Source organism: Ruditapes philippinarum, unplaced genomic scaffold (assembly GCF_026571515.1).
Source record: "Ruditapes philippinarum isolate M1 unplaced genomic scaffold, ASM2657151v2 ctg906_1_1_1_1, whole genome shotgun sequence".
Taxonomy (NCBI): Eukaryota; Metazoa; Mollusca; class Bivalvia; order Venerida; family Veneridae; genus Ruditapes; species Ruditapes philippinarum.
In genome coordinates, this window is record NW_026865174.1 from 32442 (window position 1) to 176620 (window position 144179).

A 144179-nucleotide genomic window follows, 5' to 3' on the forward strand; every position below is an offset into this window, starting at 1 on the left:
TGGAACATCTCTTATAAGAGTGATCTCAGAAACGGTTTGCCTTTACAATTAGTTTTTGAAATATGTATATATATCTGTCAAAACTCATAGAGCTGTCGATTTATTTCTACATTGAGTGACATTTGCATGGTGCATTTCGAGATTAAAAGCCTTAATCGTAATGAGAAATATTATAAAAACATTTTCTCAAAAAGTTTCACAACTTTAACTGTTTACTTTTTCAAATATCCTTTAAATAACTGTATAACTAATAATTTATCGATAAGATGCCACTTGTGACAAAAGCAAGAAAATATTAGTCCAGTATTATTTGTGTTCTAAATGTTAAACAACATATTTAAAGGCCCATGATGTCTCAGAAATGTTTTTTCGTCTTTTTTGTCATTAAACTGAAACGGAAACTCTAAACCATGAACAGAAGTGAGAAAATGGGTTGTTTGAAAAACATGTTTAAATATGTTTTCAATTTAGGTTAAGCTGGTTCAAAGCACATCTCATTATTATGTTACCACAACATCATCAACAGACGAAGTGTAATTATGGATAGAGGATGTATTAAAACAAGTCATTGACTTTAAAATCCGTTAAACAATTAACAAGCAAAATGAAATGTAAAACAATTACCATTTTTCTTTGATATAATACATATTAAGAAACAAGACAAATTTAAGATTGTTAATGAACTCATATTATGACAATAGAAATAGTTTACTTGGTCAATATCTACGTTATCTTACTCGTGCATTCGTGTGTTTTGTCATTAAAATCAGTGTGAGTTTTCTTTTCACGCAAACACGCATATTAGATTATTTCCCTCTTTAGACATAGTACTTTTATTGCTTATGAAATGTAACGTCACGAAAAGTACTAAGTAAATAACGAGATGTAGAAATTCATTTTAGTTTCCGTCAATCACTCTAATAATATTGTCTTTCTATTCACAGTATGACATACATAACATAACACGGCAGCAAATTACTGCTAAAAATCCATACTATATCGCAGTTTGCAAAGTTTGTCTTTTTAATACAAAAAAGCTCTACCTTAGGGTAGGTTATCAATTTTAGTTATGACAATGAAAATAAACAAGTTATTCAGTGAATGTTTATAATAATATGAACAAACAAAAACAGTTTACTTCTAAACATTTCATTTTTTCGTATAATGCTTTTTTTAAAAATTTGGATATAAAAGTTCCTCTTTACATGTTGTAAATGTATAAAAATGTATAAAATAAAGCCCGATTTAAATTTTTGCATTCGCTAGTGCATAACTATAAGTTCATGAGTAATTGACACAAGCATATTGACCGTAATCGTATGTCTTTCGATTTAAAAAGAACAAATAATGACAACAAAGAATAAAAAAAAACAATAAAAAATACATATATCAAGTATGCATCAAATACTAAACCGGTGCAATGAATATGAAAGTGAATATAAGTGGCATCATGGCCGAGTGGTTAAATCACTAGCCGCATGGGTTTAAATCCCGTATAACCACCAAAGCGACATTGAGTTACTATAGACTGACATGTACTATTTACCATGTTTTATTTGTTAAGTGATATGAGTACATGTTTGTATAATTTAACCCGGCTGACATTTTATATAAATAATAAACTCCAACCGATGTAAATATATTATAGATTTAGCGTCAACAAAATGAATAAAGCACATTAAAATGCAATGATGTTTTTTTGTTATCTGTTTATTTCATTTTATCTGATTATTTCTATTATTATTTTTTCGTCATTTGTTTTAATTGTATACATGTATCTCACTGGTTTGCTTTACATGGGAAATCACGTCTATTATCGACATAATTTAAAGGCTTATATAATAAATATCATCCATTTTTATTGTTATTTATATTGATTTCATTAAATGTTGTTGATTAAAAAAGATAAATTACTCGGCATTGTATCGTTATTGCTCGCTTAAATCCGTTTAAAAAATACAATATGGAAATATAAAATGTCCATTATTATCATTGTGATTAAATCAAACAAAAACTGTATTTTTAGTTTCGTGTATTGTTGCAAATAATTTTTAATGACTAAAAGTTTACACTTTGAATTAAATTTCGTAATTATAATATTTCTTTAGTTTTAATGTAATAACAACATGTCCTTTGTGAATACTAAATTATTGTAATATCAAAATTTTGTTTTATCTTATTATAACCACAATTATACAATTTGTGGCATCGGCATTGAAATCATTGAAAATGTGAAAGTTCTTGTTCATCATTCTATTTCTTATTTAAAATGACAACTTATTATATAAGATCTATCGACAAGGTATGTCACTATTCAAGTAATGTTTTGCGGTTAAGTAAGTAGCACACACCAAAATTTCACATAGAAAATATTCTGATCTAACTTTATTATTAGACCATTGCATTCATGAAAGCTTAAGCGTAGGTTAAACATGAAAATCAGTAAAAACGAAATACAAGACGACTGTAGTGAAACTTACCTTCACTTTACTAACTGCAAATGAATATGATTGCAAATCGTAAAACATTTATTGTTTCAAATTGCAACTTTAAAGTGGATTGGTCTATAATGGGCTAATTGTCAATAAGTATTTCAAATATTGATAAAAACAATAGAAATGTGTTATTTGGTAACTCGTACAAAGGAGAAAATTAAACGTTGATCAAACTTTAAGTGATTTTGTATAAAAAATATATGATTATGGATTATGGTTTAATAGTTTTTTGTTCTATAACATGTTATCGGTCTATGTTTGTCACACTAACCACCATCTTCATTATCATTATATAAATTTTCCATAGTGGTTTGTTGCCATGTGTGGTACTCAATACTTTCTACTTTAGTATTTATTGTTTATTGTTTTACAAACCTTCTAATATAGACCAATTCACTTTTAAATTAAATGACTTCCTGTAGTCTATCATAATTTAAGACAACTGTGTCTTTTGACCTCTGCTTTCTTACATTGATTAGGGTGTAAAAAATGTTGTGTGATATATACCAATTTCTGTGTAGAGTATAGAAAGTTCAGTTCGATGTGACTTATGGATTTATGAATATTTTATACAAATACAGTATAGCACAAATTCAATGTGGCAATGTCAATTTCGGCGATCATTAATTTTGAAAGGAGCATGTTGTATTCTATTAGCATCCTCTAGGGCTGTATTGTTTCACCTTACTAAAGTTAACAAATAAATCTGATTAATGCAGCAATAAGATGATAATAGCTTTTTAATATATTTTCCAACGAAAACATTCAGCAATACGTATGCTATTTAATTGACTGATTGTAAAATGAAGTGTCACTAATTAAGCGTTTATTAACATTTTGAAAACAAAAATTGTTTTCTTCAAAAGATATTCATGTGTATGCTAAATACGTTTCAAGTAAAAAAGTTGAAATTTCGTTATGTTGTGTTGTGTTGCATTATGACGTAGTTTCTATATAAAACGTATTAAAATACTTATACCAGTTGTACATTCTAAGTGCAAGAGAGCGTAGGCGGTAGCCTAAAGTTTACAGTACCGTCAACAAACAGTCTCAAACAAACCGAGCCTTCAACATTTCAATTATTAAATAACATAGCAAGCCTATTAAGGCGTACTTTTATAACGCGTTGGAAGTTCGGGAGAGTTTGTCAAAAAGAGAACATTTTTTTAATGTTTCACTAGAATACATTCCCTTTACATTTAAATGATTTACTTGCAAACGTTAACACTTTGTATTGTCGGCGACAATTTTAGAACTTACCACAGTCTTGTGATAGACAAACATGTATTATGAGTTTCAATTTTCAGAAATATCAGCAGACGTATCATTAGACATCAAATATATGATATGAAAAACAAGATCATCAAGGAATGGAGGCGTTCAATGATTGCAACTCCCATACGACGTAGCAACAAAGGACCAACAACAAGTAGCCTAGCACGAGACCAAACAAAAGCAGGACAGGTCACAAGGCAAAGTCAAGTCCATAACGACTTCAAACATGTCGATTCTTCATTTATTTTAAATATGATTTATTGTATTTTTAACCCATCAGCAAAACGTTTGTTTCAATACATCTATATGGCATCTTGGCTTTAACTATCAATGATTCTAAAAAAAAAAGCGTAGCCTCCATGCATTTTGAGTGTATAAATGATGTTATATTTCTTTCAGAATTTCTAATTGATAGTCTTGTATATGAATTGATATTTCTAAGTACGCACTTTATGCCCGTATGATTTCCTTCACATGCTGTTGTAGTCGATTATGAAAATAGAGTGACGATATATGTATTAGGGTCATGACAAGTCATATCGATTTTGAATTACATTTTAAATACTGACAATCTGATTTAACCCTAATTACTGTATTTTTCTACTTTAAAGTTTATTTTACAGTTCTTGCTTGAACAATCGTTATTGTCGTAATATTGGGTGGCGTAATGTTACGTGGGTATTTGCGTCATTAAAGCCAAATGTCAAATGATCAAATAGAGGAATGTTATTAGTTGCTTGAAAAATAAAAAAATGAGAAATTTGATCATTATTTGTAATTTAATACCCCCTTTTTTAGAAACTGGAACGCAATTATTTAACTGCGCTGTTATACGTTGATAAAACGTTGTATTGTTTCACACTAAGTATAGTACATGTATAATATGTGTTTTTGAACTACGACATTTTGTGACATAAGGAATAGCCTTTTTTACACGAAAGCATTATAATCGGATACATGTCTTCGAATTGTTTGTTAGACATTAAATTAATATTTGTTTAGGTTATATAGTAATAGTCTTCTGTTCTATAACGCAAATATCTGTAATGGAGTCACATCTTAAATTACTTCTGTCAATAAAATTTCAGGTATTTCAATTAAATGGTGAAACTTTAAGACAGAATTCCTGAAGAAAGTCAAACACAGCACAACTAAAATGTTGCAGGCTTGGTTTGATTGATACTGTTCATGGACGGAAGTGGTCATTGCAAGCTACCGGTCACGCCCCCTAGCACCTTGTATAGGTTTAACATGTTAATTGATAAGGATAATTGTGTATCATGGTATATGTAATGAAAAAACACTTGATTAAAAAGTATGGAAGAGTTAAGGGCAATACTTATTCTCATTGACATTGTTACCAATTCCATACTCAAATAAAATAAATTAAAGTAAAGGTAGACATAAGACATTTAAAACATATGAAACTGCAGTGTGGTTTGAACATACCCGATCATATAAAGAAGGACTATTATTTGTATGCATCTACATTCTTTAAGTCAATACATGACTTTACGATTTTATACAATATTCTTTTATTTGCACGTTTATCAGTCTTTATATGTACCCGTCAAGTAATATTGCCATCTGAATAGAGAAGATATATAAAAGTTCTTTTTTCTGGTCTTACTTGATTCAATAAATGTGATAAACTTGGTGTTAATTGGATTCCATACTACTCTTAGAACTTATAAATGTAATAGAAATTGAATAAAACAAACATTGAGAAGAACATTATCAAAATTGATGACATAGGAATAAGGCTTTATATGAAAGGAACCGGACAGCCTTGAATCTGGTGAAGGATTTGTGAAAAGTAGGGGAAAGTTATACGTCAAACGAAGAAAGTGTAGTGCCCAACTGGAAATATGTTAATCATTAACCTTGCAAATTGCCTCAAGAAAGATAGGCCATGAATTCTTTTGATAAAAACATTTCATTATTTAAAAAGGACAGCTAAAATATACGATGACCAAAGATTTTATGACTTTTCGAGATCACATCTCAAATTAATTCAGGTTTACTGAAATTTTAAAAGCAATATGGCAATTGAAAATAAAATCTAAATTACTGTTATAAATTTGTATTTTTTCCTCTAAATTTATGCATAATCCGAAAGAAATCTACTATCATTTTGTACAAAAATTGTCCCGTTTTTTTGCTGTGTCAAACAAATTTGAAAGAGGTAATGTTATCATGAAAGTCAAAGACGGATTTATGTTCATATTTGATACTTTGATGCTTGTATTCTTAGCACTCTATGTCATTAAACAAATTAAAAAATTGGGCAAAAAACCTATAACAATTCATAACGTACATGTAAGTAAAACAATGGTATGTTAGTTTTGTCTTTAAAATGATTTGAAAGAAACTGCACGAAGAACTTTTGTATATCTTTTAACAAAAAATCCCATTACATTTAAATAAAAGTATAATGTATCATGCTTTATGGTTGATTACAAATTTTAATATTACCGCGTTTTACGTCAGTCTGTCCTGTATCGTTTCAGAATGTTACTAAAACAGTTTTCGCTTTGTAACACGGCCTGTGAACAATCATCTCTTCGGAAACGATATGATTTTGTTTTTATAATAAACGTATAAAGATTTATGTTACATTGACACTGTAAAGGTCATACGGTAATAATTTAGGACAATTTATTTAGTTTCCTCTAATTACGGCTTTGAAGTAAGTAAGTAATTCGATTGTAATTATATAATCCTGATTCGTAACACGAGGTTCACTGATCTTTATTGAAGATACTGGCAACACTGGCTTGTATTACAAGTTCATTAGTTGTGTTCATTAAATTACCTTTTGATAGGTCTAATGACTTTTGAAACGAGAAAATAACTTGTACAAGGAAGATATAAAATAACATTTGACAATTATGAGTAATTGAAACCGATCAACGTGCTAGTTTTTCAGTATTTGACACAATGTTTAAAAATTCTGCCTAAGCCGGTGCTATGCGGCTTGAACGGTAACTTGTAAAAATTATTGAAAATTGTAACATCTTAACCATAATAAGATTTATTTTGATAACGTATTTCAAGTTTGGGAGATTCTTTTGTCAAAAAGAGTACATTTTGTTGAAAGTGCCACTTAAATAGAATTTACTGGAGTTATAAAAGCGCTATGAAATTTCGAAATAAAATCTAAATTACTCTTATACATTTTGTAAAATATTTCTTTAATGTCTGATAGTGGGAGCCCTGTTTTAGATGCCTTCTAGAATTCAAAATACAAGGTTTGTTAAAATGTTCATCTGAATACATTCCTTACAAATCTAAGTAAACTAGATACATAAACCCCATAAGATGTTGCATGTTAAACATGAATAGTTTACTATACCAAAATTCATTTCAAGAAACAATGAAGTTTTTTTTATTGTTCAGGGAAAAGTGTTCAGGGAAAAGAACACTTTGGTGTTAGATAAGCCCATATGAGATCTTCCAGTTCTGCTTTCTTAAGTATGATTGACGTATTTAAGTAAATTGTATATTTCAATTGTACATTGAATATTATATGTATCGAATTAACAAACACTGTTTTGAATTATAGATAGGTTTTCATAATGTTTGATTTTCAATATAAACATTATTTTAAACTTTACGTACAATACTTGTACGATAATGAAGCTCATCTTATTCTAAAGTTATCTATACATTTCACATGTATATTTGTGAATCGTTATTGTTATTCAAAATATTACATGCACTACAAACTAAGACATTCAATACTTTAGTGAATGTCTTAATGAAAAGAACATTGTATTTTAGACATGATTCTAAAATACCACACTGAAAGAAACAGTTCGGTTCGTTAACGTTATGCTTTAAAAAACGTAAATCGTTAGAGATTTAATTACTTCCATAAGCTAAACACATTTATTACGCCGTGACAGCTGCTTTATTACCTGAGGGTATATTTCAATAAATTTTATTACTATAGATATATCTAATGTAGCAAACGTTTTATATGTTAATTGCCACGTTACGCTATACAAAGATGCTTTCGTAAATGCTTGCGATTTTGTTTTGGTTTTCATCCATAAACATACCTTCCGGCACTCTATTTTACCATTTTTACCATGACAAAAATTGAGACATTATAAACCTATGAAAAAGGCCTAATTAAAGGCCTAATTGAGCCCGTTCAATAATAACAGGCTACTGTCCAACCCCCCGGCACAACCTTAAAGATTATTCAGCATTTCGATAAGGAAATGGCAAAATTAGGACTAACAAAAAAATAAAGTTAATAAAACTTGCAAGATATCACAAATATATATTTTGAACAATATTTTACAAACAAATACTAGGAAAAAATATTTTCTCTGATTATCGTAAATTACATAACTTATGTGAAGGTATTTATTTAGCTCGTTGTCACACAATCAATGTTCTTATATTATAGCAATTTGATTCTGGCATCTTTTTCATAATATGCACTAATCAAAATATTGAATATAATTTTGCTTCGGATAAATCATATCAAGGAATGGATATCGCCTTTTAAGTATTAGAATATGTAAAAACAAATTGAAGATACGTTACATACAAATAGTGATTAAGCGTTTCAATAGCCAGGATCTTCCTGATTTACTTAAGTTAGATCACTTTTGATTAAAGATATGAATAAGAGGTCCCACATTTTTGGGTTTCTATATCTAAAATATATTGCCACTTACGAAATGCATAATATTAAGTTTTAATAAAGACCCCGTTTACTCGTGAGATCCATTCACAATGATATTTGTCTTTTCGTGCTTCGCTTACTTTGATAGGGTAACTTGGCCGCTTCCCTGCAAAGTGAATATATTTATTTTAGAATGAAGAAGTCATAGCCTAACACAAATTGCATTGTTAAAGAAAAAATGTAGTGTTGTGTTTCGGTTAAAATGGAGAATTCAGCAGCAGGGAGAAAAAATCCATGAATATTTGATAACACTACAGAATCACTACATTATGATTTCCCGATAATGTCAATTACGGAAATCATTAATCTTGAAAGTGGACCGTTTCGTTGTATTAAAACTCACATGAGATGTGATCTTATGCAATCAAAAAATAGAATTATTTATTTAAAATTATGAAATTGTTCGGTTTCAAGAATTATGTTTTGTGTTTTGTATAAGCTTACAAGGTCAGTCGTAATTCTATTCGGAACTATAACGTTTTGTGATATAAATTCTGGAAAATATCATAAAGCTGTTGGCCTTTCTCTTAATGCAATGATTTCTTAACGATAAATTATATAAGAAAAATCTGATCTCAAAAGTTCTATTATTGCTTAGAATTTAACGGTAAAATATATTGATTCGCGAAGGAAACAATTTCTTTGATAAAATGACATATCGATAAAAAAGTTAAAGGATATATTTTCTGAAGAAATAAATTAAAAACAAGTTTTGTGGAAGCTCATGCAATTTAATAATTTCCGAGGTTAGTCGACGACTTATTCTAGCTCACATAAGTTCTCCCTTATTACGAGTTTTTTTGAAAAACAAAAAAGAAAATAATCAATGTTTTCAGATATTCTGGGACAAAAAGTATGTCCTAGTTAGTGTGTTGGCATATTCTTGCATTTAATTTAAATTAAAATACAGCAATTATTAAGATCTCAGTAAATACGCTTTGAAGCTTGAATCTTGATTCTGTACAACTATCACATATTGGCCGTAGGATATAAATATGCCTTATTGCTTAGTTTTATCTTTAAAAAACACTTTGGACACATCTGTTTGTTATGATATTTACTGTTCAAATTAAGGTTACAGCAGTGTTTGATTGATTAGGAAATGCAAAAAATCGTTCTACCTGAGGCTTAACTTTAAATTTACCTTTCTAATACCTTAACATCACGTATTTAAAAACACTAATCAGCTGCTATTTGTGGATATAATAAAATCATGTCAGAACTTCTCAAATACCATTAAATCAAAACGAATTGTCAAATACTCTCGTGAAGGATGTGGGCATTGTTTGTAAGTAGAGATATCCTTGTAACATTATTCTAGCTTTATGAGCAAAATGTATTAAAAGAAATGTCAATTAAGAAAAGAGAGCAGTCCACAACAGAACCAAAAACAACGGACAAGACACCAACCAGGGCACAAAATAAAGTATTGTTTTCATGTATTGAGTTATAATCCGATCTAGCTACCTTACGAAACGTCGTTGAGTTTACTCAATTCTCCATTCGTGTCTGAAAAACGGAGGGGTATTAGAGGTCTTCCTCCACCAGTAAAGCTAGAAAATCGCTACATGATATCTACTGTGATGGTGCAACATAAAACCTAACCCCAAACAAACGAACAAAAAACATTTACAGTTCGGAAAAATCCTTAATGCATTATATCATATGCTGAATAGTGTGGTATGGATATACAATAAGTTAACATTGTACGTACATTATTTCTTCTCATATGATAAAATGAAAAGAAAATTTTTGAAAAACCGTTTTACTTATATAAATATATCCTATGCAGACACTGATGCTTAAAATGGTGTATCCTTTCTTTCAACTGACAAGTTGTGGGAACATGCATCGACTGGACTATTTAAAGTTACTTCCTAATTTTGTACGATTTCAATCATTCGCTTTTAAAGTTGATTATAGAAATGTAGTGAGGTCATGACAGTCATATCGATTTTGTATTTATAATTTACTTTCTTAATACTAATCTTTGCTTATCGTTATGTTCAACTGTAATGATGTATTTTTTCTATGTCGTTAAAGTTTGTGTCTAAATATTCTGCTGTGAGAGTAGTTCAAATATTATTATGCGTGTTTTTGCGTCATAAAATTGAAATATCGCATGATCAAATTAGGGGAAGGAAAAATAGTAAAATATGGTAAAATGTGTTTTGATTTCAATTTTGATGCATCCTAATACATTTTATATTTTAAACATATAACTATCCCCAGAATGATTTCGTTCGGATGGTCTTAATATGTGGATGAGAAAAGTTAATTAGAGATATCTTTAGCACAATTGTAAATTTAAATGTATTTCCTTTGCGACTAAACGTTAACATTGGCATTCAATTCTGACTGTTCTTTCATAATTTGATAGAATACAGTTCACGGTCCCTAACAAAACTTTCATGTTGACTTTTTTATTTAGTTTGAAGAATTTTATATCTATCCTTTCATACCTTTGAACAGTTTTATCTAAACAATTTTGTATGGAGTTTCACACGCGCTACACACAATTATATCAAACGATTCACTGCATGATCATACATTGACGGACCAGTAGCTAATTGTTGAATAAATTATAATTGATTTAACATAATTGTTAGTTTCGTAAGGTATATTTTGTGATGTCTCAGGAGGAATAAGTTAACAATTTATTACTTACAAGAATCAATCACAATTTGTTTTCTCTTAAAGAGTAAAATATCATTATTCCTTCGAACGAAATCGATTGGGAGCAAGATGTTATAATTTATTAAGTAATCTAGAAATGCAACTCCTGTTGTGTCGGACTGTGGTATATTGATTTATTGTCTAGTAAAGATTGGTTTTCCTATCCAAAGACTATTATCACACTTAAGTGCAATATTGTTTTGTAATTTGTTTCCTTGACTTTTGACTCCAGACGAACTACATTGATCACGACGGTTTCGCAATATTACTTTAGAAACTGAATGCACTGAAATAAGACAACCCGTCATCGAATGATGTTTGAAAAGTACCACAGACGAATTTTGCTACTTCTTAGCCTTTAAATTAAAATTTTGTTTAGTGCAAAACAAAATTGAAAACAGACAAATAACATTTGCCGACAATACACATATGGTAGATGTACTGGTGTTTTTAAATGCAATATATGAAAGAAAGGAGATAGAATGGAGCTATTCCAAACGAATAAAACTTTTCTTTGTTGGAACATTTGATCGCTCTAAATAGCTCATTATGAAACGAATTCATTGCTCACACGCTGTACTCTTCTAGACACGGTTAGAAGAATGTATATAGGTAAGCAGTGTTATAGTTACTTATATACCAACAAAAGTCTGTTAAATATTTTAAGATATACACAGAATCATCGTTCCAAACGAATACCCTAAATATGACTGGTTTGCGTGAATACGTATATATTGTTATAATTGTGGACAGGTAAAATGAACAAAAACTATGTCATAAGATAAAAATGTCTTACACGACAAAAATAATATAAGGAATTCAAAATATTGATAATATGTGAGCATTTGACATGGGAACTGTGAAGAGATGGAGTTATTGTTCAGTTGCGCGCTCTTTTAAGATGTTATCATTGTGAAAATGACCTTGGCCCCGTGATATACGAATCACGAATATACAAATCAATTAAGTTGCCTAAATTTGTAATAACAATTAATTTGTTACAGAAGAACAACTTAATCATATGGGGAGAAATAACAATTTTAAGTAAGGTAACGATTATGCTCTTACCAAAAAATGGCACTTCGTCAAGTGATTTCAGTAACAGGTTAATTCCTTTTAAATTGTAGCAGGAGTTAACCCGTTACTACAATAAAACAGAGAAAAAAGAATCCCTAAATAAAGCCCAAAAAGGCAAAATAGAAATATTGCAGACTCGGTTTGATTGAGTCTGTTCTTGGACTGTACTGTCAAGTGCAAACTACCGACCACAGTATTTGTATCAATAAAATGACGACAAGTAATGCTTATTAAACTTATTAGCATATAATGTGTCATTGTCAGATTAATAATATATCAAACATCAAAAAGTTTTATAAATAGCCCTTCTTCATCAAGTAAGATTCTTGTTGAAATCCCTGATTATAATTATAAAAGTACAACAAATATAGTTTGACACGATAGGAACGGTAACAATTTTAAGAAGAATTTATTCATTTGTTTACTTATTTGAATGTGTTATTACGATTTTTTGGTGTCTTGCTGGGCTCCTTACCGTTGGTCATGTGTTGGGGATTCTCCCTACCTTGTTGTTTTTGTTTTGTACATTTTGAAGTCAGAAACAACAAATTAATGTTTCAATTTCAAAAATGTTTTAATGCCCATGAAAGCACAAATGTAATTTAAAACAAGCAGATAAAAAGAATAGCAGTTTTAGAAATATTTTATAATAAATAAGAAATCGTTGATTTCCATAAGGAACAGAACAATTTATTCAAAATGTTGTCTGAATGAAGATACACAAAATATATGTAGACTTAATAATAGGCCAATCATGTTTTCAGAATTAATGAATCATTTGTATGTACTATTTTATAATTTGACAATTAATTCAAGGTACAACTTGATAAATTTAAATATAAAGTTACAATATATAAAACCAATTAAGTTGTTTTCGTGAATCGACATTAATGTTGAAAATGTACAACAATCATGCTGTCGTCGTTTAAATTTCAATTTGTCATGTAACAGCTTTGTAATGCACAACATGTTGTGAAAACAATATTTTCACATTTTAAATGTTTAACATGTCGAATAACGTTTATTATTGTTTTATTTTTCATTTTATTGTCGAATATTGAATACTATTTAAGCCAGCGTGAGTGGACATTGAAAATCGTTCCTTTCTAAATCATCTCTTATGAACAAAATACTTCAATCGGGTCCTGTATCTTCCACTATATGTTAATGTTCTACCCTTTTCAATTGTGATATAGTATCGTCCAACGTTTATAATTAGTAGTGTCATGAATCATTTTAGGCTTTCTTTATAGAGATAGACATAATGGTGACCAATGTAAATGTTAAAAAAATAATTGATTAAAATGTAATATCCTTGTTTTCTTATACCTTTTTAAGGAATTGAATTGTATAAAACAATATGTTCTTGAATGGGATATGATAAAAAAAAACGTTCTGAAAGACTCATTAAAACTCATAAAGTTTATTATACACAGTTAAATTAATTTTTATGTCTGTTGGTGCATAAACTATGTAATGACGTCGGCACGTTATTTCCATTGTACTTCCAGATATCTATAAAAGCACATTTGTATGTCTTGCTTAAGGGAAACATTATTTCTTGTTATGATGATTTAACTGTATACCGCAGTAAATACCAATGTCTCTGTCTATGGCTTTTGAGCACTTTAAATAATAAGAAACATGATATATTCATATGATTTTACAATCCTTGTTGGCTGGAGGAAATAAAGTTTAAGGACTGATATTAAATAAATGTCTATATGGCAAGATTACACAACAGATTCCCTGCTTGTCCCTTGTTTACTTAGTCTTTCAGCATCCAAATACTCCCATTCTGCTCTGTTTAACAGCACTCCATTTAGCATTGGCTTAAACGATTTGTCAAATTTCGCCAAACTCTGAAATGAAAGTGTGACAAATTACAATAGCATAGATATCTTAATATTATAGCATTAAATGTATTATAAGTAAGTAATTACAGTAACAATATATATTTTAATTAAAGAGGCATTATCTTTAGTTTTGTCATTGTCAAGTTGAGCTGCACTAACTGTGTATACAAAAGACTGACTGTTTAAACAGTTGCTGTTGAAACATGTTTTGGATAAAATATGAACTTGTCAAAAATATAAAATGGCTGCCTCACTCTATTAATAAAATGAACATAAATTCCGATGGATTTTTACAAAAATGTACTAAGGCCATGTGAGTTATTTTAAGTTTATGCGAAGTTAATAATAAAATTGAAAGAAACTATGGAAAAGTTTAGATAGGTCAACAAGTAATAATGTTTTGGAATAGCTTTAATACAGTATTAACTTTTTTATTGTATTGATCACACGCCCTGAGTAAAAACTATTGATTTTTACAAGGTATAAATTAGTTTATATTCAGATGCTTAGCTAAAACAGCAATCAACATTTTATCATACATACTTCATACAGAGGTCTGCATATTCCATCGATCCATCCAAGCTGAAGGGCTGGAAGTTGATCTTGTTTTTCTCTATCCATATGAGCCTAAAATATATGCTTTTGACCTCAAAATTTTGTTAAAAACTAATACATATAAATTTCAGCATCAAGCTTTTTTTTTATTATCGTATTAAAAAAGCTGCGCTTTTATTTTGATTATTTTCCTAGTTGTTAATTTCATTTTCATGTCTTTTGTAATAAAGTGTAACCTGGTTTATCGCATAACAAAAGGAGTTTAAAACAAAATCTTAAATTTCAATGCATTTATCTTTTAACTACATGTATTCTTAAACGAAAATGAAAAGAGTGTAAAAATCTCTGGGTGACATGACATGACAACAGGACCATTTATCTTTTTTATGCTGTTTTCATCAGTTCTGTTATAGTGTAATTGTTACGTTGCTAACAAGGCCAAAAGGTAACATACTTGTGGCTGAATTTTTAACTCTGATTTTTCTTTATCTCCTTGGTCAAAGAACTCTGTCATCACCAGATCAGCAACCTAAAATACGTCAGTATAATAATGGTTAGTAATACGACAATTTGTTTCACAACAGATATCAATTGGCATATCAAAATTGATTGTATATAGTGCAAGAACATTAAAATTAGTTATTGCTTGGTTGGTTGATTGTTTACGCCTTATATTTAACTCCTCCTTAATGTATATACAAATTCGTTCGCAATTGGCCACAGAGTCAAATGACCATTACAAGCAATGTCCAAGATCGATAAAGTTACGTAGATAAAAAGATTCGCCCGAGGATAGAACCTGCAACAGCTTGATTACAAATCCCATGCACTCTTCAATGGACTAAGCGACGTAACGTATCAAATTGAGACTTATGTTGTATACCTTAAAACACGATATGATATATATGAGATAACATGCATGTCATTATTCATTTCATAATGTATACGATACAATATCATATATATATTAACTTTATGGACTTGCATAATATTATGCACAACAAACTGTATTACGAACAAATTCGTCAATGTCTTCGTCAGTATACCATGTAATCAACCAAAACTCACAAGGAATCTACACTTTGTTTTGCTTACGGTTTAAAATTATAAAAATCTAGAAATTATTGCAAGTATGTACTTTTCTCGAATGTAATTGTGAAATGTTTGTTTCCAGTAAACCCTCAGGACGAAAGTCAAAACAACATTATCTAATTCACTATTAACTAGAGCGATAAAAAGCACACGAGTAATACATGCATGATTTTCCCTTATGTTATTTTCCGTCTGTATCATTATTTAAGAAATAACAAACGATACGGATGTATGTCTTCCCTCGGATAAATAACCATCTCATGTAAACAATTCAAAAGATCACGTGCATGTTTATAATAAAAGCTGCTAAAAATTAAAGATACAGTAATTACCTTTCTAGACACGTCCCACGGTTTAGTAATTGCTCCAATATCGCATGTTGTCATAAGGATACTACGGAAAATTTCTCTTAGGTCCTTATCATCCCAGTCTATACGTCCTTCGTCAACCATTGCAAACCATTTTTCCCGTACTCTGTATTAACATTAAACAAATAGTTTAACGGTTGGCGGCAATTTGTCTTTCATATAGTTTCTTCTATTTAAATTTGAATTTCCATGGTTTAAACGTGGTAAATATAAATATATTCACATTTACGTTCTTATCTTTTATATAAGTGAATGAAAATTTGCATTTGATTAAGATATCATTGATATGGATTGTTCAAATCTATTCCATTGACATTATTTAAGAAAGGTTATTTAAATTGTCGAGACAAGTATAACAGGTTCAGCAACATTATCTTATTATTTTATTAACTTGTCAATTTCCAATGACGCTCAGAGACTTTTGTTTTCTATAACAATAAGCAATTTTGTGACATTATGATGACAGAGAAGTGCTTTTAGGAAAATTCATGCGTTTTGTGATTTATTTTTAATAACATCTTGTTTTTGCTATCTAGTAATGCATAGTTATTAAAAGGAAATATTTATTGAATACACAAGCGAAACTAAATGATTGAAAGAAAGTTTATGCATATAATGGGTATTGCATACTGTTTTTCTTTCATTTAAGTGGTAAAGTAAATTAAGCTTCATAACTAGCATACATTTATTCGGAAATAATAAAAGAAAACTTCATCTTACTGTATATGTAATGATAGATCTGTAGCTAAAATTGCATGTTTCAAGATGTTTATCACTTTTGAATACTCATCGGACGATAAGTTGCTAAAAATGTTGGTACTCTGTAAAGATATAAAGTACGTGTGTGAAGAGATAAAGTTTGTATAAAAAGCATGTATATTGTGAAGATATGAAGTAAGTATATGAAAATTTAAAGTAAGTATTAAGGATTACTTAGTACGTTTATAAAAATATGCAGTACGTATGTAAAGATATAGAGTACGTACGTGAAGATATAAAGTACAGCGTACAAATGATGACAACAATGTGTATGATACGTAAAAATAGGTCATACCGTAAAGATACAAAGAACATATGTAAGATAAAACGTACGTATGTAAATATATAAAGTACGAATGTAAAGACATAAAGTATGTATATGAAGATGTAAAGTACGTATATTATGATATAAAATACGTATGTAAAGATTTAAAGTACGTATGCATGTTGACAACAACGTGTATGATACGTAAAACATGGGTCATACCGTAATGTAATCAAATTGGAAAATATAAATCATATCATTACATCAATAACGACAACGATGCGTACATGTAAGTAAATGAACACTTAATGAATTACAGTACTCCTTAAGGTTTTACTTGTAAATAACTAATTATGTGTTAAATGAGTTCGTTTTATTTATACCATCTTTTACAGTAATATAATATGATAAAGTGTGTCTTAGTCATAAGTAATCGTATCGAACACTTATTTCCTATTATAGGTATATGCGCTTCAGTATCAATGTAATATAGTAAATTACTTGTCAAAACATAAGAGTACTACCAGTTTATGACGGGTAATGAAATATCGTGACATATGTTTCAGTTCTTATTGTTGCTTTAAAACTAACATGCTATTTTATTATCTTAAACATACCTCTGTATTTAGAATCATGATAGCATGGTTGAAATGATGATGTTCCAGCGTTGTTTTTGTACCATAAAGTAGCGCTAATGCTGAGCTAGTCCTGTAAGCAGTGTTATAAAAATGCTATATCAGTACCAAATGTTACGAGAAAGAAAGGTTAATCATTTACCCGTGACATAATTAAAACTTATTGTTCGTTTGTTTGTTCGATCGGGTTTTATGTCACGACGACACAGTATAAATTATATGGAGACGGTTCAGCTTTAGTGGTGCATAATTTGAGGCACGAACTATCACCTGAGTACAACCACCCACCGACGTTCCATAAGCTAGCTGGATAGCTTTCTCACATGAAATAATCCAATGTCAAAACAATTATTATAAGCAACAGTATAAGAAAAAAATGTTGTTTTTTTCCAATTTGTTTTACATGTATTTCATTATTTCTTCTTAATTGAGGCAAATCATGTAAGTGAAAGTTATTAATTTTCAAAAGGAGACGAAGATTCGTGAATACTATACATTTGTACATACTTTTCTTGAAATGCGTTGTTAGTACCTCTATGATCAAGATCGTGACAAAGACAGCCGACAATAAGCGCCAGGCATTCTAGTTTGCTTAGCAGGCGACGAAGATTGCATTTCTGAATAAGTCAATTTTGTCAGGTGTCGCTAAATCTTTCGGTAAATTTACTTCCCGTTTTTCCTTAGCATATTTAACATTATATAATAACAAAATGATATTTTATTTTGTTTCATAGTATAATTACTTTTAAGATACCATAAATCTGAAATCTGTTTAAAAATAATTTAAAGACTTAATGGATCTAACATGACAATTAATATATAATTTTGTTTGTTTCAAATACACCGTAGCCTATCTTTTAATATAATAAGTACATTAACATAATACTACAAAACAAGAATATACCCTTTGGATTATTAAATAAAACAGATTTACATTACACGTAGACAAGTATTACCTATAGAATATGCATCGAACTGAAAATGTGATTATAGATTTCAAGAAAAACGTACTTACCAGTAAAGCAGAAAACATTAGCTGACATACGTTGAAGGCGTGTCTCCAGTTATGATAAGCAACATTTCTATAATTTTTCTTTACAGTCAACAGAAATTTGCATAAGGTCTGAAAAGGGAAATAAGTTTTTTTAGGTCCTATTGCTTTAACTTATTCCTTGTCTATCAAAACAATACAAATTATACAGCAATACATTAATACGCTGACGTTGAACAGAAAAGTTTGAAAAACGTAACAAGAACAGGGTGGCAATTTGAGACGGTATAACATAATATGTTAATTCGTTCAAACCCTTCAAACAAAGTCATTGAGATCTAACTTACTTCAAAATCTATTCTACATGACTTTGCTAGTCCGAGATCTTTAAATATCCTTAATCCTGCCATGACCATTTCGTCATTGTTCAGCGAGAAGTCATTAAATGTGAGCTCATTCAAACGCCATTCTGGTGCTGGTGGTACATGTTTATTCTGAAACAAAGCAAGAAAATATCAATACTAATAAAATAAACGTTCAATTAATTATGTATCCCTAATAAATATGATAATATTAACTATCAATAAGTACAAAGGTTTTGTAGAAGGCGGGTGAGTGCTGTGAAACATAAAAAACAATAAAAGCAAGAAAGTATTAGCAGTTACATATGTGTTATCATTAATATATTAATTTGAATATACAATAAAAGATATAATTTAATGAGATGAAATACATAATGTTCTATTTAATTACAAAATATTACATAGTTGTAGAACTTCTTAGCATGTATTAAAATAATATATAAGGCTATTGATAAAAGCGTGTCATTGTATTTAAATGTCGATTAAAAACCGATTTGTAAACAACCATCCAAAATTAATAATTATTCACTTTCATTTATAAAATATGCATGCGAAGCTGTGTATACCTTGATTTTTTCAACTTCCACATTTTCTATACCAGCATGATAAGAAAGTACCTAAAGCATGTGTACACAAAATAATAGTTATATTAGTTTTTCACCAAGATTAAGGATATAAACTGCGCATTAAAAACTCATTAACATCATAATAATATGCAAAATTCATATAGAATTATATTATATGTCTGATATGCGTTTTGGAAAAGAACACAACAAACTATAATAGCTATTTTATGGCTATCTTAATGTTTTAGGACATGAGTGCATATATTATATCAATACGTTGATATAACTTTTAGTGTAGTTGTGTTGAATTTTGTTTAATATGATATAGATACTTTGAGATGGTTAGAATATTTGATAATCAGTAAGAAATAGAGGTTTTTAGTACACGGATTGCGTATTTTTTTCTCTCCAAAAGTTGCATTAATTTAAAAAAAAATCAAATAGTCAAAACTGTTACCTCAAGAGCTACAGTTTGCTTTGCAGAGGATATTGCAACCTCTTCGTAAAGTTGAGCATTGTTTATTCCTAATCCGCAGAAAATCGTGAACGCCTGAAAAGTCATATCAATGTAAATCAAAACATTTTTAATCTGAATTTTACCCTACAGTATATCATCTTTATTGTTACACACATCGTATGCTTCTTCTTAGTTCCACCATAATAACATATTTTCAGAACTAAAATTTATTCACATGAAGATTATTAACATCATGTATTCTATGATAAATAACAGCCTTGTATATTTTGTTAAGCATTTTGCTTTAAAAAAATATAGTTAAAAAAGACAGTGTCGTACAAAGCCGGATCAGCAATTTTTTATTGAACGGTTCCTCTGTCGAATAAATGTCTGTAAACCGATGCTTTGTAACTATAATATAGTTTTTATGCTCTTAATAAATCTCCCATTGTGTCACTAACCACACGAAAATGAGAAAAATGAAAGTTAAAGTTTTGAAATATAACGTTCTTTATAAATATTCTTTAATTTATCTAAAGTAAGAAATTGTGATTTTCCTGCATTATGGAAATATTGAAGTATGACAAAACGTGTTACCTCAAATAGTTGTTCATCATGTTCGTCAAATGGCAATCCATCTATTCTATTTACAATTTCAGCAACACCTATAAATACAATGTGTGTGTGTATGAAAAAGGATAAATGATTAATGTCGTTAAGTATAATATCAATTTCACGTGAGTCATTATATTAAGCAACAAATACGTTCCATATTTTATATCTCCATCTTTATTCATGTATCAGTTTCTATGCTTACCTATGATTTGTCCATATCGATTTCTTATTGGTTTACAAAGAATAGACTTTGTATGATAACCACTTACAACATCTGTCTGCAAAAGAGGAAATGAGAATAAGTGTTTGTTTTTACTTTTTAAAGATTTATCCCTTAGTAACATCCTTATTGATTATCTGCTTTATAGTGCAAGCATTATTTGTATATTCATAAACAGTTAATTTAAGCCTTGATTTTAACACACCTTTGACTTGTCAGTAAGGAAAATGTGTTTATTCTGATATAAAAAAGATACAACAAATAATTTCTACAATATCGTTTTCTGTCATCTAGATGACAAAACGTCATTTCTATTCCATAACAATAGAGGAAAAAGGTTATTTTTACAGCGAAGTTTTAGCAAAACTGAATATCATCGCATGACTATCAAATAGAAAACAGAAACAAACATGCAAAATGTTTCAAAATAGGAAACACAATCTGGATTTTATATATATAATAGGATTTAAACTTCGCATCTCTTTTTTCCTGGTTATTTTAGAAAATAAGATTTGTGAAAAAATAGACACACTTGTTAGAACAATATAAAAATTAACGTTTATTGTTATTGTCACGCGATGAAGTAATAACATATGTTCAAATGTTTATAAGCTTGTAACTTTGAGACGAAATGCCTCCATATTCTTGCTAATTTCGACCAAAAAAAACAGGTTTCATACGACTGAACATACAGTCAAGTGTAAAATTAAACCTTTGCCACTTTATACAGAAATATCTTTTTGTAGGGTCAAAATAAGTTCCCTGCAAGTTACATTTGTATACATGTAACAATGTCGATAACAATATTAATATTTGGCTCATTAACCTGAAATTTGTAACACGCCATATGTAACGTTAATGTATAACATCTTTTAACTATGACAAACATCTTGGTTTACCAATCGTTTGGAATTTTAATCATATTGACATAGGCAGCTATACATGTTTCATTTCAAAATATCCTTACTAAAAATTAAGTATTGTTGCATTTTGTTAATTGCTTTCGCAATCGATCTTTTCTTTAAATATTACTCTTAACCAGTTTTTATTGTCTTAAAAGATCACCCAGATTATCAACCTAGCGACATATTTTCATAAAGACTCCATAGTTTTTGTTACTAAAGAAATTACCTCTCTGTCGAATCTAGGGTCTGAATGAGCATCGGAAATGTTTATAGTTTCTTCTGTTTTCAACACAAGCTCAGCCAGTTTGTTACCTAACTGCAGGTCTGCACAGGGGTCTGAACTATGAATAAGAAAACACTTAGGTTATTAATCAATTAACATTTAACAAATACAAGTATTTAAGTAATATACTACACTCGTTTGAAATAAAACACCTAAACACTCGAACAAAAAAAATTCACAGATTGCTCTGCCAAATATTTGAATTTTGACAACTTCAATTCTTTTGCTGTTGGTGCAAATTCGTTCACATAAATTCCTTAAATATGATATGCGTTATGTTCTTAAAAATGAATAGATAGATGCCTATATGACCCTAACTCGCTTAACCAAATTATCAGAATAGTGCATTACAATAAGACTTTCATCACAACCTATTTGTTGACAAAGAGCACATGCCATTCTTTGTGGTTTCAAATAAAAGAGTTGGGATCTATGATTTATCGTCAAGGTCAAAAATTGCAACGTAATCTTAAACAGATACAGAACATGTGAAGGCAATCTTTTTTAAATCTCAATAAACCATTAGAATACAAAGTATTATTTTCATTTACAAACAGACAAAAATCATTTTAAATAAGTTATTTCACCCTCACCTTACAAGCAAAAGAAAATGTGTAGAATGTTTTATACAATTATGAATACATAGATATTGTACTTGTACAAGTAAAGCATATCATTAATTTGACCATCATGGAACATTATGTTACATATGATTACATATCCATACATCTTTATCAATGCAATAAAAAATAAACATGGGGTCACAAACAAATGCACACACAGATAGAGAGGAACACAAATAACATTCAAACATAAGACAGAAAAGGAACGTTATTTACACACATTTAATAACAAAAAAAACGGATGCGTTTCGTTTCATAAATTGTGGCATCATTGATACACAAGTAAAATTATTGTTACATAAATACATGTACTTGAATAAAAAAATTACCTTGAAATTCCAATAAATATAAAACACAAAATTATTATGATCAAAATATTCTAAGATTAATCATAAATCAAAAGTTGATATTAATAACATTATTCCAAACAACGAACAACTTTGTGTTTAAACATTAATACATTAAACGTTTATATAATTATAAGAAAAATTTGTAATCTGGCTTAAGAAATAGTTTTAATACTTTTAACACTTCTCATACTTTTACCGTTACATTTCCTCTATTTAATATTTTTGTTTATTAACGCAACATTGAACGGAAATTGACAATACATTTATTGTTCCAACTTTTTAGAAGACCATACTTTCTGTAGTTTATAGATATATATCATACTCGCTAAGAGGTTTGACACATAATCATATAATTATGTAAATTGTATCAATCTGTTTCAAGAATATATGATATTTGAATATTATATCTAATCATATTATGTATTAAGTATAATATGGCACTGAATATGCTCTAAATAATGTAAAACTTACAATAGATTTTTTTCTGCATTTTAGCAACACATGTCAAACGAATCAATGACTAGCTAAAACAACAAGAGCATACCTTGTATATGTACAACAGGGGGCGCTGTGAGATCGGTTTCGTGGGGATACAGTCTCCACTTTACCTCTGGAAAATTGCTGTCGTCGTCTTAAAACAAAAATCATCTCGCATTGCAAATGTGCTTCGACAATGAAACGGCCTTAATAAATGACAATTTGCTCTGGGAATACCGCTGGTGATTGTCCAAATTTTATTAAACTTATACACTTATACAATCAATCCCGACCTTTTTTGTATTAACAGTATCATTAATCATTGCATTTGACAACGTTTCTAAAATTGGTTTGAGTAAATTAATGATTTCACTTTTTTCTTTGTCCCGTTTCCAGGATTTCTTTTAATAATAAAACTTTTGCAGAAACATATTCGTACATTTATCTAATATCTAAGGACACTTAAATTTTTCAACGCTGAAAGTAATATTTTTTACATATATTAAACTCGTTCTGAACTGATCTAAAACAAATTTTCTTGTTTCAGCGACAACCAAACTATTATGATATGTTGTTGTAAAACAAAAAATGGAAAATTGTCTACTACAACTGGATGTAAAATGTACCAAAAAACTCAGTGCCCATGCAAAACATGTTTAAATAAAACAGGATTTTGTTATTATATACCGCATTATTTCACATAAGAAACTGATAATTCAATACTTACAGTTTTCAGGCAATAAAACATTTGTGTGTAGCTTTTGTACAATGATAAAAATGTCAAAAGCTTACACAGGTACTAAGTTTCAACTATTTGGGAATATATCATCAAATTTAAATTCAAATAAAGGAAACAAATGATTTAATTTCTTAAAAAAATGTATGAGAAAAAGAAAGTGCATCTTGCATTTACGCAATTAATTGACACATATCTAGTATATGCAATGCATCGACAAAATAGAATAAAAAAGACACTATGTATGCAGTAGGAAAAACTAGTTTTAATATATAATAATGATACAAGAAAAAAAGATGTATGTATTCAACTATATTGAAAAAAATTCTTAAGTGTTGTAAACGTGTAAAAACAAACAACCGATATCAATGTCTTAATAACTATTATAAGATTCAAATGAAGAAATATGACTCCTGCTGATAATCATCATTGTGTGTGAGAGATGTTAAACATTCAATTATTTGACATGCGGGAGAACTACAACCTGGCATGAGATCAATTTTCAGAAAAGAGAGATGTTGTATTTATGGACATATGAAATATCATTTCTCATGGGAAAATGTTATTAAATGGTTCTAAACACGTTTTCTTATTGTTTGCTACAGTACTCAAGTTATTCAAAAAGGTATGATTTAATAAGACTTTATGAGCCTTAATCTATTTGAAAATATTGTAACAGTCTCAAAAATAAAGAAAGAAAAACATCTAAATGACTAACGGGTGCTCTTTGTCGGTTATATTACATTCATTAAGGTACATAAAAAGTACATTTGTGAATGCAATATTTTAATTCTGTTTGGATTTCCTCGGAAAAATTGTTTGAAGCTGTACCAATAGTTACAATGAAATATATTTCCTTTGATTTACTTATTATAATATAATAATCAATGCTTATTCTGAAGTGTTGTTGGAAGCGTGCTTTTAACAATTGCAAGAGAAACATAGTGAACATCGTCCGTATACTTTAACAAACACAAGCACAAATTCAAACAGGACAGTGCAATCAATTGACCTGCGAACAAAGTTGTATCATTTTGTAAGAATATCAGATGAAGAAGTAATTTGTAAAAAGACCACTAAAGCTAAGCACAAATTATCAAGTGTTCATAAAAAACTTACGGATCAGCATCCAACCTATTTGATTGAGCAAAATGATTCTATGTTTACATAAGAACATATTATAAAAACAGAAACTGCTTATTGCTTTCATTGACATAAATCAGAAGGCTTTTATGAAAATGATTATTCCTTAAGACATCGTTGTTTTTTTTTCATTGTATTTTAAAATTTTAAAATGATAAATACGGTATAGTTAGTACATGAATGATAAACATGATTTTGTTACATTTAATTTGTGTTAAAAACTAGAAATGAAATGTTCCTGAAAAATCCTTAGTATCAAAAAATTTTTTTTTTACAATTGATGGTAAATAAATCATATTCATCATATCATATTTTTCCAATTGTACGTTATTTGAAAGATATAGGTACTAGAAGAAATAATCACATTTATCTTTGAAATTATATTCTAAAGAGTTATGATAGTACACTAGGATGGATAAACCCATGCTCACAATGCAAACTTTATAAATAACTTAAATTCATGCGTATTGAACACATTATGTTCTTCGTGGACTCACCTTATCGCAGAATGACAGCTGGTCCCATTTGTTAAAGGATATGCAAGGTCAAACACTTTGCTGAATGGTTTCTTAAAATGAAAAATATACCGGATCATAACGTACAATGAACGACAAATTAACACATTGCACTATAATGACATGACAGCGCATTTTACTAGTAATTGTCAAACGTTTATTGTAGATGAGTTGTCAAAATAATAACGTTGGATTTAATTTTGCTTACATATAACAAATGAACATAGTTTAAGTTTTAACATTTTTTTTCATAATCATTATCAAAATTAAACAAACACACAATATTTGATGAGAGCTTCTCTGTATTAAAATTATTATGGGTATCAAGTACTGCGATTTTGTGATCATCAAATTAACTAACCTCTGAGTTAGAGTCCTTCAATAAAACAGAGCAGCGTTCACACTTGAGAAGAGTCTGTGCTCTTTGCATTATCTTTAGTATGACGTCATCCAACGATGTTTGTTCTTCGAACAGATCATGTACAACCTCCAAAAGACACTGTAATAATAATTTGAAATTTAAAAAAAATGCAAGCAAACACTAATGTACCTTGTGTTATTGTGATTTGATTAAGTATAATAGTCCATGTGTTTTTCGAAAATAAAAACTACGCTTATTCCAATGTCCAATGCCATTGAAACATTTAAAAACATATTTACTGTGACGTTTATTCAGCTGGTTTTTGATCGCGAACAAATTCAAGTTTTAATAATCCAATAAATGGTAATTGTGCTAAAATGTTTATTTAGAGCAATTTACAACAAGTTGGTGGTTATTTTAATCTTAAACAAGAGGGCAAAGAAGACCCTAGATCGCTAACCTGACCCATCAAACTCATCCGAACAATTACCTAGACAAGCATTCTGACCAAGTTTCATGACAGGTAAGTCAAAAATGTGACCACTAAAGTGTTAACAAGGATGATCCATATTTGGGCGGTGTGACCTAGATTTTGACCCCAGGTGACCCATATTTAAACTTGACCTAGAAATCATCAAAAGAAACTTTCAGACCAATTAACAGGATACTTGAATCAAAACAGTAGCCACTAGAGTGTTTACAAGATTTTTCTATTTTTAACTCCTGTGACCTAGTTTTTCATCCGAGTTGACCCATGTTCAAACTCATCCGAGCAATTACCTAGACAAGCATCCTGGCCAAGGTTAATGGCAATTGAGTCAAAAATGTGACCGCTAGAGTGTTAACAAAGTTTTTTTCTATTTTTAGGTCCAGTGACCTAGTTTTTCATCTGAGATAACCCATGTTCGAACTTATCCGAGCTAATACCTAGATAAGCATCCTGACAAAATTTGATGATGATTAAGGCAAAAATGTGACCGCTAGAGTGTTAACGAACAAGTGTGGACGGACGACGGACGACAGACGACGGACGAAGGATATTCAACGATCCTAAAAGATCACTCTGAGTTAGCTCAGGTGATCTTAAAATTGAAAACGTTTCGTTACATTAACAATTGCTTACTTTAAATTGTACTTAAATCGATATTGCATTTAGCAACATGTTAGATAAACAAATGAAAATTTGATGGTAAAGATTAATTCGCTTAATAGTGGTCACAATGTTTCAGATTTTCAGGAAAACGAATAGTATATTGTATTATTTTCTGACCTACTAAAACCAATCATTTTACACCTAAATGTAGACAGTAAAAAATAATACTAGAAATCAACTGCAAATTCTTAAAAGTGCCTTTAATATACCAATTTCTCAGTTGAACAGCCTTCTTTAGGGTATATAAATAAATAATTAACAATAAACAGAATAATTAAGTCAATCTCACATGACGTCAATAGCTGCGACATCAAAACATAACAAAGAGTTTGGCGTAATAATCCAACACAGGATCAATTTGATGCAATGTACTAGTGAAGAAAGCATCAAAACACTTTCATATAAAATTTTTATTATTTTATCTTTGAATTTCTTCCTTTTTTCTCATAAAACAACATACCTTGTTTCTTTCGTATTCTTTACTATAGGCGTCAAAAATCTGAGCATTGTATATGGCTATTCCACAATAAGACAGGTAGGCCGACAGGAGCTGGAAGGAAATCAAAAATATGTAGCACAATAACATTTTTTTCATCATTTTGATTTAATACAATATCATATTCTTTGATGGATTAAGACAAAATCATATTTGTGTATACGTTTTATTTTATATAGTTACTCATTTATCACAATGTACTGGATGTATTCAATAAATTGAGGCACAAGTTATTGAACTAAATAAATAGAATTTTATATTTATAATCATATGAAATTCTTTGTAAATTCGTGTTGACTACATGATTCCACGTGACGGTAAGTGTTTAAAGGTACCATTTATTCATTCCAGACTCCTAGAACGAAACTTTTAAGATCTTGTATGTTGTAATTAAGGTTGTTACCACATTTAAGTAAATGTATACAATAATGTTTCTAAAACAATTGTCAAACATCCAAAAATATGTAAAATGTGTACTGCAAATATTTGTCCACATCATATGTAATCATTAAAATATATGCATTCCTTTCTTATTTAAAGATTTGACTTAGACTTAATAGAAAATAAATTTCTAAATACCTCCCTTTTATTAACATGAAATGTAAATTCGGTAATATCTATACAAATAATACTTTTTGAAACTTGCGTTCATTGAACGCCGCCTTTCCTTGTTGATCTTGTTTATCATATTTTACAATATTGATAAATCTTCATTTCAGCATTACAAATATTTCTGAATATTACAATAAATATTTCTGATATAAAACCATAAAAAATGAAATACAGGATCTTGAAAACAAGTATGCTTGATTTCTTTCTTTTCTTTTTTCTTTTTTTATCTTTTTGTTTTCAAATTCTGTCACATTTTTTTGTCAAATTGTCAAAGTTATTGATTGCAATTAAAATATAGTTGTAAATGACCATGTACTAAAACCAATGAACTAAAAAAGACGTAACCAATTTAAGTAAAAAGAATCAACAACAGCAACAAAAAACAACAACAGAAACTGGAAATATCTAGTCAATGGATCTATTTGAAATAAATTGCTCACAATTATTGTTATTTCCATAACTTTAGAGGAAATTAAGAAAAAAATGGTCCGAGGTTAAGAAGCAATTAGATGCTCATCCAGCCTGTAGATATGTTTTGTAGTGACATCTAAATTAACTTTATTACTATTGATTATTTCTACGCATAAGGTCTTATATTAAAGATGAATGTAATCTAGAAAGCTTTAAAAGGCTATTATTGATTGAAATGTTAAAAGCTGACGTCATTTCTTCTTCAAACATGTCTCTGCTGCAGGCAACATTTAAACAGTCGTTCTATATGTGTGGAACATTATTACGATACACACTTTGAATTAGAGAATTTAGATCATTGAGAAAAAGAAAGGATACTTTTAAGCTTCATTCAAATTTATAATAAAAAAATAACCAGTCCAACAGAAGTGTCATTTAAAAAAAGCTTATAAACTTTTAAGCATCATACCCCTCTTAGTGTGATAGTAAGGAATCTTAACTCGAGGCAAGTTATACTCGTATCTACTGAGTCAAGATCTTGTCAAGGTTGAACATTCTGTTCTGTCATCCACAGTGAGTTCTTGCATTTATACCGTAATACCAAATAAAAAAGGGCAGTTAAAACCACAAGAAAATTTTATTCGCATGAGACCTGTTTGATACATTTGAACATGTTGTGTCGCAATTGTATAGTTATTTCAATTTCAACAAAGTTTATTTAGGAAATTAAACTGATCAGAAACAAACAGGCACCACATTCATATTTCAGAGACATCGCATCATCATTTTTATTTTCTTCCGTTTTGGAATATTAACCTGTCACAGGTCAATTTATAAGTCCAAGAAGCAGTAAAAGTTGCACTAAAACCTACCAAGGTAAAAAAAATCAAACTTAAGACTGGAATAACAAAATTCTTTATGCTAGTGCATCGTGTTTTGAATCATTATAAGACCATTGGAACGGAAATTAGTTTCAAGGAACAATTGCTATTTGTAACAAATATAAAATGCTTACGTGCTTGTGAAACTTATTATCGTTTTACCATAGCATTACATCAAGTTTTTTGTAACAAATGCATTTAGAAGAAATATGCATCTTTGGAGACAGACAAAGGATTTTGCAAATAGAGATTGCAAATAGATAATTGTATATGAATAAAAAGCTAATATTAGAGGATTGCTCGCATATCCAATCCATACAACAATGAGTCTGTAAGTCAATCATAAAAATGAAAACAAAATATATAAACTCTGTCTCTTTACATTCTGAAGTATTTCCTATTTAGGTTAATAAAATCAATGTTTCAAAATACTTTATAGCACGTGTTGAACACCATTCCACTTATGTAAAATGTAATCATATCAATAAGGGTTAAAATTGCAGCATCTTTTTGTGTTATTTTAAGGTGAATTTTAAAGAAATGTTCTCTCGTAACTACTATTTATATAAACTTTATATTGAAATGAATGTTGAACTCCCATTGTAATAGCTAATACATAGGCATAAAACTGACTTTTAAGAAACGTGTTCGCAAGAACTTCCAAAATTTTTTAATTCCGACTTAATAGAAAAAAATTAGTGTTTGACGTCATTTGAAAAAAAGATGCTTTTCAGACAGAGAAACGACACATAACAGGTGCACATCAATGTTGTTATATCTGTGTTAAAGAAAGATGCTTGCTCAATTAGCTTGCAAGTGACTCTTTTAAATGTAATCAGTTACAATGGTTTTATGTTTGAAAAAATCTACATGCTCTGGATAATTGTTTCACACTTACTCAATATTTTAAAATAGTAAATACCACTAAATAGTTTTACATTTTTTATTACATATAACTTTATAAATGCTCATTACTTCTACCAACACATATTACGCCATTATCGATTCAATTTGACTTAATGCTGCATACCTCCATCTAAACCAAAATATGTCAAGAAAATCAAAAATGAGAAAAGAGTAACTAGCTTTTAAGAAAGTAAAGACATTCAAGAATTTAATTCCATGTATTGTGCGATTCATGACCGGCTTTGTAGAATTTTGACCATAGGCCTACTGTGTTACTAACGCAGTAAGGGTTTTTTAGCTTATTTTGACATATTTTGGTAAATTTTATCGGTTGGAAGAGCTGGTTGCAATCTGAAAATTATTTTCTTTGTTCCCTTCTTAATATTTCACTTAAAAATACATTTTCAAAATGTTTGTAGAAATTAGAATGAATCTGGAGGCCAGCCGCTTTAATTGTTGTTAAGTACATTTAAACTCTTCAAACTTTGGCTACACACCATGCTAAAATATAAAACAAACACTTAGGTAATAACTATATGTTTATCAACTGTTTATCTATAATTTATTGGTAAATCATTAGAGCTTATTAATAACTGTCTAAAGCTTGTGACATATAATCTGGGACAAGAGCCTTTAATTTCCCAGGAGTATTTGTCATAAAGTAGAATTAATGCCTAAAACAATTATAATGCTTAGCTTTTATATCAATTTGCTAACTATATTATAAGATGATTAGTAAGTTCTTCATTGTTATTTTATTCTTATCTTCTTAATTGTGTTTGATTTATTGAATACAAAGTAGAACGACACTTTATTGCCATTGTTGTGACATTTAAGCATTCCCGTTTGACGAATACCTTATATTACTCGCCCCCTCCCTCCTTGTATTATTTCAGTGCTGAGCGTTACCTCAGTAGAACCACCGGCGTTGGAGGGCTTCCTTTCGTTGTAAATTTTAAAAAAGTCCCTTTCATGATTTGAACCCGAAGCGGTGAAGTACATTTGATTCGAAGTCAATTACTCTAACAACAGATGCCATATAAAACAAATATTAATACATGGATATATTTTTTAATTCAAATATAGTAAGGTCGTTGATTTTGTTAAGGGAAATTTATATGTGACAATTACAGCTACACTATTCAACATTAATCGCCTATAAACTTACAAGTTCCCAATTGAAGTTTTCATCCCCGCAAACTTAAACATGCTCATAAAATTATTTTAAAAGTATGACTCGTTGTTAAATGACATTGATTCTAGAATTAAATAAGGAAATGATATACAGGTATATTCTGTATAACATACATGTCATAATGGGTACAGGGAGCAGGACATTTCCGCATCTGAATATTCCTTAACTAATGACGAACAGTGTAGTGTTGTAAATGTTGGTTTGACTCATATTTAGAATATGAATATATCGTGATATTAATTACTATGAATACAAATTATACTGAAAACAGTTAGTATAAGTCTATGATGTGGCAATGTATAAGGTTAACAGAATAAAAGTACAATTTATCAAATATGGTTTTCTCTCTTCAATAAATGAAATTTTCAATTATATATTGACAATACTACCCAAGGGGTAGTTTGGAATTCATTTTAACAGAGATGATAAATTAGCATTGATAACATCCTGCCAGATCAAGGTAATTAAAGGTTTGATAACAAATTACAACGCAGTCAGAAGCCGCTCTTATTTTTCTTGTATGATAGCGCATCTGTTTATACTAATGTCATTTGTATGTTTCGTCGGGATGATAACACGTCAAATATTTGAGCAGCTGCATTTGAATATGAAGATCATAACCTTATAAACTTGAACGCATCTCTTATAATGACGGCACAAGTTTTGTATTACAATATAGAATGGTCACCAAGAAGCAATGTGCCTTTTATAAATTAATATAATGATTTTATCTGCTATTACACGTTTGGAAAAATAAGTCTGGAAAAATACAACTGCGTGAGAAAAAAAATGTTTGTTAAAAAGAAATTTTGAATTTTTAAAAATTTGATCATTTTTGTTCTCAAATTTATTTATAACTATGTACATATTAATATAAAAATAGATCTCTTTGAAAGAAACCATCTTGATTATAAAACCTCGCAATTTTTCTTGTTAATTCTAATTAACTTTAAGCAATTTAAAATGAATTGCTGACTTAAATTGTCAACTTTATTGTAGTTCATTTTCCACATTAAAAGAAGAACATCCATTCATTAAAAAAAAATATGTTGAATGAAATATTCATGAATTCTAAAACCTAGCTCAACACCGCTTTCCCGTACATTCTGTACATTCCAGAAGTTAGCTTTGTGAAATTCACCTTAAAGGCGTGTAATAGCGATAAGTATATTTTTTCGGGATGAATTTTTTAAATTAAAATTATATAAAACAGTTATTTACGTGTTCAAAAAGGTTTGAATATCATTTAATTGACAACAATAATTCCATGCAAAGAATACAATTAGATAAGTTTACGCAGAACATATATCTAATTCTTATTGCAGTTGCCACTACGAAAGTTTTGAATTTATAGTTTCATTAAAAATATTTCTTTTTGTACAATTCTAAATAGATACATGTAGTAAAAAAGCCTTGATAATTTGCTAAGGTTCCATTTTGCTTGTAAGTCACGTTTTATACATTCATTAGAGCATCTGATATAAAACTCGTTGTAAAGCGATATTATAACGAAGAATTATTATAGCCTCTGCCAGGTCATATTTCAAGTAGGCAAAAATCCATAAAAGGCTAATTAACACCAGTTTTGTGACGTAATGTAAAATCTGAGTTTTTTTAAATGATAGAGTAACTATATTTCCAAGAAATATAAATGGTTTTCGTGAAAAAAACTCATTTACTACGGAAACATTTTAACAAAAATCTCAAGAAAATGGAAAAAGTTAGTATTAGAAACAAAATATCTATTGTCTAAATTGGACAGTAATTTCAAAGTTTAACGGAAAAGATTATAATTATTTGCAACCTAGATAAGAGAAACATCCTTCATCTTCAAATTGTAAGACAGATCAATAAAGGTTAAGTGTAAAAGCAAAGATCTAAAAAGAGAGAATTGAATAGTCAAGTGTAACAGTTTTTCCACCTTAAACGGTTAAATAATGATCCAGAAATAGGAACATCACGTAGTAACAATGTGCACTACATTAGGTGTTACATCATTGTTAACTACAAGACTCGCCAACATAGGTTGAAGCAATATATCATTGGCATCTATTGTTTGTGATTTATAGATCCATTCAATAAATAAGTGTACATGTTTTGAATACATTACTGATTACTTAACCTTAGTTTTAGCACTTAACCTTGTCATAAGTGTACGTGTTTCAGTCACTACTCAATGATATAATTGAATAATGGTGCATCTTAAATTATACTTTACAATTACTTTCTTTGACCAAAAAATGACACACTGTCATTTCTCTCAATTAATGTAAAAGAAATGGATAGCGTATTTGTATGACAGAATGATCTGAACATACATTTCCATTCTTCCATTTAGTCAACTAATAACATTAACTTCAATATTTAAGATATTGTTTTTTTGTTGTATGTTTGATATCCAAAAAATATTCAACCACGAAAAACTCTAAAAAAAGGACAGGAACTGAAAATCATTGCAAACAAGTATGACGTAATTGTCATTTTTATCTATCCATGTAATAAGAATGATCTACCTTTTCGTCTTCTTTTGTAAATCCTTCTCCATTAGATTTGTTGATAACTTGAGCAACCGCGACAATTTCGTCATCTGAGTTTTTTACAGGCATACATAATAAAGAATCTGTAGTATAACCAGTAATTCTGTCTACTTCGTCGTTATATCTTGGATCCTAGAAAGAATAAAGATCAAAGATAATATAAACAATTCTAAGAATGTTGATTTTTTATCTTTCAAGGGACTCCATTGATTTATTTTGTTTGACATGACGGGTGGAAATATTTGTCGAGATTTGTGTAATTTTCGATGCGGGTCTAAACAGATGACATGTGTGCAAATTTTTAGATCATTCTCGCATCGTCTTTATCAAGGATAATCATTTTATACTGTAAAAATAACCCAAGTCGGACTTAAGAGTGCACAAAAAAGAATTGAAAAGAGTTTGATTCTGAGTATATTTATCTCTTTTCTTTTGACATCAGCGGAGCTCCTGTAAGGTAATACTATGAATATGATTGTTTCAAGTAGGAGTCGTATTCAATTGTTTTGGTGCTAAATAATAACTAACAGTCTGTGTGTGCGTTCTTGAATTACATATATGCAGTACAAAAATTGTTCATGACATCGAAACTTACGTCGAAATACACTACAATATTTAGTAAATGTATACTTCAATATTTAGTAACAAAAATACTATACTAATAAATATGACGGCAATAAGTCAACAAGAAAGACATTGACATGCTATAGAAATAGAAACCAACTAATCAAATGAAACATATCTTCAAGGAAATGTAGAAATGTAGCCCACTTATGAATAAAATCTGACAGCAATATGTTGTTTATTTATTTGCATAACAAAAGTTCTTGTATCAATACATTTATTGCTTTTGAAATGCCTTAAGAAATGGAAAGATTTATTGTATTAAAGAAATTCGAAGATGAATTTCTTTTCATATGTCTCTCGGTGCAAGCTCTTACCATGAAAAGAATGAGTATCTTATGCCAGTCTGAATTTAACTTCCATAACTACGCCGTTCAATATTTCAAGATTTTACAGATTTATGCAAATATCAAACTGCTTCACTGGGATATTATACAGTTAATGGTTAACTTGATTTTTACAATGATATAGTTTAAGAGCAGCTGGCGAAGCAATAATTAGATAAGGCGGGACTCACGTTTATCACTGCTTAAATTGGTTATGTCCTATTTACCCTTGCCACGATATTATATAATACAGGTCTGTTGCAAAGTAGTGTGTATATTTGTTTTTTAGTCATAGGTTGCAATAAAGCTGTATATGTAAGGCTTTTCACAAGCTATATGACCTACCATTTACGATGTATCACTATATCACAGTTTCTAACCTTACTAGTTATATAGTCTCATAACCGTACATACTGCAGTATATAACTTTTCAAATCTATAACTTACCATATAATGTATATCAAAGTTATAGGTGGCGGTTTTTTCATTTATGAAAATTATCAAACCAAAAATGCTCTGGAAGTGACTGTAAATTTCGTGATTAATAATAGCTGAACAAAGTTTCTATTTTGCTTGTTAATAACGTTTTATAAATTTATTAGAGCATCTGCTATAATACTCGTAATAAAGCGATATTATAACGGAGAATTGTTATAGCTTCTGCTAGCTCGTAATAGGCAAAAATCCATAAAAGGCTAATTAACGCCAGTTATGTGACATAATGTAAAATTTGAGATTTTTTCAGTGACAGATTAACAACACTTTCAAACAATTTAAATGTTTTTTCGTGGAATTTACTACAGAAATCTCAAGAGAATGGAAAATGAAAACGGAAAAGATTATAATTTGTTACCTAGATAAATCATTAGAGAAAATCCTTTATACTCATACAAATTCAAAGAAAGATAAAAAAGTTTGTTGTGAAACCAAATATATAAAAATAGATAATGCAATAGGTAATTGAAACCAAATATTTACAATGAAACATCAGTTTGATCATTATAAAATGCAGTATATATCACGCCCCTGGAATTGCCTTAACTAGGTCTTAAAGTTAAACCATTACAAAGTTCAATAAATCACTAGACTACCAATTAATAACAATTGTTTTAAAAATACTAAACACAATATGGTTTTCTTCGGTTTTGGTTTACGTCACACCAGCTCAACATATAACAATTTTTCATTTAAACTGGTGATGGGAGGCATCAGATCTGTTTAAACTTATCAAGTAATAATTATAATAATAATAATAATAAAACATTTCGTTTGGCATGCATCTAGCCTCGTTTGCTTTTTTAATGTCCAAAACATGTCATTTTAAATCGTTATTATACTTACAGTACATAAAGCGTCTAGTCCAATTTAGGTTTGACCGTTGTGTACTCGTTCAAAAGAATTAAGTATTATATTAAATGTCTAAACATCCGATACGTAATATCACAGTTTTTCAATTTGACGTTTAATAATGTAGATTTAATGCAACATTCTTGCAGCTGTGACCCTTTAAAATTTTACAAGTCCAAAGAATTATTTAACGTCATTATACATTTTGTAACATAAAAACTCTTTAAGCTTAGATGAGGGTAATTACCACACGAATTGTTTTACAAGTTCATTAGATGTATTCAATAAATTGGCACTGGTAATTTAACGTTTCAAGCAATTTCATGTAAAGTTCTAATGATCTATTGAAAAAGAAAACCAAAATCGCCAAGAAGACAATTAGAACATTTTCTATTAAATAACATATTAATAGTTCACGGTTGTAAATCATCACATCTCTTTACGATAGATAAATTGAATGTAAATGTGGTAAATACAGTCAAAACATTTTGACATCAAGGTTTGTTTTCTTGCTTGCGAATTTGTTTCTTTTTACAATACAATGCATATAGGTTCAAGAACAAAAGGTTGCATCTAAGTACATGTATATACGTATAAATTTGAATTAAATTACATCTCTTTTAAAATATAATATCAATATTCAACGTTGACGCAGGTAAACGTTGTAAAAACGTTAGAAATAAAAAAAGAAATTCTGAATTACCTTCAGTTCATAATTATAATTTTTAATGACTTTTATGTTTAGCCTTTGGAATAAATTTCGTTCATCACTGCGTATGATACTTTTGTAGAAGAAACTGTATAATATATAATATAATCTGATTTAACTTAAAGTTAAACACATTCATTTGAAGCAGACATTTTATCACAGGAAGTCGATAAACTGTAAAAGAAATACTGAAGCAAAAGGTTTGAAAAAGCAAATAGCTACCTTTATAGAATAGCATTGATTTGTTTTGTCATTAAACGTATATATTGTAGCAGCTGTCCGTTGTGGCATTTACATTTTTATTCATATGTAAATGTAATTAATAACGACGGTTTAGGCAAAACACACACAGATTAAATGCTAAGAGCAATATAGCATGTATTCCTCAATGTAATTTACAGCAACTCACGTTATGATACTTTAGATATTACGTTTGCTTGCTAGCCAATGATATTTTCTGTTTTAACTAAATAAACAGGTATATTAATGTTTTGCATTTGGCAAACTGAAGTGCATTGTTTTGTTTATATTCCCATAACAGTATAATTTGAAATATTGCTTTGTATGCAAATGATACCTCAAGTCGTCTCTGAGGAGGGTCTGTTAAAGTGTGGGTGTGTTTATGCGTACGCACTGGAGGTGCGCCTATTGTCATTAATTGTTTATCTTGGGATGTGTTGTTTTGCTCATATTCGAACATATTAAGTTATACAAATAGAATTTGGCTGATGTGTTATTTTGAAGTAGCTACGTTTTGTTGTTAATTCGTCTTAAAAAATTTAAATTACACCTATGTAGAGACTTTATATATCACCGAATTTGTCTTAAGAAATTTGGTTTTAAACGCCATATCTAAATATTATGACATTTTGTTTTGTATTTTGTACATGGCTATGACCTTTACTTCATGTAGTCTAAATATTGTTATTTTAGTATGTTGTTTTAAAAGAAGGACTCTCTTTAAAAATATAACATCACTATTTTCATGATTTTTTTTCTAAGCCTGATTCTAAAACAGGAAAAAAACATGATAATTTAAAATAAAACTGACCTTTATCTTGAATGCACATTATCTAGTGTCTTAGAATTAAAGCAAACAATATATAACAATAACTTAAATATATGACTGTGTGATATACTTAGCAAATACTTTTTGTACCAAAATCAAATTAAAATGATGTATATTTGTTTATTTATTTCATACTTTTAAACGTACTCATCGAATATAACATTTAATAATCCAATGTTTAAATGATATCCTATTTTGATAATAAATTTTTTAAAAGTTTGTATAAGGATGTAATGACAAACTTAGTTTTTGCATTGGCAATTTGTATTGATTATTGAATAGCACTGAATATCCAGATATTTGCAAGACTTTCTGATTAAACTTTAATGATGTCATACAATTACTTTACTTTGATCCTCTAAGATCATTTGAAGATTCCGACATTAAAGATAGTTAATGAAAAAAAGTGCAGCACTGCGTCAAATTATTGATTTTGTCAACATAATGAACGCAACATATTCGTTGTCTAAACCGACATAAAAACATATCAATATAGCTGTAATCTATATTTATTGTTTATTATGGTCTGATACCAACATTTATATCAAATGCAGTTTTACTTCTTAACATTATAATTATAATTATAATTATGCATGTTTGTAAAGTCAATTTTCAAAGGATAGTCTTGTCGTGTTTGAACGACTGCTGTAAATTCTTTAAACTGTAAATTTTTTAAAGATGTTTTATCTTTTATTCAATAAGGACGATGGACTTTAGAAACGTTTATAAACTTCTTGCGTTTCTTAAACTCAACCCAATGAAAATCATTTTAATCCATATTCACTGGTATTATTTCAATTGAATATGTTCTATGGAACATATTACGTGTTGCTAAGGTAACAATACAGTTGTAATTGGGTCAGTTCACAATTTGTACTAGGAAACTTATCGAATACTCGTGATAATTTTAATAACGAAGTGTGCGTTATGTACTAGTATATACGTTAAGACATATCATTTTTTGCATGACATCACGCAAGATATAAGATATTAAATATATTCCATCTGATTCCGACGTCATTTGTATTTTCAAATGTATGTGTATTAATGATTTTAATTCAAGGAAATTATTCATATAGCATGACGTTCGATTTGAGAACTAAAATCTCGTGAGACATGAAATAACAATAATTGTAGAATAATACCTACAACGTTAATGAAATATTAATGAGAATAGGCCTTCTAAAGATTGGAATATCTCTTATAAATGTGATTTCACAAACGAGTTACCACAATTTGTTTACAATAAATTTTTGAAAATATAAGTTATATATACATATGTATCATTTCATTATTTTCTTGACGATATTGTGACATACTTTTTAATGGTCGTTTAAAAAATGTATTAAATGATTTAGTAAAATAAATAATACATGAATGATTTAAAAAATATATATAAAATATTTTGATTTACCATACATTATCTTTTAAATGTAACTTTGTGTAAGTGTGTAACAGCAAGCAAATATTTATTATGCATGTGCATAATAAAGGTAAAATGACATTGGAACTTTCGGAATCTGAATATGTAAGTGATTTAAACAGATATTTTGTTGAAACGTTCAGGAAAATTATAAATTTTGCTCTACCAAGTGCTAACTGACAGCTTATTGTAGCAAAATTAACTAATCTTTCAAAACTATCCGTTAAAATTCCTGATTATTCCTACACTAAGTGGCATTCATTTTGCTTGGTGCATTTCGAGGTTAACCTTAATTAGAAACATAATAAAAGATAAAAAAGTAGTTAATTAAAGAATTTATAAAGAGGAGGTGGGGCATATTTCTTCATTCAGAATATTCGTCAGGGTCCTTAACAAAAATGAAACCTTTACACCAGCGTTCTTATATTATCCTATACATTTAGTTAGATAAATCGCGTTTTAAGTTACATATCGTAAAAAAGTGCAAATGTAAATGTGCAATAACGTTATACTTACAGCTGTTGAAGTTTATTATAAAAAAGCTATGGATACATGTTTAATGTAAATTAATATACATTGAATTGAATACTTTTGTCATTAAAATATTCAACATAAATACCCGAAACAGGAGAAATAAGTGATCGAAAAATAAAAAACAAAAAACGGACAACAATAACAAAAAAAAAACCCATATAAACTTGAATTATATAAGGTTAATCAAAAGAAATATGTATGCATTGGAGAAATCAACGACTTGTATAGAAATACAAGAAATATGTAACATCAGTATACATGAAATAATATATAAATATATAGACATTTAATTTAAGCCTTTAAAAAAGATTTTCTTCTTAAAAATGAATTTTAATATATTTCATCTTATACATGTACTTAGCTTTTGCGATGAAGAAAAGCATCATTTGAAAGATGGTAGAACTTTATTGCCCAATAATGTTTAATATTGTATAACTTTGCGAATTACTGCGTTTTCTTAACAGAAAATTGCATTTATACATGACATTGTCTTGAAAATTTAATCAGCACTATGTTTTGAAATACTCAGATAAAAAAGGAGATGTATACATTGTACGTTTGAAATGAGATAAAAATTCATAATAAAGGACTGCTGCAATTTGTCCAGTATAGACTAATCTTCGGCAATCGAAGTGATGAGCTAAGTAAACTTAACAACCCAAGCTTAAGAAATGATGCTTGGTAGTATAGCGACTGATATTTTTTAATTATCCAATGAATTACAAGTAAAATGGTTTCCTGCGGGGAACATTTTTAATGATATAAAGATATTTCATTTAACTATTTTCAGCATTGTTTGGGGGGGGGGGATAAATAAACGCGCGGTTTTATCAGGAATATAGTTGACAATAATCGATCAATATAGAAGAAGGTCTTTGAAAACTGGTGATCGTTGATGACCGGAGAAGGTCGAACATAAAACAATTATTTCTTTTTAAGAAAATGATTAAATAGGACTACCATTTCATGAATAATTCCGAGCAAAAAAAGTAAACACACAAGTTTACGCAGAAAATATCTCTATTTATTCTGGTAGATGCCACTACGAATACTTTAATTTTGTAGATTTTCAGTATAAACAATTTATTTTTTGTAAAATTTGAGATACATATTAAAGAAACATTGATAATTTTCAAACACATCATTCAAGTTTTTCCACCTTAAATGGTAAAATAATTATAGAAATTTAGAAATATCACTCAATAGTTTTTGTTCTTAATTAGGTGTCACTCTGACTATTCCCTAGAGGTAAATCCGTAACGTACCGCCAAACGGTATTTAGCCAGGTTTTCGAAAAGGTCAATTAACCAATCATGTACGGTTTACAGATCACATGCTCCTCCATGTACCGAAAACAGGTCACGTGCTCCTCCATGCCTCAAAAGTAAAACGCGTACCAATACCCTGCGGTCTCCAGACCGCAGGGAACAATTGGTACATTTTTAAAACTAAATTTCCTTAAAAATGTAAATGTATCATATGTTTCAACTGTGTGTGCTTGTGATAGTTTGAGCAGAAAGCTTTTTTTAATCGTCGGGAGATGATTTCTAATTACTACAGCTTGTGGTGACTGCAGCTTGTGGTGAATAAGATTAAACATCTAGTTTACATTAATCAGATATAATACTGAGTTTGGTGTTGGGGTAATTGAGACCTATTCAGACATGCTCTTAAATATGAAACTACAATATCTTATAATACACCAAGTTCATTGTCAATTTCTGCCAAAGGACTACATGCTTATGTTATAATATAAACGAGTACTAGGTGTATCCTAATAATTTCTCCGAGTCTCATAGAACGATTTTAAAAATTAAAAGATTGTTTCAAGGTTAATAATGTATTTGTTTCACAACTTTTTATACATTTTACTCGTATCATCATGCAGCGCGTAAAGTCAATTAACTTATATTACAGCCACCACAAATGGCTTAATATAAAATTAATTGACACGAAACTTTGAATCTTTGTGTAACATTTCTAAGATAAGGAAAGTCATTTTATCTAAAAGTAAAAACTTTTTGTCCTTGTTTTAATTAAACACATGTCTCTTTGTCTTCGTCTCAACAGAAACTGTAAACGAATTATCCATTCTAACATTTTTTTTATAAAAAAGAAGGTGTGTTCCATTTATAGACGGCAACTTATTGTTTAAATTTAGAGGAGTAAAATGTTTCTCGTCTTTCAAAATGTCTAGAAATACAATCATCCGTAAGAAACACGAATTATTTGTTTTTTGTTTGTCAAAATGTATTAAGATTGATGTCGAAATGTTTCTTTACAACACATTTTCTTCTTCAGATTTTCGAACGAAACAGGAATCATGATTGAATTAACCGATAAAGCATTTTCACTGAACTTCACTTTCTTTTTGTCTTAACATTTCCATAGAAAGTTCAATGGTTTCACGATGCAAAATATCATAAATTACATCAGAATGTTAATGTAGTTTTTTCATAGTTTCATAAACAAGGATGCCACAACGTTATCTCAGTTATGTCAAGAAATGTTAAATATGTTTAAATCGCTTAATCAAACAGAAAGGAAGGTCTCAGAACATTGTCTTTACGGGATAATTATAAATACAACTCACAATCAAGAGCAGAACAACTTGAGTCATGTTAAAATAGCTATCGTTTTCACACTATGAGAACTTCATTAATTTATGGGAATAAAATGTAAGTCCTGGATATTTTACATATCAATTACCATTTATTATCTACTTTGATTTTGTCTCATTTTGAAGTATGTTTAGATAATATTAATATTGAACAGTTTACCGGCTGTACAAAAGCTTCTTTCTTCATTACGCAATTGCGTGTTTTATGAATTTAACAAAACGAAATATCTTTACATATAAATTGCAAAATACAACACATGCATTTAGCGATTAAAATTATTTGAAATATGATAACAGAAAAAGCGACATAGAGGAAGACCACCATAAATATAAACAATACTCATAACATTTTTCGCTGGTCAACGAAAGCTAAATTTATTATATCGCATGACTTAAAGTGGGAACAAATATTATTACTTCTTTCGATTTTATGTATAGTTTTGTAAACAAAGTCAAAATATTGTTGACAGATGAAAAAAAGATAGCTAGGCATTTATATTATAACAAGTGGACCTATGAAAACCCTTCACTTGCATACAGAGCACGTTTTATTCCAGGCAACATTATTTTAGCATACATTGTGTTTTTGATATAAAACTTTGAGAACATTCGCCATTTTGTTTCCTCCGAAAAAGTCAGACAGAAACGATTTCTATATACATATGTTTGTTCGTAAAAAGGCACCATGAAAAATGTGATAAAACAATTTTCCAGCTTTTATGCTTTCTTGCCTGATTGACTCATACATTATTCAAGAGAGACGCAGTTAAAGGTTCCATTTTACGACGAGTTACAATTTGTAAATGAATAATTCATATGCAAATTGTATTTCAATCATATGTTTCAAAAAGGATTAGTGAAAAACGTCCTTTTATTATTTTGAGTCTGCAGTGAGTGATTTCGGAGAAATATGTATTCATAGATTATTTTTGCATATCAAAGTTAGTTTTTTAAACAAAACAAAAAAAAATCGCAAAATATTCTAACATTTCACACGTACGTGTATTACAAATCACTAAAGAAAAATGTTGAAACTTCTATATTTAGGAACTTTCCATACGGCAGAAATGCCCCATGAAGACGAAAGTATGAACATTTGAATTTGTGTCGCTGTTTTGTATACAACATGTATTTAATGTTAAATTGTTTATTAAAATGAAGTAATGACCTGTTTGATAACTATCTACTAAATAATTTGTAAAAAATATAGATTTATTTACGAGGCTAATGACATTTGCTTTGTAACATGTGTGCTGAGCATGTCTGACGATGTACGTCATACTTACGCAATGTCTTTAAACATATGGCATATTTTAACACATTTTAATATTGATTTCATTAGAAATTAACAGCTAAGAATATATAAACATTTGGTCTTTAACCTTAAGATAAATAAAAGTTCTCAACACAAGTTGATGTTAACGACATCTGGTTTATAAAGGATGTTTGAAATGTTCTATAACTTCAAAGGCATTAATCTCATATCTTCAAATAAAGCAACAACAACAACCAAAACCCATAAGATTGATCAAAGCAAAAAAAGGTTATATATTGAATGCACATCAACCTTTGCTGTATTGCTTTTGAATAACATTATCTATTCAAATTTAAAGTTATGATATTTTCAACTTACACTTTAATAATCAAAACGCCTCATACTCGTATGTAAAGATATTGTTTCGTTTCATGTTGTTATGGTTTTAAAAGGGTTGATAAAGAAATTCATGAAAAAATACACAATGCTTACATTGTGGTGTTTCGTTTATATCACATAATAAATGTAGAATGATACAAAATGAAAGATAAACGAAGTAAAATATATATTGTTTTAATCAGAATGTTCCTGCTTTATTCTTGTTATATATTTGCTTTATTAAAATTTAACTTGGTGTATTAAGAATAAAAGTATGTAAGTGCTTTGCTTTATTCATACCTAAAGACCAGGCCTTAAAGATTGTGTAAACCTTACATCTTGCAATTACGTAGAATAATATCACCAACGTTCTAAGTGACGATTCTTAAAATATAGTATCTAGCTAAACTATAAATTAGTGTTGCCCTAGACACAATTAGTTCTGACATTGACATTTGTCCTGTGAAATAGCAGTTTCAAATAATATGAATGTCTCTTACCTTGAAAGCTTCTGAAAGATTTACAATTTCCCGATGCTCCGCTACGTATCCCATTATTCCCTTTCCCCATGGCACACGTATACTGTTGTCCGATGTCTTTGTGGGCATGATCTGTGTTCCCGAGTGCACATCAAATATTTTGGACACAAGAGATTGTTTATTACTCCGTTTACCTTCAACAAAGAACACAGACGCATGATCGGCGTCAGAAAGCACACTGATATTTGCAACCATTTTCTCACTTAAACTCTTAAGGTTAAGGTCGTTTGAAATATCCTTTACAATATCCATGAAAAATTCCATTTCGTTTGTATGTCTTTCCTCTCTTTTTCTGTCAATGTCTTTACTAGGATACCGCGGCAAACGAACTTTTGACTGTATCAATAGGCTTAAGATATTGCTCGAGTTTGGTGGAAGTGATCGGAACATTCTCATTTCTTTCAAATTAATTCTGCGATCATCCGCTGACTGTTCGGACATAGCAGACGGCTCATATGTCCGGAACATGTTTCTGTATTTCGATTTTGCAAAGTCATGTCTCAGGTATTTTTTCGAATTACTTCTTCCATGCTTTGCAAAGAAAACGTCTCCACGGGCGTCTATTGGTGACGTTGGGTCACTATTATTATCGTCTGATCCTGAACCGCGTTTTGGCATCACAATTTCTGTCGTTGCTGGAGAGTAACCATTTCTTATCAGCCATTTATTAATAAGATTGATATCAGCCTTTCTAAGAAATATTTCTTCCATGGCTTCTGGCTTCTGGTCGAACCAGCTTTCGACATCAACCTGTCTATAGTTTGGAACAAGTATGCCGGTCATGGTTACCATTACAACTTTTCTTCTCTATTTTATATTTTCAGTAAGATATTTTATTCCATATATTTTAATTTCTGATTTCCACTCCGTTATGAAAACTTCATTTTCATTCATCAAATCACCTTCCTGAATATTTACTTTTGTGGTTTCATTAACATCATTCCGTAAATGTCAACCTTAAATAATGAATGCTTTGTAACTTATTAAATCATTATTTACTTTTTTAATAATTCCTGGTCTTACGAAAACTGAATTAAAGAATTCACTTCTTTCACTCAAACTAATTTGCTTACTTCTGATACTTTCACGATTGATCGTCGTTTTTACCTCACATTTTTAACAACGTTTGTAATCGTCTTTGCCAATATTACCACTAGAGCGTTCTACGCTGTACTGTTATTCAATTTCCAATAAATTCACATTATCATCAAGTTTTACGTTACAGCTTCTCTAGTTGTAAAATATCTTTATCGACAGTGGGTTATGAATGTCGTAAATTAATTTTCTATAGTTTTACAAATATTTGCCACGAATTTGCACTTCAGTTTGATATACGGGTTCTTGCTTCTTTCTTATCTGAAATTCAAATGCAATAATGTGTATCAAATCCGATGAAAATATTTTATACAATTTAGTATGACACAATAAAGTTATGCAAAAACTAATTGAATTGTGTCACTTTTATGAAGATAATAGTATAACTTATATATATTTTATAAATCCAATTATGGATGCATTTTACTTTTAATATACAAAAATAAATGTTTGTCAGGTTGATATTTTTAATTAAAACATAATTATGTATATAATCCAGATAAAAATTGTAGTGCAATCAAAAAATGCGTTATATTCAGTTTAAAAACCATTAGTTGAGGTCAATATAATATCTATATAGAATACATAATTTAAAGCTAAATGTAACTATTGCAGTAGGATTGCACTTTACGTATTTAGAAGAAGTTAGTTTTATAAGAAAGAATTCATGTTTAATGTCTTGTTAAAGTCAATGAAAAATAGTCATCTGACTAAAATAGTTGAACAGAGTACTAAGCTTAGGCGGTACATATTAAAAAAAACTTTAATCTATAGACATATTCTGAATGTAACAGCTAAAATAAATAAACCTTGTATCATAAGCTGGAAAAAGCGTGATTGAGCTTGCAATCTATTTTATTGATAAAATTAGTAAAAATGATATTGTTATATTATCGGAAGCTTGGACGGATAGTGAGTCTAACATTGATATTGACAACTTTACATGTTATAATTTCTATAGAAAATTCAAGCATAAAAGGGCTAAGCGTAACAGTGGGGGTATTGCGATATATATAAAAAACAATATAAAATCAGGTGTTTCAATCATTAAAAACCATTTTGATACAATAATATGGCTTAAGCTTCATAGAAATGTTTTCAATTTTACAAAAGATGTATTTTTGGCAGGTGTATATATATGGGGAGATGATTCTCCGGCTGCAAGTGTAAACAATGTTGATTTATTTAACCTATTAGAGCAAGATGTTTTTAATTATGAACAGATAGGTAGCGTCCTTGTGGCAGGGGATTGGAACTGTCGTGTGGGTAACAAGCCAGATTTTATTAGATGTGACAAAAATATTTCAAGTATTGATGATATTGACTACTTCCCAGATGAAACCTTATGCAGAACCTCAAGTGACCTTGTATGCAATGCACGTGGCGTAAAACTGTTAGAATTTTGTAAAGCCACCTCTTTACGTTTAGCCAACGGACGATTGGGACATGATTGCGTAACCGGTGAATATACATATTATAGTCGGCAATCATGCAGTACAATAGATTACTTACTGTTAAAAGAAATTGATTTTCATATCGTTCAATCGTTCTCTGTTAACCAGTTTGACTTGTTTAGTGACCATGCATCATTGAGTTTTAAGATATGTGGCGATAAACCACCGGATTATGATGTTTACAATAAAAATCATTACGTTTATTATAAATGGAATGACGATCATAAAATGTTGTTTAGAAGGTCATTGTTGGGAAAAATGAATGAATTTAATAGTATCATGAATGTAAATAATGTTCAAGAAATAAGTACTGTAAATGATTTAGTATCAAATTTTTCTCACTTGATTTGTGAATCAGCTGATTTGTTTTTTAAGAAAAATGTTTATTGTAAGAGTGCAAAAAGGTATGATAACTCTTGGTTCGATACTGAATGCGCTGATGCGAAACGCATATATAAAGAAAAGTTGTATATTTTTAACAATGATAAGTCATGTTTAAACAGATTATCTTTATGTGATTCTAAAAAGACGTATAAAATGATTTTGAGAAAAAGAAAAGAGCATTTAATTTAAAGAAGTCGCAAGAATTAACTATTTTAAAAACCCGTAAACCAAGAGAATTTTGGCAATATTTTAAACAACAAAATAGACGTACGGGGGACGATATATCTGCTAAAGAATTTGAAAAGTATTTTTTTGAAATGTTTAATGAAATAAAAACAACAATCATTCCCGAGGTTGAAACATTTATTGATGACGGAAATACTAATACAAATAACCCTACTTTTGGTGAATTGAACATGCCGATTACCTGTGATGAAGTTCGTGCTGCTGTTCGCAATTTAAATCGTAACAAATCTGCATCGCCAAGTGACAATTTACTTAATGAATATTTTATTGAAACTATTGATATCTTGGTAGGGCATATTACAGATTTATTTAATATTGTTTTTAACGCAGGTTATTTTCCAGAATTGTGGACGCAAGGTTTTATTGTACCTTTGCATAAAAAGGGGGATAATAGAAATGTAAATAATTACAGGGGTATAACATTAATCAGCAATTTTGGTAAATTATTTACTAGTATTTTAACTTCAAGGGTAGAAAAATGGTTTGATGATAATAAATATGTTATCAGACGCCCAGTTCGGTTTTAGGAAAGGGCTCAGCACTGTGGATGCAATTATTTTACATAATTTAGTACAACATATGTTATCTGAAAAATAAAAGATTTCCGTGCGCTTTTGTCGATCTTAAAAAAGCGTTTGACTCTGTGTATAGAAACGCGCTATGGTATAAATTATTTAAGATGGGCTTGGATGGTAAAATTTTAAATATATTTAAAGCTATGTATTCAGTTGTAAAATCTTGTGTAAAACATTATAATACATTTTCTGACTTCAATATATCGAAAGGCTTAAAACAGGGACAAAATAATTCTCCGGCACTTTTCGCATTATTTTTAGAGGATCTTGAATTATTTTTACAAAACCGAATGAATTGTGGTCTCAATATTTATGAATTATGTATTATTGTTTTATTATTTGCCGATGATATGGTGATAGTTGGCAGATTACAAGAAGACTAACAAAAATCGCTAAATACCTTGTATGATTATTGCAATAAATTGGGACTTGAGGTTAATACGGATAAAACCAAAATTGTTGTTTTCCGTAAAAGGGGACAGGTCAAATTATGTGAAAAATGGTATTATAATGGTAAACATAATTGAAGTTGTTAACGATTTTAATTATCTAGGGGTTGTTTTTAATTATACAGGTTCTTTTGTTTTAAATACGCAGTGCTTAGTAGGGAAAGGTTTAAAAGCTATGAGCATTTTATTGAATAAGATAAACAAATTTCATTTAAATCCTCGTGTTTCACTACAATTATTTGATGCCTTTGTTGGCTCAATACTTAATTATGCATGTCCGGTTTGGGGTTTTACTAAATCTAAAGATATAGAAAGGGTACACCTTAAGTTTTGCAAATCAATATTAGGAGTAAAACAATGTGCTAGTAATAATGCAGTGTATGGCGAATTAGGTAGATACCCCTTACATATCAACAGATACGTACAAATCATTAAATTTTGGCTTAAGCTTGTCAATACGGATAATATTATACTGAAAGAAATTTATAGATATACAGTAAGCAATAGTTTGACTGGTGTAAATAATTGGGCTCAAAATGTAAAATCCTTATTAAATGAATTTGGCTTTTCTTATGTGTGGGACAACCCAATAAATATCAAAAGTAGTTTCTTTTTATCTGAATTTAAGCAAAGAGTTATTGATTGTTTTAGGCAAAAATGGCATTCAGACATAGAAAACAATATTGTACTAAACACTTTGTATAGTTATATCAAAAAAGACTTTTGTTTTGAACCTTATTTAAGAAATATTTATTGTAAAGGTATACGTATGAATATTTGTAGAATTAGAATATCTGCTCATAACTTAAGGATTGAAACCGGTAGATACGGACGTAATAGAACTCAAAGAAATGAAAGATTATGCCAATTATGTAACTTACCAGAAATTGAAGATGAGTATCATTTTATTTTAGTTTGTCCATGTTATCAAGATATTCGAAGAAGATTTATCAAGCGTTATTACTATATTAGACCTTCTATGTATAAATTATAGATTTACTACAATCAGATAATAAAGCTATACTTGTAAATTTAGGAAAATATATAGATGTAGCTAATAAAAAGCGACAAGAATTGTTACTATCCGTTGTTAATTCATAACACATTTTGAAATGTTAATTGGTTCAACTTATTATCCTTATTATCGTTAGAAAGATACATGTAATATTATACTTTTGACACTGTTATTGTCACGTCTTTTCTGTTGTTGGTGTTTTTCTTCTTACTGGAACTTTTTTATTTCTATGAATGATAATGAAATTGTGATGTTTTTTTGTTCCTTTATTTGCAGCTGTCTGTTCTCCGTTAGAATGTCATCAGTTAAAACTTTTTATATTCTTCTTATTATTTTTTTTCTTTGCTTTTGTCATGTGACCACAGAATTATTATATTTGTAATTATTGTATGTAACGAGATACTGTAAATGTATAAGTTACCGAAATAAACTATTTCTTCTTCTTCTGTAAATATCTGAGATACTTTGAAGAGGTTTTGTGATTATTTTTCAAACAAAAACAACACTAATACACATTTATGTACATAAATTATTGTCTTATTTTGTTAAGTTACTTTTCTTTGATAATCTTTGATTTTAATTTTTTCTTCAATTACCTAATGTTGCTTTGATGTGATTAAATACATTGTTTATAATTATGCTATTGCTTGAGGCGCAAATGACCATTTATTTTCCCTTCTTGACTCTGGATATTGAAAAACACTTTAATCTGCACTTGTATTTCAGGATCGATACATATAAATGAATTATCATCGTATATTACCTTGGTTTTGATATTTTCTTATTCTTTCCGAGAAATGTAAACAATGGTTATTGCATTAACAATAATAATTTGATCCATGTATCGTAAGGAGTGTTAAATCAAAACATTAATGCTTGTTTTTTTTCAAAGGACGAGTCTTAAGAAAGAATGAAATAATAAATTTTATTATGGCAGGCCATACAAATCGTATTTAATAGTTTGAGTAATATTTAAAATGATGATGTTTACGATGTTTTTTTTTCCAAACGTTATAATAAACCTAAATAATATAAAAAAGAAACACCATAGATTCATATAATTCAACAATTCGACTAACATGTACAAGAAACGTTTTTAAAAAGCGACAATTTATAGATTAGAAGAAATAAACCCAACCAATTGTGTGTTGGGTCATGTGGGGGTTGCGTTCATTGAACGCCGCCTTTCCTTGTTGATCTTGTTTATCATATTTTGGAATACGCCTTTTTATAATTTTTGACAAAACACTTTGTACACTCAAATAATGTTGTTTTTGTTTTGATTTGTTTTTCTTATTTAAAACAAACGCTTAAAGATCCTGAAACACAATTTTTTATGGTTTTAAATTAATAAATATGATGCTCAAATTAAGATTTATCATTATTGTAAGTTCCAAAAAGCATTATTAATAAAGATTTTACCATTTAATGTAAATAAAGGGAGGTAATTAGAAATTTATTTTCTATAAAGTCTAAGTCAATTTTTTTAATTAAAAATAATTACATATATTTTAATTATTACATATATTGTGCACAAATACTTGCAGTACATATTTTACATATTCTTCGATGTTTGAAAATTGTTTTATGAGCATGATTATAAACATATATAAAATTTCACTTAAGTGTGGTGTACAATCACAATTATAACATACATGATAGTAGAAAGAACTATGTGGTACTTGGAAAGTAAACATTCAATTTATGTATAAAATTGTTGAATTTTAGTAGACGAACTTATTATGTTTGTAAATCAACAATACATCCAATGGCATAATGCATCAATGTTGTTTCTTACCAGACAAACTTATTTACCTTAAAGTTTTCATTTTATATGAATAGGTTCATAATTATTATTAAATAGGAAATGCAGTTTTTACGTCAATTAAACTCTGAAAATATTTTGCCTGTGTGTACTATTAAGACTAAACGTTTTATTATTCGTTTCATGTTCTTTTTTAATAAGGAGGCTTTAGCTTTAAGGCTCCATTAACAATCAAGTTTTAACTAAGTCTTACTATTTATAAACGAAAATAAATAATTGATAAAATATGTATATTTTGAAATTCGCAGAAGAATATTAATCATCGAAACAAAGATATAAACAGTCCATATATTGGTTCAAATATTCATACAGTTGTACTGAAGTAAACGCAATGTTGCATAAAGGACATATATTTCCCCCGAGTATACACATTCTAGTTGACGTCTTTCGGAGTATCAAATTTACATTTGCTTAATGATAAAATGTAATACTGTATGATGTCGTCTACTCTCAGAAGATGTATTATTCATACAAACTAAATTTGTATTACAATATATATAATAATGTAAAGGATTGCTCTAATTCAAATAATTCTTTATAAATAGTTACGTAAAATAAACAACAAAAATCACGTTAAAAGTGTGTGTTACTTTCGAAAGCATTAACATTACGTATTGCATTTTGCAATGACTTATATATATTATAACTGTGTTATATATATATTAGTTTTAACTACTAAATGATTCAAGAATTTTCTCTGTTTCCTTTCTTCTGTTGACTTTTCTTTTAATTTACTCGGTATAAGCCTTCTTTAATTTTAGAATCGCCTATTTTAGAATTTCTTTTAAACTAACTCCATGATTTCCTGATAAATTACATTCATTATCAATCATTATACATGTAGTATCGTATGGACGTTGTTCCAACGATTTTGGTATAAAGTTGCATATTTTTATTGAAACAAACTGTTTTTATAACCTTTTATAAGGTCAAATATTATTTCAGTATATTTTGTGCTGACGTTACCGCTCCTGATACTTCTTTTAAATTATTCATTTGCAGTATGTGTTTCGCTATACTTTAGTACAATGTACAAGCACTAAAACATGTTATAAATGTTTGACAACAAAAATCCAGAATAAAATGTCATAAATCAACGGCATCTCTAAATAAACTATACAGTAAACAATTTTGCAACAGTTTTATTTTGAAATTTGAAAACGTTTCAGTTATAAAAACCGTTTTCAAAGATTGTCAAATTCCTAAAATTCGTTTGCGTTTTCTGACACTTTTGAATAATCAATGTTGACATCGAGATTAGCCACAGAAATCCATTACAGCACTTATATCGGAAGACATATAAATTCATAATTAACCCAGAAAATTGAGACATATTCGTCATTGATAAGGGAAAATGGTATCATTGTCTCCGATATATATCATTCGAGAACAAAACTTTCTTACTCAAGTGTTTTACGGATTTTATTGAAAGTATGCACTTGAGAAATAAAATTAACCTTATTTGTGTTACCTGTAAATAATATATATTATTAGCCGAAGTTAACCGGTAAAACAAAATTAGGCATTGTTTAATGTTGTTGAAATGCACTTTACAAGTTAAAATACATGTTTGGCAAGAATGAACGCCTGGATTGGATAGGAGAGATATTATATTAAACAAAATAATTTAAAGTTGTTTTAAGCATGAAACAAAACAAAAAAAGCATGAAAAATAAATGTGAATTTAAATAACCCATTTGTACCTTGTTCTATCGCTCTTTTGGGCATGACCTACTCGGGCTATGATAATTTTTAGCCCTACTTGGGGCATGACAATATGTCATTTCACATAATACTTTTTTTCTAGTATGCGGTCTGAAAAGTGCTAAGCATAAGTTGTTCATTTTTGTGTTGCAATCGAACTTAAACTGTTACAATGTCTTTAAAATGTTTGAACTAAATTAAATGTCGAGTATAATCAATACAATATCAAGATAATAAATGCAATGACATGTTTTGTTATTAAGTTGAAAAAAGTCAATTAATCTATTAAAAAAGATAAATGAGAGAAAGTTCATAATAATCCTTTCTGTCTATAGCAATAATGTGTTCACAGCTTGTGTTCCCGCCTGAGGTAAAACCGTAGTGTCAATGTTTTTTATTGTGTCCTTTTTTATTTTTTCTACAGCATTTTGATATGTCATGAATCTGTATTTTGAAAGCCACATCAAAATTAGAGCATGCTAAATGATTTAGTATTGGCATGCTTACATGAACCTTATATTACCTAGTCTAGTTGCATTTAAAGTAAGAATTCTTTTAAGAACTCGATGTTCACCATCGATTATTTTTAAGTTAAAAGTACTTCATGGTCTAAATTCATTTATTCCGTTCTTTCAACATTCAAATATGGATGCCAATAAATTGACACCACCTAAATTCTTAAATTAATACACTGTAATATCAACATAATAAAATTAGATTTAGTTTGTACATGATTTATTTTAGTTTAATTGCATAGGAAGCTATAAGCTTAAAGACGCAAATTGGAGCCAACTAGTATTAAGCAATAGGTATAATGTTTCTGGCTTAAGGAACAACGGCTTAAAACTGAGGGTTTGGTATGATTTCGTTTGATTTCTTTCTAAATGTTGATGTTACAGTTGTATATAAAAACATGTATGATAGGAAAATTTATAGGAACAATGATCTACTAAAATTTTGAACATTGACAAAATGTTTTAATTTTATGCAAAATAAATACAACTTGTATTTGATATGTTTTATGTTTTTTTCCGTTTCGTTTTCTATACAAAAAAACCCAAATCATTTTGATACCATTATACTAAGTCAAATGAACCTGTCCAACCTATGTATTGAGAAAATAATATGTAGAACCAAACGAACCTTAAAAAATCTCATTAGATTTTACGAGCACTCATGACAAATGTATTTGCAATAAAGATAAATTATTGTCGTCTTCTATTAAAACGTTTGTGAGTGAGGGCATTCAGGTCCCAAGAGTATTACGAATTAAATAGAAGGAATGTATTTGATATATAAAATTAACCTTATTCCGATCCAATTAGCCTATGGTTACCAGTTTAACAAATCGGTTTATAGCTTCCTACGCATAAACGCTGGAGAAGGAAGTTAGATTATCTGTTTCTATCTAGTGATTAGTTCACAATATCAATATAACAAGTTTTCATTTTACGGGAAGTATATACTTTGAATTAAATGCTATGCATAAAAATGCAGCAAAGTTTCAATTCTACGTCAAAACGCAAATCAAAGCTCTATGTCTTCCGCTTTTAGAAAATTTTAATTAGCAGATATAGGTTTAGCATTCAATTTCAATAAGAAAATTGATTTAACAACAAGTTGATACTCGTATAATAACCATAACAACAATAAGCCATTCACTTCAAAACCAAGAACAACAACAAAATAAAACACCTTTTTTTGTTTGATATTATGCAACAACTAAATGCGTTTTTCTAGAACATAATGCTAAATGGCGTAAGGGATGTTGCATTTTTCATTACCACTAAACTTTGTTCGCATTGCTATGTGGGGATCTCCCCTTCTCCATGTTATACAGAAACATAAATTAATTATATTTCCACACTGCAATAAAATAGACATAAAAGATTAATATAACTATCTATATCAAATCTATATCAAAAACATAATATAAGTAAATGTGCATGCATTTGCCAACCAAACTTTCAACTAAACAACACTGCTTTTCTACTAAACGTTTGGAAATGAGGGTATTCATTTAAAGCACCGTTGAAATTAAATGAAATTGCAGAGCAGGTTTTATTGAGTCTGGTCATGAGACAAAATGAGTGCAACATCTCTCATGCACCCCAAACCACAAAGGATTGAATTATTCAATATTAAATATCATTCTGTTTTATTATCAATGTATATCAACAAAACTCATTGGGTTAAGCATGAAACAAAAAAAATAAGCATGAAAAATAAATGTGAATTTAAATAACAACAAAACTCATTGGGTTCACTGGTTCACAATATGAATTATTTGTCGAATACATTTTCAGTCTATAATATCAAATGATTGTATATTTTATGAGATATGAGGTTTTGAAAGAAATGTACGACGTTGTCTGTTTTTAATCTTTAATGTTTTTTTTTGTTATCTTAAAGACAATATTGTCAAATTATTAAATAGTAAATCCACTTTAAAACATTAAAGTATTTAATAAGGCATTTTATGAAAATAGGAACGATAATTCTAATATTGAATATACGTTAATTATAACTTAATATTATATATTTTAACCATGTATACCAACCTCCTTAAAATAGTCTCGGAGAACATGATCGTAACTGATATACCAAAGCTTTTACGGTTCCATAATTTCTCACCGTCTTCCTGAATTTGTAATAAAATCTCGAGCACGTGACACAGTAGATTATTATTTATTCATTTTTTCATATCAGTTTTCGCTGTATACAATCCACTGGGAAATACTTTGACACATTAGAAGTGTTAAGGTCTGCCGCATAATTTTGATATTGCATTTATATAAATATATTATTCAATATAGATATAAAATGCTTTTGAGATGGAGGTAACTAAAGGTTACACTAATAACAAGTATGTTCCAATGGTTAATACTAGATCACTAATGTTTCAAACAATTTGTAAACACTATTGCTTTTCTATGGTAAATAAAGCATCCACGAGTTAGAATCTAGCACTGACACATTTGAAAAGTAAGTAAATAAGTTTGGTGCTATAGAAAAAGCGGACATCCAAAAACGTTATGAAATTAAAATCAGTATTGTACAACAATACTTTTTTTATTATTTTACAAAATGATAAAGCATTATTAAGATTTTATGAAACTGAATACATGAAGCATTGTGAGGTTTAAATATGAGGATTTTTATCATCCAATATGACCTTATCATTAGGTAATAAATGACAGAATATGATCCTGTACTAATACAAATGGTGGCAACTCTTTATTAAAACAAGTGGTTACGGCTGTATCATTACCTCATTCAAATAAAAATCACGTTCACTTTGTCATCCACTTTTGTTGTTTGTATGTAATAGTCTCATGAAACTAAGTTAATTGAATATTTGGTGCATTTACTTGCCAAAGCGCATAAACTTGCATCTGTTTATGATGTCACGCATGCTCACTTTCCATCATTTATAATTCATGATTATTTGTTAGAAATATGGCAATAAATTTGAAACTAAGATAGGTGATGTTTGATGACAGAAAACTAATCATTATTGATGGTATTAAATTCAAATGAGGATTGCATAGTAAATCAACTGTGTATAAATAAAATTATCTTTTGATATTGGAATTTAAAAAAAAAAGCAATAAAACAAGTATGTACATATCAAAGCTTATGTCTTTCAACTACATTATATCCAATATTTTTAACAAAGGTTTTCTCTTTTTCTCATTTCAAAACCATTCTAGTAATTAGAATAAGTAGGATTAACTATAATTACAATGATACCTCACCTTCTTGAGCTCTAAATTAGTTTGTAATGTAAATTCAAACTTATACCAAAGTGGCGTCAGATTTATTCATTTATTCATATCATTGCCCGCTATATAATGCCTAAAGGGTCATTCTGATACTTAAGACATGTTTATAAGAGATATTGTGTAAAGTCTTGGATTTTGACAAATAGCTGATAAGATATATGTTTAAAAGTGAAATTTTAATATATGCAACAATGATTTCATTTCACCATATTTGGATTAATTTAGTAAATTGTCTGAAGGTATAATGCAGTTTTCTGATACACACCGGACATATGCATCGATCATACAAAAATATAGAGCTAATTAGCCTCTAAAGGTATTAATCATTACAAAAGAATATATTCATATTCAGTAGACAGTTACCGTCTTTTTATAGGAATTGTGAAGAAAACTCACCGTTCGATATATGTGGAAATTTACGCAAGTTAACCAGTTAACCCGTCCATTAAAATTAATGTTTCTCCTCCCGCTTAGATAGATAAAGATAAAACTAATCTTGATAAAAAGTACATTTTCAAAAGTCTATTTTTACAGGATTTACATTGATTTTAATACTTTAGTTTTTTTTTAAAAATGATTAATAAAAAACCTTATGTATTGTAAGTTGATAAAATATTGATATATTCAGAAAATTTATATCTTACCATCGCCCAGTATGAATGTTGCTTTAAAGTAGAGTTGTTTGAAAAAGTATGTCATAAATAGGCTTCAATCAGAGTTACACCAATCATTCCTTGGATTAGATATATTCTTTCATTGCATGCAATGTGACATAAACAAGGGGGTTAATCCATGCGCGCGCATCCTTAAAGTTCTGATACCGCGAACACTTCATCGGCCGGTATTTCGAAGAAAAACGAGGGGTGTGCAGAAATCAGAAAAAGTATGAATTTAATTTGTTTTGCAAAGAAGATGTCCTAACTTCTAGTTTTTATATACAAAATGTAATGAGGTAACTCTTGCCTGTTCTGTCAGTATTTCGCGTTGAATGCGATTTTGATTCTGGATAGTGCGTACACTCGGCGTTGAAATGTTACAGAAAATGAGCAAATATCGATTAAACTGGCCGTTTTAAACGGCTGGAAGTTATTCTGTTGCAGAATCCTTTTCAAAAATATATTTTCAACCTTAGTTCCAATTCATATGTACTCACAACGTATTTAAACTTACTATTTACAGAAAACAGAGATTATGATATTGCGTACACTCTAAAAACATCCAGATACTGCGTACACATAACTATGCAATCGATAGAAAGTAGTTATGTGAAGTTGGCTTGTACATTGTACATCGTAGTTCAGCTTGTAATACCCCAATTACAAGCTAGTAGTTGGGTATTCAGCTTGTAGTTCGGACCAAATACGCCAGCATACATAATATTTGAATTACAAGCTAGTAGTTTAGTATTCAGCTTGTAGTTCGGACCAAATACATCAGCATACATAATATTTGAATTACTAGCTAGTAGTTGGGTATTCAGCTTGTAGTTCGGACCAGATACACCAGGATACGTTAAATTTGAATTACGAGCTAGTAGTTGGGTATTCATCTTGTAGTTCTGACCAAATACATCAGCATACATTATATTTGAATTACAAGCTAGTAGTTGGGTATTCATCTTGTAGTTCTGACCAAATACATCAGCATACATAATATTTGAATTACAAGCTAGTAGTTGGGTATTCAGCTTGTAGTTCGGAACAAATACGCCAGCATACATAATATTTGAATTACAAGCTAGTAGTTGGGTATTCAGCTTGTAGTTCGGACCAAACACATCAGCATACATTATATTTGAATTACAAGCTAGTAGTTGGGTATTCAGCTTGTAGTTCGGACCAAACACACCAGCATATACATTATTTGAATTACTAGCTGGTAGTTGGGTATTCAGCTTGTAGTTCGGACCAGATACACCAGCATACGTTTAATTTGAATTACAAGCTAGTTGTTGGGTATTCATCTTGTAGTTCTGACCAAATACATCAGCATACAAAATATTTGAATTACAAGCTAGTAGTTGGGTATTCATCTTGTAGTTCGGACCAAACACATCAGCATACATTATATTTGAATTACATGCTAGTAGTTGGGTATTCAGCTTGTAGTTTGGACCAAATACACCAGCATACATAATATTTGAATTACAAGCTAGTAGTTTAGTATTCAGCTTGTAGTTCGGACCAAATACATCAGCATACATAATATTTGAATTACTTGCTAGTAGTTAGGTATTCAGCTTGTAGTTCGGACCAGATACACCAGGATACGTTAAATTTGAATTACGAGCTAGTAGTTGGGTATTGATCTTGTAGTTCTGACCAAATACATCAGCATACATTATATTTGAATTACAAGCTAGTTGTTGGGTATTCATCTTGTAGTTCTGACCAAATACATTAGCATACATAATATTTGAATTACAAGCTAGTAGTTAGGTATTCAGCTTGAAGTTCGGACCAAACACATCAGCATACATAATATTTGAATTACAAGCTAGTAGTTGGGTATTCAGCTTGTAGTTCGGACCAGATACACCAGCATACGTTTAATTTGAATTACAAGCTAGTTGTTGGGTATTCATCTTGTAGTTCTGACCAAATACATCAGCATACAAAATATTTGAATTACAAGCTAGTAGTTGGGTATTCATCTTGTAGTTCTGACCAAATACATCAGCATATATTATATTTGAATTACAAGCTAGTAGTTGGGTATTCAGCTTGTAGTTCGGACCAAATACATCAGCATATACAATATTTGAATTACTAGCTAGTAGTTGGGTATTCAGCTTGTAGTTCGGACCAGATACACCAGGATACGTTAAATTTGAATTACGAGCTAGTAGTTGGGTATTGATCTTGTAGTTCTGACCAAATACATCAGCTTACAAAATATTTGAATTACAAGCTATTGTTGGGTATTCATCTTGTAGTTCTGACCAAATACATCAGCATACATAATATTTGAATTACAAGCTAGTAGTTAGGTATTCAGCTTGAAGTTCGGACCAAACACATCAGCATACATAATATTTGAATTACAAGCTAGTAGTTGGGTATTCATCTTGTAGTTCGGACCAGATACACCAGGATATGTTAAATTTGAATTACAAGCTAGTTGTTGGGTATTCATCTTGTAGTTCTGACCAAATACATCAGCATACATAATATTTGAATTAGAAGCTAGTAGTTGGGTATTCAGCTTGTAGTTCGGACCAAACACATCAGCATACATTATATTTGAATTACAAGCTAGTAGTTGGGTATTCAGCTTGTAGTTCGGACCAAATACACCAGCATACATAATATTTGAATTACAAGCTAGTAGTTGGGTATTCATCTTGTAGTTCGGACCAAATACACCAGCATACATGCCAGCTGACAAAATACATCAGCTAGATAATATTTTGTATGCTGGTGTATTTGGTCCGAACTACAAGCTGAATACCAAACTACTAGATTGTAATTCAAATATTATGTATTGTTATGTATGCAACATATTACATGTATATAATTTATCTGACCAGTTGGTATTTCCAATATTATCATTGTTCTATTTTTAGAACATAAACTACATGTATGTACTAGAACTTTCTTAACTGTTGTAGAAAACTCATGCATTATATTTAGATAGAAATTTCTGGAATGATCTTTATTGTTGAAGTTGCTAGATTATGATAGAACATAATAGACTTTTCTGGAATGTTCCTAGTTTATATATATATTACGGGACATTTTTCATTTCGGTACCTTTTAAGTCATCAGTGACCATTTAAGTCATCAGTAACCTTTTAAGTCATCAGTGATCATTTAAGTCATCAGTAACCTTTTAAGTCATCAATATATTTGGAGTATTATTCAACTTGGAAATTAAGTGATTTATTGGAGCTTGGATTATTTTGAAATAGTTAAAATTATTCTTGTGGATTTTATTGTGGGAATTTATTCTAAAGTGTTCTTGGATTTTACTTGGATTTAAATGTGCTATTCAAAAAAGGATCATTCCAGGATCAGACTAGACATTTGTGATTTCATTTTACATGTATTTGGACTTCAGGTATTTGTAAACATAATTTGTTATTTTATTTTTCTTTGATAATTTTTCTGTAATAAATTTGTTATTGTTACAAGTTTGTTGCTGGCTTTTCTTTCTCGTTACGCCTGGCTCGTAACAGTATGCTGATGTATTTAGTCCGAACTACAAGCTGAATACCCAACTACTAGCTAGTAATTCAAATATTATGTATGCTGATGTATTTGGTCCGAACTACAAGCTGAATACTAAACTACTAGCTTGTAATTCAAATATTATGTATGCTGGCGTATTTGTTCCGAACTACAAGCTGAATACCCAACTACTAGCTTGTAATTTGGGTATTACAAGCTGAACTACGATGTACAATATACAAGCCAACTTCACATACCTACTTTCTATCAATTGCATAGTTATGTGTACGCAGTATCTGGATTTTTTTAGAGTGTACGCAATATCATAATCTCTGTTTTCTGTAAATAGTGAGTTTAAATACTTTTTGAGTACAAATGAATTGGAACGAAGGTTGAAAATATATTTTTGAAAAGGATTCTACAAAAGAATAACTTCCAGCCGTTTAAAACGGCCAGTTTAATCGATATTTGCTCATTTTCTGTAACATTTCAACGCCGGGAGTACGCACTATCCAGAATCAAAATCGCATTCAACGCGAAATACTGACAAAACAGGAAAGAGTTACTTCAAGACATTTTGTATATAAAAACTAGAAGTTAGGACATCTTCTTTGCAAAACAAATTAAATTCATACCTTTTCTGATTTCTTCACACCACTCGTTTTTCTTCGAAATACCGGCCGATGAAGTGTTCGCGGTATCAGAACTTTAAGGATGCGCGTGCATGGATTAACCCCCTTGATAAAAGTTGATAAATATCACAAACTTAATCCAAAACTGATATAAATGACCATGCCATGTCGCTGGCAATTCCCTAGAGACAATTCCTCATCATTTAAAGTGGTGAAAGCTATATTAATGCCCGAGCCAACTATAAATCACATCATCCATGTCATTCCGCTGATTATTGTAATGGCCGCATTTACGGATATCTCTGACGCCAATGGGGGAGTTACTTTTATTGTTAATTCATCTCTTCATCATTTAATGCTCTAACTACAAGTGTATCTTAGGCATTTGATGCCCATTATAGGATTATGGAATGGTAAAACATTTCAATTGATGAATTTCAATGACGACTTCAAACATAAGCGCTACAAATAAAGAATAACGGCATCCCTAAAGAACGACCAAAACGACAACATTACATGATGTGACCTGTACGTCTCTATAAATAACATATAAAATGTTGTTCAACTTTAAGGTGCGTTTTTTGTTCAATGAGTCGTAAATGGAAGAAAGGCATTTGATCATATCACATATAGTGACCCGTTTCTTAACAATCTAGCCTTATTTATATTCAAATCTTATTTTATAAACATTAAACAATAATATGATTTGGAATAACGCATCAACTTTTTAATAATATCTTTAAGTATCAAATGAATGTTATTTCATAATCATCTAACTGATATTCTAAGTTATAAAATTTTGAAAGAAAGTTTAGAAAAAAGTGTTTGATGAACGATAGCCTTAACTTTGATGATGAAATAAAATGGCAATATCGGTGATAGAGGAATATGATTTAGGTCAGCTATCTTAATATTATCAATATGGTTATGATATTCTGATGACCGTTAATAAAAAGTAACGTTTTGATAGTAAGTATTATTGCTCTATTTTTTCAAATATAATTGACATCATAATAATAAAAACATGTTTAATTTGTTCTTCGCTTCTCATAAAACTCCAAATAAAGAATTCAATCAGGAAATAATGAAAAAGTTCTCAAATCAGTTTAACTCATGTTTGACTTAATGTCTTCCCTATAGTAGATAATAAAAACATGTTTAATTTGTTCTTCGCTTCTCATAAAACTCTTAATAAAGACTTCAGGAAATAATGAAATAGTTCTCAAATCAGTTTAACTCATGTTTGACTTAATGTCTTCCCTACAATAGACGCACATAATATAATATGTTCTTTTCATACATTTGAATTAAGGTAGTGATCGTATCTATAATTTATATATCATATAGTCTCTACAAATTAACTGACAGTATTTTCTATGTTTATTCCAGTTATACGGTATTTCCCTTTACTGGAGTAAGTCTTGGTCATTCATATTTCACATAGTTTTTGTAGATCGATTGACTTCTTTTCCATAAAAATTTGATTAAACATCAAATTTGTACAGTCTATGAAAAGAAGTATTTCTTCTATCTGTCATTCATATTTCACAAATACATAGTCTCTACATACTGACTGCCTTTAGCAATAATTAGGTAAATTTGTCTTTCAATGGTCTCGACAAATTGATTAACTTTCTTGTTATGTGTTATAAATGTTTGGGCCCATGCGCTCTAAGAAAGTTTAATGACATGTGTGTAAGTCTCTAGCTTCGTCATTGTCATTCATACTTAACGTAGTCTTTACAAATTAAATGACTGCCTTTTCTATGTTTTATCAAATTGTATTGTCCCTGTCAGTAGTGACGTATACTCGTAATACTATCACTTACGTGAGCAAAACTAAATTTATTATACCAGGCACACTTGTTGATTAATATAAAGAAATTCAAGTGGACACACGTATTGATACTTATAATATGATACGTAAATATGTTAGATATTTTTCTCGATAACGTTTTTTCTGGACTTTTTTGTAACAACTGAATTATATTTGCGATGCTTTCTTTGGTAATGGGAAACTTTTAGGTTTGACATGTTGAAAAAACAACAAAAAACATCCACACAGATAGAGAAGTTATATATACTTTTAATAATTTATTATTTATTCCTGAAATAAACTCAAAAAAAAATATTATCAAACTAAAAACATTTGCTGGTAATCTGAAATGGATAGCATTAGGTGCATCACACAACTGTGCACACTTTAAGATGACATATCAAATGCTGTCAAGGTTACTAAGTAAACACGTTTAATTTTTGCATTTTGATATTTACACAGAAATATGATTGAAATATGAAATATAATGCTTACATTAATATTTGTTTACTGTAATTGTACACAGAATTGCATGAGGAGTTAAAACATTGGTCTTGTTCTTACAATGCAGATGTTACACGTCATTAAAAGGCTTAAACGAGCGTGTTATAACAATATCCCAAAACGTATCAATAATAAATGATTCAGATACAACGTAAAGTGACATTATGCTAATCCAAGTGTAAATGGTCATTGGTCAGGTAAATTAAAATTATTTATCATTTTGCCATTTTGTTAAATATTATACTTTACTACGAAGAAATCATATAATTATAATCAACGTGTTCAACATAAATTTCTATAAATATCCTTCAGAATTTATTGGTAATACACAGTTCTTTACAAGAGTGGGGCAATCTATTTTTAATTTGTGTTGTTTTTATATTTTAGCATACACATTTTCCATTATCTATTTCTGGTCAATCACTATTTTATAAGCCAATCTTTTGATATATTTTACTAATTCAAACCAACTTGACAGTGACAAATGAGCATAATGCCACTTTTATTTCAAATCCAAATGTGTTCTCCCACGTGTACAATTATGATTATAATTATAAAAGAAGTAATTTTATTGACTCACTTTGAATAATTATTTTTATAAATGTACATATTTCTTTGTTCTATTTACATCAATATGTATTAACATACATTATTAGTAAAAATATGCATAAATGTTATGCATTTACCCTCAACGTTAAAAGATAACATATAAACACTTCTAGATCCAACTACAAAAAACCTACGATGTGTATACGATCACTATATGACGTCTGTTGATCGTTAACTTTAATTGCTTTGCACAAATGGCAAGATCAAGCAATATAGGAGTCATATGAGTATATTCCACATAATTAATCCACACGTAAAGAGAAGGATAAACTGTTACAAACGCTGGCAACTACAACACCCTCCCGAACAACGATAAGTTTAAACTTAAAGTTGTGTATCGCCCATGTGTAACATTATTGTTATATTTATATAGAATGACGTATGTTACAGAATAACATATAATCCGTTAAAATGGGAAATGTAAAAACAAATAGTCATTCTAAGTATGATGAATTTAAACAAATACAAGTGCCTATTAATTATTTTAGAGTGTTCTAGCGTTAAAATAAGAAAGAAAACACTTCTTATCGAGATAAAATTACATTCCCCGAAACAAGCATAAGACTACAAATGCACGTAACTTATGATAAAGAATTTTCTAAGAAGATTCAGCGCTGTTTAAAAGCAAGGGTGTTTCAAAGCTCATTTGTCACTTTGTGCTAACTATAGAGCTATTTAGGTAAGGCTATCGCACATCAGCACAGGAAAGAAATAAATAATATTGCAGATGATGCTTAATTGAGTTTTTCTCTTGGCAGTAAATAGCCTTATGGACTTAAATGAAATAAAACAATATTGTTAGCTTTACGTCATTTATAAATTCTGTTTAATCATTACGTTAATATAGTGGAACACTTGACATGCATAATGGTACTTGACTAAGGGTTGCTTATAGACTTTAATAAATTAAACGAAATTGTTAGCGTCACATAATTTATGAATTATGTGTAATGATTATGCTAACAGTGGACCACTTATCATGCATACCAGATAAGACAAATTTTATTAGGGCCATCGTTAATTGATAATATGAATTGTGCCTATTTGGTTGTTTAAACCATATGAATGAACTGACATATTGATGTTGGCTCAAGAACAAAAATGATTATTTATGTTTCTATGTTTCTTTACAGCTATTGAAATTAAAAATGTCATACAACATGTCTTATATTTTCACCATGATGTAATGCACTTACACGCATGATGGTTTTAATTTTAGACATGATGTTTACTTTGGACAATTAATTTTATTTTAACAATCAAATAAATTAAATTACTAGCATGATTTGATTTTCTTTTTGATGAAATATTACAAGTCAATCAAACTTTTAAAATAAAATAGGTCAGATCAAACGCTCCAATTTTATTGTGCAATGGTATTTAAGAAAGTTTTCGAACAGTGACATAACCATTTAAAGAAATGCAATAATCAGATACAGCAATAAATGGATACATATTAAGGACATTTGAAGTTTGTTGATTCACTTCAGGACTATACAGGTTGTTCAAAATGTTTCAATAAAAAATATTTTCAAGAAATCACAATTTCAGTTTGTTCATGAGAGACGAAAGAAGAAGGTGTAACAACTTCCATGTGCTCTAGTTCAGACCAAATACAGGTATACTTATAATGTTATATCGTGGCCATACAATTATTATTTATTTATCTTATTCTTAATACATATATACATTAGTTTTACTTAAATTACATGTGATAGTTAGCATGTATCACTACCATTATTGCCTTGGTAATTAAGTCATTCCACAGGAATGCTAGAACGATTATTACAGCAATGTAATTGGAAGTATGTTCTGATTCCTTAAATAAATATAAACATGCAAACAAATAAAAAAAGAAACGATTGTCAAAATTTATTGTTTGAGTACATACACACATTATAACCGATCGGATATTGTCTTCTTCTATTATTACAAGTTGCACATTACGATGAAGAAATGTATACATACGTCACATTAAGTACACAAACATTTATAATGTCTGTAACAGATGTCCAATAATTAGTATCCAAATATCATAACTTACAGAAGATCTAGAATTATCAAACAAATGAATTTATGATATTTGACGGTGTGTTCTATCGGTTGTCCTACAAGTCACCAAGTGGACATTAGCGTATAATGCGTATATTAGACTGGAGATAAACAGACACTTTCTTGCATATCAGACGGGATTATCTACCAGTTACACCGGTGCTAGAAAACTTATCTCACTCTTCCATGGTTGACAAGTCGCGTGCTTTAGATGACGTCATTGCCGCGCGCCTTTTATGAATGAATAGCGTTCTTAGGATGACGTCACTGAACCGTTATGAATGAAGTGGTAAGTTCATATGCCAATATAATAACAAAGTGCGTAATGAGAATATCCGTTTTCGTAATTTCTTTTCTGAAAAAAAATTGATATGTTATATGCAAGAAAAAGAATCAAACACCGGCTGTCGGCGCAGGCGGGAATATCTAGCTCTCGGGTAACTGTTTAGTGGAAACTCGGCAAAGCCTTGTTACCACCGTAAACAGTTACCCTCTAGCTAGATATTTCGGTCTGTATTGGCCACAATGCACTGGATATCATTAAATTGTACATACGTTTTTAATAAATGAAATATAAGTATAGTTTAAAACTAGAAACGACTTGTCTTTATTCGTTGCAATGGTCAGCATACAAATATGTGATCGATCCTGGCTCAGAGATTTTATTTCCTAAAGGAACCATATGTTTGAAAGTTTCGTTGTTTTAAGCCGTTCAATGAATATATAAAGGCATCCAATTAAAATGTTTAAAAGATCACATAATCTTTAACAGATTTGTATTAAAATGAAATAAAGATTAGTCATTTAAAAAAATGAATAAGAATAAAGTAGCTCTGTATGTTTTCTTTAAGATACTGTATATTGTAGAGTACGTGACATATAACTACAAATGTCTATGAAATGTTATATAAAATATCATCTTTTACTAGCACATTGAAGTTGTTCGCATATGCGGATATTTGCATACGAAGACAATTGTTTGGACAAATCCATGTCCAATACAATCAGATCTTATCTTCAGCTTTGATCATGTTTACTTTAAAGCTTTCATTTTTAATATCACGAGATATTCAACTTTGTTGTAGTATTGATATTATTGAAGCAGGTTGTTTACTCATCACATATACATCAATATATTATTTAGATAAGCGACATGGCTACATGACATTTTGCAGTTTGCGTTAATTAAATCATAGAAATGACACGTGTGTAGATTTGGTAGAACTACAAAATGTATCATAAGAGAAATTTGTTTGATAAGGTTTGTCAAAATAAATTGTTTCCGTAATATAGAAAAAAGCAATATTCCCCAAAATAAATCCGAAAACGACAAAATACAGCCTTGAGAACCGACTGAAGCAGTTTTCAACATTTTAACTTTGTTTATAAATTTAAAATAATTCGCTGATTAATACTTAATTGTATGTGTCAATGAATCATGTTAGTAAAATTATTTACTTTGCAAATCCTTTACATACAGCAACAAAAAGTCTTGATGAAGTATTCCCAATAATGTAAAAATAAAAGGAAAATCTAAATAGTCAAGAGGGCATGTTTTACATTACGCTTGATCAACACGACACTGAGCAATTATCTGGACTGTTCACTGCACTACCAGAAATGGTGCTGATAATTTAACATTTTTATGTTCAGTCTTTTATATGTTACTCATGGACGTAAGTGAAATAGTTTTAAGGATAATCTCTATATTGAAATATTTAAAAGAGTTGCGCTTTTTTGAAAGGATATAAAAAGAAAAAAAAGAAAACTTTTTTCAGACTTTATTCATCGGAGCGTAATAAAATACGTGTGTTATCGTTCTTTTGATATTGTATAATTATTGCAATAATATTTACATATGAGTTCACATTTGAATATGGAAAAAGAAGCACTTTACAATCTTCTATAAATACAGAGCAAATGAATGAATTTTGATTGTAAAACAACTTAAATATGTACACATTATATGAAAAATAAAATGCCAGACAACTGTTTTATGGATTACTTTTCCTGTACTATAGTCGACGTATAATACAAAAGCTGTTCAGTATAATGTTCTTTGTACGAATATAAATTGCCTTCCAAATGTGTACAAGAAATTGTTATGAATTTTTAAGAGTAAACCTGTATGAAGTTGACTTCAAACCTCACCTTTTCATCCAATGAGAAGGCCTTAATTTGAAAAATATTTGACACTGTATCTCGCATAAATTGTCCTTAATACATTTATGTAATTTTACCTGCCAATTGCGTCTTTCTGGTATATAATTTCCTTACTTAATATAATTATACGGGTCTTCTCTACAGAAATGCAAATTGTTTTCGTACTTGTAAGCAATTCTAAGACGTTAAATACTTCGTGTGATCAAATTAATTCATCAACTCATCAACTGTTACTTTAATTGTATATCTAATCTTAGTTTTTGCTGTTGTGCATATTATAGTATAGTGTTTAATTATAAACCATAACACTCCAGGTAAATGGGAAAAAACAAATTTGTCTATAAAAAGTCTTTGTTTCTTTTTTTATTTCATGAAAATATATAAAAATTGGTTCTTTAGAGATGACTCACTTGCCTGTCAAAATAATGTTATAATTTTACTTTACGTTAACTTAGCATATTATTTTTAATTGTGTTTGTTTCAAAAAATAAAAAAATTAATTAACTTTTAAAAAATGCGTTTATAAGCATTTTAAACATTTTATATACAAAACAATGCTCTTTAAACAAATAAGTTAATGTTTTGACATTAATAAAGTTTTACTTACTTATTGTAATAAATCCAATTAAAAATAATTCCTGTTTGTTTATGAAAGATTGTTCCATCTACAATGAGCAGCTATTTTGAGGTTTTCTCTCTCTCTTTTCTTTTGCAATATTTATTGCTACTATATAAAATATTGATCTTTTTAAAATGAATTAAATTATCCGTAAGAAAGTAAGTTGATTTAATACAGTGAATATAAAATGAAATAAAATTCAATTATGCACGTTTACGAATATATATTTTTTGATGCATTTAGCATTTTTAGAATCCAACATCCACGAAACAAATTCATAAATCTGCACTGCATCCTCTCCTCTTCGTGCACATCGCATCAACAGAACGATTGAAAATAAGCGGTCGCAGCATGGAAACGCTAATATTTGTATATCCAATACCGATCTGATAAAACCGAAAGTGGTTTCTATCAATAATATGTTATTACTAGCTTTCTATTAATATTGAGGACTTCTTGGACGGGTATTGAAGGAATTATTTTCACGAGTCACACGTGAACCTTAACACGTCAGGATAACTATGGCATGAAATTAATTTGATACGAATGATAAAGCACAGGGGCCATATAGTCGCTATTTAATTTATATAAAACATATTCCAAACTTTATTGGCAATCGGCATGAGGAATGCCTTTGGCCATATTGGCATGACATTGTAACATATACTATAAAGACATGGTAAAGATACTAGATAAAACACTACATAAAAAAGTAAACCCACATCACATAAAAATAAAAATATTATAAAACATTTCAAACATTCAAGAAATATTAATATATTTCAGAGTATTGTTTTGAAACGTAAAAACACTTTAAATCAATTCAGCAATGGTATACATGTATAATTTTCCTTAGTTTTCAACTTTAATGAATATTCTTACAAGGCCAAGATGCATTACAATGATGTCTAATTGTAAAGTTTGTATATTTACTTCAGCAAAGAATTAAATGATATTCATTGTAAGTAAAATTTGATTACACACTTGACTAAAGCGGTTTTCTCTAATTATACTATTATGACAATCGGTTAAAAATGCAAATGATACTTGTCAGAACTGCAAAAATGTAACATGCTTTCTACAGCTGGAACACATTTTCATTAGCTGTATTGTGCATTACAACCAATGGCAAACAACAAAACGGTTGTCAGCAGGAATACTTCTTACTAAAGTTTATAAGACTATATAATACCTCAAGCTGTTTTTTTTTAATTAAATTTAAGGAAGAGAACGTAGCAAAAAAACTTGCAGTTGATTAATGGATTATCAGAACACAATTATATTAAATGACAAAACTTGTATCATATTTTTTATTGTAATACATAACGGTTTTCGTTCAAATTTACCAATATTTATTTCAAAAGATTTTATATTTAAATTGTACTTTTATGACAATCGGTTAAAAAAGCAAATGATACTTGTCAGAACTGCCAAAATGTAACATGCTTTCTAGAGCTGGAACACCTTTTCATTAGCTGTATTGTGCAATACAACCAATGGCAAACAACAAAACGGTTGTCAGCAGGAATACTTCTTACTAAAGTTTATAAGACAATATAATACCTCAAGCTGTTTTTTTTAATTAAATTTAAGGAAGAAAACTTAGCAAAAAACTTGCAGTTGATTAATGGATTATCAGAACATAGTAATTATATTAAATGACAAAACTTGTATCATAGTTCAAATTTACCAATATTTATTTCAAAACATTTTATATTTAAATGAAATTGTAAAACAAACTATTTTTTTTATTTTGTTAAACATATTAACAATTTAAACCGGTTATATTACAATTATTAAGTTCTTTACAGTCATGCTTTTTTAATTAAAGTTTTTCGTACCTCATACATTTTACATTTCATTTCAAATCAGCAAATAAAAAATCTTCAGGATAACATCAAAACAGATTAAACTAATTTTACCTTAAATGTAATACAGTTATGAAAAAAGAATCGAAGAATACATAAAAGTACTCACGGTCAGCTATCCCCCAGAAATAATATCAATTAATATCTTTATATAGATTTGAAACAGCGAAGTCAACAGCTTGTCTTTAATGTAAGATATATAGACACAGATTGTTAATAAAGACACCAATGCAAATCAATCAATGACAAATATTTTCAATGATGAACATCAAATCGATTATAAATCAAACAAACAGAAATGTAATATTAAACAATATATCAAACTGAATATATAATAACACGATTCGCAAGAAAGCAATACAACTATCCGTCTACATCAGATACATTCCGATTTAAATGCAGCTATGACATTGTTTCACATTTATATTTTAAGACTAATACTTTATTTCTTATAAGAGTTCGATCGATGTTTTATTTGTTTAACTCTTTCATCCAATTATGATTTACCATTGAAAATAAATTAAATCTTTGTTAATCAAGTTATAAATTAGGCTAACCTTTTAATATCACATATATTCAAACATCTTATTATAGAATTGATGAATAATTTCGAAATGATTTAGAACACAAGCAAAATCAGGTCACTCTTTTATCTTGGACGATGCACGAATATCAGATATTTAACTGAACTCGAGAAAATTATGTGATTCAATATGAGGAGAAACGCGCCAAGCGATGCTTTTTAAAGCAGAAACATAAATGGCTGTCAAATATTCAAACACAGCAGTAAAACATACAAACATAATTATGCTCTTTAAAACTTTTGTTGTGGTGTTTATAAAAAAATGTAAAATGTCTGTTTTGAATACATACACTTACTATTTGTTTACTTAGTGCTTGTCACTAATAATGAACCATAATATTTTAACTATTAATAAATTAACTTTATTCCAACCCAATTAGCCTATGCTTACAAGTCTTATCAAATCGATTTATCGCATCCTACGCATAAAACTGTTTGTTTGTTTGATTTTACGCCTTTTCCCAACAGTATTTCAGTCATAAAGGCGGGTAGTTTCCTAACCATCGTTCCTAGAGAGTTACACCAGTACTAGACTACGTTCCTCCGCGCTAAAGTACCAAAGCATCTCCCGGGAATCGAACCCACGCCAGAGAGGTAACTGGATTAGAAGTCATCGACTCTAACCCCTCGACCACGGAGGCGGTTAAGCGTCGGGGGAAGGAATTTAGATTATCTCTTTCTACACAGTGATTACATATCTACACTGTAAAATGTTTTAAAATTTATGTTATGGGGAATATCTTCTTCAAAGCGAGCGTTTCAATGTGTAAAGAGACAACGAAGTTTCATTTGCAAAGTTATTACTTATATTGAAGCACAATGACTTCAATTTTATGGCAAAATGTTAAGTGACAGATATAGGTCTAACTTGCATATACAATACAAAAAGTTAAATTAAAACAACCAATAACAACAACAAAACACACACACAATCCAATATGATTTCTGCAACTAAAAGTATATAAATTTTAAAGATACCTCTTACAAACTATGTGATTTTAAAAACATAAATTAATTCATTAATCTTTTTTATTATTTTATATAAGAATATTGGGATTTGGAATAATTCAAAAGATTAAACAATTGTTTTGTTGAATTGTAAAAGAATACTTTAATTATCTCGTAATATTGAATAAAGCATTTTTTAATTGGGGAAATAATTATGATATTTTATATATGTTGACCATAACTAAGCAAAACCATGGTTATTTACCTCCTAATATTAGATGTCTGAGAGAAAGCAATTATGGATAGATCAATGCACTTACAGATCCACAATTTCCCACCTTCATCCCGAATTTGTAACAAAATATCACGTGCCGCAGTAGATTATTATTGATTTATTTATACATATAATTTTTCGCTGTATGCTATCCACTGGGAAATACTTTGACACAGTAGAAGTGTTTAGGTCTGCCGCATTTTAGTGTTACTAAATTCAATATACAAATTAATGCTTCTGAAATGGAGGTTGCTTAAGGTACATTTTAGTAATACACACTAGATAGATAATGAGTGTCGCGAACAATTTTTGCTTTTATGGTGAATAAATCATTGGTGAGTTAACATCTAGTACCAATGCATTTAAAGATAAACATTAAATGAATTAGTTTAGTGATATCAATATACATTTTAAAATATATAATAATAGTATGTTCAATTTTGCATAATATACTTTGCGTTTTGGCAAATTAATATAACAGAGCAAATAATACAGGATACGATTTTAATATCAAAAAATAGTGTAAGGTTCAAACATGACGCTTTTTATCATGCAATACGACATGTAACAACATGTAATAAATGTAAATATATGATACTATACAAATACAAATGGTATGGTTTATTCGCTAGCATCTCCTTATTAGAGAAAGTGGTAATGGTTGAAAATTGTCTCATCTAAATATAAATCAGGTTAATTCTGTCATCCACTTTGTGTTGTTTAAGCTTTGTTTGCATTTAATACATCTAATGTATCTATGGTAATTCAATATTTGATGCATTTGCTTGCTAACGTGCATTAACTTGCATCTGCCTATGATCTAGCACATGCTCATTTTCCATCATTTATAATTCATGATTTATTAGAAATATGTCAATTAATCCGAAACTTATGTAGGTGATGTTTGATGACAGAAAAATAATCATTATTGGTCTTAAATTAATAATCATAAATTTAATGGAGGATTGCATAGTAACTCATCTGTTTCATAATGAAACAGCTATTTTTATATTTGAATTCAAAAGACAACAATAAAACAATTGCAACAGCGTTTTTGATATGTTTTTACCACACATTTATGTCTTTCAACCACAAAATAACCAAAACCTAAAAACAAAGTCTTTTTTCTTTTTCTCATTTCAAAACCATTTTAGTAAGAATAAGTAAGATTAACTATAATAACAATGATACTTTACATTTGTGAATTCTTAATTAGTTTGTAATGTAACTTTAAACTAGTAGCAAAGTGGCATCATATTTATTTTTTTATTCATACTATTGAATTGAAGAACTATAAACATTTTCACAACTTTGAAATTATTATGAAAATGTTACAGTTAGTAAACCTGTCTATCAAATACCTTAACTTCGTTTTGCATTAACTTAAACTTTTGAATGATCATTCTTGACATAATTTTATAACATCGAGATTAGCCACATTATTTCATTACATCACTTATAGCATAAAAAATATACATGTACAGTCATAATTAACCCAGAAAATCGAGACAAATTCGTCATTGATAATGTATTCAAGGACAAATGGAATCAATGCCTCCCATTTACATCATACGAAAACAAAGAGCTTAACAAAGAGCTTTAATACTCAAGTGTTTTGCGGATTTATAGAAAGTATGCACTTGAAAAATACAATTTACCATATTCTAGTTACTTGTAAATGATAAAATTAGCCAATGTATACCAGCAAAAACAAATCAATCTAGACGTAGTTTTTCAATGTTGTTGAAATGCACTTTAAAAGTGTAAAAATACATTTGACAAGAAAAATGGACATCTAAATGGGTTATTGGAAAGAAATCATATGTTGATTGTTTATATCCAAAACGAAACATCTTGACATTATATACATGTAAGTACATGTTTGTGACGAATGTATCGAAAAAGATGCATATGTAGCATATATGATACTACCAGAATATTGCTTACTCACAATACACGGAAACTTTAGCATAGGCCAAAGTATTAATTTGACTGCTTCTCAGCCTAAGGACCATGTGTTTTAACCATACTCTGGACTAAACCTAGTCCTTGTCCTACACTGGGAAATTTAATGTTTTAGCCCTATATTAGACATATTTAATTTCTATTCATCCTTTGGCCATAATCATGTTCTTGCCCTACTAGGGCCATCGAGTTTTTAGCCCTATTTTAGACATAACCGTGTTCTATTCACCATTTGGCAATAACCATGTTCTTGCCTTAATAGGGCCATAAAATGTTTAGCCTTATTTCATAGATAATCATGTTCTAGCCTTATTTTAGACATAACCATATGTTACCTAGAAATATGGTCAATCTTTAGTCTTACTTGGGACATGACCATGTTTCATTTCACATGAGACTAATACTATTTCATTCTAATATGCTGTCCGAAAAGTGGTAAATATCAGTTGTACATTTTTGTGTTGCAATCGAATTTAAACAATATCAACTGATGTCAAGTAAAATCAATCCAATGCCAAGATGCTAAGTACAATGACATCGTTTTGTTAATGATTTAAAAGAGTCAATACATTTATTGGGGAAAAACACAAAGAGAGAAAAAGTTCGTAATAAACCTTTCTGTCTATTACAAAAATGTGTTCACAGCTTGTGTCCCCGCCGGCAGCAAAACCGTCAAGTGTCAATGTCTTTGATTGTGTCGTTTTCCTTTTTTCTAAATCATCTTGATATGACATGAATCTATATTATGTTACAAAAATAAGAATTATTAAATGCTAACCGGAGGTTATTTTAAAGTTATTTTTAGTCAGTATTGACATGGTTATGTAATCCTTTTCTCGGTCTCGTTGCACGAATAATCATATTTATTTTAAGAACTGAATGAACTGAATCGATAAATCATATTACTTAAAAGGACTTCACGATTTAAATGTATCTATTCCGTTCTCTAAAAAATCAGACAGTATTAAAAGTCGATGTCAATAAATTGACAAAACCTAAATTTGAGCACGTCTGAAATTAATATAAACACACATAATAAAATTTGATTTAATTTTTACGTGATTTATTTTAGTTTAACATTTCGAAGCTATAAGCTTAAAGACGCAATTTTGTGTCTGTTTGGTACCAAGCAATACGTGTAATGTTTCTTGCTTAAGAAACATAGACTTTCATCTGAGGGTTTGGTATGATTCCATTTGGTCTGTTTTTGAATTTAATATTACAGTTATTTAGAACAAACTTGAATGATAGAAATATTTATAAGAACAGTCATCTTCTTGAAAACAATGTTTTAACGGTAGGCTTAATAAATACACCTATCATTTGATATAGATTTTTGTTGTAGTTTTGTTTCTTTTTATTTTTGTGTTTAATTTCTTATCGTTTTCCATAAAAAGTACCAAGTCATTTCCATATCATTTTACTAAGTCAAATGTACCTGTCCAATTTATATATTGAGGAAATAATCAAGAACCAAATGAACCTTTAAAATCTCATAAGATTTCACTAGTACTCATGACAAATGTCTTCCACATAAAGATAAATTATTATCGTCTCCTATTAAAACATTCGTGAATTAGGGCATTCAGGTCTCAAGAGCATAACGAATTTATTAGAATGAATGCCTTTTAGATATAAAATTAGCCTTATTCCGATCCAATTAGCCTATGTTTACCAGTCTTAACAAATCGGTTTATCTCTTCCTAAGCATGTAATGCCCGAGAAGGAATTTAGATTATTAGCTTCTATCTAGTGATTATATATATCTACATTGTTCAAAACGACTGTAAAATGTTTTCATTTTTACGGAAATATGTAATTTAATTATTTCCAATGTCGAAAGTTACAGCTCAGTTTCATTTTCTTAGTCAATACGTGTATCCAAGCTCTATGTCTTTAATTTAATTATAATGTTTAGTGGCAAATATATAAACAACAGCACTACAAAACCACCATTTCTCTTTGATATTGTTAAACAACTGAATGCGTATTCTACAAAATCATGCTTTTGGATGTTGCATTTTCCACTACCACTAAACTTTGTTTTCATTGCTTTTTGGGAATCTCCCCTTCTCCATGTTATATGCATGTATAATCCTAATTATATTTGCAAACTGCAATGTTATAGACATTAACGGTGTATATCACTATTAATATCAAACACATTATACAAGTATATGTGCATGCCTTAGCCAGCCAAATAAAGAACACTGTTTTTCTACTAATATTCTGCAAAAGATGGGCTCCATTGCAAGCACCGTTAAATTAAATGAAAATTGCATGAGTATTTGCTTGCCAAAGTGCATAAATTTGCATCTTGTTTTGATCTAACACATGCTCATTTTCCATCATTTATAATTCATGATTCATTAGAAATATGGCAAAAAAAAAAATCGAAACTAAGCTAGATCACGTTTAATGACAAAAAACTAATCATTTTAGGTGTTAAATTAAATGGAGGATTGCACAGTAACACAAATGTTTATTCTAATATTGAAAATTAAAAGACGAGAGTAGCAGCGTTTTAGATATGTATTTTTTCTCACATTTATGTCTTTCAACCACAAAATAACTCATACTTTCAACAACAATTTTCTCTCCTTCTTATTTCAAAACCATTCTACTCAGAATAAGTAAGATTAATTATAATTACAACGATACCTTACCTTCGTGAGGCCTAAGTGAGTTTGTAATATAATTTTTAAAATTAGTAGATTTATTCATTTATTCAAAGCATTGCCCGCTATAAAATGCCGACAGGGACATATTCTGATACTTAAGACATGTTTATATCGATAAGATATTTTGTATTAAGTTTTTTTTCCTAAATAGCTGATATGATATATGTATAAAAGTGGAATTTTAAGATTTTAAATCGTTGGCGATGGTAATTATTATCCATTATTACTTGATACATGAGCAGAATTGGTTAAGTACTAAAACATATGTCTTAATAAATTGTACGAATATCAATTTAAAAACAGTTCTTCATATAACTGTTGTGGCATGTTTAAATGTTGCGTTATGTCGATGATAGTGGGCGTGGACGGTCAAACAGGATTTTTGTTGTAGTTTAGATTAATATGACATGAATAATCTCCATGTACCTTGAAATAAAGCAAAGACCTTATCAGGAAAACAATCTTGAATCATTCTGTAAAAAAGATATTCAATATTTTAGTTTCTCTACATACGTCACAATGAAACTGGATATGCCAATTACGGTAAATGATTGCGATATTTAAACAATATAGTAACATTTATTTATCGTATTCTTATTTTTTCTCTTGGTATATGTCAATTAATCATTTTCTGTTTATAAACCAACACCTGGTCTTTTTTACTTGCATATTATACTGGCAAAATTTAATCATGATACATTCATACGTTGTTGTTCTTGTTTTAAATCAATTTCTAAAAAGGGCGATTTTATTGTTGATTTGACCATATTTTTCTTTAAATGCAAAGGAAATTAAATTCAAGAATTTATTAAAAATGTCTTTTGAAGCGTTTCAAAAATTCAGGTTTGAAAGAAATATTGTAATTTAAATATATCGGCATGACTGCTTACATGATAGCATATGTGGAATTTGATTGAGTGCTTACAATACGAGAGAGGGAACTTTCTAAAACATATTTTTGACACAAAGGTTGTAACTTATTTAGAAAAAAAATGTGTTGCTCGCGGATGTCTTTTTGTCATATTTCTTCATATTTATTTCATACTCAATCTTATTTTAGTGATAGTACATGTATATGAAAAGGGTCATAACATCAGCTTCGGAATTCAAAGTTAAAACGATGATAATTTTGACAACAAATTTCTAAGGAAATCAATTTAAGGAATAAGAGCAAGACAAGACAGTATTTGGCAACAAAACGTTCTTAATATTGAAAATAAAATTAATAAAATAGGAAATTTTAATTCTAATTCACCATATTTGGTTTCATTTATTACATTGTCTGAAGGTTTAGGGTTTTTGATACACACCGGACTTATGCATCGATCATAAAAAAGATAGAGCTAATTATCCTCAAAAGATATTTTTATTGAAAAGGAATATATTCATTTTCAGTAGACAATTGCCGCCTTTTTATATGATTTGTGAATAAAACTCATCGTTCGCTACTTTTCCGTCGTCTTTTGAATGTGTAATATCATTAATTTATTTATTTAGTTTAGACTGTGACATGGGGAAAATCACGTAAGTAAACCATTGATTATTTATTTTTCTTCTCCCGCTTAGAAAGGTGAAGATAAAATTAATCTTGATAAAAAGGCGATTTTTTCGAAGTCTACATACACAGTATTTTCATGGATTTTAATTCTTAAATGATTTAAGTATCTTTATAAAATGATTTATAAACAACCTTTAGTGTTTAAGTTAATTTTAAATAAATGATTGATATATTCAGACTATTAATATCGTACCATCACCCAGCATGAATATCGTTTAAAAATAAAGTTTCAAAGATGAAGTATGACATAAATAGGCTTAAATTAGAGTAACACAGACCATTGCTTGGATTAAATAGTAAGCTTTCATTGCATGCAATGTGGCATAAAAGTTGATAAATATCAAAAACCTAATTCAAAACTGATATCAACGACCGTGTCATGTCGCTGGCAAATCAAAAGAGACAATTTCTCATCATTTAAAGTGGTTAAAGCTAAAGTAATGCCCGAGCCAACTATGAATCACATCATCCATGTCATTCCGTTGATTGTTGTAATAGCCGCATTTACGGATATCTCTAACGTCATGTAACTATTATTTTCCAATGATTTTTCCCATTTCCTTTTCATCATTTTTATGTTCTTACTACTCGTAGTATCTTATAAATGTTAAGTCAATAATAGGTGTATAGAATGGTAACACATTTCAACTGATGAATTTTAATGAGGATTCAAACATAAGCGCCTTAAATAGAGGAAACGGAATCCCTAATGGACGACAAAAACGACACCATTGCATTATGCAACCTGAACGTTTCGTATAAATTACATTTGAAAAGATGTTCAACATTTTTTATTTTCAATGAATCATTGTAAGCATCGTAAATGGAAGACAGGCAGACTATATTTGATCGAATCAGTGAGAGTGAACCATTCCATAACAATCTTTGTAATTTAGAATAAATTTTATAAGAAAGGCTAAGTTTTTGAGCATTTGAAATTATGTGGTTTGTCGTAACGCATTTACTATTTTAGGTATGAAATTAATTATAATTATTTCATATTCAATTCTTGTGATTAAAGAAGGAAAGAAAATCTAAAATAAAAGTTTTGATGAAGGTTCATAGCTGAATTTGTGATAATGTGATAAAATGGCAATATCAATAATAGACGAATATAATTTATAGTAAGTTGTATTAATATCATTTTTATAATAATGAATTTCTGATGATTGTGTTATTAAAAGAGTTACTTTTTAATTTGAAAATAAGCATTATTTTTTTTCAAATAAAATTGATATCACAGCACAATAATAATAAAATGGTCAATTTCTACTTCGCTTCTAATAAAACTCTAAATAAAGACACGATGATTATGAAATAGTGATCAAATCAATATGATTCGTTGCTCAAATTTGTCTTTTAACTTAACAATGACTTCCTTTAATATAGTTAGAGTTCTTTTACGTAGTTCTATTCATACATTTGAGTGCAGGTAGTGGTCGTATCTGTTATTTATATATCATATAGTCTCTACAGATAAACTTACGGTATTTTATATGTCTATTCCAGTAATATGGTATTTTCCTTTACTGAAGTAAGTTTATTCTGGTTATTAATATTTCACATAGTCGTTGCAGATCGATTGATAACTGTTTCTATGTCTAATCAAATTGTACAGTATTTGCCAGAGATGAAGTATTTGTTCTCTCTGTCATACATAGTCTCTACAGATTGACTGACTACATTTTCCATGTGTTATCAAATCATATAGTCTTTAGCAATAGTGAGGTTAATTTGTCTTTTCATGGTCACGACAGATTGACTGACATTCTTGTTATAAGTTATAAATATTTGGGCCTCTTGCACTAAGAAAGTAAATTTGTCTCCGATATGTTCATTTATCATTGTCTTCACAGTTAAATGACCAGTGTGTTATCACAATTTGCAGGCTCTGGCTTCGTCATTGTCATTCTTATTTAACGTAGTTTTTACAAATTAAATGACTGCCTTTTCTATGTCCTATCAAATTGTACAGTCCCTGTCAGTAGTGAGTTTTCTCGTATCCTATACGTAAGCAAAACTGAATTTATTATACCAGGCACACTTTTTGATTTTGATTAATAGTATAAATAAATTCAATTAGTTACTTATGATTTGATACGTATATAGATTATATATTTTTCGCGAAAATGTTTTCTTGGCCAACTTAAACGGACTTTTTTGTTACAACTGAATTATATCTGCGATGCTTTCTTGGGGAATGAGGACATTCATGCAATTAAACAATTCCCGGCTATTGTAAATTTTCTAAATATAAAAGTAAAGATACGTTTAATAAATTATTATCTATTCCTGAACTTAACTGGAATAAAATATTATCAAACTAAAAACTAAAAGCACTTGCTGGTAATCTGAAATGGATAGCATAAGCAGCTTCACACAACTGTGTACACTTATAGATGACATATCAAATGATGCCAAGGTCATCAAATAAACACTTGATGTATTTTAATACTTACACAGAAATATGATTAAGATGTAAAATATAATGCTTACAAAAATATTTGTTTACTGTAATTTTACGAACAGTTTTATGAGGAGATAAGACATTGGTCATGTTCATACAATGCAGATGTTACACGGTGTTACACAGGCTAAAACGAGCATGTTGTAACAATATTCTCAATACTCAAAACATTTTCAAATCAATGGATTAAACAACGTTAATTGTATCAATTTATCAGACAATAATTATTATGATACTACTTAAAGTGACATTATGCCAATCTAAGTGTAAATGGTCATTTAACAGGTAAAAATGAAAATTATTTATCATCTTGTCATAATTCTGTTTAAAATTATACAGGACACAGAAATCATGAAAAATCCACGTGATCAACATAAATGTCTATACATATCCGGTTATACTCAGTTCTTAAAAAAAATTTGGCAGTTTTGTTATAATTTGATAGTTTTTATATTATATTAAACACATTTTCCATTATCATGTTTGACAGTGAAAATATTAGCATAATGTCACTTTAATTTCAAATCCAAGGGTGTTGTCCCAGCTGCACAATTATGATGTTTTATTATAAAATTACTTCTTCTATTGACTCACTTAAGAATTATTTTTATAAATGTAAATATTTATTTCTTCTACTTACATCAGGATATGTTGTGTATTTACCCTCATGTATGTTTAAAAACGTTACACTGAAACTAAATTTTTTATTCAAGTTCCAATTACAAAAAACTAGGATGTGTATGACATCTGTTGATCGTTACCTAAAATTCCTTTTCACAGATGGCAAGATCAAGCAATATAAGAGTCATATTAATATATACATCCCACGCCTAAAGATAAACAGTTACAACCACAACAACGATAAGTTAAAACTAAAAAAGAAGCGTAACGCCCATGTGTAACATTATTGTTATTTATATAGAATGACGTATGTAAAATACCTAAAGATGTTCTGTTTAGATGGGACAGACGGATGGAAAAATTGAAAAACAAATAACTATTCTAAGTTTGATGAATTTAAAGAGATACAAGTGCCTATTAAGAATGTTCTAGCGTTAAAATAAGAATGAAAACACTTATCGAGATGGCATTACGTTCCCCGAAACACTTAAGGATAGTTTACAATATATATATACTATGATAAAGAATTTTTCAAGAAGATTAAGGAGTATTTGTGAGAGTTGTTTAAAAGGAAAGGGTGTTTCAAAGCTCATTTGTCACTTTGTGTTAGCTATAGAGCTATTTAGTTAAGGCTATCGCACGTCAGCTCAGGAAAGAAAGGAATAATATTACAGATGTTGCTTAATTGAGTTTAGGTCTTGGCAGTAAGCAGCCTTATGGACTTAAATGAAATAAAATTGCGAGTAATACGTGATTAATAAATTACGATTAATCATTATGTTAGTATAGTTGAACATTTACCGTGCATAATGTTACTTGTCTAAGGTTTGCGTATAAAGTTTAATAAATTAAAACAATTTGCTAGTTTCACGTAATTTAAAATTTATGTTTTATGATTATGTTCATACAGTGGAACACTTACCATGCATATCAGATGCAACTAATTTTATCAGAAGCGTTGTTAATTGATATTGATTTTGCTTAATGGTTATCTAAGTCATATGAATGACTATTATGTTGATGTTGGACCACAAAATTATTATTCATGTTTCCTTCAAGCAATTCAAAGTTAAGAATGTCATGAAACATGTCTTTCATTAGCACCATGTTGTAATATGCTTACACACATGGTTGTTTTAGTTTAAACCTCAATGTTTATTTTGAAAATGTAATGTTTGAAATCAAATAAATTATATGACCATGATTTTATTTTCTTATCGATAAAATGTTGCAAGTCCGTCGCTCACGTTTTTAAAATACAACAGGTCAGATCAATTGCTCAAACGGGGCAATTGTTTTTAAGAAATTTTTTGTACCGTGACATTACCATTGAAAGAATTGCAATAATCAGATTCAGAAATAAGTGAATGTAAATTAAGGGCTTTGAAAGTTTTTTTTTCACTTCAGGACTATACACGTCTTTCAAAATGTTTAAATAAAAAGTTTGAAAATGTTTGAAGAAAAGGTTTTTTGCATAAGATCATACATTCATACATTTGTACTTTCAGTTTGTTTATGAGAGATCACAAAACATGTGACATATTACATGAGCTCTTGTTCAGAACAAATAAAGGTAATATAATGTTGCATTGTGGCTGCATTGTAAAATATTTCCGTTTAAGGTATAGGAATACTTATTCCTAATAGATAAACTACATGTGATATTTAACAAATATCACTACCATTATTGTTTCAGCAATAACGTATTCAAGGGAATGCTACAACAATCATAACACCCAAGTAATGATGATTGTTAGTATGTTTTGTTTCCTTAAAATAGTAAGCATGCAAATAAAAAAGGAAGAAAAGAAACGATATGCAAACCATTTGTCAAAAGTCATTGTTAGCGTTCAAACATTCATCATCACCGATCGGACATTGCCTCCTATTACAATTGGTACGTTACGTTGAAGAAATGTATACATACGCCACCTAAAATACATCTAATGACCGAGACAGATGTTCTGTAATTAATATCTTAATATTATAACTTACAGGCGAAGCTTGAAATTTCAAGCAAATGCCTTAATGATATTGGACGGTGTGTCTTGCAATGTATTCAAGTGGACATTGGCGTACAATGTGTATTTCAGACTGGAGGTAATAGGCAGAACTAAGATTGATATAAAGATTTTTAAGTTAGACACACCTATTTAATATTGTAAAATATGTTTAAAGGTTGTATACCTTTTTCACAAAACGGTAACATCTTACAAGACAGATTTATTGAAGAACTTATAAGACTTTAACAAAAGTCAAATGCGCTTAGATAAACAATTTTATATATTTATTGTTGTTAATTTGATAATGAAAGTAATCATATAATGGATAGAAAATAACTCGAACATATTTTCTTTGGCAGTTCTTTAATTTCTTTTAAATTTGTTAACCTTGCACTTGCAATATTGAATTTCTACGAACATATGATTCGATAGACATATCTAGATTGTTCGTGTTTCTTACTTTTTATAAAAAAAATGGCAAAATATTTGAGATGACAAGATCATTAGATTTAATAGTCTCAAGCATGGCTAATAGAAAGCAGACCAGATATACTTCATTTATATTGATTACGTACAACAAATTAATATTGATATACATTCAAGTACGTCTGAAATCACGACGAAAATAATTTTAAAACGTAGTTGTATACATTCTTTCATGCATACATAATTAATCTTAAGACACCCAAAATATACTGGCAAAAAAGATAAACAGATAAAGACGTTACAAGCTTGTAAATAAGTCTGAAGTCTGCGTTGTGTTTATTTGAAATAACGGGTTCATTCAATAGTTTATACAACAACGTTAAGTACCAGGGGATGTACTCGTGTATGCAATATTGAAATGTAAATGTTTATTTTATTCTAAATATTGAATGTGCCTTAATTACATTTGATCTTTTGAACTTTGTTTAAGTTTATTTAGAAAGTGTTTCGCATACTATTTGAACTCAAAGATAAGATACGTTGAACTGCATCAATTATTATCCAGATATTATCCAAATGCCGAGAAAGTAAATGTATTTATTATTAGTAGGTAAAATGATGTCGGAAAATGTTATCACCCATATGTACCAAAGTGTTAGGGTATTTGCTTCATAATCACTAGAAACCCAACCATAAATAGATATTTCTAGGTAAACAAAGATTTTGAATACAAATGTATTTGATTATACTTCTGTTGTATACATATGTTTAATCTTAATACTATCTTATACTGTAATGCGCATGTCCATTATCTTCCCGCCACTTATATACTTGGAATATCCAGTGGTCATTCAACGATAGAACTAGCAACACGTGTCTGTGTTATATTACAAGTGCACGCTCTGTGTACATATTAATAAATATACCCATAGAACAACAACTTCACTTCGTACCATCTGTTTTTCAAAAACATAACAGAAAAAAAAAACGTTTCGTGACCGTCCTTTTTTCCATGCTAGAATATTTCGTAACATTCGGAAAAAAAATTCACGAAGAATGTTTTAATCCGAGAAAATTGAAAAGCAGTACGTTAGTGTTGAACAATACAAGAAATGGTGTCATCAATATAAAGTCTAAAATTTAATGGAATATTGAACAAAATGTAGCTGTGTGTTCTGAAACTAAACGTTTCCTACCAATCTTGAATAATGATAATGTCAAGTATATAAAACGTGTCTAGTGATTAATAAAATATATGACTGCACACGCCATTTACGCATTGATCTCACATAGCTTTGAAGACACTCAACATCTATACATGTATAGTAATTGTTGTTGTTTTTGATATTTATCTGACATTCAGATATTACATATTTACCTTACATTGCATAAAATATCAATGTAAAAGAAAAATGTATTTTCCTTGGTAATGTGTTAATAACTTCAGAATAATTAATGTATACATTTTGATCCGAACGTTTTACGCAATCTTAAATGGATATTAACTTTCAGTCTAGACTAAACCATTAATAATTAAGAAATATTTTAAAATATTTACTTATTGAATACCGAACAATCCATAAAGCCCTGTATGTTTATTTCAAGATTTTTTTATATTGAAGATAACGTGACATATCACTGCAAATGTTTATAAAAATTAATGTTATAGATATAAAATATCATAAAATATCATTTATTAATATCACAATAAAAATATTTACATAAGCGGATATTTGCATACGAATCTAAATGTTTGGACAGATCATTCTCCGATACAATCAGATCTTATCTTCAGCTTTGATCATATTTACTTTAAAGATTTCCTTTTCAATATTAGGAGGTATTTAACTTTTGTGTAATATTTATATAATGAAGCAGGTTGTTTACACATCACATATACAGCAAGATAATATTTAGATAAGCGACGTGTCTAAATGAGATGTGGGCGATAAATATATCATAGAAATGTCACATGTTTAAACTTATAGTAGGTAAGCAAGAGAATTTTGTCATATAAACATAATTAATTGTTCTACATAATAAGAATAAAAAAAAATAATTTAAAAAAAAATACACCGTCGAAGTAACACTGGTTAACTTGCATATGTTAGTGCCTTCATTTGTTTTCCATGCAAAATGATATAGCAATGCTAGTATAGTTTGTAAAACAATGACGTAATAATTTCGTGTAGGGTTATTAATCTTGAAAAATGTAACACTTTAAGATTTATATGTTTCTAAAGAATCTGGCGAGGTTCGATATGTGAACTCAATTTCAAACACCAACATCTACGCAGTCGGTAAAGCAGTTATTGCTATAAATACTTAATAAATATGCAGAAATCAGACAAATCAAAAACATTATATCAATTGAACACATCAATAATCATATAATATATTAGACACTTATGATACATCATAAACTAAAAATACCTGGTAAGTTCCGATATAATTCCCGTTATTTTGGACAAAATTTAAAAGATGTGATCGTTTGAGCAAAAATAAACTAAGCAAATTTCTGAACATTTCACTCTTATACCTTGTGATCGCTTGAGCAAACGTAACTTTCATTTTGGAATTTAATACGGTATCACGTCTAATCAATTGTGAGATATTGTATCACAATAACGATTGTTTTAACATTTCTTTTGACATCTGTGTTGACAAAATAAGCATTCTGCTATCTTCAAACATTGGTAGCAAAAAGGTGAATATTGATTACAAAAAAAACCCCACTTAATATACAGCCCATTTCCTTAAACGTGTACACATCACATGACAAAAATAATGCCAGACAACTGTTTTATAGACTGCCTTTTCTACATGACAACCGACATACACCATACAAGCTGTTCAACATTATATCTATATTACATATTCTTTGTAAGAATATTGATGCTTTCTCTAAGAAATTGTTAGACAGAGTAAAACGGTATGATATGCACTTGATAAGCTTACTTTTAAATACAATAAGAAGGCCTTAGTTTAATTCTTTAGACAGTCTATCTCGCATAAAATGTCCTGAATAGATTTGATTTAACCATATTTTTAAAGAAATGTCCTTACAGGAAAATCTTACTAAATAGATTTATTGTCTATAGGGTCTTTACTACTCTTCGTATCTGTAGCCAATTGTTAGATTTGAAATACTTTTGTGTCTGATCATATTTACTTAACAAATGTTTCCTTATCTCCAGTCTTAGGTTATGCTGTTGCGTTGCTTTAACAAAAGCAGACTTAATGTTGGAAAGTATACAGTCATGTATTTATTCAACGAAAAGGCATGCGTTTATAGCAATGTTAAATAATCAAAGACAAACCAAAGTCAAGTCACAAAAACAAAATTGATATCAGATTAAAAGACAAGTTAATTCAGAAACGATCATACACTAAATTCCAATTAAAGTTGCAAATTTATCAGATTACTTGTAAACATAAAATGTATACATTTTGTTTTCTATTTTCAAACTTAGCCAGGGCAAAGTATTAAATTTCTGAGCAGCTGTTCTGATTGGTTTATGCAATTCAATGAGGGATTTATCTCGTACGAAAAATTAAAGTTTCAAATATATTAATTACATTTCTTTTTCACTGTTCTTCTGTAAATAATTCACTATTATAACACAGGCATAATTTGTTAGCAGAGGCAGCCTTTCGATAAAAGCTGATGAAAAATTAAAATTTATGCAGTGAAATCTGAACCAGTAAACATATATTCGCCATGCAATATCAACAATTTATGTACACTTCGGAACAGCTGGTTTCTTGCTTTATTGCTAACTTTAGAGGGATTATCCTTACTGTTTCTCGCAGGGTTATCGGATATTATATTATAGTGCTTCTATGATTAACAATAAAAGGTAAATGGGGAATAAACCAAATTTGTTTTTAAAGGTTTTTCGTTTAAATTTACGAAAATGAAAGTTAATTCATAGGATGACAGTTTTTGCCTGCCAAACTATGGTTATCATTTTACCCCACCCTACGTCAGTAAATTATTTTTTGTTTATTTTTTTGTTTTTTTTCACAAACGGTAAGAATTAAATGAACTTAGAGTATATGTGTGTGTAAACATCTTAAACATTTCATGGTGATAACAATGCTCTTTTAAACAAATCAATTTATTTCTTTACAAAATAATTCTTACTTACTTATTGTAATAAATCCAATTAAAAATAACAACTGTTTGTTTATGAAAGTTTGTTCTATATTAAAATGAATTGTTTCTGGTGTTTTTCTTCCTTCCTTTCTGCAATACTTCAAACGCTATTGTCAATGAAACAATCGGTAAGAAAGTTTGTTGATTTAATATGGCGAATATCAAATGAAATAAAAGTCAATTATACACATTCACGAATATATATTATAGATGTATTTAGTAATTTTAGAATCCGACATCCACAAAGCTTATTCAAAGATCTGCACTGCATCGTATTTGTACACATCGCATCAAACAGAGCGATTGAAAATAAGCGGTCGCAGCATAGAAACACTACTATTTGTATATCCAATAACGATCAGATAAAACCGAAAGTAGTCTCTATCTCTAATATGCTATTACTAGTTTTCTATTATTATTGAATACTTATTTGACGGGTATTTAAGGAATCATTCTCACGAGTCTGTTCACGTCAGGATAACCATGGCATGAAATTAAGATGATTTAGCATATTGATCAAATAGTCGCAAACTTATTTATTTTTAAAGATGCTTTAGAAAAATGCCTTTGGCCAAATTTACATAAACATATATGGTATAGATATGGTAAAGATAGATAAAACACTACATAACAATGCAAACACACATAATATAAACTATCATTTTGAAATAGTTTAAAAATTCAAGAAACATTTTTATATTTCAGGGTATTGTTTCGAAACGTAAAAGCATTTTTAAAATCAATCCAGCAATATCATATAATTTCCCTTGTAAATAGTTTTCAAGTTTAATGAATATCCTTACAAGGCCAAGATGCATTACAAGGATATCTAATTGTAAAGTTTGTTACTTCATGGTATTCATTTTAAGTAAAATTTTAAATTACTAAATCGGTTTTATCTAACGTAATGACAATCGGTTTAATTGCAAATGGTACTTGTCAGAACTACAAAAATATAACATGCTTTTTCAAATGTAACACATTTTCATTAGTTGTGTTGCGCATTATAACATATGGCAACAACAAGAAGGTTGTAAGCAGGCAAACTAATAACTAACGACTATGGAAATGCCTCAAGCTGTTTTTCATTGAATTAAAAGAAGAAATCGTAAGGATTATGTAAAATTGATTAACGGATTATACGACAATATAATAAAAATTTATTATATTTCCTAATACGAAAACATAACAGTTTTAATTCAAATTTATCAATGTTTATTTCAAAACATTGTATATGAAAATTAAATTGTTAAACTTAACTATTTTTATTATCGCATTTTCTTATTCTTTTATTTTTAAATCACAAAAAAAAACATTATTCAGTAAAAACATCAAAACGGTCTACACTTATTTTACATGGCTTGACATGATATAAAGTTATGAAAGAAAGAAAAACACAACAAAAGAATCGAAGAATACATAAGAGTACTCACGGCCGACTGATCCTAAGGAATAGTACAAAAATTATATCTTTACACAGATGTGAAACAGTGAAGTCAACAGCTTGTCTATCTATAAAAAGGTTTTATGTTTCGATAGCAAAGTATCATAATAATATATGAATGTAAACTAAATACAAAGTTGTACAAATATTGAAAGGTATGTAGACACGGATAATTAATATAGACACCAATGCAAATCAGTCAATGACATATATTTTATAATCTTTTATATTCAAAAGATTCAAATTTAAAGATGAATTTTAGATGAATAACATTTTATAATGAATAAAGTATTTTTATGGTATTAGAGGTCATTCTGATATATAATATATGTCACACACAACAATGCAATATTCTAAATTTTGAACCAAGGTTATTTACCTCCTAATGATGTCTGAGAGGAAGCAATTATGGATAGAGCAATGTATTTACAGATCCATTATTTCCCACCTTCATCCCGAATTTGTAATAAAATCTCGAACACGTGCCGCAGTAGATTATTATTTATTCATTTATTCATATCATTTTAAGCTGTATACCATCCACTGGGAAATACTTTGACACAGTAGAAGTGTTAAGGTCTGCCGCATTGTAGTGTTATATAATTCATTATACAATTAAGAATGCTTCTGAAAAGGCGGTTACTAAAGGTAGATTCCAGGAATTCATACTTAGTCTAGATAACGGGTGTCGCGAACAATTTGTAAACACTTTTGCTTTTTATGGTAAAAATAAGCCATTAGTGAGTTAACATCTAGAAGTACCGATGCATTAGAAAATATTAAGCGAATTTGTTTTGTGATATCAATATACATTTTAAATTTACTTTATAACGTTATGTTCAATTTGCATAACATTTCTTTAACTCATTGCAAATTAATATAATAGAAAAATAATTTAGGCTAATTACGCTCTTATCAATATATAAAACACATCACGACGTTTAAACTTGACGCTTTTTATCATGTGATATGACGTTATACATAAAATGGCATAAAATGATCCTATACTTATATAAATGGCCTTGTCATTTTGCTGGCACCACTTCATTAGAGAAAGTGGTAACGGCTGTTCAAATATAAATCACATTATCTGTGTCATCCGTTTAGTGTTGTGTTAGCTTTGTTTGTATTTAATACGTCTAATGCAATTGAGGTTACTGAACATTTGCTTGCCAAAGAGCATGAACTCGCATCTGTTTATGATCTATACATGTTCATTTGCCATCATTTATAATTCATGATTTATTGTAAATATGGTTATAGATTCGAAAGTAAGCTAGGTGATGTTTGATGACTTAGAGATTTGAAAACTAATCATTAATGATATTTTGAAATTCAATAGAGGATTGCATAGTAACTGTTCATTAATAAAATAAATATTTTATATTGAAATTTAATCAATGTTTTTATCACACATTTATGTCTTACAGTCACAAAATAACCAATATTGTAAATAACAGTTTTTCTCTTTTTCTCAATTTCAATACCGTTTTAATTAAATTCATTATGATTGTTTTTAAATAACAATAACATCTTAGTGAACTCTGAATTTGTAAGGCCAGATTTATTTATTTATTCATATTATTTGCCGCTATATAATGCCAGCAGGGACATATTCTGATACTTAAATGGTTGATATAATATAATTTATAAAATTGTGCAATTTTGAAATTTTAAATAATTTGCTTATTGTATGTACTTATTATACATCATACTCATTAGTTGATGCATGCGCAGAATTGATTATGAACTAAAAACTATGTTTAAACAGTTGTCATAAATTGTTAACAAATCAATTTCAATAACATTTGTTGTTTGTTTAAATGTTGAGTTCTGCTAAAGAGCGTGTAAGGTGGCTTCGTTTTCAGTTCCGTCTGCCATGAACAGGCTCAATCAAACTAAGTATGCGACATTTATTCATTTCTTCTGTTTTGGACGTTTTTAATTTGATTCTATTTATCAATTTCTTTCTTTTAGACAAAACAAGTTTACAAGCTATATATTTTCTTAAGTTTCCATATATACAAATATGAGAAAAATCATTACAGATGTATATCAATAATTCATTATGAATTCACATGGATTGTGTTGTCCAAATGTTGACGTTATTTTTTTCTTCATATTCTTTAAAAAATATTTTAAAATTGAGCATTCAATTGAGCGCTCCATTCATTAATATGATTAATACGAAAATACCAAATCAAGTAACTGAAAAGACAAAATGATGTTGTTAATTGTAACAGATGCATCTTATTATCTATCTTTTTTGAATGTTATGAAAAGGGTTATAAAATAGAGCCTGTAAAGATAATCATCATTGCAAATGAATGTTTTAATTTCAGTAGTTAAAGAGCCGTCTTTTTAAAACGATTTGTGAATAAAACCCATCGCTCGCAAAATTCTTTGGAAATTTGTGGTATGCATATACATTCAGTTGAAATTGAGAATTGAGAAATATCATTGATACATTGGTAAGTAAGTTAACGAGTCTATGAATGTTTTTTCTCCGATAAAGATCTTATAAAAGTACATTTTAGAAGCCTATGCAGTATATATATATATATTGATTTAATTGTTTGATAATTATATAATTTCTTAAATATGAATCATAAACAACCTTTTATATATATTTATTTATCTTATTAACTGTATCCATACAAAAGCAATCAATACTTTCAAATCAATGAGCGCATTACTGGCATCTTATCATATTGATATGCAATATCTAATGTCCGCTCAGAATCCTGCATTAATTCCAATTGAATCTGTAGAAATATCATCAATTTCATTGTTGGCATCTATTACACAGACAAAATAGGAGAAATTTTATATGACAGATGATTGCCACTGACATTGACCTTTTTATTGATTTTTTAGTCGTTGGGCTTGACGTCACATTGACACTGGTGTGGTACTTACTCAAAATTAATAACACTTTACTATCACAATCAACGTCATTCTTTTTAAAACTTTATTTCGTAGTGTGTAACACTTTCTTATTGTATTCTATGAATTCCTGAAAGTTAATTTTGTATTAAATATATTGAGACATAAATAATATCAATATTTTACCATCGCCCAGCTTGAATATTGTTTCAAAGTAGTTGTTCAAACGATGAAGTATGACATAAAATAGGCTTAAATCAGAATTACACCAATCATTGTTTGGATTAAATATTATGCTTTCATTGCATGCAATGTGACATAAAAATTGATAAATATCAAAAGCTTAATCCAAAACTGGTATAAATGACCGTGCCATGTTGCTGGCGATTACTCTAGAGACAATTCCTCATCATTTAAAGTGGTTAAAGCTAAAGTAATGCCCGAGCCAACTATAAATCACATCATCCATGTCATTCCGCTGATTGTTGTAATGGCCGCATTTACGGATATCTCTGACGCCAATGGGGGAGTTACTATAATATCTTAATGATTTTCTTTCTTTTTTTCTCTATCATTTATTCTTACTACTCATGCAAGCTCGCGAGTTGTCATGCCCGTGATAAGATTATTGAATGTTATAAATAAAATTGATGAATTTCAATAACAATTGCAAACGTAAGCGTTACAAATATATTACTATTCAGCATAACAGAACACATTTTTAAAATCAAAAGAAAATATTTAACAATTATTTGTGCTACTTACGTTTTTGTTCCATATAAAGAAATTCATTTAAAGTTCACTATTTTTGCTTTTCATATCCGCTATCAATGCTAGAATTTAATTTTCCGTTGCTAGAATTTAATTTTCCGTTTCTGTAAACAGATCATTCTTAGAAAATAGTTCAGGATAAAAATATAATTTGTCTACAGCGAAGCAACAGCTCGCGCTCGGAACAAAAACTTGTTGCAAGAATGTCCGCATTTCTTTTATTTATTCATATCAGTTGACCCTGTATTCCCTATAGGTCCATTCTATAACTATTGACAAGTGTGTTAGATGCATGATACTAAAAATGTTTAGATCAGACAAAAATCATAGGATTAAAATACTTGAATGCCATAAGTAAAAGTATTATAACTAACACTTAAACAAGAACAAAGACAAATTTGTTGCGGTTGCGGTTATTGAAAAATGGAAAAATTCAAAAGAAAGAAATACTTAACACATTCTAGTGTTCTGTGGTATACTTGCTTTTCACACCACTTACCTATAAGTAGAATGAAAATTGAACAATTGATTGGTGTCTGTCGTCGATTTTTTTTCATCAGGGAGTGTGCAAAGAGTGTTCCGATTTAGTAGATTTCCCAAAGTATGAATAGTATGAATATGCACTTTGATAATGATAATAAGTATTGTTGCTAAGTTATTTCAAATAAAATTAACATAATACTTCAATAATAATAACATGTTTTACTTTTATTTCTTTCACGTTTCTTATCAAACTCTGAAGACTTCTTGATAGTCAAAACAAAAATAAGTTCAATACAGTTAGCGTTCAACGTATTTTATAATATAATCTGTACTTTTCATATATTAAATGATGAGAATCATTCGAGTACAGTGATGTTCGTATCTGTAAGTCATGTATCATTATTATTATTGACTATGTTAATTCCAGCTAAACTGTATTTTCATTTACTGACATAAATTTGTCTTGGTTATTCATATTTCACATAGTATTTGTATCAATTTTCTACTTTTTCTATTTATAACCAAACTGTACAATCTTTGGCAGAAGTGAATTTTTTTATCTCTGGTATTCAGATTTCACATATACAGGGTCGCACAGATTGACAGACTACGTTTTCCATGTGTTATTTAATTGTATAGCATCTAGCGATAGTGAAGTTAATGTGCCTTGTCATGGCTCAACAGATTTACTAATTCTCTTTTTTATGTGTTAAGAAATGTTTGGCCTCTTTCAGTAGGGAAGTAAATTCGTCTATGTTATTCATAATTCACATAGTGCTTTACAGTAACATGACCTATGTGTAATCATATTTTGCAATGTCTGGCGTCGTCATGGTCATTCTTATTCCACGTTTACAAATTAAATAACTTCATTTTCTGTGTCTTATCAAATCGTATGATCACTGACAGTAGTGACGTTTAGTTATCTCTTATATGTAAGTAAAACTAAATTTAAAATACCAGACACACTTTCCATTTATTTGAAGAAATTAAATTACCCAAATGGTATTGTTACTTATAATTTGATAGGTATATATATTATATAACGTTCCCTTGGCAGATATGACCATTCAGTTTTTAGAAATTGAATTTTATGATGAATTCCTGCGATGTTTTCTTTGTTATCGATAGACTTTAAGATATGACATGTAAAAGTAAATGGAGGAAAGTGTCATGCAATTAGAGGAATTTCGATCATTTTCCCAAAAGATGATATGTTTTCTAAATATATGTTTTTTAATAATCTATTCTGTATCCCTGAACTATACTTAAATAATATACATTTGGTATTGTCTAAAACGAAAATAAAAGCTAGTAATATGGAATAGAACTAACATTTGTCATATTCATACAATACCAAGTATCATGATATTGCATCGGTTTAAACTAGCATATTATTACCACATGCACGTAATATTCTTAATGTCTTGCATTTGGATGTATTAAACCATATAATAAAGATACAATTAAAATTTGAAGGGATCCCAATATCGAAATACCAGAAATGAGGTACCAATAGTATAGAGCCTAGTCTGTCCGCATAGAACCTAGTCTGCCTGCAAGTATAAGTAGGCTGGCCTGGTACTATACCAACTCCTGTCTGGCCTTGTACTCGAAGAAAATGTAAGGAATTATGAATATTAAACAACATAAAGTATATTAGAAAAATCAATACCTAAAATATATTTTATCAACTGCGTCGATAAATTATGAGTTTGTAAACAACGTTAAACGTATCAATTTATCAGAAAACAATGAATGATTCAGATGGCTTAGTGCATAGCCAATTGTGTTTCCCCAATTGCACAATTATGATTTTCAATTATAAAACAATTTCTAGTGTTTATTTACTTTGAATATATATTTTTTATGAAGGATTTTTAGTTCTACTTACATCAAGTTATGTAATGCAACTCTCAAGTATTTTTCGAAACTATAAAAGATAGTTTCCTAGATTCAACTATGTACATAAAAGTACGAGGAAAACAAATAACAAATCATTATGTACTTATTTCAAACAGACACAGGTGTACATTGATTCTACAATCTTTAAATTAAAAGATAAAGGTAACATACTTCTTACCCATATAATATTACATCCACCAACACTGTAATGATAGATCTTTAAATGCACGTACCTTATAAAATAGTTCTAACATAGATTAATACGTATTCGTGACAGTTGTTTAAACGCAATGGGCGTTTCAAAGCACATATGCCACTCTGTGTTATAGAACTATTAAGATAAGGCTACCGCACGTAAACAAAAGAAAGAAAGGAATTATATTGCAGATGAATGATTGACTGAGGTTTGCGAGTACAGAAAGAAACCTTATGGACTGAATTGAAATAAAAGAAATTGCATGTTTCACGTTATTTATTAATAATGTATTATGTGTATGTTCAGACAGTTGAACACTTATCATACATAACAGATGAAATAGATTTTATTAAAAATATATTTAATATCTGATAGGAATAAAACGTTTAGAAAAAGATATTTACACATTAAAAAATTTAAAATAAAATAGTTAACTCAAAAATAAAAAGTAATGAGCACGTTAACTTTATAACGTAAAACATCGCGTTGCAGCTATTCCATATTGATATGTCATTCTACATTTCTCATATTACCCTGATGTTGTGATTTGTTGACACAAATGATTAGTTTAGATTCAGGTTCGATATCGTATTTGTTTTCTTTATGATTGGATATTAAGTCGGTCAAAATTTCCAAATAGAATATGGCAGATAAAATGCTTAAATCTTATGTTACCACATATTTTGTCTGGTGATAAAACAATTGAAAGACACGGGATATTCTGAAATGGCAATTAGTATATTAATGTTAAGGACATTCAAACATTTTTATTTTGGACTATATAGGTTGTTACAAATCTTTGAAAAACAATGAGGAAAATTAAGATTATTATTAAGATATAATCACAAAACCTGTCACGAGGGACAACAAGACATACAGCTTCTTTCATGCGGTTTAGTGTGGAACAAATTACAATATCATACAGTTTCATTGGAAGTCTTATGTACCTATACATAAATTTAAGTAACATAAACTACATGTTATTTTAGACATTGCAAATTTATTTACAAAACATATAATGATAATTTAAATCCAAATGAAATACTAATAGGCGTATGATGAAACATATAGTTTGTTTATTTTCAAAGAGTGTGTTTAATGAATAGATTAATACCAGGGATTGTAATTTTCAAAAAGTACACGTCTACAAAATATTAAAATTTGAATATTAGTTTCATCCTGCATATTAAATATGCGTATATACATTTGAACTTTCGAACTGTTCTTTTGTATACATACAGGCAGTCGTCGACTTGATCTCAAAGGTAAATTACGTTGCGTTGCATTAATAACTGTACAAATATAAGCTCAATGTCGAGTATGTAATTTTGATATTAACACAAAGTCTGAAAAGCATACATCCTGTTACCTATATAGTTAGTGTTTGTAAATAAATCAAAAATACCATACATGAATAAACAGCTTATGTGTGTCCGCGCAAGATTTAGAATGTGTCCGCCTTAGCAATGACTCAGTCAAGAACTATTTAAAGCTGCATGCCCCAAAATGAGCAAACAAACCATTCAAGAAAATGAAATGTGAGAAAATATACTAAGACATTCAGAAAATATAAAGTTTCAAGATTTTAGTTATAATTCACATGATATGTAAAAGAAGTGACTGATTTTGCAGTATTTGTCACCATATTTCTAATGCCTGATTAAAGCAGTAAGGGCTATGTTTGCATATTTCGAACTTTTTTTGGTAATATACGTGGGCTGTATATGCCAGATTCAATCTGCAAATTGTAGTTTGTAAATTTTTGTGTTTGTTCAATTTTTAAGGAAATAAGCATAACTCTGAAGGCATATTGCTTTAAAGGTTTCCTGTGTGACCTTTTGACATAATTGATGCTAATTGTCAGGTTAGCTTACACATTCTGTGATCGTCCTTGGGTAAGAGATTTCTTTCCAACCAGGAAAATATGTTTGAAAAAGTCTTCATACTAATTTGTCTCGCCACTGTTTACACAGATAAGACATGTAAAAAAATTGTTTTCAAGATCACATATAAACAGGTATTGTTTGACATTAGTAAAGATTTGGTCTTTTAAAAATTATTTGAAAGCGAAAAGAGTCAAATATTTATTTTAACCCTGGTATTTTATAATACAGACTAAGTAACATATAACTGCAAATGTCCATAAAACATCCATACAATGTAATATCAGATATCATTTATTAATAGCAAAATGACGATATTCACATAAACGGATATTTGCATACGAATCTAAATGTTTGGACAGATCCATGTCCGATGCAATCAGATCTTATCTTCAGCTTTGATCATGTTTACTTTAAAGATCTTCTTTTCAATATCATGAGGTATTTAACGTTGGTGTAATATTGATATAATGTAGCAGATTGTTTACACATCACATATACAGCATGATAATATTTAGATAAACGACGTGTCTACATGAGATTTTGCAGTAAGCTGTTGAATACATTTAAATCATGGATGGTAATGGCACACGTATAAACTTAGTAGGCATACAAAAAGTATCATGGAAAATGTACAAGTACAATACGAATGCAAAAAAGAATCGTGTGTTACTTTAAAAATGCAAAGAAAAGAGAGAGAAAATACTAGTTAATGTGTACTGGCAAGTACTTTTGAACGCACTTTTTAACAAACACATTCCTTTTAGCTACGAAAGTATATTATACATTGCGTGATCCATCTGAACAATTTACTACAAAATATGGTACTGATAGTTTAACATTTTTATGTTACGGCTTTCATATGACGGAGTAAGTTAGTTGAGTATGTTTATCCGATATTTTCTACATAAAAGCTTTTAAACGATTTGAGTTAATTTTTTTCAAATAATAGTCGACTTTTCAAACACTGTATATTTTAATTTGTGTCTCTTTTGAATAAAATATGTCGCGAGTAATCCATGTCTACGTCGAAAGTTCCTTTCAAGTCATGTTGACATTTTTCTGTGCAGAAATAGTAGCGAGCAGCTAACAATCCTCAAAAAGAATATGTCTATTCTTCAGTTCTTTAACTCTAGGTTGCTTTATGATACAATAGATGTATAAACACCCAGTTTTTATTTGCTTGGGTCGTCAGACCAAACAAATAATGGTAGCGAAATTTCAGACCCTGATGCTGTTAATTGCAAATGCCGAAAGTAGTCCGCTTTTTTGAAGCGGTTACTTCCCTTTATATGTACACTAACGCCGAAAAATTCAGGGGAGATCACTGCGTAAAGATTGTCAAATGACATGCGCATTAATTTTCAAGCAAAATAGTTTCCGAATGGTCGAAGATTTCTAATATTGTTTTTTTTTTATAGATATACATGCTTATAGTAAGCTCCATGATTATTTACATCAGTGTTAGCGTCGAGATAATAAGAGTTACAAACTCTAATTTAGAATAATATGGCTTTCTTCAGGCCGTTAACATATAAGTTTATCGTTGCCGAGGGGATTGCACGCTCGCTTAGGAATCAAGGGGTCTGGAGTTCAAATCCCAGTTAAGGCAACTCATTTTCTTTAATTGTTTAAGTCAAATAAACATTGAATTGAATATCAGTGTTGAAATTAGTCTTATAGCCAATTTACTATAGTTAAAACACTGGAAAGCATTGGTGGCACTATACAAAAACAAATTGGTTTATAATCTCACAACCTTCACCTTTCTGACATTCTGCGACCCAAACAAATTCAGCGCCTTCTGTGCTTTGATTAAGTATAGTGTGTAAAGTTTAAAACGTATAATATTTTCTTTGTGTGTATTCACAAGATTCTGTTATGTTTGAGCAATTGACGTCATGTGTAAAAAAACTATTTTTTATTTTTCTGACTAAACATTTTTTGAGTTTTAGAAAGTGTTCAAGATGTATTTGTTCTTTTTGCTGCAGTCTCTTTTACGTTGCACGTTTTGAGCTGTTGAAATTGTTTTTCTAATTACCTTTTAATATTTCATAGTTGAAAATGAAAGTGGTCAACATATTTTAAATTAGTGATTTAGGTTGGCATAAGATGTAAGTAAAGTAAAGATAACAAACATCTGATTTTGTCATTGCCCAAAACAATAATGGTGTGTTTTCAATCGAATACACGCGTTGACACAATAATTCCTTTGAACACAAATTTGTTTAATTTGCAAATGGAACAAATTGGATTCATTTTTCCACCCCCATTGCTGACCTTTACATGACGTTGTATAGATAAACATGAATATGCACATCAATGACTTAAAACAGTTTAATAGCCGTATGCTTAACACAATTCAAATACATGCCTGCCAATCGATTAATTAATTATCTTTCTAATAAAATTATACAGTGCTTCGATTACCAATTATAAGACAATGAATACTTGTGTTAACAAGTTTACTTATCACTTTTTTCCTTAATTCTCCTAGTTTACTTGTCGTTGATGCGCTGCTGTTGCACAATCACACGCGGTTCATGCTGCGTACAATTTAAAAGTACTCAATTATTTATGATAAGTATACAAAAAGACAACGAATACCGAAATTAGACATATTGCAGGAATGTATATTTATAAAATAAGCAAGCGTGCCTTAAAAGCAATGGTAAATCAATATTTTAGGCTCACTAAGCAAAGTTATGTGACAACAAAAAATAATTGTTATTAAGATTGTTTTTAAATTATGACAGACTATACACTAAATTTCAATTGAAGATGCATATCAATAAATTTAGTTGTCAACGTAAAAGTTTTACAGAATTTTCTCTTTTAAAACTTTACCACTGGGAAATACAAATATGACGTGGGTAACAGTTATTCGAAATTCTCAAATACTTCTCTGTCAAATCAAAAGTTTTTCACAATAAAAATCAAATTATTATAGTAAAATCTGAATCAGTAATCATATTTTCTGTATAGATGTTCATGATTTTTTTATTTATTTTGAAACAGCTTGTTTATTGCTTTGTTGTCGACCTTTGATAAATTCTTTCAAAGTAATCCGTTAATATATTTAATTTATTTAAGTGCTCTTACTATAAACTTAAACATGTAAACGGTGACTTCTTTTCTACACAATTAGAAAAAAGAATATAAAGTTTATTCCAAAGATGACATTATTTCCTGGGAGATTTTAAACATTCTGATCGTTATACCGTATTTCAAAACAAAAAGAAATTTATTAAATGAATGTTTCTATTTAACATTTTTAAACATATTATTTTCATTGGTAACATTGCTTTTTAAATTAATGAAACTATATGATACTATGACAACATAGATAAGGAAATTGTTACCTACTTGTTGCAGTAAATCCAGTTATAATATTGCTCATGACAGTTTTACCCATCCCTTATATGCAATAATTCCGATGCTATTAATAATTGAACAATGATATTTTCAAAATGTATTCACAAAATTCGTACAAAAGTAAGTTAATTTTATCTGATGAAAATATAATGCAATAAATGTCAGAAATACACGTGTACAAATATATGAGATGTATTTAGTGTCTGGCGGATCCAACATCCACAAAACGAATTGATATATCTGCACTGCATCCTCTTCGTTCACATCACATCAACAGAGCGATAGAAAATAAGCGCTCGCAGCATGAAAACTGTAATATTCGCATATCCAATAATGATCCGATAAAACTGACAGTACTTTCTATCTCTAATATGGTTCTAACTTACTATCAATATTAAATTTAAAGACTTATTGGACGAGTTATTGAAATTAAATCATTATCATGAGTCACGTGTGGAACCTTTTACGTTAATATAACTAGGGAATGAAATTAATTTGATACGAATAATAAAACACAGGGGTCAAGTAGTCGCCTTTTGATTAAAAACAAAACTCAGATGTTATTGGCATTTGGCATGAGTAATTTTTAGGCCATATTTACCTGAACATATATAGCAAAGATAGATAGAAAGTAGAATATAACTTCATAAATTTTCAAACAACCATCATACAGAATATCATAATATATTTCAAACATTTAAGGAACAGTTATACTTTCCGGACTATTGATCCGTGACGTAAAATCATCATTAATATATTATAAATATGCATTTTCCACAGCAATGCCATAAAACATTTCATACTAATGTTGTTTTTATATATAATAATAAAACTTTTAAAATATTAAGGCCAAAATGCATTAGAATACTATTTAATTATAATGTTTCAAACATTTTTACTCCAACAAAGAATAAAATGCTATTCATTTTTTATTACATTTTTATTGCACAAAAACAAAATCGGTTTTCACTAATTATAACGATCAATTTAATTTCATATGATAAAGATTTCAAAAACAATTGGCCATGTCTTCTATAAAAAGCGGGAATACCACTAACCAAAGTTTATAAGACTATGGAAGCTCCACAAGCAGTTTTTCATTGAAGTAAAGGAGGATACCGCCGAAATATCTTGCAGTTAATAAACGGATTATAAGAACATGTATTATGAAACGGAAACAGGATTTGCTTTTGCTTCTAAGCTTTCTATATATAATTTGTTTTCTTTAATCTGTGTCTTGATATAATCATACGAGCATTATCTTGTTGAATTTGTGATAGGTTATGCATGTACAAATTATACCTCATAAAAGAAATTGGCGCTTATCAAATATAACTTTAGAATCTACGTTTATTGAAAGTTATAACAGTTCTATTAAAAATGCATTCGTCTTGAATGTGTATGATATTTCCTAATATATAATGGTTTACGTTCAAATTAAACAATATCAAATTCAAAACATAAAATTGTAAGTTAAACTTGTTATTTTGTCCATCATTGTAACAATGTTAACCTAATTTCTTACACTTATTGACAGTATGTAAACACACAAACATTTAAGCAATAAAATCTTAAAAATCCTTTACATAGTGTTTGAATAAAAGGTTTTCCGTACATTATATTGTTGCCTATTTATTTCAAATCTCTAAAAGGCCAATCATCAACAAAACGTCAAAGCAGTTGTCACTTGTTTTTTCTGACACGGTATTCGGTTATGGAAAATGAAATACAGAATACTTAAAAGTACTAACAACCGACCGGCGTTTAGGTGTAATCCAATATCTCGAAGTGATATGTCTTCTTTAGATATGATAAGCTAAACTATAAACAATAGCATCAAATATGCATAAGTATAAGATGTACAACAGTGATGTCAAGAGTCTGACTGCTTATAAAAAGGTGTAACATATCATAGCAATATTCTTAACTTAGTACAAAGTTGTACAAATATTTGAAGAAATAGACATTGTTAGACATAGATTGTTGATACAAATACCAATGCAAATCAATCAATGATAAATATTTACAATGATGAACATCAAATCGATAATGAATAAAACAAAAATAATGGTGATATTAAACAATCTATTAAACTGTACATTAAATAAAAAAATAGCAAGAAAGTAATAACTAAGCCACAACCAGAGACTGTCCGTCTATATCAGATACATATTAAATATATTTTAGTATTGAATCAGCTATTGGACAGTGTTTCACATTATTAAATATACAATACAACCAAAAGTATGAAATGAATATATTGAAATGTCTTAAAATAGAAAGTCCACCCGCCACCAACGGCTCATGTTCAAATGCTGCTTTTTTCAATATCCATATTTTCTGCTTTGTTTGTTGTGTTTGTGTTTGTTGAGGTTTTTTGTGTGTTTTTTTTCTTGTCGTTGTTTTGTTAATGTAATAATATAATATTTTTCGTTAATATCTATGATCTAATAATCGAAATCTGCATTTTTATAATACTTATAATTGCATTGGCATAGCAACTTAAAAGAAAAAAAACAATATTATGACGTAACTATTCAATTTCTGAGAAATTGAATTCATTTTCAAGCTGAATCTTTAATTAATAATCTAAATGACTTATTGATTGAGATGTTCCGACTATTGCAAATAAGTATTAAGTTATTTCGTTATTACTTTTTCGTGCATGAATATATAAAAAGCACAAGGACGCATAAGTCCGAGGGAGCGTCTGCAGATTTCAAAGCACGAATAGAGGTTCATGAACGTTATATTTGCATAAAATTATACGCCTATATCGATAATTCCAAGATTCGTTATCTGTATTTAGAATAAAGAAACCCTTGATTCCGACACGCTTTTTACTTCCTTGCGCGATGTCGTTTGACAGATATGTAAACTTCATTGCAATTAAGCTGTTTTCACATTGCAATTAAAACAAAGTTAGGCTTGGGAACAGTTTAATATCTAAACTGTTTTAAATCAGACCAATAAAAATATATTCTTTATTTTTTAACCATTTTCGATGGTTGTATATTACAATTGAATATTTGGCTTTATAAACTTAAGTCATTAGAATTTAAAGGGGTTGTGTCACGATCATGACGATTGTAAATATTCTATTTAATACAGTAAACTGTTGTTGATAACTGTTAGAAATGTTAGATCACATCACATATATTACATGAAAGGTGAGTGCAACAGCTGTTAGCAATATATTTTCTACACAATGAGCCATGATATATTGAATATAAAACGGAAAAAGAAACTGCAGTAAATGTTTGAGCTTATTATCCCCCGCCGATGGAATCGGGAGGGCAATATTGTTGTCCTTCCGTCCGTTCATCCGTCTGTCCAAATTTTGTTTCAATAGGTTTTGTAGGATGAAGTGCCGTTTGCAATGTGTAAATTACTTCCTTTGTTACCTGACAATATATTACTTATATATATTTTTTTTGTTTCATGAAAATTATATTGAATCCGGAGGCGTGGTTCTTTAAATTCGATGCCCTCAGATTATCAAATTTAAATACAATATTTTAAGCATACAGACACTAAAAACAAGTTAATGCCTCTTTTCTAAATTAAATTGTGCTGTTCGAAATCTTACTATTTTTGCATGCCTCGATTTCCAATCTGTATTTGACATAACGATTGTAGTATTGCTTGAATTTTCTTCATGCTAAGGCAACAATTAAATATTTCTAACAAGAATGACATATTCAAGTAAAGTAGGTGGTAAGGACATGAACAATTCTTAATAATTCTTGAACAAAGAAAGTTATCACGGTTTTGGAATATTGTTTATTGAAATAAAGATTTAAAATGATTGAAACCTGATTTTTTTATTTAATAAAAAATAAATATAATTATTATTGTTCAAATATATATACATGTACAGTATGGATATATAAACATAAAACTTTTAACAAATGTCCAAAATGACAAAATTATGTGGATGACGTGTACTTTTAATTCATATCACATTTTAAAAGTTGTTCAGATTACATGTACTTTTTCTGTTCAATTAATCATTGTAAGCATCGTAAATGAAAGGGAAGCAGACTATATTAAATCATATCAGTGATCGTAAACCACTACATAACAATGTACCCTAATTTTGACTAATGAGAAAAGTTTATAAGTACGGCCTAATTTAAAACAAAATATATATATGATTTGTCGTAACGCAAAAAAAATATTTTATATACAATGAAATGCATACTATTTAATTTTTTATGTTTTAGTGATAGAATGAGGAAATAAATTTAAAACGAATGGACGAAAGCTTAAACTGTGAAAATGTAATAAAGATAGAAATATCCATGATGGATGGGCATTATATTTGGCAAGTTGCCTAATATCATCGATGGACTTATGAATTTCTGATGAATATTAGAGTAACTTTTTCATAATAAGCATTGCCAAATTATTTCAAATAAAATTGATATCATAGGTCAATAATAGTAGCATGTTCTTTTGGGGTTTTTTCACGCTTCTTATTGAACTCTTAATAAAGACTCATGATAATCAAATAGTGAATTAGTTCAAATCATACGGTATTCATATCTGTGATTCATACGTTATATTACAGTATCTACGTATTAGTGACTGTGGTTTCTATGCTCATCCAGCTAAACGGCATCTTCATCCTTTACTGATAATTATTAATAGTGCCACTGTTTCTCTGTATATTCTGTACAGTCTTTGGCAGGCGTGAAATATTTTTTCTCTCTCTATTTATATTTCACATTTTTTACAGAATGACCGACAACTTTTTTTCACGTGTTACCCCATTGCATAGTAAAATAAGTTTGTCTTTTTTTAGCTAAAAAGACTGACTAACATTCTTTTTTATGCGTTATGAAAGTGTTTTGCCTCTTTCAGTAGGGAAGTAAATTCGTCTATGTTATTCATTATTCATATAGTGCTTTAAGTTTAATGACCTACTTGTAATCACATTTTGCAATGTCTGGCGTCGTCATTGTCATTCTTATTTCACATAGTCTTTACAAATTAAATCACTACCTTTTCTATGTCTTAACAAATTGTATGCCCATGCTCACTGACAGTATTGACGTGAAGTTTTCTCCTATAATTATGTAAGTACAACTAAATTTATATACCAGACACAATTGTCGATTTATTTGTATCAATTTAACTACACAAAAACGTACTGTTACTTATAATTTGATACGTATTTAGATTCCCTGGCAGACATGAACATACTTTATGTAGAAATTGAATCTTATGATGAATATCTTCGACGTTTTCTTTGTTAATGATAGACTTTAAGATATGACATGTTGAAGTAAATGAAGGAAAGTTTCATGCAATTAGAGGAATTCCGATCATTCTTTCAACAGATTATATGTTTTCTAAATATAATTGTTTTAATAATCTATCCTGTATCCCTGAACTATACTTAAATAATATACAATTGGTATAACCTAAAACGAAAATTATCGCTAGTAATATGAACTAGATATAACATTTGTCATGTTCATACAATACCAAGTAGCATGATATTATACAAAACCAAGTTAGATGATGCTACATCGGTTTAAACTAGCATATTATTACCACATGCACGTAATATTCACAACGTCTTGCATTTGGATGTATTAAACCATAACACACTGAAATGTCACAAAGATACAATAAAAATTTGAAGGGATGTCAATATCGAAACACCAGAAATGAGGTACCAATAGTATAGAGCCTAGTAGTATGTCTGCATAGAACATAGTCTGTCTGCAAGTATAAGCAGGCTTGCCTGGTTCTATACCAACTCCTATCTGGCCTTGTACTCGAAGAAAATGTAAGGAATTATGAATATTAAACATCATACGGTATATTAGAAGGAAATCAATACCCAAAATATTTTATCAACTGCGTCGATAAATTATGAGTTTGTAAACAACGTTAAACGTATCAATTTATCAGAAAACGATGAATGATTCAGATGGATTATAAAAGATAGTTTCCTAGCTTTAACTATGTGCATAAAAGTATGAGGAAAAGTCGTGTTTGTTTATACGATCACTATATGGCGTACGTCTGTTAATCAATTAAACAATCGTTAAATTCAAAAGATCAAAACAAATATAAGAGACCGGGCGGTCAAGGATAACCTACAAAAGTGCAAGCACTTTTGTCCAGTAGGGTCCTTACCTCAGTAGACTGTAGAGACAGCTATGAGATACAAAAACATTCGGGAACCAGTTCCCAGCTGTTATTGAATAGATTCATTGCTTCTTTTACATGTGCAGTGTATAGCACTGATACATGCGAGGATTACCTGGGTTTCGTACCAGTAAACCTCTAGTTAGGTGGGAAACACTGACAGTGTTTCTGAAAAATCCCAAGGGTGTTACCTAGTCTCGAACCCGGAACCTCAGGAGTGACAGACAGTGGTCTAACCAACTGAGCTATCGCGACACCTATTATATCAGAAATGTAGAGATGAGATTATATAATAAATTCTAAACTTAAAGAGAAGACGGCTTGAACCGTACGGTCCCTCTCCTAAACAACGATACGTTAAAATTAAAAGCAGCGTTAAATTAAAAGATAAAGATAACATACTTCTTATTCGCATAATATTACATCTACCAACACTGTAATGATAGATCTTTAAATGCACGTACCTTATAAAATAGTTCTAAGATAGATTAATACGTATTCGTGACAGTTGTTTAAACGCAATGGGCGTTTCAAAGCACATATGCCACTCTGTGTTATAGAACTATTAAGATAAGGCTATCGCACGTAAACAAAAGAAAGGAAGGGATTATATTGCAGATGAATGCTTGACTGAGGTTTGCGAGTACAGAAAGAAACCATGTGGACTGAAATGAAATAAAAGAAATTGCATGTTTCACGTTATTTATTAATAAAGTATAATGTATATGTTCAGACAGTTGAACACTTATCGTACATAACAGATGTTATTGATTTTATTAGAAATATATTTAATATCTGATAGGAATAAAACGTTTAGAAAAAGATATTTACACATTAAAATTTTTATAATAAAATAGTTGTTAACTCAAAAATAAAAAGTAATGAGAACGTTAACTTTATAACGTAAAACATCACGTTGCATATTGATATGTCATTCTCCATTTCTCATATTTCCCTGAGGTTGTGATTTGTTTACACAATTGATTAGCTTAGATTCACGTTCGATATCGTATTTGTTTTCTTAATGCTTGGATATTAAGTCAGTCAAAATTTCAAAATAGAATAGGGCAGATAAAATGCTTAAATTTTTTGTTACCACAGAATTTGTCTGGTGATAAAATCATTGAAAGACACGGGGTATTCAGAAATTGCAGTTAATGAATGTTAAGGACATTCAAATATTTTTTTTTTATTTTGGACTATATAGGTTGTTACAGATCTTTGAAAAAATGTGGAAAATTAAGATTATTACCAAAATAAAAACCTGTCATGAGGGACAACAAGACATACAGTTTTTTCCATGCGTTTTAGTATGGAACAAATTACAATATTATAAAGTTTCATTGGTTCCTATTTGAAAGGGGTTTTTTAAAATACCTATCTAAAGGACCTAAACAATGTGATTTTAACATTCAAAATTTTATTTTACAAACATAATGAAATTTTAAAAACCAAAAAAATAATATTAGCATATGAGAAAAAATAGTTTGGTTTCTTTTTTTTTCAAAGAGGTTTTTAACCGGCAGTAATTTTTTAAAAAAATACACATTTCGCCAATATTGAAAGTAAAAGCTTAAACCCGCAAATTAAAAAGCGTAGAAACACTTAAATTTTTAACTGTTTTTTAATATACAGGCAGTCGTCGACTTGATCTCAAAGATAAATTGCGTTGCGTTGCATTGATAATAATACAAATATTAGCTCAATGTCGAGAAAGTAATTTTTATACTTTAAGTTAACATAAAGTCTAAAAACTATACATCCTGTTACCTATATATAGTTTGTGTTTATATATAAATTAAAAAAAACCTGCATGAATAAACAGTTTATGTGAATGCGCGCGAAATTTAGAATGCGACAGCCTTTGCAATCACGCAATCAAGAACTATTTAAAGCTGCATGCCCCCAGATGAGCAAAAATAATTCAAGAAAATGAAATGTGAGATAATATACTAAGACCTTCGGAAAAGTTTCAAGGTTCAAGTAATAATTCAAATGTTATGTAAAAGAAGTGACTGATTATGCAGTTATTTTTCAACATATTTCTAATGCATAATTAACGCAGGGCTATGTTTTTTATCTCTTTTCGGTAATACACCTGGACTGTATATGCCAGTTGCAATTTGTAAATTGTAGTTTGTAAAATATCTTTGTTTGTTCAATTTTTATGGAAATAAGCATAAAACTGAAGGCATGCTGCTTTTAAGGTTTCCTTTGTGTGACCTTTTGACAAAATTGATGCTTATTGTCAGGTCAGCATACACATTCTGTGATCTTTCTTGGGTAAGAGATGTTTAAAAAGTCTAAATACAAATTTGTCACACCACTGTGTACACGGATAAATACATCTAAAAATTGTTTTATAGATCACATATAAACAGGTATTGTTTGACATCAGTAAAGATTTGGTCTTTTAAACATTATTTGAAAGCGAAAAGAGTCAAATATTTATTTTAACCCAGGTATTTTATAATACAGGCTAAGTAACATATAACTGCAAATATCCATGAAACATCCGTGCAATGTAATATCAGATATCATTTATTAATAGCAAAATGACGATATTCACATAAACGGATATTTGCATACAAATCTAAATGTTTGGACAGATCCATGTCCGATGCAATCAGATCTTATCTTCAGCTTTGATCATGTTTACTTTAAAGATTTTCTTTTCAATATCAAGAGGTATTTAACGTTGGTGTAATATTGATATAATGTAGCAGATTGTTTACACATCACATATCGTCACCTTAGTGCAAAAACTCAATAACTGCATATAGATAAAGAAGCAGATATTGAGTTCTTGCACTAAGGTGACGATATACAGCATGATAATATCTAGATAAACAACGTGTCTACATGAGATTTTGCAGTAAGCTGTTGAATACATTTAAATCATGGATGGTAATGGCACATGTATAAACTTAGTAGGCATACAAAAAGAATCATGGAAAATGTACAAGTACAATACGAATACAAAAGGAATCGTTTGTGACTTTCCTTTTAAAAAAAGAGATTCTAGAAAAAATTCTAGTTCATGTGTACTGGCAAGTACTTTTTTACCTACTTTATAACGAACGCATTCCTTGTATCTACGAAGTATATTATACTTTGCTTGATCCATCTGAACAATTTACTACAAAATATGGTATTCATAGGTCAACATATTTATGTAACATCTTTCATATGACCCCGGAGTAAGTTAGTTGAATATTTTTATTCGATATAATCTAATAATTCGAGTTATTATTTCAAATAATAGTTAACTTTTGTCTCCTTTGAATTAAATATGTTCGCAAGATATCCATGTCTACGTCGAAAGTTACCTTTAATCCATGTTATCATTTTTCTATGCAGAAATAGTAGCAATCAGCTTACAATCCTCAAAAGGAATGTGTCTGTTCTTTAGTTTTTCAACTCAAGGTTGTTTTATGATACAATACATGTATAAACACCTAGGTTTTAAGTATAGTGTTTAAAGTTTAAAACGTATAATATTTTCTTTGTGTGTATTCAAAAGATTCTGTTAAGTTTGAGCTATTAACGTCATGTGTAAAAATCTATTTTTTATTTTTCTGAATTAACCTTTCTGAGTTTTAGAACTTGTTCAAGATATATTTGTTCTTTGCTACAGTCTTTGTTGCATCTTTTGAGCTGTTTAAATCGTTTGAATCGTTTTTGTAAATACCTTTTAATATTTCTTAGTTGATTTATCGTATGATCAACTTAACGCCTTAATTTGAAAGTTAAAGTGCTCAACTTATAAAGTGATTTAGGGTGGCATAAGACTTAAGTAAAGTAAATATAAAACCATCTGCTTTGTCATTGTCCTCACAATCATGGTGTTGAATAGTTATCATGGCGCAAACACACATATTAATTTTATGTTATGTGAAATTGTATATACAGATTTTCATTAACCTATTTTAATATGCTGGTGTCTTCAATCGAATACACGCGAATTCCTTTGAACAAACAGATTAAACTGTGGGAACAAATTGGATTCGTATTTCTACCCCCCCCCCCCCTTCTGACATTTACATGACGTTGTATAGATGAACATGAATATGGACATCAATGACTCAAAACAGTTTAATATTAGTATAAAAAAGTTAGACAGAGAATACCGAACGAAATCAGACATATTGTATGAATGTATATTTATCCAATTTGCTTTAAAAGCAATGTTTAATCAATATTAACTAACCAAAGTCATGTCACAACAAAAAGATGTTTGATATTAAGATTTAAAAACGTCATCAATCATGACAGATTTAACACTTAATTTCGATTGAAGATGCACAGCAATCACTTTAATTGTAAACATAAAATTTATCAGAAATTTCTCTTTTAAAACTTTACCCCGGGGAAATGCTAATATGACGTCGGGCTTTTTGTAGCAACAGTTATTCAAAATACTCAAATACTTCTCTGTCAAATCAAAAGATTTTTACAATATAAAATTCTGGAAACAAAGTGATCCCTATAAATCTAATTCTTATAATAAAATCTGTACCAGTAAACATATCTTCTGTATAGATTGTTGGTCATGTAATATGAAAAATAAATGGTCATGATTTTTTTTTATTTTGAAACAGCTTATTTATTGCTTTGTTGTCTAGCTTTAATAAATTCTCTCAAAGTTATCCGTTAATATATTATTAAAGTGCTCTTACTATAAACTTTACCCGGTAAACGGTGATTTCCATTTTATACAATCAGAAAAAAGAATATAACGTTTATTCCAAAGATGACATTATTTCCTGGCAGATTTTAACATAAACATATGATTTTCATTGGTAACATTGATTTTTAAATTAATGAAACTATATGATATTATGACAACATAGATAAGGAAATTGTTACCTACTTGTTGCAGTAAATCCAGTTATAATATTGCTCATGACAGTTTTATCCATCCCTTATATGCAATAATTCCGATGCTATTAATAATTGAACAAAATGTATTCACAAATTTCGTAAAAAAGTAAGTTAATTTTATCTGATGAAAATATAATGCAATAAATGTCAGAAATGCACGTGTACAAATATATGAGATGTATTTAGTGCCTGAAGGATCCAACATCCACAAAACGAATTCATAAATCTGCAGTGCATCCTCTTCGTTCACATCACATCAACAGAGCGATTGAGAATAAGCGGTCGCGGCATGAAAACCGTAATATTAATCATGATCCGATATTTCTATCTCTAATATGGTACTACCTTACTATCAATATTAAATTTAAAGACTTATTGGACGGGTTATTGAAACTAAATCATTATCACGAGTCACGTGTGCAACCTTTTACTTTGATATAACTGGGGAATTAAATTAATTTGATACGAATAATAAAACACAGGGGTCAAATAGTCGCCTTTTGATTAAAAACAAAACAAAGATGCCATTGGCATTTGGCATGAGTAATACTGTAGGCCATATTTACCTTAACATATATGGCAAAGATAGATAAATACTATATAACTTCATAAATTTTCAAACAACCATCATATAAAATATCATAATATATCTCAAACATTTAAGGAACAGTTATACCTTCCGGAGAAGTGATACGTGACGTAAAATCATCATTAATATATTATAAATTTGCATCTTCAATAGCAATGCTATAAAAAATTTCATACTAATGATGTTTTTATATATAATTATAAAACTATTAAAATATTCTTACACGGCTATGATACATTAGAATGCTACTTAATTATAATGTTTCTTTTTTACTTCAACAAAAAATAAAATGCTACTCATTTTATTAAATTTTTATTGAACAAAAACGAAATCGGTTTGCACTAATTGTACCATTACACGCCCGTTTAACTCACAACGAGTGAAAAATGTCCATCGGTAAAAATGTTGTGAGCAACTTCCGTTCCTCGTTGTGAGCACCCATCTATGACGAGTGACACGATAAACAAGGTGAGTTTTTCATAATTTTTGAAGATTACAGACATTTATGTAAAAATATCGAAATGCAGTTAGCTAGCGATGTGTTTTCCGAGTATGCGCATGTAAAGATATTGCCTGTTGGTGGACAATTTGATGGAAATACCGTGCGACGCAGTCACTCGGGGTAGCTGGAAAACTGGAGACAACTTCTCTTTGGACCTAATTTAACATTGAAAACGTCGATTCTGGTTACGTTTTGTGCATTCTAACCTAAAACAGATGCCCACAAGTCTTCAACGTAAATTATTATCTGAAAGTCTTCGTAGAAACGAAGATATACTCTTTTTTGCTTTAATCCTCGTTGTGAGCACCATAACCTCGTTGTGAGCAAGACAAGCGCAGTGCTTGTCTGGTTTTAATATGTAATAATTCAAATGGCAAGAATACAATTTTCAATCTACCAAAAGCAATCAAAACGTTTTTGTACAATAGTTTTTCTTTGCAATAGTTCTTCTTTTTCTTTTTTTGAAAATTATTCTTCTTATTCACAAGTCATATCAGATTAACAGAAGAACTAATCAGTGGAGGTAAATCAGGTATTTTATTTCGTATACTCTAGTGTGGCACGACTGAACATCACGCGGTGTTTATGAATATTTCAACAATTTCACAATCTGTGTGATACACACATACATGTGTTTATCCTGAGCTGAAGACTGACCAAGTTATGTAAAACAAGAACTATCACGGTAAGTTGACAATGCCCCTGAAGTGGTGCTGTGTCCTTTGATTTATGGACCAGATAGATTATTTGTTTTTGGACAATAAGATCTTCAATGTGAAGGTAATTCAAGGTCAAGGTGAAATAAATATAGGTCAGTTGGAAGGTCTTGTCCAAAGGGGCACTGTGTCCAAATATGAATTAATTCCACTTACTTATAAAGAAGTTATGACCAATGTTAAAGTTTTTGGATTTTCTAGAAGGTCATTCACGGTACAAGGTAAAAAAAATACAGATCAGTCTAAAGGGGTGTTGTTTCAAAATATGAGTAGAATCCGTATACTAATAAGGAAGTTATGACCAATTTTTAAGTTTTTGGACAATTTGACCTTCAAGGTGAAGGTCATTCAGGGGTCAAGGTCAAAAGAATAAATGATAGTTGAAAGGCCTTGTCCAAAGATATGTTGTGCCTAAACATTATGCCAGGACATTATGGCCAATCTTAAATGTTTTTGGACAATTTGACCTTCAAGGTAAAGGCCATTCAGGGGTCAAGGTAAAAAAATACAGGTCCGTAGGAAGGTGCTAAGGGATGTTGTGTTCAAATATGAATCAAATCCGTTTACTAATAAGGAAGTTATGGCCAATGTTAAAGTTTTCGGACAGATTGACGGACTGACAGACGGACAGTTCAAAACTAATATGCCTCCCTTTGGGGTATGCACAACGTCTTGCAAAGAAATGCTGCTGTGCAAAACGTTTTAATTGCTGTGGTAGATTGAAAATTATATTTTCACCATCTGAATTACATATTAAAACCATACACGCACTACGCTTGTCTTGCTCACATCGAGGTTATGGTGCTCACAACGAGGATTAAAGCAAAAAAGGGTATATCTTCGTTTCTATGAAGACTTTCAGATAATAATTTACGCTGAAGACTTGTGGGCATCTGTTTTAGGTTAGAATGCACAAAACGTCACCAGAATCGACGTTTTCAATGTTAAATTAGGTCCAAAGAGAAGTTGTCTCCAGTTTTCCAGCTACCCCGAGTGACTGCGTCGCACGGTATTTCCATCAAATTGCCCCCAACAGGCAATATCTTTACATGTGCATACTCGGAAAACACATCGCTAGCTAACTGCATTTCAATATTTTTACATAAATGTCTGTAATCTTCAAAAATTATGAAAAACTCACCTTGTTTATCGTGTCACACGTCAAAGATGAGTGCTCACAACGAGGAACGGAAGTTGCTCACAACATTTTTACCGATGGACATTTTTCACTCGTTGTGAGTTAAACGGGCGTGCATTATAACGATCGGTTTAATTTCAAGTGATAAAGATTTCAAAAAATTGACTATGTCTTCTAAAACAAGAAGTTTGTAAGCGGGAATACCACTAACCAAAGTTAATAAGACTATGGAAGCGCCTCAAGCAGTTTTTCATTGAACCAAAGGAGGATACAGACGAAATAACTTGCGGTTAATTAACGGATTATAAGAACATGTATTATTAAACGGAAACAGGATTTGCTTTTGCATAAGGCTATGCTTCTAAGCTTTATATATATTATTTGTTTTCTTTAATCTATGTCTTGAAATAATCATACATGCACGAGTATTATGTTTTGGAATTTGTGATAGGTTATACATGTACATATTATACTTCATAAAAAAATTGGCGCTTTATCAAAATTAATATAACTTTAGAATCTACGTTTATTGAAAGTTATAACAGTTTTATTAAAAATACATTCGTCTTTAGAATGTGTACGATATTACCTAAAATATAATGCTTTACGTTCAAATTGAACAATATGAAATTCAAAACATAACATTGTAAGTTAAACTTGTTACTTGGTCCATCATTGTAACAATGTAAACCGAATTTCTTACATTTATTGAGAGTATGTAAACATAAAATTTTAACAATAAAATCTTTACAAGCATGTACATAGTATTTGAATTTAAAGTATTCCCTACATTATATTGTTGCCTATTTTGTTCAAATCTCTAAAAGGCCAATCATCATCTAAACGTCGAAGCAGTTGTCCCTTGTTGTTTCTAACACGGTATTCAGTTATGGAAATGAAATAAAGAATACCTAAAAGTACTGACAACTGACCGACTTTTTGATGTAATCCAATATCTCGAAGTGATATGTCTTCTTTAGATACAATAAGCTAAACTATAAACAATAGCATCAACTATGTATAAGTTGTACAAAAGTGATGTCTAGAGTCTGTCTGCTTATAAAAAGGTGTAGCATATCATAGCAATATTCTTAACTTAATACAAAGTTGTACAAATATTGGAAGACATATACACTGGTAGACACAGATTGTTGATACAGATACCAATGCAAATCAATCAATGACAAATATTTACAATGATGAACATCAAATCGATAATGAATAAAACAAACAGAGTGGTGATATTATACAATATATTAAACTGTACATATAATAAATCAATAGCAGGAAAGTAATAACACTACGCTAAAACCAGAGACTGTCCGTCTTTATCAGATATATAAAGATTTTCTATTATTGAATCAGCTATTGGAGTGTGTTTCACATTATTAAATATACAAAACAGCCAAAAGTATGAAATAAATAAAAAAATCTTGGAATAGATAATCCACCCGCCACCAACGGCTCATGTTTAATGCTGCTTTTTCCATATCCATATTTTCTGCTTTGTTTGTTGTTTGGATTATTTTTGTTTTTTTTTTGTGGTTTTTTTGTCGTAAGGTTGTTTTTTCAATGAAATTGTATTTTTCGTTTATATCTATGATTTAATAATCGAAGTATGCGTTTTTATAATACTTATAATTGCATTGGCATAGCAACTTAAAAAAACAACAATATAATGACGTAACTGTTCAATTTCTGAGAAATAGAATTTATTTTCAAGCTGAATCTTTAATTAATAATCTAAATGACTTATTAATGGAGATGTTCACCGACTATTGCAAATACGTATTAAGTTATTTCGTTATTACTTTTTTCGTGCATGAATATATAAAAAGCATAATAAGTCCGAGGGTTTTAATAAGTGCGAGAGCGTCTGCAGATTTAAAAGCACGAACAGAGGTGCATGGGCGTTATATTTGCATAAAAGTATACGCCTAAATCGATTATTCCGAGATTCGTTATCTGTATTTAGAATAAAGAAACCCTTGATCCCGACATGCTTTCCATTTGCTTGCGCGATGTCATTTGAGAGATATGTAAAACTTACGGGTCCATCATAGCATTTAAGCTGTTTTCACATTGCACCCTAAGTAACGTGCAAAAACGGCGTGTAGAGTCAATAATCTATCCGTTAATGCATGTGTTTTTCCCGTGAATGTATTATTAGATGTATGCAATGCTATCTGTTAATTTAAAAGCAATCAAAGCTAAGTTAAGCTGGGGAACAGTATAACATCTAAATGGTTTTAAGTCGGACTAATAAAAATGTATTCTTTTTTTAACCATTTTCGATGGTTGCACATTACAATCGAATAGTTGGCTTTAAAAACTTTATAGTCATTAGAATTTAAAGGTGTTGTGTCACGATTGTAAATATTCTATTGAATACAGTGGTTGATTACTATTAGAAATGTTAGATCACATCATGTATATTACAATAAAGGCGAAAGCAATAGCAATATTGTTAGCAATATATTTTCTACACGATAAGCCATGATATATTGAATAAAAAACGGGAAAAGAATGCAGTAAATGTTTGAGCTTATTATCCCCCGCCGATGGAATCAGGAGGGCGATATTGTTTTGGCGTTGTCCGTCCGTCCTTTCGTCCGTCCATCCGTCGGTCCGAATTTCGTTTCCGCGCTAGTTCTCTGCAACAACTGATTGGAATTCAACGAAAATTTATGGGAATCATTAATATCAAAAGGAGAAGTGCATATCGTCGCCTTGATCGAGTCAGACCATTTGACTTAGAGTTATGGCCCTTAGTTAGTTATGCAGTATGCATATAGATCAAAAATAGTTTCCGCGCTACTTCTCTGCAACTACGGACTAGAATTCAACGAAACTTTATGGGAACCTTAAATACCAAGAGGAGATGTGCATATCGTTGCCTTGTTCGATCAGACACTTTAACTCAGCGTTATGGCCCTTGATTAGTTATGCAGTATGCATATAGAAAAATAATCGTTTCCGCGCTACTTCTCTGCAACTACGGACAAGAATTCAACGAAACTTTATGGGAACCTTCAATACCAAGAGGAGATGTGCATATCGTTGCCTTGTTCGATCAAACACTTTAACTCAGCGTTATGGCCCTTGATTAGTTATGCAGTATGCATATAGAAAAAATAATCGTTTCCGCGCTACTTCTCTGCAACTACGGACAAGAATTCAACGAAACTTTATGGGAACCTTCAATACCAAGAGGAGATGTGCATATCGTTGCCTTGATCGATCAGACACTTTAACTCAGCGTTATGGCCCTTGATTAGTTATGCAGTATGCATATAGAAAAATAATCGTTTCCGCGCTACTTCTCTGCAAATACTGACTTGAATTCAACGAAACTTTATGGGAACATTCAATAACAATAGGTGATGCGCATATTGTCGCCTTGTTCCAATCAGACACTTTAACAAAGCAATGGTACTTGATAAGTTATGCAGTATGTATATAGAACAATAACCGTTCCCGCGCTACTTATCTGCAACTACGGACTAGAATTCAACGAAACTTTATCGGAACGATCAGTTTCAAGAGCAGAAGTGCATATCGTCTTTTAATCCGGTCAGACGTTTCAACCCTTCATTACAAACTTATGGTCCTTGATTAGTCATGTAGTATGCATAAAGAGCAATATTTCTATTTCTTTGCAACTGCTGTAATAATTTCAAAAAAACAAACTTTAAGGGAACCATCGATACAAAAAGACAATTTACATCTCATTGGCATGTCTAGATATTACTATTTAACACGGAGTTATGGCTCTGTTATTGCCTGAATATTTATCATGTACAAGGAAGATTTCTGTTTACGCCATGATAAACATATATAAATAAAGCCTTATGTATTTAGTTGTTGTGTTAGTGATAACCAGTACTCGGCGGGGGTATAAATTCAACGAATTTACTTGTTCCAAGCATAGAATCATAAATGTTAATAAACAACAAACAATATAGACTTTAAAAGTTTACAAAACATTTCACGTCGTCATATCATTTAAACAATAATCTTTTTATCTACCTTTGTCTTGACTAGAAAATATTTGTTTCTGTAATATGTTGCAGAAATATACATGATCAAAGGGAATCAAACGAATGCATGTATTTAGCGCTGATTGATCATTTAAATATCATTGGCTAGAACATGTTCTACTATAATTATAATCCTTTCAAAGTACCAGTGATAAATATGCTTATAATCATATTTGACTTCTTTAAATGTTTAATTAAATTCATATTCGAATTTTATCGTATACACAGATGAAATAGTTTAACACACAAAAACACCGTGAGAGTATGTAATGTAATAAAATAATTTACTGCTAAATCATCCTTAACCAATGAAACAAAATCAATTACAGGGAACATTTGTCAATAATTCTCTTTCAATATCTTTTGGCAACACAATTAATCTAAATGTTTCATTTTCCAAAATGTCATTTTAAAGCTACATGTCTCAAGATGAGCAAAACGATTTTAAGAAAATCAACCTTTAGAAAAACAAATAGATTTAGAAAAGTAAAGATATTCACAATCCAAGAAATACTGAACATGTTTTATACAATTAATGACTGATTTATTCATCATCATAAGTCTACTGCGTTACTTACAAGTTAGAGTTTTTTTTGCAATTTAATGATCTAATTTCGATATGTTTTGAAGGTTTAAGTGCCGTTTGCAATATGTAAATTACTTCCTTTGTTCACCTAACAATATTTTACTTTTATTTATTTTTTGTTTCATGAAAATTATTTTGAATCCGGAGGCGTGCTTCTTTAAATTCGGTGGCATCAGATTATCAAATTTAAATACAATATTTTAAGCATACAGACACTATCAGCAAGTTAATGCCTCTATTCTAAATTAAAATGTGCTGTTCGAAATTGTGCAATTATTGCATGCCTCGATTTCCAATCTGTATTTGACATAAAGATTGAAATATTGCTTTAATTTTCTTCATGCTAATGCAACAATTAATTATTTCTATACAGAAATGACATATCAAAGTAGAGTAGGCGGTATGGGCATGAAAAATTGCTAATGGATTAAACACAGAAATTTAGTTTTGTCATGGTTTTGCAATAATGTTTATTGAAAATGAAGATTTAAAATGATTGAAACTTAAATGTCAAAACATTCAATCAATTTTAGCATGTCAATAATACCACCAACAATCAAAATGATAATCAATCATGATCAAATAAATGACCAATTTAAAGAATTGCATCAAATTAGTGTAGAAATTCAATAAGTTTGAATGATAATATTTTTATTTTTAGGAAGGTTTGAAAGGATCATCTGGACTGTGACATATATAAAACATTATTTTCATTTATTTGAAGAAAATAACCCAAACAAAACAACGCCTGCCACAAAAATATATCAACATTTGATGTAGACTTTCCATTAAATATATATTTTCCAAGCTATATAATAACTATGCATTTTTTAGTTGAACATGTATCTATTATATAAATAAATCAGCATTATAACTATTATAGGGATGCTCTTAAGCGATCACAGACATGATATGAAATTTGTCATTTTTAGAACAATTAAAAATATCTTAAATCGTTGATTTATGTTGACACTTAACCGATATTACGTCTTATCAAGCTTAGTGTGAATAAGATGACAGGTGGTGAATGGAGATATTAACTAGTTGCAGTTTTTTTTCTTTTCGGATTTGATGTTTTACACAATTATTCATGAATGTTGGAAGCTATAAAAGCAGGTGATTTAAGACAGAAATAAGGGAAATTAATATCTAATGTATGTCTTATATTTCTATATTCTATACTTCAACGCACATGTATTTGGTCTTCACCAACACAGACAAACAAACAATTGTAAATCCTTTAATTGTGACGGTCTAGAGAAACAAGTATTGCTCTTTAAAGCAGAAACACATAAATATCCATCAAATATTCAAACACCCCCGAAATAATTACAAAAATATGTTTGTTTTTGTTGCAGTGTTTCAAATAAATGTAAAATGTCTCTTTTGAATACATACCTATGCTAGGCGGACATGTTTATGTCATTAAAGGTATTCATTGCATACGTCAGGAACTACTTTTATTTCTTGAATAGAACTAATATAAATAGTTGCTAGATATGCTTGCTTGTTTAATTAACAATAGAATTACAATGTGTTTGTTTTCGTAAAAGTTTTCCTTTCATGTTGTTAAAGAATTATTTACTGAGCAATATAATTTATTCCAACTATTGCACAATTAAATATTATGAAACAATTAACATTCTAAATAGGCTGCTGTTACAACACCACTACGATAAGATAATACAAATGTTTTTCGCTTAGGTGAACGAGATTACTGATATTATACGAAACGATATAAAGATTTCATGACACGAACAAATGACACGGTTGTAGTATACGTATGTAACTACAACATTATCTTTAAAAGTTATGGATTACTACAGGAAGGGGCCAGTTTGAATATAACTGAAACACACAGAAAATACGCCTAAATTCCAGCCTCAAAACATGAACAGTTAAGCCAGAAATATGTAAATAATATTAAAATGATAAAACATGTCCAGATTCAATAGATGTTTTAATCACTTTTATAGAATTAAAAACAAACAAACATTAATTGTATGTTATCTGGTTACATTATTATTTTTAAGGACATAAATTGTAAGGACATTACTGATTCTACTAAAAAAGGTTTCAAAGTTTGTTTCAATTTGTGTAACAATTCTAATAAAACAAAAAGACAGACAAGAAATGATTAAATTAAGAACAAAACGAATACTTGTCTGTGAACATTAGCATGCAGTTAAAACAGTTTCTGAGACACTACTTAATATATTAACATAAATCGTTTGATTGTATTCTTGCATTTCTTATATTGTATTATCTACCTTTCTGAACAGTTTTATAAATCACATAATGAAAGAAGTAATGACTTTGCTAAACTACACATACGATACATAAACAATCAAAATGAATTTCCGTTTCGAAGTGTTAATTGTCTTGTAACATTTTTCTTCCATTGATATGAAAATGTCATTTTTGTTCGTATCCTATAAGAGAAAATTCAACAAAAATAAGACTATATATGTTGTGTCATTTTTAACCCGTCAAAAAGCCATTAATCCCAACTACTAACAACATAGTTGTATTTAATCCAAGACATCAGAAACCATTAGAGTACATCTAAACAAATTGTTTTTTTATGATCTATGAATTATATTGCATGTTCAAGACGGCTATAAAATAGGATCAAAAGCACTTTAATCAGTTTAATACGTTTGATATGATTCTTTCTACTCCTAATATAAAATTACTATATAACAATTGGCTTATTAAAATAATAACACGTACATTTATACTTGTTCCCTTTATTTTTTTAGCATATTACTTGACGGTGTGTATTTTAGCCGCAGTCGGGAGGGGGTATATATTTTCGATCTTATCATTTCTCATGACCAACAATGACTGCATTTTAAAAGTATTTTGTTGCTGTCATTCCGATGAATTTCCCCTTTCTGTGATTTGTTGTTGTTTTATTTCATTATTGCAAATATAAAGTATACAAGTTTTAAGATATAAATTAAGGCGAGGATGATTTTAAGTAAGTTTGAAACGTCTTTCTTTGATCGTTTTAGATATATACCAGCATTTAACAGTTTTAGTTTGAGGCATCTGTCTATTAGTACGAACACAATAAAAATATACATATCAAGAATAGATATCGTCTGTATCTCATAGAATAAATTGAATTTTGACACTTCAGCTTTTCTTAAATCGTATTTGTTAATGCAGTCTGGATTGCTGTATTTACTCACATTATTCGGTGTCTGGAGATAGTAGAATTAATAAAATTCTTATCTGTTTTCCAAATTGTCCATCTTTTATTCTCAGGACGTTTGATGTCAATAGTAAATTAATTACCTTGTCAATCTTTACCTTTAACTATGTTTAAATTCAATTTATTGAAATGAATTATTTAAATATGATAAATGACAAAATTACTCTGATAAACGTCTGGCATCTGTTTCCTAATCAAGTCCTTTAAAGTAAGATGGTGTATTTTGGATAATAAAAAGTTAATCTGTTCTGCATTTAACTCTAAATGTACAATCTCATCAGGATAAATTTTCGACATATTGAAAAAAAAGTGAAAGCTATTTCAGAGATAATTATTCAACATATATATTTGACAAAATATGAATATAAACAAAGTAAACTCAATTATGATTAAGTTGAACGAAACATAACATGATGGCACAAAATATAAAAAAAAAAGAATAAAAAATAAGATATTGATATAACAAACATTAAGTATGACAAAAAACCTGCTGCTGTCATAACAGTGGCAATATCAAGTAATGAAACTGTAACATGATATTTTATCAAGAGAATTGTAGAAAATAAGTTATTGATATAACAAACATTAAGTATGACAAAAAACCTGCTGCTGTCATAACAGTGGCAATATTAAGTACCATATATTGAAACGCAGCTTTAATCTTTAAAGACAAATTATTTCCCTTGAGTCTAGAAATAATTGATTTCTTAAGTCACATTATACTGGATGAGAAGATTTACTTTCAAAGAAGATTTTATCTTTTCCTTCCAGTAGAAGTGAAAAGTCCTGGAAACGCTTGTTCGACGATTGTTTGAAGAAAAAATTAAAGCCGTTGCATTGATATGATTTGTAGAAATGAACATTTATAACACCAGAAAACTGAAATGTGAAGAAAAACCTTTTAAAAATCGCGTTTTCCAACTATATAGAAAATGTTAATATTAGCTCAAGATATCATATACATTTGTAATAGATAAATTCTAAAAATGCTGTAGCGTCCAATATTATAGACCTTTTCAGTAGCGTAGCCGGGCATACGCCAGTACGCCGTAGGCGTACTAAACGAAAATGAATTTTAAAAAATCAAAAAGTCTTAAAAGTTGAAAACAGTTGTCAAAATCAGTACCCTAACCCGTGTTAGGCATCGCCGTGAGTTTTGGCGAAGAAAATAGGATTTGCTGACAAAAAATATTTTGTTATTAAGCGATTTAAATAATGTATCGGTATTTTTTGTTGCAAGTGTAGTCTACTAGAACAGCTAGTACTATTTTAGGTAAGACAGTGTTATGCGTATTGATTTTTTGGTATCTTATCGTAGAATCCTATTGTATTCCGAATGTTGTTTACATAAAAAGTTATACTAGCGGGAAAATTCAAATGGCGTCCCCATGTAAAACGTCCGAAGAACATGAGCCTCCATATGTTGATATTTTCAACTGCACCGTTTTAAATGATGAGCTGAAAGTCACTCTATTAAAGTCAGATTGGCCCGATGTCCATAAATATGCATTTAAATCGAGGTAAGTTTATGCAGATCAAGAAATTTAAAGTAGGTAAAATATGCATTTTGTCATTAAATCATATTCAAATGTATGTTTTTCTATCAAATTACATCAAATATCATTATTCTTTTTTATTTTTACCTTTATCACTTCAAACGGTCTTTGTTTTTGGTATGTGATAAATAGAATATTAAATGCGTGTAAGTTCATTACTAAATTTATTGAACGAGTTGAATAAAATAATATTATGCTCGCCAGAGGCTCACATAATATCATTTTATTCAACTTGTTCAAAAAATTCAGTATTAAACTTATACACTCTGTCAATAACCTCTATTTATTAGATAAGAAGGGAATTAAATATGTTGCCAAATGTCTCCAGATTGCGTTATTTTGCATCTATAAATCCAAATTTTCTCGGGGGAAGACCCCCGAACCCCCTGCCATTTACAAAGGGAGGGGGACACCCCCTCCCTTAACCCACCCCCAAGGCGTATAATTACTTTTGGCCGCGCTACGCCACTGCTTTTTACAGTACGATTTTTTCATAGCAACGTATGTTGCATTTCGCGCATGCGCATTCTGCGTAGGGCAAAAGCGTAATAACGATAGCATACATTTAGCGTACTTGAAGTCTTAAAAGGCGTGATTTCAAGTTATGTCACCCAGCAAAAAGAAATTTTGAGATGAATTAAAGTGGTAAGTTCTTAAAACGTGAATTGATATTTATAACAGATATACAAACTTAGCGGGACTTAAAATTCAACCACCAAAAGTCCTCTGTTCAAGGAATCATTAGGTGACATTTGCATCAGTAATTTAAATTAAAACAGCAGGGTGTTAAAGATCACATTTTATTACCCATGTATTACATAATATTACACAATTGGTATTCCTTTGAAAGTGGATTGACAAGGGGGAAAGTGTCAAACAGATTGACACGTGACCGGTTGTAATTTGCCAGCTACTTAACAATATCATACAACCGGGTCGTTTTAGTACCATGACATAGTTAATTACTTAAAATTATGAAAATGATTAATCGTAATTTAAGTAATTCTTATTTATACCAATCTCATCAATGTTATTGATTTTGTGAAGTGACAAAAAGTGTACGTGGCGTGCATTACCATGTGTTACAAGGAACCGGACAAAATGTGTGTTATTCCACCACCTATCTTAGCTTAACAAGAGTTTGAAAAATTATTTAAATTTATTATGTGACTTTAAAAAATTACTGTTTTGGCATCTCAGTCAAGTCCGATAAAATAAGCTAAACTGAAATCTAAAATTGCATTATATCAAGTGTTCCGACTTTTTCAGAATGATATTTAACCTCGATTTTAAATGTTAATAAAATTTATATAAAAAGTGTTATATATTATATGTAATAAAAATATTTTTTTAATATGGACGTTTTCAACAACAATTAAATTGACTTCTTTTTTTGCTAATATTTATATTTCCACATATTTTTACAACAATAATCTCAATGTCAGGTCAGTGTTCGTAAGTGGGGATTCTTAAAAAATCGTCTTTTCCATGCCCTTTTTGGGCAATCTTGGCCACCACAAAGCTATGAAGGCATCTTTTGTGTTTCTGTTAAAATCTATTTTATATGATTTTCTAATTTTTACCTTAAACAAACTCGGAATTGTCTATGAATTTCTACTTCATTTCTATGTAGGGCATGGCACTTTTTGCCCTACGCGAATTGCGAATCTTGCAAAAATGTTTATAAATAAAGATTTCTAAAGTGACTGTTTCATATCATTATTTTATGTGATTGATTGTAGAGTTGATGTTCATAGTTATTATAGATATTTTGTCATTGATTGATTTGTGCTACTGTCTGGTTTTATTATTATTGCCAATATATATTTCATCCTTTGGAGTAGATTAAATTAAGTCGGGACTTTTGAAGTTATATTATACTATGGAAGCATTTATTTATTAAAACTTGTAATGAGCAACAACTTGATTGCTCCTTTTTAACATCTGTATAATGTTACCTTAATATTCTCTTTATCAGAAACTGCAAAATTCTTTCCTTTATTGTCTTCAATTCCCTAAGAAAATCGAGAAAACTGTTTAAACCTTCAATTTCTGAAACACACAGTGACATTTTACATATAAGAAGTTCAATCAAAACAGAATTCAGCTATTTTAATATTGTAAATAAAATTATGGAAGAAAATTAATAGCGAATTCAAATGGGAACAAAATATATTGCTTGGATTTTTTGCTTATCAATACGTTATCTACTGCGTTACTATTCTTTGAGAATTTGAAGCAATAACCTTGATGCAATATGTTATTTCCGAGTGCATATTAAGTAATAACAATATTTCTGAAAAAAAACAAAAAAAAAAAAAACAACGTTACAATCTGTTTTTTTTCCTTCTACAATAATTAGTATTTCATCAGGTACTGTAGCAAATCGCTCGATATCAAATAGTTATATGTTTTAAATAGTCTTTCTTTTGAAGATATCGTTTTCTTTTAAAAAGTGTTGCGTAACTAAAGACAATGTCAAGGATATGCACTTGCAAAACCTATTTATTGTTAAAACCGTTTCGTTTTGAAGAATTACAAAATAAACCTGAAATGTCGAATCTTTAATAATTATCTTAATGACTTCTATCGACCATTTAAAGTAGATTTTAACCTGGGATTTATTCATCACATCACATTCAGTAAAGCCGACCAGACAGATGGTTTATAACCTACATCAACGACTACTTACAATAATCCTAATTGCATATACATGTTATTTTTATTCTATTAGGTCTCAAGAGGCATCAATACATGGCAATTAGTTGCAGGAAGGAAAGATAACATGGTAAGGTAATTAAATCGTGCTCATTAGAACAACAGTGATATTTAAAAGTAGGATTGACTGTTGTATATACATTTTTTCAAGGTTTGTAATTCATTTTGATTGACTTATCATTGAGGCAAATAAAATATTATATTTAAAACTTTACTTTTGGCTTAAACAAATTTCTAAAAAAATGTCTTTTAAAAGGTAAAAATAATTCAATATGCTAACTTGAAATAAGCGTATATATTCATCGAGCGTTATTTTTTATTACGCTGTCATTAAATTGAATTGCATGTCTATAATTCTTTAAATATGAAAAGTACATGTATACAGTATTTATAATTATACCTTTATTCTCTCTTTTTTATGTTTTAACTTCATATATATTGTGAACAAATACACCAATACACTATCTAACGGACACTCAATAACATTTGGTTAATTACTTACTGTGAAACTATCCTTACAAAATGACACACATAATGCATTTAAATGTTCAACTTCATGCACCAGCAATTCCAATATTTCTATTTTTGTTGCCGCAACATATTTTCAGGCGTTCCAAAACATATTTCTAACTTATACACGTGAAATACAACGTCAATTCCTAAAAAGAATAGCTATAATTGTGCACCTCTGATATGAGGTGAAGGGTTAACTGTTGGAGACAGGAATAAAACCATAATAATAATAATAAAAATAATAATAATAATGAAAACAATTACAATAATTTTTAACGTGCAATGTCATGACAACCCCTGTTAACAAAATAGTGTGTTAATGATAACCGCTGGTATGTAAAATAGTTCAAAAATAAAAATAAAAACAAATCAGTTAATGGAAGGCCTTTGCCTTGTTGATCTTAACTATTGTCTTTTATATTTTCATACATACTTTTTACTTTGTTCTATTATGTCTTCACTTAAAGAACTAACACAAACGAAGAATAGTTTGTAATATACTCCCTGAATACTTATAATTCTGTTTTATTCGAGACGTATTTGTCTCTCTCGATGTAAGCAATCAGCTACAGCCTGTCAAATATTTGTACGTTATTATATTATTTAAAATTGAATTACATTGCTTTATTTAGATTTGATACAAAATTAGACACGATCATGAGTTTCTTTATAGGAAACCACGGTATTGTGGTTCTATTTACCACATTTACCGACATTCCACCATTAGACTTAATGTGTTTGATGAAATATACTTTCTTGGAATGATACATTATTAAACAAAACAAATTCATTTCAGCTGTCTATTTTCTAACAGTGAACCGCAGTTAATAAATTATCGATTTCTTTGAAGACCTTTAAGAACGTTACAACAAGAATGAATCGTTTGCTTTGAAAACAATGACTCTATCAAATAATGAAAATTTAATCTATAGCCTTTGAAAATGTACACCACATTGTTTATTGAAACTCGTCGCACATCATTTCCCAAGTGTGTTGTGGTATATTGAACTCTTAAGTCGCGCTTAATTGCATAAGAAGATTAATTTCCAACGCGGTGTATTCATATCAGTAGATTTTTAAGCTCTTTGGAAGAAACTTTTAATGTCTCTATTGGTGTAATTCATAGACCAGATAACTGAAAAGTGAACTCAAGTCAGTCGCTGAGGAATTTTCTTTGTATATCTATTGCACAAACTGCGGGATATTGTTTATCCAAGTCGCCATGTTTACTCAAATCTGGAAACAAAGCCACTGATCTATGGTTGGCCAAGTGATTCAATTTGCAAATATTGTGTAAAATGTACGTATAAATTTGCGAATTTCAACATGTACATGTATGCGCGGTGCACATATTTGAACACATTGAATATGGTGGAAAGTGTTGCAATAAAGGATTGGGTAACATCGTCTCCATATCACAAAACAGTAAAATTATGTTTACTTGAGACAGTTTGTGGCGAGAGTAATTTCTACGTTTACGATATGTAGCATATCTATTAATGTTTCTGATGTTTTACCAGTTCAATTATAGAAATTTTACCTATTTTCTGAGCAAATTTGATAAAGGTTTCTTTCGGAATATATTAAAAAATCATTTGAAAATAAACAATTGCAAATGTCTAGTCCAGAGATGGGAAAATAAACATGACCGTGCATGGTTAATATATTCAAAAGCGTCTGGCGGGGATTGAACTAAAGCAGGAAGAGATGCTTAAAGCAGCACGCCTCCAGATTCATCTTTATTTTCATGAAATCTTTGGAAATGTATTTAAACGTAAAATACTGTGAGGTGAACAAAATAAAGTAATTTTCATATTGCAATCGGCACTTACAATCCAAGAAAATAATCAAAAAGTAGTCCACATGTGCAAAAACAGCCCTTACTGCGTTTGTAACGCAGTAGAAATATGCTGATAAAATACTGCAAAATCAGTCTTTAAACGCACATAAAATGTTAAATATAACTTGGATCTTCAATATTTTTACATTTCTTAATATTTTACTACATTTTTCTCAATATTGATTTTCTTGAAATAGTTTGGCTCATCTGGAGGCTCGCAGCTTTAAAGTAGCCGTCACCTGCTACCGTTCAATTGAAAATCTAAATACAATGCAAACAGTATAGTGTTACAGCGAAAGATAACACAACTGTTGTCAAACAGAACAATTTTATACTTACTTTAGTAAGTGATATTAATACAAATATACATACGACGATGATGTTGGGGGAGATGATAGCGCTCCACAGCCGGACGGTCTACATCAGAAATAATTACAGGTTGACATCAATAATGAGAAAGGTGAGAAAGGAGTTCAAGATCAAGTTCAGGACTCAGTGCCAGCAGTTTCAAATGTTGCAGCAGATCAACAAAATCGACAGGCTTATTGTAGTAGGATTAGGCGCTCACTTGTAAATCAATTAAGAGAAAATCAGGCTCTCTACAGGAGATCCACCTACCTCTAAAAAATCTAAAACTACTCTGTGAACTTGGTGTCTGCAGTGACAGCTGCGTTGACATTTACCTTTAATTCCTGCTTTCCCAACACTCAAATCCACGTAGGGCACACACATTAACCTAACAATTTAGACCGTCTAGAAGCAAGCGTTGCTATTTAAAGCAGAAATACAATAATATCTATCAAATACTCAAATACCACAGAAATACTTATAAAGATGCGCTTCAAAAGATTTGTTGTAGTGTTATAAATAAATGATAAATGTCTGTTTTTAATACAAACACGAGTTAAATAATGCTGGGCAAACATATTTATTTTATAACAGGTTTTCATTACATACGTCAGGAAGGAACTACTTCAATTTTCTATAGTAATAAAAATTGCTAGATATGTAAGCTTGTGTTATTTGAAATACAGATTGGTTTGTAAAAAGTTGCTTTTTTGTACATAAATTATTATTAATCGTGTCATAGAATTGATTTCAGTAACGAGTATTGCACAATAAATCATTTGAAATGGGCTGTTAAAACACCGCTTTGGTAAAAAAAAGTAATTTGGTTTGACAAGGTGGGTAAAATTACTAATACAATACGAAATAATATAAAGATTTCATGATATGGCGCGACGTGCAAAATGCACAGTGACAGTTGTAGTATGTAACTACAGCTATACCTTTGAAACTAATGGCTAAGTATTTTAATAACTATAGAAAGTGGTCAATTGAAATATAACTGGATGATTGAGAAAATACACCTTCATTTCAGCATAACTACATGACGATTGTACAATTAAGCAAAATTATGTAAATTATATAACATAAAAACATTCAGATTCAATTGATTTTCAATTAAATATTTTGTTCAGTTTACAGAGACATTAAACATAGTTTTATTATAAAAACAGAATGATTAGCATCTATTTTACGATATTTCATGAAACAAACATTAATAGTCTGTTGTCTTGTCACAACAACAACTCCATGACCATTTTAAAGGAGAAAATTTGTTATGCCCTTACCGATGCTATTAAACATGGTTTCTACATTTATTATAATTTTGGTTTCTGTTTAAGAAAACAACAAGATGTAAATAAATTAAACGAATGTTTGTCCCTGTTTCTAGAACTAAAACTGAGCATGTAGTAAAAAGCAGTTATTGAGATACTATCAAATACATTTACATTGGTCGTTTTATTGTATACATGTATTTTCTTATATTGTATTCTCTACCTCTCTGATGTAACAGTTTTATAAAAACAATATGAAAAATATTAAGACTTTGCTAAACTCTGGATGTGATTCTTAAACAGAAATTAAAAAGAATTTCCATTTCGGAGTTAAAATTGTCTAGTAACATTTTTCTTCCATCCTTATGAAAATATCATTTTTTCGTATACTAATGCCTATTTCGTGCCTGTTTGATATATTTTAAATAGTCGTGCACTTGCTTGCTCATTTTTGTTGACAGAAGATGTTTGTAATAACTATTATATATCCCTACGTTTAATAGCTGACACTAATGTATGACGTTATCCTTATTCTCAAATGGTTGTAATAAGAACATTTTTTTAAAGATCCTGTAACTCATTTTTTATGGTTTCATGATATAAACATAATGCTCAAATGAAGATTTATCAATATTGTTAGTTCCAAAAAGCATCATTTGTAAAGAAATTACCTAATTTACATGTTCATGTTAATGTGATAATTGAGGGAGGTAATTACAAATTCATTTTCTCTAAAGTCTAAGTCAAATTGTTCAATGAGAATGCATATATTTTATGATTACATTTACTTTGGGTAAATATTTGCAGTACATATTTTACATATTCTTCAATGTTTGAAAATTGTTCTAGAAGCATACTCATATACGTATATATATAATTTCACTTAAATGTGGTAACAACCTCATTAACAATATACAGGATCTTTAAATGTTTTAACCCGTCTTAAAACCAATTAATCCCGACTACTAACAAAATAATTTTATTGAAACCAAGACATCAGAAATCATTAGCGTACATCTAAACAACTTGTTTTTTTTTATTATTTATGAATTATATTTCATGTTCAAAAAGATTACGAAAGAGGATCAATAGCACTTTTATCAGATTTATTGCGTTTAATATGATTCTTTCTACTCCTAATATTACTGTATTGCCGAAGGCTTATTAAAATAATTCGTACTTGTTTCCTTTATTTTACGTAGTGTCGTTATTTTTCTTCTCAGGGAACATTGTCTTTAGCATATTTATTGTGTATTTCAACCGCAGTCGAGGGGTTATTCTCCATCTAAACACTTCTCATGACAAACAATGTCTGCATTTTAAAAGTACTTTGTTGTTGTCATTCCTGAATCCCATTTCCTGTGATTTGTTGTTGCTTTATTTCATTAATGCAAAAAATGAAGTTAAGTCGACGATTATTTTAAGTCAGTATTATAGATTTGAATATGTACAAGCATTTAACAGTTTTAGTTATAAGGCATCTGTATATTAGTACAAACACAATGAAAAGAAACATACAATAATAGGTAGCGTCTGTTCTCATAGAAAAAAATGAATGTTGTCAGTTCAAATCAATTTGTTACTGCAGTCTAGATTGCTGTATTTACTCACATAATTTGGTGACTGGACTCGCAAAGTTAATAAGATTTGGTTGTCCAAATTGTCCATCTTTTATTCTCAGGACGTTTGATACCAAAAGTAAATTCATTACCTAACCCACTTTTACTTTTAATCATTTTTAATTTATTGAAAATAATCACTTAAATACGATAAATGACAGAAATTCTTTAACAAAACGTCTTGGATTTTCTTTAAAAGTAAGATTTTGTATTTTATACATTTGACACTTAATTTACAATTTCATCAGGATAAATCTTAGACATATTAGTCCAAAAAGGCTAAAGCTATTTAGGTGATAATTATTCAACATATATATTATTAACAAAATAAGAATATAAACAAAGTAAACATAATTATTATTTATTTGAACGAATAAAAAGCATGATAGCATATCAAAAATCGATTTCCATAATTTTATATGACAATGATAACATTTGATGGTTATTTATGTAACTTTTTGCGTTATAGATATATGGACAAAATGGCGATCAGGGTAGGTAATGCATTTTAATAGCCTTGTCACATGAGTAACGAACATGGCTTTGCATGTTACATTTCTGTGAGGTATGGTACGGATACTTAATTTCATGACCACGTAACATCAAGGACAAGAATGAAATGGATACAAGGCCAATGAAATTTTAATACGTCCACATTGCATTGAATAGTAACAAGAGGGCCAAGATGGCCCTAGATCACTCAACTGATCCATCGAACGCATCCGAGCAATTACCTAGACAAGAATCTTGACCAAATTTCATGAAAGTTGAGTCATACATGTGACTTGAAGATTGTCAACAAGGTTTTTCCATATGTGAGCAGTGTGACCTAGTTTTGACTCTAGGCGACCTATATTTGGACCTTAACTAGAAATTATCAAACAAACTTTCAGACCAATTTTAAGGATATTTTTATCAAACAGTAGCCACTAGAGTGTGAACAAGACTTTTCTATTTTTAACTCATTTGACCTAGTTTTATTATTCGCATTGGCCCATGTTCAAACTCATCCGAGCAATTACCTAGACAAGCATCCTGACTAAGTCTGATGACAATTGAGTCAACAATGTGACCACTACAATGTTAACAAGGTTTTTCCATATTTGGTGGTGTGACCTAGTTTTTGACCCAGGTAACTTGACCTAGAATTCATCAAAACAAACAGACCAATTTCAATGATATTTGGATCAAAACAGTAGCCACTAAAGTGTGAACAATTTTTTTTTTCTATTTTAAGCTCGTGTGACCTAGTTTTTCATCCGAAATGACAATGTACGAACTTATCCGAGCAGTATTATTGGCAAAAATCCTGACAAAGATGAATGTGGATTGAGGCAAAAAAGTTACCACTAGAGTGTTAACAATGTTTTTTTTTTTCCATATTTGGGCGGTGTGCCTAATTTTTGATCCAAGGTGACCAATATTCAAACTTGATCTAGAAATTATCAGAACAAACATTTAGACCTATTTCCTGGATGACTGAGTCAAAAGTGTGACCACTAGCGTGTTCACAAGGTTTTTTAAAATTTGGGCGGTGTGACCTAGGTTTTGACCCCAGATGACCCATATTCGAACTTGACCAAGAAGTAATCAATTTAAAAACAAACTATTAAACTTATTTCCATATATTTGGATCAAAACAGTAGAGTGTGTTCTATGTTAAGCTCATGTGACCTAGATTTTCATCCGAGACGTTCGAACTCATCCGATCAATTACCTAGACAAGCATCCTGACAAAGTTTTATGACGATTGAGGCAAAAATATGACCGCTAGAGTGTTAATGAACAGATGTGGACGGAGGACGGACATTCAACGATCCTAAGCTCAGGTGAGCTGATAAAATCTTATGTGGAACATATCTTATCAAGAAAAGAAAAACAATGATAGAACATTAAGTATAAAAAAATACTGCTGTCAAAACAGTGGCAATATCAAGTAATGGAAATGCAACATATGGCTGTATGTAGAATCGTATATTAAAACGCATCTTTAATCTTTAACGACAAATTATTTCCCTAGAGTCCACGACTAATTGATTTATTTAGTCACATTCTACTGGACGAGAAGATTTACTTTTTAAGCATATTTTGTCTTTTCATTCTAGTAGAACTTAGAAGTCCTGGAAACGTTTGTTAAGAGACAACTTTTAGGCAATTGTATTGATATGATTTTCAGAAATGGTCATTTATAACGCCAGAAAACTGAAAAGTAAAGAAAGAAATGTAAAAAATGATTTTTTTTTTATTTATGTAGAAAATGTCAATATTAGTTCAAGATATATTATAATAGATAAATTCTAAAAATGTTGTAGCGTCCAATATTATTTGTTTTATTGAACGGTTTAATGAGTTTAACCTTTTTCATAAATCGTCAATGATAAAAGCCGTGAACGTCAAAATATCCAAATGAATTATACAAAGAACGTCACAAACGTCCAACAACGTCAAACCATCATTATGTGATAATTAGTTGCATTTCCTCACTATAATTTGGATAAAGAATAAACATATTATTTAATATTCAGCATGTAAAATATCGGACTATATTCGGAATCGTGCAACAGCTTTTATATAAATTAGACTCATCCAATATTGTTTCTCCAGCTGTGTTCTCGTCCAAATATATTGCAGTGTTGTACAGATAAATGTTCAATTATAATTCAACATATAGTTATCATTCTATATCAATTATACAGTCTGGATTTGTAAATGAACATATTGCTGTCATTTGATTAAGTTATTAAAATAATACATTTCAATTAATGTTTAATATTTAAAACTGAGCTGTGATATCATCTTAAAGAACCGAAATAAAAGAAATTATTTTCAATTTACAGATAATATTGTACATAATGCTTCTACATTCTAAAATTGCTTACTTCGTAAAGTGTAAAGCTATCTCTCTGCTTTTAGAAAAAAAATTAAAACAATGGTATAAAAGAAATTTGTATGCAGAACGATATGCGCATGATTGTACGAAATCTTAGATAAACGGTTAAAAATCCTACTTTAAATAGATAACATCAAACATATTTGTTCCGGAATATTTTACGTTTGGCGTTCTGTATTCACTCGAGTTAAATTAAAAAGTCATTATATAACATAATTCATTTGGGAACTACCATTAATCTTTGCAAATAACACAAGGCGACCATTTATAAATTTCATGAAAATATTTTATTTGAAGTAGCTGTTCAAATTTTAAGCTGTGAAATAATTGAGAGCATTATTATAAGTAGATTCAATCAGTCGTCTTTATTTACATGATTTATTGTACACACTACATATTATCTCTAAATATTTCGAAAATATTTCCATATTTACAGGAGTTTTTATTTTCTTTCGAGTGGTGAATAACAATCGATGTAAATCTGAATAATTGAATCTTTAACAATTATCTTAATGGTTTTTATCGACCACACAAGTTCGACTATATAAAGTACATTTTTTGGGGGAAATATTTATCACATCACATTCAGTATAGCCGACCATACAGATGGCTCATAACCTACATGAATGACTCTTGGTTACAATAATCCTAATGGTACATACATGTAGATTAGATCGATTATGTCTCTAGAGGCAGTTACGTGGCAATTAGTTGATAAATGTAATTGCAAGAAGGAAACATTACATGGTCAGGTTTGTGAATACTGCTCATTAAAACAACATTGATATTATGAAAGTCAGATTCACTGTCGAAGTGCCATTTTGTAATTCTTCGTTCGTTAATTAATTCGTTCTAATGGATTTATCAATGATGCCAATAAAATATGATATTTAAAAATAATCTTTGGCTAAAACAAAAACCATATAAAAATGAAATACTAAAAATAGTTGAAAATCAAGTCTGTGCATAAGCGAATATATTCATATATTCATCTAGTGTTAATTTCTTATTTCACTCTTATTGAATTGAATTGAATAACATGTTTATCTATATTTTTTAAATATGACAAATACAGTATTTGTAATCATATGTTAAATTCTTTCAATTAAAGTTTTAACATTATATAAATTATACTTTGTGAACAAATACAGCAATATACCAAATCATACGGATACACAATGATAATGTAACATTTACTGAGTAACTAACTGTTCAACTATCTATCAGTGATTCCAATATGTCTATATTTTGTTGCCACGGCAAACTTTTAGGCGTTCCAAAAGACAAATTTAACATATTCTCGTAAAATACTACGTCAATTCATAATAAAATAACTGAAATTGTGCACCTTTGAAACTTGCTAATGCCAGCTTCGATTTGTCATCTGTATTGAAATATTGCTTTAATTTCGTTAGGGTAATACATCAGTTTATTTTTATGTAAAGATCTTGCATGTCACAGGGGTAAATCTTGTACGGCTAAGCGAATAATGTTGAATAAAATAAACGTGCAGTCAAAATGTTTTCTAACTTCGGAAATTGCCCATGAAAAGATAAAAGACAAAATGGTACGAGGATAGATTTAAAGTGAGTTATCGTAAATTGTTAGATTATTTCAATCAATTGAAGATTTTAACTATCATTAAATCAGTCTTTAATCAATCAAATAACAAATTTTATTTTACAATTTCAATCAATCAGTCTAGAAATTCAATTCATTATAATATTTAAAATTTAAATTCCAAACAATTTTGGAAAGGTAAAAATATCGTCCCTAGACATAAAAACAACAATGATTATTTTGCAATTTACTTTGAATAAACATGATAAAGGCTCATTCCGCCTCAGAAAGGAAAAACTTGTCATTCTGAATAAACAACAAACATTAATTTCATAACTTTAAAATTAGTTTTAGAGCATGTTGCATGCTTATGACCTGAACAAAAGTACCGCTGAATGTGAAGTAATTTGTCATAAAGTAGCAAATTTATAAAAAGTAGTATTTTGACTTCTATTTAAAAACGAAATCACTATATCTGTAGTACTTCGTTTAAAGCAACAGAAGAAAAAGATGGCCAACTAAAAAACAAAAGTAACAGATTTGACCTACAAAAATAAAAGCATTTCTGGATCATAATGTCATTAAAGTAGCAAAGCATAAACAAAGAATTTTTTAAACTTTTATTCAAAATACTAAATCACTATATCTGTACTAATTGGCAAAAAGCAACAGAAGCAAAAGATGTACAAATAAAAGAAAATTGAAAATCATATTTTGTAGCTATTGGTAGCCCGGTAACCTTAACCTTTTAATATATTTTTTTTAATTACCATGGCAATTAACATGTATTTTAAAGCATGCTGCTCTGATGTGGTTTGTTCACCAATAATTCGTGTGCAACTTTTTAGATCATTCGCACAGATTGTTTTTTTTCCAGATAAATCATTTAAATTGTGCAATGACATAGAGATGTAAAGAACTGAAATGCTTTTAGCTGAAAACGGCACATAAATTACAAAAAGAAAGAATACTTTTTTTTCTGCATACTTTTTCGTATTAAGAGTCCAAGTTTATCCTTATAAGAATTTTATCCTTTACGCCTTTTCATCTCATTGAAGCACCACTTTATTTTTTTTATACGAAAAAACCTTTATTGTACGACAAAGTGACGTCACAGACAATGATAAAATGTTGGCAGACGCAAATGTGCAGTCATAATTAAGAAAATAACTTATCGATTCATTTGAAGACTTTAAAGAACGTTAAAACACAAATTAATATTTTGCTTTCAGAACAATGACAATATCAAATAATGACAATTTAATCTATAGCCTATGACATAAATTCATTGAACATCATTTTCCAAGTGTCTTGCGGTGATTGAATTCTTAAGTCGCGTTATTCTGCATAAGAAGATTAATTTCCAACGCAGTGCATTCATATCAGTAGACTTTTCAGCTCTTTGGAAGAAATTATAAATATCTTTATTGACGTGATTCATAGACCAGAGAACAGGAAAATAGCGACAAGTACTGAGGAATATGCTTTGTATATGTGTATACACGATGTGAAAGAAGGAGGTTAACGTCCAGGTTTCAATTATTTTGATTAAAACAACAATATGACACCGAAAATTCATAAATGATCCTGTGACTATTATTCAACATTTACATTATATCTGAAAATATTAAGGGACATTATGATAATCCAACCATTTATTGTGTGTGGACATTTTAAAGTAAAAATACATTGACAATAATGTTAAATTTTATCATCTGCTTTGCATGATTTATTAATAAAATCGCTATTCATTCAGTATAATTTCAATCGTCTTTTGGGATGTATTATTCAAGTGACATAAGCTAAATGTAACTATTTTAGTCCATTGTCTGATTCGATAATTTCTTGTTTTGCCAATTTGTTTCCGTATAAAGAGACCGGTTTACCCACGAGTAATTTGACTTTATATGGTGTAGGGACAATTATTAGGTTATACTGCAGTCAAGTATGTTCTAAAGTGGACGATTTAAAAGTGTTGCTTATATTTTCCTTCTTCTGAATTACTAATCAATAATTATAGGGGAAATGTAAATTGAAATTAATTAAATAGAAAGTAAATACTTTTCAATCTTACATTATCAAGTGACTAAGTGTTTGTGTAATTTATAGAGACCGTTTCTGACAACTCTTGTTGCTCAAAAATGCAATGGATGCTCATTCGACATTTTTGAAGGAATCAAAATTAATCTTAGACTGGTAAATTATTATGCTAAACATTGGAGTTAGGATACCTTACCTTCCTAATACTTATGCGACAATAACTGAAATCTATGAATTATATTTCACGAAAATTAACATGTAGTTAAAGGCAGCTTTTGGGACACTACCAAATATATTTACATTGATCGTTTAATTGTAAACTTGAATAGCCTAATAACAATTTGTTTTTCATATTTCAAAACGAAAGACGTATAGATTCGTTGTGTCATTAAAACCTAGTAATTATGAAATACGCCATACTTTGACGCTTGTTCTAAACTACTTTTAATTAGGCAAAAGAGATAAAACTAAGTTCGAATATTTTTCGTGTGTTTCTTACAGTTCCACAAAAAGTTTAAAATAGTAATATGAAATATCTGAAAACAAAAACAATTTATCATTTTACGAGTATTTTGCGTTATCAGGTTTGTGTTTATTTTCTTTATACTTCCAAACCTTGAGATAGGAAATTGCTTCATGTGACATTGAAAGTCAATCTCATTGCATGGTTCTAGTTCTAAAACACACGCCCGTTTAACTCACAACGAGTGAAAAATGTCCATCGGTAAAAATGTTGTGAGCAACTTCCGTTCCTCGTTGTGAGCACCCATCTTTGACGTGTGACACGATAAACAAGGTGAGTTTTTCATAATTTTTGAAGATTTCAGACATTTTAAATGTAAAAATATCGAAATGCAGTTAGCTAGCGATGTGTTTTCTGAGTATGCACATGTAAAGATATTGCCTGTTGGTGGACAATTTGATGGAAATACCGTGCGACGCAGTCACTCGGGGTAGCAGGAAAACTGGAGACAAATTCTCTTTGGACCTTATTTAACATTGAAAACGTCGATTCTGGTGACGTTTTGTGCATTCTAACCTAAAACAGATGCCCACAAGTCTTCAGCGTAAATCATAATCTGAAAGTCTTCATAGAAACGAAGATATACCCTTTTTTGCTTTAATCCTCGTTGTGAGCACCATAACCTCGTTGTGAGCAAGACAAGCGCAGTGCTTGTCTGGTTTTAATATGTAATTCAAATGGCAAGAATACAATTTTCAATCTACCAAAAGCAATCAAAACGTTTTTGTACAATAGTTTTTCTTTGCAATAGTTCTTCTTTTTCTTTTTTGAAAATTATTCTTCATATTCACAAGTCATCAGATTAACAGATGAACTAATCAGTGGAAGAAATCAGCTATTTTATTTCGTATACTCTAGTGTGGCACGAGTGAGCATCAAGGGGAGTTTATGAATATTTCAACAATTTCACAATCTGTGTGATACACACAATCATGTGTTTATCCTGAGCTGAAGACTGACCAAGTTATGTAAAACAAGAACTATCACGGTAAGTTGACAATGCCCCTGAAGTGGTGCTTTGTCCTTTGATTTATGGACCAGATAGATTATTTGTTTTTGGACAAGTAGATCTTCAATGTGAAGATCATTCAAGGTCAAGGTGAAATAAATATAGGTCAGTTGGAAGGTCTTGTCCAAAGGGGCAGTGTGTCCAAATATGAATTAATTCCACTTACTTATAAAGAAGTTATGACCAATGTTAAAGTTTTTGGATGTTCTAGAAGGTCATTCAGGGTACAAGGTAAAAAATACAGATCAGTTTGAAGGTCTTTCCTAAAGGGGCGTTGTTTCAAAATATGAGTAGAATCCGTATGCTAATAAGGAAGTTATGACCAATTTTTAAGTTTTTGGACAATTTGACCTTCAAGGTGAAGGTCATTCAGGGGTCAAGGTCAAAAGAATATAGGATAGCTGAAAGGCCTTGTTCAAAGATGTGTTGTGCCTAAACATTAAGGCCAATCTTAAATGTTTTTGGACAATTTGACCTTCAAGGTAAAGGCCATTCAGGGGCCAAGGTAAAAAAATACAAGTTCGTAGGAAGGTCTTGTGCTAAGGGATGTTGTGTTCAAAAATGAATCAAATCCGTTTACTAATAAGGAAGTTATGGCCAATGTTTAGATTTCGGACAGATTGACGGACTGACAGACGGACAGTTCAAAACTAATATGCCTCCCTTTGGGGTATGCACGACGTCTTGCAAAGAAATGCTGCTGTGCAAAAACGTTTTAATTGATGTGGTAGATTGAAAAATATATTTTCACCATCTGAATTACATATAAAAACCATACACGCACTGCGCTTGCCTTGCTCACAACGAGGTTATGGTGCTCACAATGAGGATTAAAGCAAAAAGGGTATATCGTCGTTTCTATGAAGATTTTCAGATAATAATTTACACTGAAGACTTGTGGGCATCTGTTTTAGGTTAGAATGCACAAAACGTCACCAGAATCGACGTTTTCAATGTTAAATAAGGTCCAAAGAGAAGTTGTCTCCAGTTTTCCTGCTACCCCGAGTGACTGCGTCGCACGGTATTTCAATCAAATTGTCCACCAACAGGCAATATCTTTACATGTGCATATTCACAAAACACATCGCTAGCTAACTGCATTTCGATATTTTTACATAAATGTCTGTAATCTTCAAAAATTATGAAAAACTCACCTTGTTTATCGTGTCACACGTCAAAGATGGGTGTTACAACGAGGAACGGAAGTTGCTCACAACATTTTTACCGAAGGACATTTTTCACTCGTTGTGAGTTAAACGGGCGTGAAACACAAACAGAACAATTCATCATGAATTTAAATGAAGATACATGTATTTGGTAGTGTAAAATTTCAATCATTAAGAATAAATGTTCAATACAAAAATTAGTCATGTATTTTTATGTTTTTTTTATTGACAAAAGATGTTTGTAATAACTTAACATGTATATCCCTACATTTAATAGCTGAACTAAATTAACGGCGTTATTTCTTATTCTCAAGTTC

General features: G+C 29.6%; 1 protein-coding gene across 4 annotated transcripts; it reads right to left on the minus strand.

Annotated features, from left to right (window-relative positions):
- Nucleotides 1–12780: 12780 nt before the first annotated feature.
- On the minus strand, nucleotides 12781–103202 carry LOC132728123 (dual 3',5'-cyclic-AMP and -GMP phosphodiesterase 11A-like). 4 transcript variants are annotated; one of them, XM_060713740.1, is made up of 22 exons: nucleotides 102958–103202; nucleotides 45336–46730; nucleotides 34527–34682; nucleotides 27973–28062; nucleotides 26360–26497; nucleotides 25981–26051; nucleotides 25460–25474; nucleotides 23672–23758; nucleotides 22098–22212; nucleotides 20949–21024; nucleotides 20729–20796; nucleotides 20132–20224; nucleotides 19675–19725; nucleotides 19094–19240; nucleotides 18771–18878; nucleotides 18263–18372; nucleotides 17738–17828; nucleotides 16817–16917; nucleotides 16061–16202; nucleotides 15091–15165; nucleotides 14625–14708; nucleotides 12781–14087 (listed from the first exon to the last, which is right to left on the minus strand). In XM_060713740.1, the coding sequence occupies exons 2-22, from the start codon at nucleotides 46164–46166 to the stop codon at nucleotides 13959–13961; spliced, it is 2778 nt and encodes a 925-aa protein (XP_060569723.1). In that variant the 5' UTR covers nucleotides 46167–46730; nucleotides 102958–103202; the 3' UTR covers nucleotides 12781–13958. The 4 variants fall into 4 exon arrangements, with proteins under 4 accessions (XP_060569723.1, XP_060569724.1, XP_060569725.1 ...); XM_060713741.1 differs by lacking the exon at nucleotides 102958–103202 and adding an exon at nucleotides 70459–70781; XM_060713742.1 differs by lacking the exon at nucleotides 25460–25474.
- Between the last annotated feature and the right edge of the window lie 40977 nt (nucleotides 103203–144179).

Excerpts from the sequence above, each read along its gene's own strand:
- LOC132728123 (XM_060713740.1), bottom strand. The coding sequence starts at position 46,166 with ATGGTAACCATGACCGGCATACTTGTTCCAAACTATAGACAGGTTGAT. Across the intron at positions 19,726-20,131 it reads AGCAAACTGTAGCTCTTGAG|GTACTTTCTTATCATGCTGG; the intron begins GTAACAGTTTTG and ends CACATGCTTTAG. Across the intron at positions 14,088-14,624 it reads TATGCAGACCTCTGTATGAA|AGTTTGGCGAAATTTGACAA; the intron begins GTATGTATGATA and ends CTTTCATTTCAG.